At 45.5% G+C, this 144179-nt stretch overlaps 1 long non-coding RNA gene and 2 pseudogenes across 2 annotated transcripts; all 3 read right to left on the minus strand.

The window, feature by feature from the left end:
• Positions 1-41927: 41927 nt before the first annotated feature.
• On the minus strand, positions 41928-52685 carry LOC131273765 (C-type lectin domain family 4 member F-like; annotated as a pseudogene).
• Positions 52686-74477: 21792 nt separating this feature from the next.
• Positions 74478-88572, minus strand: LOC131274010 (uncharacterized). 2 transcript variants are annotated; one of them, XR_011646174.1, is made up of 4 exons: positions 88470-88572; positions 87130-87261; positions 77089-84731; positions 74478-75794 (listed from the first exon to the last, which is right to left on the minus strand). It is a non-coding gene; the product is annotated as an uncharacterized lncRNA (long non-coding RNA). The 2 variants fall into 2 exon arrangements; XR_011646175.1 differs by having other exon boundaries at positions 74478-75804.
• Positions 88573-109481: 20909 nt separating this feature from the next.
• LOC139436714 (factor in the germline alpha-like) lies at positions 109482-133256 on the minus strand (annotated as a pseudogene).
• Between the last annotated feature and the right edge of the window lie 10923 nt (positions 133257-144179).

The raw sequence follows: 144179 nt of genomic DNA on the forward strand, positions 1-144179 counted from the left end.
TTGACTACAGAGGGGTTCAACTGTGGCACAGGAGGAGCACTGAACTGGGTTGTCATTGGTGGGGGTGCATGGGTGGAAGGGAGTTCTTCAGGGCATGCATATAGGGTATAGATATGTTCAGATGTTCACTGGGTCTTGTCATAGTGGATAGAGTTATACATGACAACTAAAGGACTGCTGAGTTTCCATCCTGGAGAGCTCTGTTGCATTCCCCTGGGGAAGAACAACAATCCCCCAAGTGAAAGGACAAAGACAGTGAAGAAGAATGGTCCAGTGATGGGTCCTTGATACTGATGACTATGCTCATGAGCCTGTGTGCTTGAAATTTCAACTAGGCCTAGAGCTGCAGGGTGCCTAAGAATTACCTCCTGAGAGCCTCCATGTTGCTCAAATGTGGCCACTCTCTAAGCCAAAATCAGTATGTAAAGGCAGGACCTTCCCCCATGTGTGGGACAGGACTCCTGGGGATGAGCCTCCCTGGCACCGAGGGATTACTACCATCACCAGCCTGTGATCCAACTAGAGAAAGACCTTGACTAAAAGGGGGAAATGGTAAAGAGAAATGAGTTTATATGGCTAAGAGACTTCAAAATTAGTCAGGAGGTCATCAGAGGGGTCACGCTTATGCACATCTGAGCAGGATCCCAGAGACAGTCAATGAAGATACAACCCCAGGAAGTGGTGCTCCTGAGAGCTATGAGACACACAGGTTCTGTGGTCATAACAGATGACTCCATAGAGTTCACTGCCTTGCCAGTGGGTCCTTCTGCAATTTGTGCTCTGGATTGTGATGGAGTTGGTCTCAGATGTATCCTCTCTACACATGCCTCATTTGTCACTTTACTGAACCTCTGACTTGCGCTGGGGTTTATGTATATGCAGGAGACTTGAATCTCTGAACTGTCCATGTGCCAGCTGGGCCCTGAGCCTCAGCAGAGTTGCAACAGCTGCTCTCCAGTTCACTGGACGTACCTAGGTCCGCTGATGGGCAGGTGAGAATGGTCAACCACAACACCAGGGAACTTAGAGTGTCTACAACTGCAAGGAGGAGAATCACATCCATCAGCCATGTGGGGTCTAAGTCTCCTCTCAATTTAGAGGTGGAGTGGGTATCACCATCCCAGGCTCCACAAGATGGAAGAATATGGATTAGAGTGGACTTGCAGGTATTCTACTGTAGAACTGTTGTGACACTAGCAATGGAAGAAATTGTACCACTGATGTGGAGACGGTGGCCACGGGAGTTACTGAGGGCAGGGAGAGGCAGGAAGAGGTGTGATATGGGGCATTTGGGGACTTGAAGTTGTTCTGAATGATATTGCGGGGAAAGATGCAGTACACTGTTTATCCTGCCATGACCCACTGGATGAACTGGGGAAGAGTGTGAACTACAATGCAAACTATGGTCCATGAGCTGTGGCAGTGCTCCAGGGTATATTCACCAAATGCAACGAATGTGCCTTACTGATGAAAGGGGATGTTGATGTGGGGGGAGCAGGATTGGGGGGTCAGGAGTGGGATATATGGGAACCTCATTTTTTTAATGTAACATTTTGTGTGATCTATTTCTCCATTAAAAAAAAGACAATAAAAATATTTTTAAAAAATATATAAATAAATAAAACCATCCCTCAAAAGAAAAAAAAATTTACAGTGGGAACAGGTATGGCTCAGGCACTTGAGCCCCTGCCTCTCACATGGGAGGTCCTGGGGCTCCCAGTGCCTCCTGTAAAATACGAAAACAAACAACAAGCGTAACAAATTAAAAAAAAAAACAACTCAGGGGAGACAATGTGGCTCAGTGGTTGACCACCAGCTTTCCACATGTGAGGTCTGAGGTCCAATCCCTGGCCCAAAATTTACAGAAAAAAAAAAAACAAAAAACACAAAATTTACTAAACTAAAGGTATAAAGTTCACAAATCAGAATAAGAAAAGAAAAAAAAAAAGGAATCAATATTATAGCTCATTTCCCTTCCTCCCTTCCTTTCTCCCTCTTCCCACTCTCCCTGAGGAAATAGCCCCCTCATTATGCAAACCACAGAATCCTCCAGAGAAGAATTCCAGAAGCAGCCTGAGCAGGACTCAGATGACCCAGCTCCCGCCTTCATCCCCTGAACATCACCTTTCCTTTGGCCTCTCTCCTCCACTCCCCCATGATGGCCTCCAGGGCTGCACCTGCTCCCATTCTCAGACTAAGGACACAAACACCCTTCCCCTGTCTGCTGACATTTAAAACACCAACAGACAGCTAAGAAGAGATATTGTGGAATGAAGCCCATGAAAAGATGTTCAGCATCATTCAGCATAGGGAAATGCAAATTAAAAATTTGCCCCACACCAAAGTGATTTAATTTGTAAAAGACAAAAACAACTAGAATTCTCATACATTGCTGATGGGGATGGAAAATGGTACATTTTGGAAAGAGTTTGGCAGTGCCTTATAAAGTTATATATACACAAAAGACAGCCCACTGCAATCCCATTCCTAGGTATTGATCCAAGAGAACTGGAATCTTACGTCCACACAAGTCTTTATGCCAATTTACACTGCAGCTCTAGTGATAATTGTCAACCACTGGAAACAACTCCAAATGTCCTTCAATGATGAGTGGTTAAATAAACTGTAGTGTATCCATACGTAATCCATACATATGGATCCATCGTTTATATGTAGTACACCCAATAGGTAATGTAGTACATCCATAGTAATCTGGATGAATCTCAAGCATTCTCCTCAGTGAAAGCAGACAGACACAAAAGCAAACACTGTATGATTCCATTATATGCCTTTCTGGAGAAGATGAAACTCTAGGGACCGGTGGCTGCCAGGGGCTGGGGGTGGAGGGAGAGGATCCACGACAAAGGGGCACAGGGGAACTGTTCTATGTGTTAACATTGGTGGAGATCATATGACTGCGTTTGTCAAAATTAATAAGACTATACATCTAAAAAAACGTGGATTGTGCTGTATGTATATCTCAATAAGCTTGCCTTAAATAAGTAAGCAAATAGAAAAGCAGTCGATTTTTTTTCCTCAGGAAAGAACAAAATGATAACTTGATTTTTCTGGGCTTACATCCACCTGTGCTTAAATCTCTATGTGAAGCAGAAGTGGCTCACGCAATTGGGCTCCCATCTACCATATAGGAGGTCCAGGGTTCGATACCCAGGGCCTCCTAGTGAAGGCAAGCTGGCCCTTGTGGTGAGCTGGCCCATGTGGAGAGCTGGCCTGTGCAGGAGTGCCAGCCAAGGTGGAAAGCTGACGCAGCAACATCACGCAACAAAAAGAGACACAGAGGAGAGACACTAAGAGACTTAGTAGACCAGGGAGCTGAGGTGGTACAAGAGAATAATCGCCTCTCTCCCACTCCAGAAGGCTCCACGATTGGTTCCTGGAGCCACCTAATGAGAATACAAACAGACACAGAAGAACCACAGCAAATGGACAGGGAGAGCAGACAATGGAGGGAGGGGGGAGAAAGAAATAAATCTTCAAAATAAACAAACTATGAACCCAATTTGCAACACTAAAGGAAAAGCTCTTTTGCATAAACTGGAGCTAAGGATCTGTTTCATTACATTTTCAAGTTAATTACTACTTCTTGCATGTCGCACTTGCAGGATCCATAGATTTTTATCCCATTATAAATTGACTGAATAGATATGTCCTTTAACAATATTCTCTAGGTATTTTCATTTTGTGTTTGAAGTTAATTTTTAACATCATGGTTCAGGAGGAAAGTCTCCCATTTCAAGAAGACAGCAGACAATGCAAAACAGACTTTTTTGCAGCTCCATGGATTTTCTTTCTTAATGGAAAGTTTTTAATTATGGAAACTTTTGAACCTATGAAAAATTAGAGAGAATACTATAATGAATCCCCAAGTACCAATCATCCAGTTTCAGATTGGTTGGAGTGTGCCAGTTTAGATGATAATTCATCTCTAATTTATCACTCCCCCAAAAAATATTCTTTTGAAACAAATCCTAGACATTTCATTTTCATCTATAAATACTTTTTAAGAGGATTTTAATTCTTTGACATCCTTAATCTTGATGTCTTCAATTCAGAACCAAATATAAATTCAAGCTTCAAAACAAGAGTTTGACAGTCTATAACTTAAACAATTTTAAATATATATATATATATATTTATATATATATATATATATATATATAATATATATATATATATATAATATATAATATATATATATATATATATATTATATTTATATATATATATTATATATATATATATATATCAGGATCCCAAAGTCCATCTTTGGTCTTAGTGATCATTGCTAAAGTTGAAAAATTTGGCAACTTAGCTGGAAACAGAGACAACCGTAGTTCCTCATGCATAGAAACTCCAGACTTACTTTCTGAACACACATCCCTTCTAGTCCAGGTGAAAACAGGCAGCTGCCGTTCCCCGTCATATGTGAGTTCACTGAGACAATTCCTTAGTCTCCTGGTCTAAATCAAATGTTGGAAACCCTGACCAATATCTTCCATAGCACTCAGGCAACAGCTACCATCTAGGCTCCCAGGAGAAGTTTTTAGTTTCTCATTGCTCATTTTTACCCTATTCCCTCTTAGAGGACTAGCCAAACTTATTTTTACTTTGCCCCCTTCTACTCTGCTGGAGTCTCTGAAGAGAAATAATTGAACTTGTTAAGAGTTTCATGTAAACCAAATGTCATTAACCTTTAAGTGGAAGGTTGAAGAAGGTGGGTCAAAGTGTCTAGACTATTCCAGATCAGAGAACATGCTGGAGCTGACTTGACAGGTCCTGCTGCGATTTGAAGACATTCATAACAGAGAAAAGTTAACTTCTGCTAGGCCTTGAATTTAAATCATGGCCATGCCAAAGGTCTGTTTTATCACTATGCATGGCACGATTAAAAATTAATGCCCCAGGCTTCCAATTCAAGATGGCAGGCCTATTCCAACAATCCCTTACGTCTTTTGACCCTAGACCCCACAAAACTGGTCATAAGGAAAAAGAAATGTATAATCCTGCGATAACAATGAAGAATTGGATCATCACTAATGGAGATGTTTCTGGAGAGTGAAAAGTAGATGGTAGGCTGGTGACCAATGTTTGAGCAGCCTCAGTTTAGATTTCAGACAAAGGATGCTGAGCCAAGGAGGCAGTTCATCTGTCTGGCAGAGCCCTGAAGATGTCTGGAACTTCAGGTCTCCTAGGGAGCAGACCAGCCCCCTGTCACACCCCCTCCCACTCCAGGGGCCTACAGTTAGGCACTGGCTGAGCGGTCTTCTCTAGAGAAGCAGCACACCCTGCAGGGGGAGAACCAGAGCAGCTCAGTTGACGATGGTGCCCCAGCCTACAGCTCTTCTCAGTCAGTCACTCAGGGCACCCGATTCTAAAACCCATTTGAACTTCACCCCGTAAAGCTTTCCACTTAGTGACTGAAGGACTGAGAGACTGGAGCCCCTGAGAAGGACATGAAATCCTAGCAAGCACTTTATTTATCAGGCAGTGAACAGTATCAACCTAGTCAGATAATGAACTGTTTTTGGCTTTTAGAATCACCCACAGACAAAGCACAGAAACTCAGCTGTGCTTATGAAACAGAGTGAACACCTTCTCAACTCTGATGATGGAAAAGAAATAAATGTACAGCTAGCAGGAAGGAGCAAGCAGGCAAGGAGACGGATCAAAGTTAAGCTCAGAAATTGCAGTATTTGCATATTATTTTGAGACATTGAGTTAACTATAGCAGAATGAAAAACATAGCTAAAATAGGATGCCTGTAAATAAGGGATTGGGGGAAACGGACTTTCGCCCAGTGGTTAGGGCGTCCGTCTACCACATGGGAGGTCTGGTTCAAACCCCGGGCCTCCTTGACCCGTGTGGGCTGGCCATGCGCAGTGCTGATGCACGCAGGGAGTGCCGCTCCACACAGGGGTGTCCCCCATGTAGAAGAGCCCCACGCGCAAGGAGTGCGCCCCATAAGGAGAGCCGCCCAGCGTGAAAGAAAGTGCAGCCTGCCCAGGAATGGCACTGCCCACACTTCCTGTGCTGCTGATGACAACAGAAGTGGACAAAGAAACAAGACGCAGCAAAAAGACACAGAAAACAGACAAGCGGGGGAGGGGAGGGGAATTAAATAAATAAAAATAAATCTTTAAAAAAAAATAAGGGTTTGGGGTGGGGCAGTGATTGTTATTTGTCATTAGAATTGTTCATTCCTATTGATTAACTGTGCACATGCATCAACTTAAAAATAAAAATTGGGGGACAGGAGAAGAAAATGCCATCTTTTAAACAATAAGAGAAAGGAAATCTCACAGTACAGTAGAGACAGCATGAAACAGGTTAAGCTGGACACTGCATAACTATGGTACAGATGGAGCTAATTTAGGACACAAATGAGGGTGTTGGAAGGATCTAAGAGAAAGGTGGTGGTAAGCGGGAAAGAAAATAAATTCTAAATAAAGGAATACTGAGACAATCAGTACAGATGCTCTGCCATCTAACACAAGGAAAGGAAGAAAGAATTGAACCCGCCTTCACTTTTCCTGTGTCTTTTCACCATGGATTTTGAAGAGTAAAAGTCAACAGATTCTTATGTGAGCTCCTTGCCGTGTAGAGAAAGCAAACACGACAGAACTCATACTCGATAAAGTAACATGGGCAGAAAACCGTGCCTGCTGTTCAATGAAGTTCTATCTTCATAAAGTCGCCATGCATTTCAAAGTTTAATGGGCTATGCTGTTGACCATTCACCATGAGGTACAGCGGTGCTCAGAGATGTACTCACCAAGTGCAATGAATGTCTCATGATGATGGAGGAGGTTGTTGTTATGGGGGAAGGAGTGGGGTGAGGGCACTGGGGGTATATGGGGACCTCATATTTTTTTAATGTAATATTAAAAAAATAAATAAAGACAAAAAATACCCATTAAATAAATTAATGTTTTTTAAAAAGTTTAATAAGCTCACTTGTTCAAGAAAAATACTTCGGTGACAAATGTAATTCTGTTGACTTTTCCTTAAGATGATTCGCATTTGAGCACAAGCATTTAACTACCCCTTCCAAAATTCCACAGAAAATTGCCAAAGGAATATAAAGATAGGAATAAACTTGCCTCACTTCTTGTTATCAGGAGGGCAGCATCCACGTGAGAGAAACTGTGAGAATCGACAACTGCAACATCGGATTTTCCCACCCAGGAACGTATTCTATTTCTTGAGTAAATACTGGCACTTTATATTTTCAGTGAACACTGGCCATTTTTTCAAGCTTTTCACACATGCTAGGATACGATAATGCATGGTGTTACAGTTTCAGGTCTCTGCTCCCCTTCACTCTGCATGCCATTTCCAATATTGATTTTTTCTTTTTTGTCTTAAACACGTTTACCAGAAGTTTGTCTATTTTATTGGTTTTCCAAAAGAAGCAACTTGGAGGACAAAAAGTGGGGAGAAAGCACGTGAGACAGCAGAAGGAACCCGAGGAAGGCTGGAGGCTGGCTGCACACGGTCGGGAAGGACAATGAGCCTCAGTCTGTGCCCAGGGCAGAGCGTGAAGGAAGAGGTAACGCAGGAGGGGTGGGTGAGGAGCTGGAGTTTTATCCGTAGGGGAGTGGAGGGACAGATTAGATTTTTTTTCAGGAAGACCACTCTGGAGGGAGGGAGGTCAGGCTAGAAGCAGGGAGGAGAACTGGTCTGCTCTGGAGCTGCTCTCTACCAGCCATCCCTGCCTCAAGCTTGTCTAAAACTGGCCACTGTCCTGCACAACCTCTTTCCCTCAGCTGTGCTGTTGCATCAGCCACAGTCAGACCAGCTGAGCTGAGGGAACCAGCAAAGGGCTCCAAAGGCTTATGATGAATTTGATAAAAGTAGTCATCATGAAGCAGTTAAAGTCATAACCCTGAGCAAGACAAACTACAATTCCAATTTCATGAAGTTTAAAAGAATCAAGTCTGATCTACAGAGCACAAAACTACAAATGCAAGGAAATGATGACTATAAAAGGCAGGCAGGTGGAGGCTTGAAAACAGGAACTCAGTTACATGCACGCCCATGTTCACAGCGGCATTATTCACCACAGCCAACAGGGGGAGCCAGTGTCCAAAGATGAACAGAGACCCGAGCTCCAGCCCTACAAGCTATTATTCAACCATAAGAAGTAGTGGCGCTGCCACATGCCACAACGTGAATGAACCTTGAAACCATTACGCTCACTGAAATAGGCCAGGCACAAAAGGACAGATATTGCATGATTCCACTTAAATGAAATATCTAGAATAAGCGAATGCATAGAGACAAAGTTAATTTAAGCTGACCAGGAGCTGAGGGGAAGGGGCAATGGGAATTACTACTAATGGGTAAAGAATTTGTGTGAGCTGATGAAAAGGTTTTGGAAATGTTGGTAGATATGGAGGGTATGATACTGTAAATATAATTAATGCCACTGAATTATACACCTTAAAATATATGATGTACTTAATGCAGTAAAAATGACCTTAAAATGGCAAAATTTATATTACATGTTACCACAAAAAAAGACAAAAAGGTAGTCTAGTGTTTCACCTTGTAATACTCTGAGCTGTACATGTTTCGTGCATTTTTCTATGTATATTATACCATACATTTTAAAAATTTTTTAAAGAAAATAGGCATTAGAAGGGAAAAATCTTTTGTGGACTTTCGTGTACTGATTTTACAGATATTGCCAACAAACTTCTTTTCTGTAATACAAATTGCCAGAAGAGGAAAAAAAAAATTGCAGATGCAAAGGTTTAGATGAAGAATTATATGTCTCAAGATAATGGTATTACAGTGTGAGAATAATATAAAGTTTATACACATGCAAGAACTAAGAAAATGTCCTGCTTTTCCTGAAAAAGAAATGCAATTAATCAAGGAATTAGTAAAAAAAAAAAAAAAAAGATTAAGCATCGGATATGGATTGAGTGCTGTAGCCCATATAAAACTCAGTCTAAATAGCAGCTGATAATACGGTTATGAAACATAAATATGTCAAAAATAATTCTGGAAAGCAAAAGCATATACTGCTTAAAAAAAACAAAAACAAAAAACCTAGGTCTAGGAGTCGAGAAGGGGAAGTGGATTTGGCCCAATGGATAGGGTGTCCAACCACCACACAGGAGGTCCAAGGTTCAAACCCAGGCCTCCTGACCCATGTGGTGAGCTGGCACACACGCAGTGCTGATGCCCACAGGAGTGCCGTGCCACACAGGGGTGCCCTTCACATAGGGGAGCCCCACGTGCAAGGAGTGCACCCCGTAAGGAGAGCCACCCAGTGCAAAACAAAGCACAGCCTGCCCAAGAATGGCGCTGCACACATGGAGAGCTGACACAGCAAGATGACACAACCAAAAGGAACACAGACTCACGGTGGTGATGGTAACGATAGAAGTGGTCACAGAAGAACACACAGGGAATTGACACAGAGAGCAGACAACTGGGGGGAGGGGGGAGAAGGGGAGAAAAAGAAATAAAAAACAAAATCTTTACAAAAAAATAGTTGAGGATTGCTAGTTCCAGTACTATGGTAATTCTTACAGCAAATTTTTTTAAAGATATATTTATTTATTTATTCCCCCCTCCCCCCGTTGTGTGTTCTCTGTGTCTATTTGCTGCGTCTTCTTTGTTCGCTTCTGTGTTTCTTTTTGTTGTGTCAGCTCTCCATGTGTGGGGCGCCATTCCTGGGCAGGCTGTACTTTCTTTCGCACTGGGCGGCTCTCCTTCCAGGGTGCACTCCGTGCGTGTGGGGCTCTCCTACGTGTGGGACACCCCTACGTGGCAGGGCACTCTTTGCCCGCTTCAGCACTGCGCATGGGCCAGCTCCACACGGGTCAAGGAGGCCCTGGGGTTTGAACAGCGGACCTCCTATGTGGTAGACGGACACCCTAACCACTGGGCCAAGTCCGCCGCCCTCTTACAGCAAATTTGCTCCAAGCCTAGAAACTACATGTGGTATGTCATTTCAGTCATTTGTGTGTATTGTGTATGTGACAAGCCCTTTCTGAGAGAGCGACGCAACCTAGTATCTAAGAACCAATGTAGATTTATAGATTTTGGACCACAGATGGTCTCTCTTCAGAGGTTTTACAAATATGTAGACATCCTAGTAGACACTTTGCTTTTACTTGTGCCCTATTTGGAGGGGGAATGGAGACTGGGGGCAGTGAGGAGGGCTGGGCAAGATCCTAGTCAAGCATTGAGAAGAGTCTACTCACATTACAAAAACGAAGGCAAGGCATCATAAAGTAAAACTATTAACGAATAACTTACACCCCTTTAAAAAATCTCTAGTATTCATTATTTATATGCTAGTGGGAAGAGATACTTCCAAGTCTGAAATTCCACAATTAGTTTCTTTATCTATATCACTTCAAATGTCGACCAAATACTTTCCCTTAAAACAATTTCAAAATCCCATAATGGGAACACCTCACGCTGCACAAGTTAAACATTTCATATCCTCCAACCTGAGAAGAGCTGAGTGCACCCCCAGTGCATTTGCTTCTGTCGGGAGGCCAGACCAGCCCTCCTTAGGGGTTAGTCAGAAGACACAGGATGTCCATTTATAAAACTGATATTTGGTTTCTCTTATTTATTAGACTCATTTGAGTTAGTTAAATCTTAGATGACAAACTGCAAGAGGAGGGAGGAGTGGGTGTAAAGAAACAAATGGGCAATAGTCATGTCGTAGATAAACGAGAGTTTTTGGAAGAATTGGATAGGGTGTGGGCTGGAGCTTTTTTCATTTTTAGGGGATGGAGATTAGGGGCGAGAAGAAAAAAGGCAAGAGAGTAGGCCAGACCAGAGCGCCTGCTCAGCACCCTAAAGCTGCCTACCCTTCCCATCCCCCTCCTACCCACACCCCCAACACCAGGTACTCTGCGGTCTGGATATCAAAACCAGCAGACGTGGACCCGGACTCCCCGCTGCCTCCCTGGATGGAGGAGGGGAGGCAGGCAGGGAAACCGAGGAAAGGAGACGGAAGCTGAGAGGAACAGACTGTCAAGGCCTCCTCAGGGACCGTGGGGTTTTTTGTTTCCCCTCCAAAGTGGTTGAGTTGCACAAAAATTCAAACCCACCCGGGCCAGGTCACCTGCCAGCTCCCTTTATCAAAATGCTGGCGGCTGCAGACCTCACACCTGCTCACCTGCAGCTGCAACCACGCTGCGGATGCCCACCCGGCCCCAAGGGAGCGCGCCCAGGGCGGCGGCCAAGCGGGAAGGCAGGGAACCCAGAGGAAAGCCCCACCAGGCAGACGTCGTTCTCCTGACAAACCGGCGCACAGCCCCCCATGCGGAGACCAGCGCCTGGCAGCCCCGATTTCCGAAAAAGCCTCCAATGTTACACCAACAGAAATCGGTAGGTGTGAAATACATACCCTGCCACTAGGAAGGGCTGCAGCGCAGATGCCAACAAAATCAGACAGGGCACTCCTCCATCTGCACCCCGCAGCTCTGGGAAGGGGAGGGATGCTGGAAGGCTCGGGAATTCCATGAAAATTAAGAAAACCAAGGCAAGCCTAAGGGTCTTACCTCCTGCGCGGCATCGCATCCATCTCTGGTCTTCCCTGTAGGATTCTCCTCTAAGTCAGCTGAATAAATCCACCCAGCTAACCTGCAGGACAATATTTCCTACCCCTCCTGCAGTCCTGCGCTGGTCAGAGCGGCCGAAAGGGTTTCTCTACCCACATCTGCCTGAAATCCCCCAGCCATTCGCTGCTTCTTCGGGTCAGTGGGGATCACAGTCAACAGAGGCTGCTGCTCCTTGACAAAGTTTTCCTTCCAGCGCCTCCCTTACAGCGCTGCCATCAGAACTAAATCCATCTCCCACCCCGGGCTGCGAGGAAATGCGCTCCTCCCCGTGCGCGCTGACAGCAGCCCGCGCCCCGGCGCCCGCACAGCCCCCTCTAGCGGCCGCGGGGCGGGCGCCGGGAGGGCGGGGGCTGCAGTGCCCGCCCCGCGCTGCCGCAGTCCCGGGCCCCCGCGGGCAGCTCCCCTGCTCTCACGCCCACCTTCACCCACTAGGGAGCCCTCACAGCAGCCGAGAGCTAATAGCAGTAACTTACCAGCGGGAAATCTGAATCCTCCCTGGGGTGAGAAATGAAGCCTCACTTAGAATGTTTTTGTCCAGGAAGTAGGTACATCTTCCCCTGAGAAGTAACGCTGTTAGTGATTTTCATAGGAACTTTGGACCATTTAAGTTCAAAGCCAAGATTACCCCTATACTAATTCTGATTCCATTTTCAACTAGGACAAACTCTTTGTCTTGCTGAGCCCTCTGGGGTTATGGGACTTGTCCAGCTCCCTAAATTCTAGTTACTAACTCCCCTCACCCCTTCATCCTCGCTGACCTCCCACTCCTCAGGAAAAGGTGTGTAGTGAGGAGGAAACTGGATGCGGAGCCAGGACACCTGGTTGCAGTCTGAGTCCTGCCATTAATTCGCTGTGTGACCTTGATAAAGCCAGGACCTCTCTGGGTCTCATCTTCAACCGGAAAATTATAATGTACCTAAAAAGGCAGCTTCAGGGTCTAATACTTGCTGTCAGTGTTTCTCAAGAGTGCCCTCGAGGAGCAGGACATCAGTGGGTACCTTGGGTGTTAGACCCCCAGGCCCTCTACCAGCTCCTCATATTCCCCTCAGTCAGCATTCCCTCTAAGTGGCTGGAAGGCTGTGTCTGCAGGGCAAGCCCCCGTCATGGCCCCCAGATCGTCGCCCCCCAAGGGCCTGAACCACCACAGCCCTCAGACCCCACCATGGGGCCTGCCCGAGTTCAGTCTCTGCAGGTGAGCCCAGGAACTGAAGTTTGGAAACAAGCAGCCCACGTGACCCCTTTGCACACTGACCAAGAGAACCCACCACAAGGGCCCCAGAACCACCAGCAGGCAGTCCCTGGCCAGTGCCAGGGAAAGCTCCTTCCTGCTCTAGCATCCTCACGTCCACTCCTGCACCTTCTCCCCCCACCCAGGGCTTCCCACTCATTCCCATTCCTTCTCCAGAAGCACCGAGTCCACAAGCCCTTGCCCATTCTGCTGTCAAAACCTGCTAGAAGACTCAGGGCAAACGCAGCTCCCCCCTGAGGCTCCCATCTGTGCAAAGCTACGAGGTGATGTGTCTGAGACCCTTCAGGGGGCTGTGGCACTGTTAGTGCCAGCGAGCAACAGCAGGGGGAAGGCAGGGCCCAGGAGGCACAGGTAATCAAAGCCCAATCACAAAATGAGCCCCTAAATGAGGAGTTTTCATTTAGTCCAGAAATACCAGGTCTGAGACTGCATGGCCACACACCTTCAGATGCCCTCCCTGGTGCATGCAGGGTTCAAGTCACAAGCCGCTGGTGGCTCCTGGTGTTTTTCTGAGGCTTTCCCTGCATTTCTACTCATTTAACCCACACAAGAGCTCTGAGGGTGGTACTATATTCCCATTTTTCAGGTGAAGAATCTGTGGACAGAGGTTTGGTAACTCGCCCAAGGTCACACTAGTGGGTGGCCCAGCCAGGATTCCAATCAGGGGCCCTGGTTCCAGAGCATTCCATGGCATGGCCTCTCAGAGACAAGAGCAAAGCTGCTCTAGGTTATCTCATTTCTACATGCTGCTGTGTTTCAGATTTAAGGCTGCTACCCTAAGATTTTATTAAATGTGATTTTTTAACAAAAGCAGTGTAACACACTGGTAACGCCACACTTTTCTATAAAGGAAAATGAGGGGACAAAGGGGGGCGGGGGTGGAGGAGGGAATAACTGTCCTCTAACAGAACCAGGTATAAAAAAAACTGCATCCAGGGACACCTATGTGGCTCAAGTGATAATATCACTGCCTACCATACAGGAGGACTCAGGTTCACTCCCTGGGACCTCCTGGTGAAAAGAGAAAGCGTGCCTGCAGCCAGCCGAGTGCCTGCCCTACTGGGTCACACAGCAAGACGACACAACCAGAGAGAGACAAAGGGGAGAGTCAAAGTAAAGCGCAGCAGAGACCAGGAATTGAGGTGGCACAATTGACAGGGAACCACTCTCCACATCAGAGGTCCCTAAGACCGAATCCTTCTGAATCCTAGAGAAAGATGAGAAGAGAGCAAAGAGGAAATAGATGCACAAGATCACACAGCGAATGGAAACAGAAACAGCAGGGTGAGGGTGGGCATGGGGAAAAATCCTAAAAAAAAAAAAAAAAGTCCATCCAAATGCTAATACATACCACAAAATGGGTGAACACCAAAGACATGTTGAGTAAAACAAGCCAGACACTAGAGGACATACTGTACAGTCACTCCCAAAATAACTAGACTACACATTCACATGGAACAATGACAGGCTACCAGAGGCGGGAGTGGGGAATGGGTTGCTAATCCCTAGCACACAGCTGCTGGTTAGGGGGAGGGAAGTTTTGGTGATGGATGGTGGTGGCAGCAGCACACTGTGCAGTTACTACCTGCGAGTTATATACGCAGAAGTGGTTCAGATGGGAAGTGTTATATGAAATGGCACAAAGTTTTAAAGTGTCTAGCTCCTCCCAGACACCACCTGATTACAGGTGCTGAGAAAGTGGCACAAGTCCATGTCCTTTGGAATTTTTCATCTGTGAGACAAGAAACAAGACTTCTTTCTTCTTTGTATTAGTTTTCACACCAATAGCCTATCAAAAATTCTTCCTTGAAGGTCCCATGCCCTCCCCCCGACACACACACATCCACCCAATTCCAAACTCACCTTGAAATTCAATGAGAACCATCACTGTTTGGCCCCACAGTCTATCCCTGTAAGACCATGAAGATTCAGAGCTCCTACAGCAGAAAGTGTGAGAGGCCTGGCCTTCAACTAGGCACAGCAAAGCACAGGAAAGTAGTACCAGATCCCAAAAAGTCACATTTGACTAGCCACCAAGTGCCAGGTCAGGATTTTAGTGTTAGATTTGATTGATTTGCACGTTTTTCAACCTCCAGGTCTTTCTGACAAGTGTTTCTAGCCAGGAGTCACTTGTGGAGAGTAGGTGGAAGTACGGGGAAACTCCAGCAGCACGAATGCTAGGTGGTTTCCAAGGTGGCTCAGTGGCCCCCACCTCCTGGCTTCACATTCTGACAGAATCCCTCCCGAGATGCCAGCAGGACCTGTGACTTGCTTCTAACCCATAGAACATAGCAGAGGGAATGGGATGTCACTTCTGTGTAGGTTACATAAAATTCATCATCCTGTCACACTCTAGAGCCTCATTGGCTTACATGCCTTGGTTAGACCAGTGGTCATATTGGAAAGGCAAATGTGGCAAGGAACAGAGGGCCATTTCCAGCCATCAGCCAGCTGCAAACAGAGGCCGTGAGCCAAAGAGTCCCAGAGGAAGTGAGTTTACCCAGTTACAACTCCCGTTAAGCTTTTAGACGAGACCCCAGCTATGACTGACACCTTGAATTTTGCCTTGTGAGGGACCTCAAAACAGAAGATGCAGCTAGACTGCTCAAACGGACTCCTAACCCACAGACACTGAGTAAAACATGTTGTTTTATGTTGCTAAGATTGTGCTTTGTTTCACAGTAGTAGACAATCTTGCCTAGGATCTGAGGGTGACAAGGCACTACTCTGGCTGGCCTTCCCCTAGGGCAGGCCAGAAGTGCTGAAGGAAGCCACATGCCCTGGGATCTGGCCAAGTTCAATGATGGTCAGGCTTAGTATACACCTGGCTTCCTCATCCCTGAGTACTGAGGGGACAATGCTGGGACAAGTTCCACAGTGCCTCCCAGCATTGCCCACAGCAGTAGCCTGCTCAGTTATACATCTTTTATGGGTATTCCTCCTTCTGACCTGTTGGTGCTTCACGTAATAACTACTACTTAAAGCTCTGTCTCAGAATCTGCATTTCAGGGAACTCAATTTAAGGTTAAGAAGGCTAGAAGTGTTAATGGGGGGTAGTATATGGGAACTCTTCAGCAGGATGTAAGCCTACAACTTCTCTAATAAGAGGCAAGACAGTGCTTTCAAGCCAAGTCAGTGGCTAATTCTAAATCTAGATGTCCAAGAGATGCCACCCTTGAGATAAATGAACATTCAACCAATTCTGTGGTGAGGCCTGTGGAAAGAACAGGAAGTCCAGAGCCTAGAGCTCCAGACTCAATCCCAGTGACTTTATGGCATAAGGAGAAAGGGGTAACAGTGCATGCCCTCCTCCTATCCTATACCCCAGGGTTGTCATGCAAATAAAGTGGTACCCCAAGTACTTATGGTCCAATTACTGAATAAAGTGAGACAATGGGCAACTATAACTCCAGCCATACCAGAGAATAACCAACAGGCTCAGGGACAGGGGAGCAGGAGTGAGGACCCCCGGATTGCAATTCCCACCTTCATGGAAGCTCTACATGTCAAGGGCTATAGCTAGAACTGTGTTCAGCCTTGATGAAACAAAAGTCTCTCATGGCATGGGAGTGGGGTCCAGGCTATATCATTATTAGTTCCTCCCTCCCAGTCCCGTGGAAGTTACAGGAAGGTTTCAGAACTTTTCCAGTGATGACTTGCCCAGCAGGACTTACTATATTCAAGAGTTGTTATTCTTGGAGTCAGTGTTGAGCCTTAGGGCTAATGCCTCTGAACAAAAGACCAGAGCATTTTGTTCCCAGGACTCTGGTTCTCTTAGTTCCCCAGTGTCCCTCAGTAGCCTAGAACCAGCAGACTGGTCTCATTCCACAGATCCCACTTAGGGCGTGTGACGTCAGTAGGGGCCTCCTTGTCCTTGCCCTGAGACCCAGTGACACACAGTCCCATGTTCAAAACAACTCCCACTTCCAACACCTTGGGAAGTTTTGCAAGTCTTTAACCAACTTAGTCTTATACCATCAGGAGTCCCTAGCCTTCCTCCTCCCTTCCTTTCTTCCGTGGGCAGCACCATTTCTTCTCTAATGAAGAAAGTTGGCTCTCCCCGATCCTTCTTCCATTCTTTCTGTTTCTATTCACTGCCCCCAATGAACAAATGCCCCAAATCCAAAAGATAGAAAACCAAAAACCCCTCTTTAGAGGTAAGGCTGTAGGGCACATTAAATTTAAGGCAACTGTAGGTATTGCCATTGATGAGGCATTTGGAATTTTCACCAGCAGGTAGCTGTTACCAAAGTAATTGCCACTTTCTATGTGACCTTGAGCAAGACCTAATACTTTCAGCCTTTCTGTGCCAGTTTGTTCATGTGTAAGACAGGGATGGGATAGTGGTACCTACTTCATAGGATTGTTGTGAGAACAAATTAGCATATACAAAGCATGGTGAACAAAACCCAGCGGACATTAAGTCCTGCATCATTGTTAGTTATTGTGAAAAGTAAAGACTGTCTTCATGGTCAAGGCCCTTGGGTGTCTAACTTGCACAATTGTGTCATATAGCCCTGGCTGTGTATTTACTTAGAGAGTCCTAAATTCTCACTCCCTTTGATCAAAGTGTACAACTATAGCTAACATTTTTAATCCTATTAAAGGCTAGTTTCCCCAGAAGGGTTACAGTCCCTTATTCCTAAGTGATGAAAATAGAATAAGATATTAGGTGTAAGTCCTAGAGAAGATAGAGAGCCCCAAAGAGTGGGAGGGGAGCTGGGGGACACTGCAAGGGCTATAGGCCCTGAAGCTTTTTTATTCAAGTTAGAAAGTTAAGATAAAAATAGAGTTGTGTAAATTTGTGACAAGCAAGGTCATTTAAAGGGTAATTATTAAATTGTCAGAGACTCCGAAACTTTGAAGACTGAACATACTTTTCTCTAGAAGGCAGCTCTGGGCCTTTTCACTTTTCATACTTGGGGAAGGCTGAAACAGAAGAAAACCTATTGTAAATGGCTAAAGGGTAAAAGCAGACAGAAGAAATGTAACTAAACAAAATGTAGAACATTTACCTTCAGCAATAGATGCTCCAATTTAAAGTTACCATTTTGTACCCATTAAAGTCCCATCACTTTAATATATCCTGCTGCTGGCTAGGATGTGAGGAGGTCAGGAGCCTTTTGGTATTAGAAGGTGGTATCGTACATCAAGTCATAGGACGGACCTACACCCCGTGACTCAGGAGTTCCACTTCTCAGGATCTATCCTGAAAAACAAAAGTACAAACAGAGAAAGGGCTAACCATGTCAAGTTATTTGCCATGTTTGAGAAGAAAACAAGCCAATTTAAATGGCAGAGAACTGTCTATTTGGTGGACTACTAAAATTTGTTAGAGAGATTATATAAGTAGTCTCTGAACATGCCAATGATAAAAGAAAACAGGACACAGTGTTATGTACCCTCAGAAAACTTAATTCGGTTGTATAGGGAAAAAAGCAACATTTAGAGTTTTTCCATCAGTGGTTCCACCAGGGTGGTAAGATCACTGAGTCTTCTCAATTTTCTGAAATTTCAACTTCAAAAGTGAATCCACGATTAAAAAGATAGTCACTCAAATCATAATCAGGCAGTTCAGATATTAGAAACCATGAAGAAACTCACTGATTACAATCAAATGCTTTAACTCAAATTTCCTAGTCCTCTAGTTTACATTGAGTGTAGCTTGTCAGAATAAAGTATATCAGGAGGTAACATTATTATTACATCCTTTGCCCAACACATCACTGACTCTCATTCCAGCCTCTGTGTACATATATTCATCACTGGACTGAGGAAAGACAGAGGATGCTTAAGAGGCAAAGAACCCCCACAAGGATTCAGACATTGACTTTAAATCATGAACACAGTTCTTTATTTACTCAAAGATGATGGGCCTTAAAGGGGCAAGTTAAAGGTTCTTATCATCTGAATTACGAGGGTTTATCAGGGAACTCTTTGACAAGCTGAGGATGCTACAGAAAGTAAAGTTACATTTCTTCCCATCTAATCATGTTCATAACTGACAATCATGTTTTGGGTGCATGAAAGTCCAGCAGGAACCAGAGACCAGAACCAGGCATTGTGGCCACAGCCAGGCCTTTGCACATCCAGAGGGAAAGTCACACAAGTGATCCTTCCCCAAACCCCTCATAACAAGTAGGGGTTTGGCCACCAAGCCTGATAGAGCCTTAGTCTCTTCCTGGGCTCCTGGTGCAGATCACACAACGCTGGGGGACTCTGCCACTTGGTTCCTCTCCCCCCAAACCCCCTCAACACAGAGAACAGACAACAGGGTGGGGGGAGAGAAATTTAAAAAAATAAATCTTAAAAAAATAAATAGGGTAAATCTTTCCAAAGAGAAAGGAAGTAATACAAAGAAGACCAGAAGACTCCATAAAATAATCTAGTATTTATAACCCTCTACTCTTCCCATTAAGAGATCTACCATTAACATACTTCTTGGAGCCATTTTGTCCCTGATCTGTTCTGGACACCACAGCTATACCAAACGAGACATGCCTTTTATAAAGCCTCTCCTAGCGTCTCCTAGAAACATTTCCTCTAGAAGTCCACTAGGACGGATGAGGACTAACTTCAGTCAACTTAACCACCAGGCCCAGGATGTCAGAAATAGAATTTTTGGCTCTTTCGAATTATGCTCAGCTCACTGACAAGCTTGGGCAGCACACACCAGTGAGAGTTCTTGTCCAACATGCCAGACTTCATACCATAAACCTACTTCCACGATTAATTCAATTCCCCCCCATAGAAAAATGAGTTCCAACAAAGGGAATCTCCCTCTTAGGTTCAAGAGATAGAAGCCTGTGTTCCCTCTGACATTTTCTTATCTCAGTCAGATTCAGCCTTAAGAGTCTCCCTTGGGTGTCTGGTTTCATCGCTTGCTCAGTGGCCCCAGTCTGGAGAATCCACCACTGGAAGGGGCATCACTCCAAGGTTACTTCCATCCCATCTACATGCTCTGGATCCCCCACCTTTTCAAACTGCCAGACAACTTCCAGAGCACATACCACCCCAGCACCAGCCCTTACACCACCCCCAAGGATTGAGAAACAGTCAAGTCTCAGAGCCCAGTGAACCACTTCCCTCTGAGCCCTAACGTCTTTAGTCCAGGGCACAAAGTTAGATATCTGAACAAGTTAGAATGGGCTAGTGAGATATAATAAGGGGTGCGTGGGGCTCTGCCAAGCCAGAGAACATCTCCATCAAAAGCAAAATTCAGTTTGGAATACTCTTCTAGCCAACTTCCTCAGAATATGCCCTGTGAGCCTCCCGTGGTCAGAGATTCTTAACGTTTCCTGTTCCATGGACCCCTTTGCTAGTCAGGTGAAAACCACAGACCCCTTACTAAGCCCACACTATACTGTGTACTATTTAATAAATATATCACACCCACACTGACATATCCCCACAGGAATGTCTGAGTTTCAAGTTCTCCGCCCCTTGTTAAGCAGCCCTGCCCTGAGGGAACGCTGGAGCAGATGAGCCGCTCCCCAAGCAGAAGCCTAGGGCAGCTTCAGTGGGGAAATTTTCCTGTCACAAGTAGCTCCTACCTGGGGAAAATGAGAGACAAGGAGGCTTCAGGGTGTTTCCAGGGTGCTAATAAGTTTATCCCAACTGTCTAGGCCATCTCATTTCAGAGCTTAAACTGTTCAAGGAAGTTTCCCCAGTGATCAGTTTTATGCACCGATGATCACAACCTGAGGAGGGGGTTAGTGGGACTCCAGCACCCCCAGAGCAGCCTCCTCTCAGCAGCTTTCCAAGGAATCTCCTGTGACATGCCAACACTTGAATCTTTGACTCTGCCATATCCAGGCCCCACACAGGGTCTTCATCCATATGTGCCCCAGCTCTCATGGCATCTCACTCCAAAACTGAATGGCTTATTTATTTTTTTAAGATTTATTTCTTCCCACCCCCACGTTCTTTGCACTTTCTGTGTCCTGTGTCTTTAGGAGGCACACAGGAACTGAACCCGGGACCTCTGGTATGGGAAGGCAGTGCCTAATCGCGTGAGCCACCTCCTTTCCCTGCTATGTATGTCTCAATGTTTCTTCTTCTTGTGTCTCTTCTTGCATCATCTCTTTACATCACCTTGTTGTGCCCGCCGGTCACATCATCTTGCTGTCTTGTTCATTTTCTTTGGGAGGCACTGGGAACCTCTGCTCCAAGATTTTGTTGTTTCTCTTATTATGTTTTTTTTCTTCTTGTATCTCTTGTTGCATCATCCCGTTGTGTCAAAATCCCCACCTATCCATCACACCAGGTCGTGGTCTTCTACAGTCAACCACAGACCTCCCACGTGGTAGGCGGGAGCTCAGTGGCCTGGGCTACATCCACTTCCTGAGTGACCCTTTTCCAGAGACACAGCCTCAACAACATCAAAGACAATTCTGAACAAAAGTTACACTCTTGAATGATGAGACATACTCACCTCACAGCCATGCGTGACAAAGAATAAATAAAGTGAGGCAGCAAACACCTTTACCACCCAGCAATACCCAACCCCTACACAGTAAAAGCCTCCATCCTGAAACTCCACCAGTTCTACATGAGCCTCTCCTGGACTTTTTTAAATCCCCATCTCCAGCAAAACCACATGCTGTGGCTACACACAGCTCTAGTCCCTCTATCAGGACACATCCTTGCCAATTCAGTCCCCAAGTGAACCTGCTCTGACCACACAAGTCAATCTCCATCCCTGCGATTAGCAAATTCTCATATACTTTAAGGACTTTGCCTTCCAGCGACGTTGATTTTGTACTACCTGTTTTTACCCCCAGCCTCCCAAAATAAATGCCCATCCTTGCCAGCACCAGGATTCTACTTCCCAGGTCCTCTCCAAGGGCAGGAAGGGGAAACTACTCTGCAAACTGCCTCCCAAATCTTAGGCCTTTCTGCACACCAGCATTCAGTCCAATGTGGCGTATCAGCTGGCACCGGGTTTCCAGTTAGGATGTCTGACCAGGATCCTGAAAACCGTACATAGCTACCCCCTTTGGATAAGCTGGACAGGACTCTAACCAGAGCCAGGAACCTTTAGTCAAATAAAGGGCAGCCAAAAAATTGTGGGAAGACGGCAAAGCAGGAAGTTCTGAGAAGTATTAGACAGTAACTGTCTCAATCAACTATTTCCAAACTCTGGAGTCCAGTAGAATGCCGTACAGCATTCAGGGAACAATGGGGAGAAAATGCTCGTACATGGAAATAAATGCCAGTGAATCACACGTGCCACACAGCTGTTCTGTTACAACCATCCAACCCCCATTCTCGTGGCAGGCAGCAGAGGGGTTCAGCCCTTGGCATAATTTGCTTATGCCAGAAGGGGACAAAAGCTAGTTCCAAGATCCAGGGGGTGGGAGGAAGAGAATGGTCCAAATGCTCCTTTGGATTAGCTACTTCAAACCACTAGGCACCCAGCGCTGAGAGCTGCCAGTGTTCTAGCCCACGCTGGACAGAAGCAGTAGAAGAGACTTAAAAGACGACATACTTCTCAGAGCTGCAGGAGGACAGTGGAGGGGATGCATTTGGTAGGCAAATGCCAAGTCAAGAAAGCACAGCTTTGGGGAGCCATAGAAGCAGCTCTAGGTACCCACCCTGGCTGCCCCCTCAGGGCAGTTTGGAGTGAACCAGTGCTCCCTTTGTGGGGCCCTGGCCTTGCCCCAGCTGGCAAAGAGCAACTTAGGATATTCCTCTCTGGTGTACCCCCTGCCTCTTCCCAGAATCTGCCACCCAGGGGAAAGCAACTGGAGACTACAAAGGCAGTGAGAGAAACCATGGAGGCCAGTGGCTGGGGCAAAGGCTGCCAAGGCTGGCCTGCTTTACCCCCTGCAGGGGATCACCAGGGAGAGGTAGGATGTCTGTGGCCTGAGAAGGAGAGGACAGGGGGCTTTCAAACTCCATAAACAGGGAACTCCTAACACCACTAGCAAGCACAAGCCCAGCACAAGACACAGGCCAGAAGAGACAGGGAGGCCCCTGCACTTTGCATTCACCACGGGCCGACCTCCCTGATAAGAAGGCTCACCCCTGCAGAGAGTCCAGCCAATGCATATCCAATTTGCAAACTGCTGAAAGGGTTTCTGCTAAGGTTTATTTGGTTTTCTTAGCTCCTACATACAAGAAAACCTGTCATATCATGAGCTGGATACAAACTCAAGAAACAGGTCAAGGAATAAGTCTGAGCTAACGTTAATATATGAGTATGTATACTATGCCATGAGAAATCAAAGAAACTGGAAACAATGATCCATTCAAAGAAAAGAGATACAAATCCAGAAGACAATGAAGGTGACCTGACTGTGGATGTACTAGACAGACTTAAAGTGATCTTCAATTTGCTCAAGGAGATGAAGGTGGGGGGCAGGGGCGGGAGAAATGAAAGGCTTCTGGGGATTTAAAAAAAAAAAATGAACATGTGAATCTCAAAGAGTCAGAAGTTTTAAAAAGGAACCAAACAGAACTGCTGAAGACCACAATAACGAATATGAAAAATTCCCAGGAGGCTTTCAACAGCAGATCAGAGCTGGCTGAAGAATGAATCAATGAACCTAAACACAAGACAAGTGAGTCAGGTGAAGAAGAATTCAAAAAAGCAAAAATAGTCCAAGAGACCTCTGGGATACCATCAGGCATACCAATATTTGCATTCTGGGGGTCCCAGAAGAAGAGGGGACAAGGAAAGTTGAAAGAAACAACAACTTCCTAAACTCAGCAAGAGATGTTAATATGAACATGCAAAATTCCCAGAGAACACCAAACAGCATAAAGTGGAAGAAATACACCCTGTCACATCCTGGTCAAACTGGGGAAAGCAAAGGACAAGGAGAATGTTCTGAAGCTGCCTGAGGAAAGCAATGTTATGTGCAATGGAGTCCCAATTAGATTAAGTGTGCAGCTCACCAGAAATGGTGGAGGCCAGGAGGCAGTATGTTGAAATACTTTGCGTGCTGCAAAACGAAAAATGCCAACCAAGAATTTTATATCTGGTGAGACTTCCTTTAAACAATGAGGGAGAAAATAAGACATTTCCAGATAAAAAAAAAGCTGAGGGAATTCCCCCCACTAGACCTGTCCTACAGGTGATGCTAAAGGGAGCTATTTAGAGTAAAAGGGAAGGACAGTAGACAGTGGTTCAAACACAAAGAGAAATAGAGACTCCTGGTAGACGTAACCATAGGGGCAGTTACTCCAGTGCTGTCGTGTTTTATGGTATGCAACCCTAACTCTTACCGCAGCAGCTAAAATGCAAATTAATAAGAACAGAGAGATAGAGAATAGATACAGGAATGGTGTATGTGGATGCTAATGAAGTAGGTACCAAATTAAATGACTGTTAGAGTTAAGATGTTAAATTTCAGCTCCACAGCGTAATCACCAAGTAAACACATGAAAAATATCATCAAAGGAATGTATTTCAAAATGGCATAGTACCAAAAGCCAAATATGAGAGTAGGCATTAAAAGAATTGAGGGTCAAAATATATATATATATATATATATATATATATATATATATATATATATATATATATATATAACTTGCAAATTCAAAATAGGAAAATGGCAAAAGAAAGTTCCACATTATCAGCAGTTACTTGAATGTAAGCAGATTAAACTCCCCAGTCAAAAGGCAGAGATTGGCAAAAGTGGATAAAGTATTACCTAATTATATGGTGTCTACAAGAGACTCATCTTAAATTCAAAAGGCATAAGTAGGTTGAAAGTGCAGTGATAGAGGAAAAAAAAATATGCCATGCAAGAAGAAATATAAAAAAAGGGGAAGGGAGGGAAATGTATGTGATTCAAGTGGTTGACCATCTGCTTCCCTCACGGGAGGCCCCAGTACCTCCTAAAACAAACAAAAACACAAGCAAAATTAAAAAGTCAACTCAGGACAGCCAATGAAGCTCAGTGGTTGAGCACTGGCTTCCCACATACAAGGTCCTGGGTTCAATCTAATACCTCAAAAACAACAACAATAACAACAACAAAACAGAGCTGATATAGCTATACTAATAACATAAAATAGACCTTAAGTCAAAGCAGCTATGGGGGACAAAGATGGTCATTATATACTGGTAAAGGGGTCAAGGCAACTAGACAGTTATAAATACATACATATACTTAGCAGCAGACTCTTAAAATATATTCAGCAAATATTGACAGATTTGAAGGGAGAAATAAACAAAATAAACAGTTCTACATTAGGAAATTTCACTATACCACTTTCTTTTTTTTTTTTTAAAGATTTATTTATTTATTTATTTCTCTCCCCTTCCTCCCCATCCCCGCCCCGGTTGTCTGTTCCCTGTGTCTATTTGCTGCATCATCTTCTTTATCCACTCCGACTTTTTATCCACTTCTGTTGTTGTCAGCGGCACGGGAATTTGTGTTTCTTTTTTGTTGTGTCATCTTGTTGTGTCAGCTCTCTGTGTGTGCGGTGCCATTCCTGGGCAGGCTGCACTTTTATCACGCTGGATGTCTTTCCTTGTGGGGCACACTCCTTGCACGTGGGCATCCCCTATGCAGGAAACACCCCTGCGTGGCACGACACTCCTTGTGCACATTAGCACTGCGCATGGGCCAGCTCCACACGGGTCAAGGAGGCCCGGGGTTTGAACCGTGGACCTCCCATGTGGTAGACAGATGCCCTAACTACTGGGCCAAGTCCGACTCCTATACCACTTTCAATAATGTCTAGATCATCTAGTCAGAAGATCAATAAGGAAAGAGAAGAATTGAACTATACTCTCCACCAACTAGACCTAACACACATATACAGAACACTTCATCCAACATCAGAGTATACATTCTTCTCTAATACAAATGTATTATTCTCCAGGGTAGACCATATCTTAGGTCATAAAAGAAGTCTCATTCAAAAATATTGAAGTCGTACAAGGTATCTTCTCTGAACATAATGGAATGAAACTAGAAATATCTGAGGGAGAAATGGAAAATTCACAAATGTGGAAATTAAAGAACCAATGGGTTAAAGAAGAAGTCACAAGGCAAGTTAGGAAGTAATTTGATGTGAATGAAAGGGAACACACATCATACAAAAGCTTAAGGGATGAACAGGCAGGGCTGAGGGAAATGTTTAGCTATAAATGCTTAAATACGAAGAAAGATCTTAAATCAGAGACCTTACCTCAAAACTGGAGGACCTAGAAAAACAAGTAATCTCTAAACAAGCAGAAGAAAGGAAATAGACATTAGAGTGGAGTAAATGAGAATTAAATAGAAATCAACCAGAAGTTGGTTCTCTGAAGAAAAAAAATTTTTTTATCTAGAAGAGAGAGGGAAAGGGGCCAGAGAGGGGTAGAAAGAGGGAAAGAGGGGAAGAAAATCAGAAATGGAAAAAGAATACCACTAGCCACACGGGAATAAATAGGAAAACCTAGATGAAATGAACAAAGTTCTAGAAACACGAACTACCTACACTGACTCAAGAAGAGATAGCAGTGATCCAATAACTAGTAAAGAAATCAGATCAGTAAGCATCTCCCAAAGAAGACCCTACCAGCACATGGCTTCAGGGGAATTTTACCAGTGTTCCAGAACAATGAACATCAAACCTGCTCAAACACTTCCCCACACCCCAAAAACAGCTGAAGAGGAAGGAAAACTCCCTAACACGTAGGAAGCCAGTATCATCCTCATGCCAAAGCCAGATAAAGATACTGCAAGAGAAAACTATACACCAATATCCCTTATTAATAGTGATGAAGAAATCTTCAGAATACTAGCAAGCTGAATCCAACAGCATATTAAAATTATACACCATGATCAAGTGGGATTCCTAACAGGTATGCAAGGGTGGGTCAACATAAGAAAATTAATGTAATATACCACATTAACAGAATCAAGGGGGAAGAGCTAAATGATCATCTTAGTTGGTGCAGAATAGGCGTTTGGTAAAATCCAGCACTCCTTCTCCATAAGAACACTCAAAATTACAAACAGAAGCAAACTTCAACACAAAAGGGGGCATCTATGAAAAACTCACAGCTAATATAATTAATGGTGAAAGACTGAAAGCTTTTTCCCCTCTAAGATCAGGAACCTGACAAGGACGTCCACTTTCCCCCCTGTTAATTCAACATTGTACTGGAAATTTTAGCTAGTGCAATTAGGCCTTAGAAAGAAAAGCCATCTATGTTGAGAAGGAAAAATTAACTTCCTGATTTGTAGATTGCATTATCCTATATAACAAAAAAATTGAGGGGGGGAGCGGGGAGAGAAGAACCATAGAGCTGCTGGAACTAATAAACGAATTCAGCAAAGCAGTAGGGTGCAAGATCAATATGCAAAAGGCAGTAGTGATTATATGCACTAGTAATGAACAATCATTCAATAGCAGCCACAAGGATCAAATATCTATGGGAAAGGAAAAAAAAAATATCTAACGAAGGATGTAAAGGACTTCTACAGAAAACTATAAGACATTGCTAAAAATTCCAAGATGGCCAATGGAAGGGCATTCTGTGTTCAAGTATTTGAAGACTAAATGTCATTAATATGTCAATTTTACACAAAGAAATTTACAGATTCAAGGCAATCCCAGTCAATTTCAACAGACTTCTTTGTAGACATGGAAAAGCCAATCACCACATTTATATACAAGGGTAAAGGCCCTTGAATAGACAAAACCATCTTGAAGAACCACCAAGTTGGAGGACTCACAGTTCCCAATTTTAAAACTTATTACAAAGCTACAGTCATCAAAGCAGCATGGTACTTACAAGAACAAAGACTATGGAATCTAACCCAGTTCAGAAATTAACCCTCACATCTATGATCAACTAATTTAACAAGGATGCCAAGTCCTGTCAATGGGGAAAGAAGAGCCTCTTCAACAAATGATTCTGGGAAAACAGGATGTCCATGGTGCAAGAGAATGAAAGTTCACCCCGATACCTCATAGCATATACAAAAAAAACCCTCAAAATGGACCATAGACCTAATATAAGAGCCAGAACTACAGAACCCCTAGAAGGAAACATAAGGAAGCATCTTCAGGACTTTGTGTTAGACGAAGGTTTCTTAGACTTTAGACCCAAAGCACAATTAATAAAAGATAAATGAGACTTCATCAAAATTAGTTTTCATACAAAGGTTTTTATCATGGAAGCAAAAACATAAACTAATCAGGGGGACAAAATATTTGGAAGCCATATATCCAATAAGTGTTTAATATCTAGAATATATAAAGAAATCCTACAACTCTAAAAAGACAACCAATTTTTAAAATTGGCAAAATACTTGAATAGACATTTCTCCAAGAAAATATACAAGTGACCAAAAAGCACATGAGATATTCAACATCACCCATTACGAAAATGCAGATCAAAACCATAATGATACACCAATTCATACCCATTAGAATAGCTACTATTAGAAAAAAGCAAAACTCAAAGTACTGATGAGCGGAAATAGGAACAAATTAATTCATTGCTGGTGAGAATGTAAAATGGTGCAGCCACTGGGGAAGACAACTGGCAGCTCCTCAAAGTATAGAGCTACCATGTGACCCAGCAATCTCACTTCTAGGTATATATCCAAAAGAAATGAAAGCAGGGACTCAGATATTTTCATACCAGTGTTCATAGTGGCATTATCTACAGTTGCCCAAAGATGGAAACAACCCAAGTATCCATCCACAGATGAAGAAAAGGGGATATATAAACAATGGAATATTATTCAGCCTTAAAAAGGAAATTCTGAATCATGCCACAACATGCACAGCCCCTGAAGGCATCACGTTGAGTGAAAAAGTGAGACACAGAAGAATCTTGTATGGTCTCATGGATATGAAATAACTAGAATAAAACTCAGTCAATCTAGAATATCCTTTACCAGGGGATTGGGGGGGGGGGTAGGTAATACTAGGAGTTAATGCTCAAGATGTACTCATTTTCTCTGTGGGATGATGAAAAGTTTTGGTAAAGGATGGTGGTGATTGTAGTGATTAGAGCACAACATTATGGACATATCTACATACTTGAAAGTAATTAAAAGAAAACTTAAAATTTTAAGAATATTTTTAAAAAGAGACATTTTAGTTTGTATGCATGTTACTAGAATAAGAATTTTTTAAAATCCAAGGAACACAGTGAACCGCAAGTGAAATCATTGACTACAGCAAGGAGAACAATTACATAAGTGTGCTTTCATCTATTTTAAATGGATCACACCAATGCAAGGTGTGAACAGCATGGTAAATTTTCACAAAATTGTTGTAATGTTTGAGCATGGAAATAGCCACACTTCAAGTTATAGACTTTGACACCTAGATGACTTTAAGAAGGAATACTTTACCAGTCTCCTGATGGGGCAGATAACTCTAGTTGTAGACAGCATACTCTGGTGACAAGTGTATGCTGAGTCACCACTGCCGCCCTCTGCCCACAGCCTGTCCTCGTTTTTCAAGCCCACCATACAGCTGGCAGGCAGGGTGATGCTTCTGGATGATTCTCTAACCACAGATACATGTGATGCAGAAGTATTGTTCTATAGTTCAGGCCTGGGTCTTGTTTCTAGGAAGCATATTTGGTATCGAACAGTATAATATGACAAACTTTGGTTATTTAAATCAATATATTTCAGAGGTTTAACTGACCACAGTTCAATTAAACAGTAAGGGCAAAGTTGACGGTATAGAGAAAAAAGTATTACTCAGTTGACTATTCTGATATTCTATAATCTTAAGACCTTCTGTCCTGGGCATCTAAATATTACAGCATAGGAAAATCTTAACTGCTCTGCCCTTAAGCTGAAAAAAAATCATCTCTGTTGCACAAAACACAAGGAATACATAAGGCAGCACATGCACAAGTCTAAACACTATGACTACAGCACAACCCAACCATTCACTTTGGCCAATAGGACAATCCATCCCCACTGCAGGACGTGTCCTCCCAGCACCACCTGACCAGTACTGGGGGACAAGCAGAAGCAAAGAACCAATTCAGCAACACATTGTACACCTGGCTGTTTCTGCCTTAACTTGACGTAATATTTCTCTTCTCTATTTCCTCTCTCCCCATCTGTCTTTAAATACAAACCTATGACCTTCACTTGATCTGACGGCTTTTCTCTTGCTTCCATTCTTTTGATCCCTCTTCTAACAGACTTACAGGTTGACTGGAACTTGAACTCCACCACTTCTCTCTGTTTGATTCCAAATCTTTACCAATAATATTCCCTAAACCCTCTCTGTACAAGTTGACTTCCAGCCCACTCCTCCACTAACAAATGCTGAATCTGGTTGCTTCCTCAGCACCCCTGTAGCTTCTCACAGCTTCCCATGGTGGCCAAAAGTCTCTCCTCCTTGATCTTTTACCCCACCTTGGCTCCTCTACCTTCTTTCTCATGACTCCTCCTGCCTCTAGCCAACAGGTATTCCCTGGGGCTCACTTCTAAGGTCTCTCTTCTTCCCTTTATTAATCCATTTTCACACCTTCTGTGGAACAAGCCCATAAAACCAGCCCAGCCTTCCAATGCCTTTTGGACACTTCGGAGCTATGCCACCCCGATAACAGCGGTGATACCCAGGGTTTCATTTTGCAAAGCAGGCTCTCTACATGCCAAGGTTCACTTAAACATTTAGCAGTTAGGATCCAGGTGCCCTGGACAGTGACAAGAACTAAGTATACAGATGGTTCGGAATGTGACCAAAGCTCATGTAAACCTGGATTCAAATCCCAGCCTTGACATTTCTTAGCTCTGTGGTCTTAATTTTAGTTGCTCCTTCTATAAAACAGGGATTGGGACTAGCCAACAGCCTTGTCAGACACGAACTGGAAGTATACATCAAGTACCAGGCACACAGAAAAGGCTCATTAGATGATAGCTGGTGACATTCTGAATTCTTAAGCCTTTACCTCAGCATCTTTGGCTCCTTCCAACACATCACTGAGAATTTGAATGTATTCAGTTGCCCCTTTAAGGACATCAACTTTGCTAGGCTTCCTGCTTTGTGGAGGAATGGCACAAGTGCCTTCAGTTTGGCAAAACCACAATTGAGATTTTTTATCTGAAAAACAAAAAGGTACAGTCACACAGAGAAGCTAATTTGTACATATACCTCCCGAACCCATGGAACAGGGCTGTGAAGCTCATTTCTACAGCCCTTTGATCTGGCTGGCGAATCTAAGCAGGCATATTCTGAAGAGCAGTGGTTCCACTGGCAGATACTTTCAGGGAAAAAGGAGCAGCAAAACTCAGCACTGTGGGTGTACAGGGGGTACGTCTACATCGTCCCTTGACTGTCCCCCACCCACTGGAGAGGGCACCCACTGCCCTGTGGTAGAGAAGCACTAGGAAGTCTTTGTCAAAAACTCCAAGTCAACTACACGCAGATGGAAAAACCCCTCCCCCATTCACTACCTTATAAAGCCTGTAGGGTGTTTAATCACTCAGCCTCAGATTGTTTATATACAAAGTAAGGAACACCACCATTGCAGCTTTTTGTGGTGAATAATGTAATGGACACGTAAAAATACCTCACCAAGCATCGCAGACTTAGAAAGTCATCAGTAAATGGTACTGATGACTAAAATGGACACACCCTTGTCTACTCAGGCACTGTGCCACCAACCCTTCAAGCTTTTATAGCTGAGCTAATGTTTTAGTAGCCAAAGAATCTGTAGTTGATGGCACTTGAAATGTAGCTTGAGGTGACTCATTTTTTTTCTCAGACAGGCCAGAGGCCCTGGGCTACCAGCACCTCATTTCTCTGGAGTGTGACACCTCACCACCCTCTTTTCCAGCTCTAAAGTCCTCGAACTCTGACGACCTTGCCCCGGGAGGACACAGGCCCTGGAAAAACTGGCTCCCCCTGGACACCACCAGGGATTTGCTTAGAGACCGAAATGTAGAGGAAAAGGTGGAATGGGGCGTCCTTTGCGACCTGAGCACTGGACCAGCACACACGGTCGGGAAACTGAGGCTCAAAGTACATGCACTAATGAGCTCTTTAAAAGCACCTGTCCGCGAGAGACATTTTCGCAGCTTTCGCGAGCCTCCCCTGTCCTCTTCCCGGATCCCGTTCCCGCGCAAGCCCAGGCGGTGAGGAGGCCACCCGCGCGGCGCCCAAAAAGCAGCCTGGGGACGGTAAGGTCACCAAAGCCACCGTCTCTCCCCCGCCAACCAGGCGAATGAGGCGGACCTCAGGAGGTCTGAAGCCAAGGCGAGCGAGGCCGCCCGGGGAGGCTGAGAGGGCAGGGCCAGCCCGCCCGCGGGAAGGGGTCGGGGGCCGCGGAGCAGCGATGGCCCTGGACGCCCGCGCTCCTTGGCCTTGGCCCCGCGCCGCCGCTCCAGCGCCAACTGCACGTCCTGGGTCGCCGAGGAGTCGCCGAGGGCAGAAGCCTGAGCCGGCAGATGGCAGCCAGCTGGGCAGCGGCCCGAACTGCTCCCGCAGCACGTCCTGCAGCACCTCGGCCTCCGAGGCGTCCAGGAAGGCGGCGGAGCCAGGCTGGGCCCTGACGGCTCAGGCGCAGCGTCCATGGCTGAGCGCGAGGCCGGGCCCGCCCCCCGCAGCCCCTGCCCTGCTGGGCAGAGGAGAGGCCAGGCTCGGGGAAAATTGGGCCGCCAGGTTTAAAGGCAGGGATCGGCTTTTAACTAGCTCCAGCGGTGATTACCAGGAGCCTTGACTAAGGGCACTGGTTCCCGAACTTGACTGCACCTGCCATCCCCCGGCGGGGGGCGGGGGGAAGCAAGTCAATAGTAGACGATTCCAGCCCTATTTCTACATGAGTATTCAAAAAGACACCTGTACATATGCATAAATTCACATGCACGTACACGTATGCATAGACACAAATTGACTGCACATGCAACTTTCTAAAAATCCATTTTCACATAAATGTTGTAGAAAAGGTGAAAGAATAATAACAAAGAGCTCCTGCCTCCACTTCTCTCTACTATTTAATCACATTTGCTCCATCACCCTTTTCTATGAATTGTCCCATTTTCATTATTCTTTTTCTGAACTATTTAAGTGGCAGAAATGATGTTCCAACAGGGAGGGAGGAAGGAAGAGGAAGAAGAAATCCTCATTGTGTCTGGCCTATGCTGATTCCAGAAATTCATGGGCCCATACTGATACTAACTGGAGAAGGGAAAGTGCTCTCTCACAATAGATGCCACCAATTTGGCCACCATCAGGGAGTCAACAGTGCACACCAAGGAGTTGCTCCTCACGAAATAGTTCTCAATGACAAAAGAAAAACTAGTCAGTTTAGGGTGAAACCACCTGGCAGGCACCCCTTTGACCAGGTGATCAAGGTTAGCATCAGCAGTGGGGGCACAGGTAACATCATGCAACTCCTGATGAGATGCACGGAGAAAAGCCGAGCTCCGTTTCTATGGGATCCCTGCCAAGAAGGCCTGACCTAAGTCTCAACATGAGGAAACACTGGGCAGATTCAGCCTACAGAAGGCTTGTGTGCTTACACGTATACACATATATCTACATCTATCTGTGTGAATATCTCATGCATGTGATTATTTTTAAAGCCATGAGTGCACATTAATATTTCCAGTTCCAACCCAACACCTCAGATTTCTCTCTACTCTTCCCCCTTTCCTTATTTTTAATTCCCTTCTCCAACAGTGAAAATCCTGACCCCCATTATCCTCAATATATTGATTTATTTGCCCACTCGCTGTGCATAGCCAATTTCCTAAGCACACCAGCCACTCCCTTGGCTCCCTGCCATCTGCTTGGCCCCACCTCCTGCCCAGCTCCCAGCCATGCCACTCTCTAAGGGAAGGGCAAAGGAAAAAGAAAAGGACACACCAAATTGTAAACCATGGTTCCCGAGCAGTGAGCCTGGGATTGAGGTATGATCTGTGCATCACATCTTTTACATTGTTTGCATTTTTCACAGTAAACATCAGCCACTTTTGTAAAAAAAAAAAAAAGAAAAAGAACAAAGGATTTTTTTTAAAGAAAAACAAGTTTGTTTGGCCTAGGTACATTTGATGTTATCTTCTGGTAGGCAGACAGAAGGCAGCAGAAACCATCTGTGTAGGAATGAAGATTAAAATGGAGATAGTTCACCTATTCACTTAGTTTTCCTTGAGAACAGCAAAAATATCATTATTCTAATTTATTGCCAAACCCTTGAGTGGGCAAGCTGGTGTACATCAGGAGTCCAGTGTGAGAACCCCAGAATTTACCCCCTCTTCCTTTCTTTTTTTAAGATTTATGTATTTATTTCTCCCCTCCCCCATTGTTTTTGCATTCCCTATCTTCTTTCGTGTCCATTGGGTATGTGTTCTTCTGTGTCTGCTTGTCTTCTCTTTAGTTGGCACCAGGAACCAATCCTGGGACTGTCCAGAAAGGGAGATGGTTGCTCAATCTCTTGTACCACCTCAGCTCCCTGTTCTGCTGCATCTTTTACTGTCTCTCCTCTGTGTCTCTTTTTCTTGCATCATCTTGCTTGCATCAGGTCTCCATGTGGGCCTGCTATCCTACTTGGGCCGGGACTCCGCTCATGCCAGCTCACCACACGAACCAGCTTGCCTTCAGCAAGAGACCCCAGGAATGGATCCCTGGACTTCTTATATGGTAGATGGGAGTCCAGTTACTTGAGCCACATCCTTCCTGTTATTCCTTCTTCCTCCTGCACCAACCCCAGCTCTAACTTTTGGCCTCTTGTGTGTTAGCCATCTGTTCTGAAGGAAAGCAATCATAAACTCATTTGAGCTAACATGTTAAACATGAGAGTGACTGGTGTTGATACCTTGACACCACATAGCATTTAGTTGACACAAATATTCATCTGTGTAAATCTCATTGGTTCCTCATAATCCTGTGTTAAAGGCAGAAGAAGTATAGTTACTCCTAATATATTCATTCACTCAAATATATTCATTGATGACTCATATGACAGACATTGTCTTAGGATCTGGGACATAAAGGACTATTAACTTACTTTTGGCCTGGGACTTGCTATGGAGTAGGTTCTCTGGGGTTGCTTGGCTTTGAACTACAGCAAGAATTGCTAGCAGTAGAGATAGAGCCACTTGGATGTTGTGAGTGCAAAACAAAGACCTACAAAACGGATATGTGTGCTACTTTCCTTGACTGCTTGGAATTTGCTAAGTCCAAGGGTGGGTATCAGTGCTGTAAGAATTTTAGAGCACTGGAGAGCTGGGGCATTAGTTGGTAGAAGATACTCAAAGTGGCTCACTATAAGCATGTGCAGATTTTCCTCTAAGCTAGTGATTTCCCTCATCCTCAAAATGCTGTTATATATTTCTCTAGAGTGTGTTTACTTTCTTTCCTTAGAAAGTGCTTCCCAGCCCTAGAAAGCCAGGCCTGAGAGGCCATTTCTGGGCAACTATAAAGACTATGCCTTCCTTCCACCATGTGAGCATCGGTCTGTCCCCTAAATCACAATATGTGGGACCCCAACCTGCAGTCTGGGTTATTACTCTGAGAAAGACTGAAAAACAGGTCTGAGAGAAAAGTCTTGTGGACACCAGGGTGGTGGCCATTGTCCATCCAGCAATCCAGAGTCATGGAGGGGGACAGCTGTGCAGGCTTCCCACAGAGGAAGCAGGGCAGAGCAGGCATTCCACAGCACAAACTGATGACTTCCCTCCAGGTCAGCTGAGCAGTCACTGTCTCCTCAGAAGGCTCCAGTCAGGCTACAGAGAACTTAATTATGCCTTTCTGACATTCTTTTGGGGAATTTTCAGCATTATTCAGAAGGAGCAAAGGGGCCATTCCATGCCTGAGAAGTGGCTCTGGGCGTTAGCAGGTAGGGGGGTTACAGTGGGCGTCCCCTCAGGCCCACCTGCCTCCTACAGGCCACCTCTCCCTGTATCTTTGGAGAGCCCCTGGCTAAGGGGGCTGGATTAATGATGAACAGCTGCCTGCTCCTCCAGACTGTCACACCCCCACATTTCCAGCTCCACAGGACTCCTTCCTGAGGCTCTGAGGAGGGACTTGAGCTGCTCACTACCTCGCCTCCTTATGAAACACAGGCTTCATTGGGGGCGGGGCTTTTTATCTGTTTGGTTCACTGATGAATCCCTAAAACCTAGAAGAGTGTTTGCTACATAGTAGGGATATAATAAATATTCCTTGAATGAATGCATATTGCTTAAAAAGTACAATTCCTGGGAAACGGACTTGGCCCAGTGGTTAGGGCATCCGTCTACCACATGGGAGGTCTGTGGTTCAAACCCCGGGCCTCCTTGACCCATGTGGAGCTGGCCCATGCGCAGTGCTGATGCGCGCAAGGAGTGCCCTGCCACGCAGGGGTGTACCCCGCGTAGGGGAGCCCCACGTGCAAGGAGTGCGCCCGTAAGGAGAGCTGCCCAGTGCGAAAGAAAGTGCAGCCTGCCCAGGAATGGCGCCGCCCACACTTCCCGTGCTGCTGATGACAACAGAAGCGGACAAAGAAACAAGATGCAGCAAATAGACAAAGAGAACAGACAACGAGGGTGGGGTGGGGGGGATTAAATAAATAAATAAATGTTTAAAAAAAAAAAAAAGTACAATTCCTGAGTGCAGATTTAGCTTAGTAGTTGAGCTCGTGGTTCTCAGATACGATGTCCTGGGTTCAATCCCTAGTACCTCCTAAAAAAAAATAAAGAGGTTTTTAGATTTAGTGGTTATAAATCTTTACATATTAAATATTAACACTGAAATATATACAGGAAAAGCTATTAGAAATACAAGGAGAAAGTGGCAAAATCATCATCATATTAGGAGAGTTAAAAAAAATCAGAGAAATCGACAGGTTGAGTAGACAAAACATAAGTTTTATTGTAGTCTCTTTGAATACTAAAAATTACAATCCTAATCTAATAAATATTTAGCCCATGGAGCAATTTTAGAAAATCAACATGCATTAACCACAAAGAAAATCTCAGTAAATTCCAAAAACGTAGGACATGTTATTGAATACTGGCTTCTAATGACGCAAAGCAAGAAAACCCTAAAAAAAAACAAAAGAAATACAGGCCAAGAAATCAATAAACACATCTCATTTACAGTTATAAATGACACAAAATTAGAAAACAATGAATAAACTATCAGGAAGTCAAATTCCAGCAACATACTAAGAAAATCATACACTATAACCAGAAAGGTTACTATTCAAGACATGCAAAGGTCATTCATCATGAGGGAATTTTTCATGTGATTCACTATGTTAACAGAGTAAAGGATAAACATTATTATTATTATTTTGATAGACATTGAAAAACCATTCAGTAAAATTCAACATTCAATTGAAATTTTAAAAATACCTCTTTTTGATTTGGAACTGAAGGGAATTTCCTTTACTTTATAAAGGGTAATTATCCCAAATCAACAAGCAATAAGCAATAGCGCAAAACTAGAAATAGTCACATTAATGTAAGGAACAAGACAAGGATGTCTGCTATCACTGCTTCCAGGCAACATTGTTCTGGAAGCTTTACCAATACAACAACAACAAAAATGTAAAAGATGTAAATTCCAGAAAAGAACAATCATGGTGTTAGACATTTGCCATGATTACCAGGTCATCAGGCTGTGGCTCCATTCTGACTGACTGAGCAAGCTGCCCACGTGTGGAAGACACCGTCCCCCCCCCCAAGAATGAGCCATATCACTGTGAGTATGGAGCAGAGAAGGACCATCATCCGTTCCAGGCCACCAAGCTCTCCTGCATTCCAAGAAAACCCTACTTCCTAGCCCACCACCCCAAGCCATACACAAGAACTCACTCTTACAGCTCTTTATTGACCCAAGGCTGTACTCGGACCCTAAACCCCTCCCCCTGAACCAACATTTCCCTGCCTACTGATGTGCTGTATAAATTCACATCTGCACCTTCCACGAGGGGGCTGAGGTCTCTCTTCAGACCCCACCATGCTGGTGGGGGGGCTGAGGTTTCTCTTCAGACCCCCTCTGTTGGGAGAGCTTCTCAATAAATTCTTTGCTTATGCTCAGTCAGTCTCCGTGTCCCAGTGAACACCATTTTTCTCCAGCATATGGTGCCAAAAGCCGGGGACTGGGGTCCTGTTGAAACTGATTGACTGGTGAGGGGTCTCCCCTCCTCCACGGCTGAATGCCCATCTAACAGCGGACACTGAATCTCGGCTGGGTGAATTACGGATTTCTCCACCAGAGGATCCTGCTGTCTCTCTCTGTCTCCTTTCTCCCTGTCCAGGACAACCCACTGGGAAAACCTAGCGGTAGGTCAGGATCCTCACCATTCGCCAAGGGCCACGCCAGGCGGTATGCCTGCGTCCTTGTGGGAAGAAACCCCTTGGCTCCAGGGATGTCTGGCTGCAAGAGCGGTTTCCCATTTCCTTGTAGATATCTGACTGAATCTCGGGGACGCCTGTCTCTCTCAGAATCTCCCCCATTCTAGAGATCCCTGGTCTCACCCAGGCCACCTAAAATAGGGAATTCAAGTTCGCCTCCCGCCAAACCACACCTCTAGGCTGTTTCCTTCATAAACTTAAAACTCTGTACCCGAAAGGAGACATGAGACCTAAAAAACTCATTTTCTATTCGACCTCTGTGTGGCCGCAATACTGATGTAGGCTCTGGGTGGGGGCTGTTCATATTTTCGTAGATCACCTGAGTGGTATGTTTTCTGAGCGGTGCCTTTGGAACAGTAAGAACTGCAGCCCTGCCCTTGGTAACTATGACAACAACTCCAGTCCCAGAGAAACAGTCTATAAACTTTAAATATTCAGGGGAAATGCAAACCAATATGCTAAAAGCTTATATAGAATGTATAAAGTCCATGCTAAAAGCTTACCTAGGATGTGAAAGATATATGCTAATTCAAGCCTACTGAGCACTGAGACAAAGAACCATTGGCCCTTCCCCTGTATGAAAGGAACTCAAAAATCTTGTTCCAGCTCAGGATTTGGAATGAGAAGCTCCGAGCCTGGGTGGTTGTAAATAAGTCATTTTTCCTTCCCAAAAATTATTCCTGAGTCCTGGTCTTTCTAAATGCAAATACTTGACCCTCTTGACTTCTACAGCAATACCAATTGGACAATAAAAATCAATACATTTTAATTCCCAAGTTCTCCAAAACTTAAACAACTTTATCCAGACCAGTGGCAGACATGCAAGATTCCTTACGCTCAGGCCTTCTCTCATCTTATATCCTGTTCTTCTTTTACACCAAAAAACTCTTCAAAAGCTTTCTTCTTCCTTCTTTCTGCCCCCCAAATCCTCCAAAAGCCTTTACTTTGATCCAGCTGATCAGACTCCCCTGCACTTCCTCCATGTATTCCTGGGACATCACCCCCACCCCCACCCTCCTCATTCTCTGACCTCCCTTCTTCCCCTATTGTAGAAGTCAAGAGAGGTTCAATTATTTGGGTATAGAAAGGCCAGGACTCAGGAATGATTTTTGAGAAGGAAAAATGTTTTATTGATGGCCGGCCAGACTCAGGAAATTTCTGTTTCAAACCAGAGCCCTGAACAAGATTTTCAAGTTCCATTTATACAGGGTGGGAGTCAAATGGTGCTTTTATGAAAGAAAATGAACTTCTTTGTTAGTTAAGTGTTTGCCTGAGTACCAGGTAGGTTTGAATTAACATATCTCCCACATTTAAGGTGAGCTTAAATTAGCATCTCGACTACATTCCCTCTAGATGCAACTTGAAATAGCATTTACCCTTACATCCTTTCTGAACATTCACAGCCTATAGGGTTGATATCACTTAATTGGATTTCTAAAGACTAGGCACACTTGGATACAGAATTAGATAATTTTGAATTTATGCAGAGGCTATGTTATATTTCCCACTTGAGGCCAAGTCCCCTTAAGTTTCGGCATCACCACCATCAGAGTCTCCCTGGACTGACTGGTATGCATGTAGAGTTTGCATTGCTAAATTACCTTCACGATTGGCATTGTTGCCATGGTTACCAAGGGCAAGGCTGAAGCTTCTCACTGTCCCACACCCACAAGTCAGGACACACAGCTTAGGTGATCTACGAAGAGATGAACAGCCTCCCACCCATAGCCCACATCAAGCAGGGAAAGCAAAACTGTGACCAGGAAGCCCTACAATGCCCTGGGTTTCTTCCTGGAGGCTCTTTTTGGATGAGGTCCTGTGAGAAGGGGGTTTCCAAATGGGGCATGACAGTCTCGCTGAGCTGAGGCAAGGGCCAAGTGGGATGGGAGCTTCAGGAGACTGAGAGCAGTGGAATTTGGGCCAGAGGATACAGAGGAGGAACTTTGCAGAGCTCCAGAAATCTGCATAGGGTTCCCTGTGCATGCACAGAATGGTAGACCTCAGACCCAGCAAAGAATGTTCTAGAAATTCTCATTGTATTGTGGTAGCAGAGAGAAGTCAGGTGTAGGTGGTATCCATGGCCAGGACGCGAGAATTCTGAGAAGGAAGATGATTTGTTTTGACTGGCCAGACTCGGCGGACTCTTGTCCTGATAAAAACGGAGTCCCGAATAGAATTTTTGGGTCCCTTTTATGAAGACTCTAAGAGTGGGTAGTCAAACGGTGCTTGTATGTAACAGGACTTTTTCTTAGTTTCTTTAAGTGTCTTATCTGAGTATTAGATTATTTCCTCCAGGTCAGCTTAACAAATATCCCCTACATTCCAGGGGGGCTTGACACATTTGGCTTGCATCCTCCTTGAGTATCCAAAGCCTATGGAGTTTATACTTCTCAACTGGCTTTCTAGACACATTTGGATATAAAATAAGTATGAATTTATGCACAGACTATGTAGTATATCTTGCTGAGCTGGCAGACAGCAGAGTCCCTAGAAGGGGGAATGGGGATCATAGGAAGAGGCTGAAGCCAAATATAAATCTTGATAGAGATGAGGCAAGTCCAAAGAATAGGAAAAAAAGGTTTTTGGAGTTGGAATATTGCTAGTAAAATCCAGCCCCAGCCCCCTTTGCACACAAAGGAAATCCGGGGAACCAGAGCAATGGCTAGGACTTCCTGGGGATTTGGAACCCCTACAAAGTCCCTATTGAAAAACCTCTACTGTTTTTCAATGCACTAACTAGCTGCAAACCCTGAAATAAAAAATAAAATTGTGCCTATTACAGGACAGACAGACCCTGAGGGCAGGAGAGTGGGGGGGAGGTGGCTATAAGAGAGAAACACGCAAAGGGCTTTCATTCACTCATCAAGTGTTACTGAGGACCTGCTGTGTGACAGCCTGTGCTGGTTGTAGAGGTGGACACTGAGGATTACACCAGGGCAAACCATTGGTCCCCTGCTTACTTTGCGTCAACGTCTTGAAGTGTGATCAGAGCCAGTACTGAGGTTCTTAGCTTCTTCTTGAGAAAGAATTCAAGGACAAGCCACAAGTTAATTAGGCAAACAATTTATTGGGGTGAAGCAAGAGAAGGAAAGTGCACCTGCAAGGATGCACAGAAGGGGGGAAATGCAAAGTTCTGCCCTGGGGTCCCCTGATATACGGGGGTTCAGGACTCGAGGGGGTGCCCTGATTGGCATACTTGAGACACAGCAGGGGAACTCTACTGGGAGATCCGATTCCCTTAGCGGGATAGGGGCTGGGTTAGGGGATGCTGGTGGGGGGGTGATTGGCTTCTGGCTACTGTCCCCGAACTCTGCAGGGTGTGCTGACCACCGGTGATCACCCTCTGGTCACTGTCCATGAGGCGTGAGGTAACCTGAAAGTGGGTGGGGTGGGGGTGCTGCCCCCCTCGCCCTGTCCCTCTTTTCCGCCATGTAATGAGGTTGCCTCCAGATCACAGAGCCGCTGGGTGTGTGCTGTAAGCTGCAGGGTGTGTGCTTGTTAGCTGCCCCTTCCTAATTTGCCCCTGTGCTCAGCACATTCATGCTAGCCAGCAGGCCAATGCCTCAGTTTCTCTTGCCAGGCTTATTAGGCTTTTCTGCCCCTTCCTCCTTAGGTCCCTATTCTATCCTGCCTCCAAAGGGTTAAACAACAGTTCAAGGCAGGACACCCAGGAGGCCAAGTGGAAGCCCCAGAGAGCAAGCAGAGGCCAGAGGCTCGCAGGCAGCACGGAGGAGGCCCAGAGCTGGCCGCCTGGAGGGACCCCTCGGCTCTGCTCTGCACTCAGGCCATATCGTGGCCCACGGATTTCTTGCAGACCCACTGGTAGGTGGCATCACAGTATATGTCATTGCACATCTGCTGAGTATGGACAGTCGTCCGTGTGCCCATTCCCATTGTCCAGTTGTCCAGCTGGTCTCTGCTCAAAAACCTGGAAACAGAGGGATGTTATTCAGCTAGATACAGGCAGTGGCCCTTGTCCCTGCTGGGGCACATGGAGCTAAAGTGACACAGCTCCCCAGTCCCCTTGCAGCCCCAGAACAGGGACAGAGCTGTGATGCCCTGCAGGCCTGAGTCTGCTGAGGACATCCTGAGTCACTGATGATCCAAGGATGGGGAGGGTGTCTGTGAAGCAGCAAGTTGGGGAAAGGAGATGGGAGGGACCTTTCAACTTCCATCCCAGAACTCGCACTCAGATCCCTTTCAGATAGGGCCCCTTGCAACAAGGCCTGAGCAGGTGTAGGAAGGGGGTGTTAAAGGAGAGAACAGGAGGACCCTCTGCAGCCCCAGGCCCTGTCCTGTCCTGACGTCCTCTGGAGGGGCCCAGGCAAGGCTCCGTGCCTCTGTGACACACACAGCACTAACACTTACTGGGCAAGGACACACACGCAACTCCAGCCAGGCGTGAGGTGTGTGTCCAGCGGATGGACTCACCTTTGGCTCAAGGCAGCATTGAAAGGCGTCCCGTCCACCCAGCGCCAGGAGCCCTCCTGCCCCTGTCAGTGAGGCCAATCCCGTGGTGAGGGGCACTCGTGAACTTGGTCAGAAACATCTGTAAAGAGGAGGCAGTTGGTTGTGTGACTCTAGGTGTGAGGAGAAGCTTCTCCAAGACGTATGGAGAGGAGTCTGGGCCATCCCCAACTGGTCGCAGGGCCATGAGACCCACGTCCCTGCAGAGCTGGACACCCCCTGCTCCTTCCCTGGTGTGTCCAGGGTCTAAGGAGCAGCCAGGGACCTTCGGGGAGGCCCAGCTTCCCATCATGTGACTGTCCCTACCTAGTCCCAGCCCTGGATACGAGGTGTGCTGTCCTGGGACAACAGCTGGCCAGAGCTTCAGGATGCTTCACAAAGCAGCACAGCCTTTTTCACACCCACAGAACAGTATCAGGAGCGCCCTGTGTGCTGGGCAGTCACGTCAACTGAAATGACCAGAGCTAGTGAGGTCTTTTGTTAATAACCTTGACACGTCCTGAGGCCAACCCCCACCAGATGGCCACCCTGGGCCTTGATGGCCTTGGTGCTCCTCAAATCGAATGTGAGTGCTTGGCCTTCCCAGGAAGCCTGGGTCTCCTGCTCACATGCCCTCCATGGCCATGGGATTGATGGACAATAAAATTGAGATTGATCTGCACCCTGTGGACCAGGGGCATGTGGGGGGGGCACTGGTGCCACTTGGATGCTGTGCAGTGGCCTCCTCTGTTCTCAGTGCAGAAATTCCCAGGCAAGCATGAGCAGACAACAGCAGAAAACAGTGCTGGAACGCGGGACTCGGCAGTTTCGCACAGGAAGCTCAGGGACATGTTGTTTTCTCTAGTCTTCTCAAAGTTGGGACAAAAGTGAACAAACGACATGAGCTGGGTGCTTCAGAAAGCGCAAAAGCTACTAGCAAACTCTATTCTCCTCTATTAGGAGAATCAACAGAACTTTCTGAAGTTGTTGCAGAAAATCCAGGACTTGTCAACAAATCTTGGTACCCAGGTGGTTGGTGATCAAGAAGACACTGAGTAAACCTTCAGAACTTGTTCAACGATGGACTGAAGCAGCATTTGAGAAATATGTAAAATCTATTTAGGAATGAAAAGAAACTAATCTGAAGCAACTTAATCCAGAATAGTTATTTTCAATTGTGGTAGATAGGGATTTAAAATGGCAACTTTTTGCAAGATCAATGGAAAAGCTACATGTTGCAGCTATACTATTAAAATAAACTTTGAAATAATTGCACATAAACATAATACAGTATTTTTTTCACAGCACCCTGTGACTTAGTCTACAATCTAGTTATTATATTCAGAATTCACAAAATGACCTGAAAATAAAAACTACTTCTAAAAATTATGTAATTCAAGGGTAACATTGTTATCATAAGCTTTATATGATATTGTAACTATTGCTTATTATCCTACTAATAAAACATTCAACTTTTTCATTTAAAAAAGTCAAGATTGTAGAAGTGGCTGTGGCTCAATCAGTTGAGCTTCCATCTACCATATGGGAGGCCCTGGGTTCATGTCCGGGGGCCTCCTTGTGAAGGCAGGCTCGCCCGTACCTCACAGAGAGCTGCTGGCCTGCAAGCCCTAAGGAGAGCCGACTCAGCAAGGTGACACAGCAAAAAGGGAGGCAAGTAGAAACACAGAAAAGCACGCAGCAAATAGACACAGAGAGCAGACCACAAGCAAGCCTCAAGGGGGGTGGGCAGGATAAACTTTAAAATAAATGAATACACAGACCCAGAAGTATGCACAGCAAATGGACACAGAGAGCAGACAGCAAGCAAGCCTCATGGGGGGAGTGGGATAAATTTTAAAATGAATGATTACAGAGACACAGAAGAATGCACAGCAAATGGACACAGAGAACAGACGGCAAGCAAGCCTCAAGGGGGGGATAAAAAAAATTTCAACCCTGATGACTGGAGAGGAAGCCCAAAGGGACCTGAGAGGCTGAGGGAAAGCATGCTCCCTCATGCTCTCAGGGTGCCGCCCCACCACCCACCTCTGCCTGCCCTGCTGCTGGCATCTGTCCACCTCCGGGAATCTCCCCCACTCATTGAGGACAGTGGGGTTTGTTGTCCAGGTTTCCACCTCCAGTGCAAGATGCTCAGAGGAATTCAATATTGTTCCCTGCCTGACAGGAGACATGAAGGTTATGGGCTGTGCCCTCCCCTAGAGGAGGAAGGTCAAAGCACCAAAGTCCCTTGTCACACACCAACCCTGTCAGAACCACCCCAAGCCCCCAGCTCTGACCTGCCCTTCCTCAGAGGACACCGATGCCAGGTGAGCTCCTTGGGACACACAGAACTGCTCAGCCTCCTCCAAGACTTCTTGACATCAGAAAAGTAATGCAAGCTCCCCCTGAAGAACTTCCAGCCTTGCAGGAGCAGCCAGAGAAGCTGAGCTGGAGCAGAGGTGGGAGGAGAGGGAACCAGGGGCTGATGGCGGATGTCCCAGAGCTGTCCTTCCTGAGCCCGCCAGCGGCTGGCTACTGAGGCCCGTGTCCTTGAGGTTTGGTTCCCCAAGGGCAAGTGCTGCTGAGACCATTCCTCCATCCCACTACCCAATTAACCAGGGAGGGGCAGCTCAAGACGCCTGGCTCAGTACTCCTGGGACACTCAGCTGTGCTACCCAGAAAAACTCTCTGCCGAGACATGTGTTTTGTGATCATATCACTTTATTTCCCATCTCACTGCTGCTACCGTACAGTCTCTCCATCTCAATTCCCACCATCTGTCTAGGAAGTTGTCCATCCAGCCAGAGACTCCTTTACTTCCTTGACTTGATCTCCATCCACTCTGGCTGCCCACACCCAGGACTATCCCAGAAAATGAAGAGCTGTACAATACAAAGAGTGAACCCTACTCTAAACTATGGACTCTAGTTAATCATATGATTATAATAATATTGGTTCATCGATTGTAACAAATATACCCACTAAGGGAGAACGTTAATCATGGTCAAAGCTCTGAACTTTCTGCAGGATTTTCCTGTAAACCTACAACTGCTCTAAAATTTAAAATTTTTAATCAGAAAATCACTTTTAAAACTTCAAAAAAAAACCGAGGAAGATTTTCCAGGTGATCAGGTCCAAGTAAAGCCTTCCAGACAGGGGAAGTGGCAGGAACAAAGGCAGGCAGGCATGAAACCACATGGCTGGAGCTGACATGTGCAAAACTGGGCTATGGCCCCCATGCAAGGGGTGGCAGAGGAGCCTGGAGAGGCTTCCGGCACTAGATCTTATGCACATAACAAAGAATTTGGATTTTTCCCTGTGAGCAATGGGAGGCCCTGAAGGGTTTTACCCAATGGCTCAGGTTTACACTGTAAATATTTGAAAGTGATGCAATGTGAAGGCACAACAGGAAAAAAAGACCATCCTGTTTGGGCCAGAAACATCCATCAGAACCCAAATGCAAAGATCTCAGGAAGAGACAGACAGCGTGGACCAGGCGTTCTCAAAGTGTGTTCCCTGGACAAGCAGCATCGCGCCTCCTGGGAACGTGGCAGAAATGCCCCTTCTCAGGCCCAGTGCAGAACTGCTTTTTCTGAAATTGTTTCTGAACAGTCTGTTTTTAACAAGGCCGCATGTGATTCTTATGCTCTGAGGCCTCAGAACCAGTCATCCAAACCCAACCCAATTAGGGCCCACCAGCAGCCTCTTTTTATAAACAGTGTCACTGGAGCAGCCACACCCATTCATTTACACGTTCTCTTTGGCTCTTTGGTTCTCTTCAACAGTGCAAGAGGACAGCACTGAGGAGCCATTACAGAGACTGTGGCCCACAGGTCTCAATTTTACTATTTGGCCTTTTAAGGAAAAGTTAAAGTAATGATACTGCACCCTGAATGCCCATGTTTTAAAACTTCGTGGTGCTCAGGCTAAATCCCAGACCAAAATCCATAAGATCTCTGTACATGAGTCCCAGCCATGTGCTTGGGTGACTCCAATGCACAGCCAAGAAGGAGCACCTCTCAGTCTATACTAAAGCAGGAGGGCAGCAGTGGGGCTCGAGGAGAGGCAGGAAGGAGGAAAGACTTCCAGGCACTGGTCCGCATGGCCAGTGATTCCTTAGACTCGACTGGAAACAGGGGAAAGAGCAGGGGCTTGGCATTGCCTGCCAAGTCCTCATTTGTCAGCCCCCATCTCTCCAGCAGCTTCTCCCAACCATCCCTTCTCTCCCTCAGCTCCCTACAGGCATCCTCCTTAGCAAGTGACCTCCTATGCCACCCAGAAACAGATGTGGTTAACAGCAGCTCTTGCAGTCTCGTGTTCCCACATCTGCACATGGACACCAACTTCCACACCTGTTCCCCTCCCAGCCTCAGAGATTCAAGTACCATCCCAACCTCCTTCAAGGCCAGTCATGCAACGTGCATTTGACTCTCCTCCCTATCTTCAGCCTCCACCTCTTTCCTGTTCCCCTTCCTTGAACCTCAGGTGAAGCCTATCTGAATCTAGAAACTCACTCTCAAGTACACCAAAATATTAGCAAGTGGTTCTGCTGGAAAGCAGGCAAATTTTCATGGCAATACTGATGCTTGTTTTCTCATCTTGCAATTTTTTAATATTTGCCACACTGTCTATAATTAACAGATGGATGTTGTAATGGAGGAATAGCTGATTTGATTTTTACTCCTCCCCCCTTCTCACCTTCCCTCTCAGCTATGTTCCTTGACAGACTCATACACCTGATCAATTCACGCCCGACAACCATGATCTGCTTCCACCGAAATTTCATTCCAATGACTTATTAATTGCCTAGCCTCGGTGGATGCTTTTCGATTATTTTACATGGCCTCTCTGGCATGTGCCAGAACTGACCACTCCCATGTGGAAATTCTCTCCTCTTTTGGCTTTCCCACATGCACATCTCCCAATTCCCTTGTCCTCAGTTGGTTCACACACACGTCTTTCCGTTCTTGACCCCGGAAGCTTGATTCCTGACCCCACCCTCAGCCCTCTTCTGTGTTTTGTCTCATGGAAACCACCCACTCCGACTGCTGCAACCAGAATCAACATACCCGGGGCACCCAAGCCTATGCCTGCAGCCCTGGCCTCTCTCCTCAATTCCAGACAGCCTGCAGGCGACATCCACTTGGATGTCCCCCAAAGCACCACAGCCAGCATGTCCAAATCTTGCTGCTCCTCTTCCTCCTTTATTCCTCAGTTGGGGACCCCTCCGTTAAGTCACCCAAGTCAGAACCTCAGGGTTCTCCTTAAAAACCTTCAGTGGCTCCTCATTTTCTGGAGGATGAAAGCCAAACTCACTCAGAGGCCTTCCAATCTAGCCCATGTCTCTCCAGCCCTGGCCACCCCTCTAGCCCAGGGTTTTTCAAATTGCAATCACCAACCCATTAGTGGGTCATAAATTTGGTTTATCAGTTTTGACAAGCTTTGCTCTTTTTTTAAAGAATAGAATATAAAATGTCAGAGTGAGTTCATGCAGGAAGGGTTTTGCTTTTTGAAACTTGCATAGACAGATTACATAGATGAGTAGATAGAAAGATAATAGATTTCCTTCCCCCTTCCACAAAAGATCCCTTCTCCCCTTTCTTTTTGCCTCCCCCATCTCAGTTCCCAATACTTGCTTCTAACTTAACACCTCTTTCACCAATCTATATGACTTTGCTTACAGGTCTGTCTCAATCTTGCATCTTGTAACCTTCTCAAGAGCAGGCATCATGTCTTATTCATCTTTAACCCCTGACACGTGGTAGATGTTCATGAAAGTGTCAGACACACGCTTGAATGCTGGCTACAAGGTTAAGTGAGTTACCTGTGTAGATTCATTTGATCCTCCCTGTGAAGCAAATCCTATTGCCCCCATTTTGCAGGTGAAGCTCAGAGAAGGTAAGCAACTTGTTCAGGTTCACACCGTTTGTGATAGCTGGAAGTCACAAACAGGTTGTCTGGCCCTACGAGTACACTCTACCATTACCACATGCCTTCATCACAAAAATCTGGTTTGCAAAAGGAGATATTTTGTGGAGAGATTATAAGCCACCTGAGAGCAGGGACATAGTTTCTCATGTCTTCTGCGCTACCTCCTGGGCACAAAAGAGCCGTGTTTATTCGATTTGTCCTCTCTCTACCACCCTTGCTCTCTCCCAGAGGGGACACATGCTTGAGGCTAAATGGGCAGAAACATCCCAGCAACTCTGCCCTCCCCAGGGTGGACCCTCCCTACCACTTACTTTGGTTCCTTTGTAGCTGCTCCTGTGAAGCACAGGCTGCACGGAGGGTCTCCAGACTGCTCTGCTGCTCCTGGATTTTCACACTTAGTGAGTTGCTATTGCTCACATTAACTTGTAGCCTCTGGATCTCAGCCTGTGCCTTCTGAAGTCTGTTTTCACACATGTGGGTCTGGGAATTTAAGGCAGCACCTTTCATTCCTTGTGTTAGGGTCTCTAACTCCCCTGGCATTTTGCAATACTGCTCTTATTCCTGGGAGCTCAACTTTTGTCTGCTCCATCCCGCCCTTTGCCTTTTGGGTCTGGGCAATGGCAGTTTCCAAATCTTTTTTAACAACTGAATCACTTCACCAGCCCCGTCCAACCGACCTCTTAATAACTGGATCTCAAAAGTGCTGTTGTCTACACTGCCTTTTATAAAGTTCTGGGTCTGGGAATTGAAAGCACTTGCATTTCCCAGACCTCCCCAGAGCCTCTGGATCTCAGCATTGGGCCCTTCCAAACTGCTGCTTAAAACCTGGTGCTGGGTCCTTAAAACACTGACCTTCTCCAGGTTGCCTTTCAAAAGGTGGGTCTGAAAACTGGCATTCTGTAAACTCATATTTGCAAAGTGTAAACCTGCCTTTAACACCTGAATTTCAGCCTTGGCATTTTCTAGGCCTCGGCTTCACATGTGGGGTACAACCCTGGTGTTTTCTGAACTGCTTTGTAAGAAATATTGGGTCTGGGAATTCAATGGGTTTGCATTCTCCAGAGCTCTCTTTAGGCCCTGGATCTCAGCATCAGCCCCCTCCAAGGAATTACTTAACATCTGGGTCTGGATATGGCAGGTGCCAGCATCTTCTAGAACTCCTTTGACCATCCGGATGTCAGCACTGGTGTTTTCCATGTGGCTGCTGAGCGTCTGGATCTGAGAACAGACATTGTCCACCTTGTACTTCAGCATCTGCATCTCCACAGCCCAGATGCTAGAATGCTCTTTAAACAGCTGGAGAGCTTCTTTATCTTGGCCAGTGGGCCAAAATGGTGGGAATCTTCAGGGGAGGAAATGCAGAGGTCAGGCAAAGAGGCCCATTTCATGGGGAAGCACAGAGATCAACCAGTGTGTTCTAAAGTTTTCCGTGTGGAGATGCCTACACCATGGCCCTGAGAGCACCACCAATGGCCTGTGCCCTCCCTGACCCTGGACCAAGCAATAGCCAAAGATCTAATTAGCCATCACACCTGAACTAACAGATCCAAAGCATTGAAATTGTTGCTTACTGTAAACTAGTTACCCCCACACACACCAAAAGTCATGCTGGTGAGACTTGGATGCTTTTGCTGTTTTAACTGAACTTGAAAATAACTCATTATATAACTTAGAGCTGTTGAAGTTTAATTCCACAGAAATTTCGCCAATAGAAGAGTCGTAGAGAAAAAGAAGATGTGAATAAGGCCCATGTTTAGTCCTGAGCTATATTTGTACAACTACCATTGAGCCTCTTGACCTATCATTGTTACTCCTGAAAACCATGTAAACCACAAACAAATTTTCTGATTACAAATTCAGGGGGGGAAATACAATAGGAACAAAATGGGTGCTCCTAGCAGAAGGCCCCTGTTCAATCCGCAGTGCTATGATGGAGGTGTGCTAACCTTCAGGTCACACGGGGCCTCTGAGCTGAAATCGCCTCTGAAAGGGTTGGGCACCCCTACAGAAAACAGAGGACAAGAGTCCCTTCAGAGCAATTTGGGGATATGAGAGCCCTGAGTGAGAGATCTTGGCCGCCAGGGCCGTTCAAGGAAACTGCAGCCCTTTCCTCTGCAGGGTCTTTCCCAGCAAGGCCACCAGCCACTGCCCCTGGTCTTGCCATCAGCCTTGGCTCTCCTCACGAGCAAGGACTCAATTTCACACATCCATGGTCACCGCCTGGTTCCTTCCTCCCCTCAGGACCCCTGCCCTATTCCTCAAGCCCTGGCTAGGGGAAGTGGGAGACCACCTGGCCTTTGCAGGTGTGAGAAGAACAGAAAGGAAGTCCAGGTTGATATTCAACAAAGAAGCAAAGGCAATTCCGTAGAGAAAGGATAATCCTTTCAACAGATGGCCCTGGAACAATTGAATAGTAATATCCAAACAAATGAAAATGAACTTCAGGGAAGCAGACTTGGCCCAACAGATAGGGTGTCCACCTGCCACACGGGAGTTCCATGGTTCAAACCCGGGGCCCCCTTAACCCACGTGGAGCTGGCACATGCACAGTGCTCATGCGCACGAGGAGTGCCGTGTCATGTAGGGGAGCCCCATGCACAAGAAGTGTGTCCTGTAAGGAGAGCCACTGAGCAAGAGAGAAAGTGCAGCCTGCCCCGGAGTAGCACTGCAACTCAGAGAGTTGACACAAGAAGATGACACAAGAAAAAGAAAGACAGATTCTCGGTACCGCTGATAAGGATAGATGTGGTCTCAGAAGAACATGCAGTGAATGGACACAGAGAACAGACAACTGGGGGGGGGGGGGAGGAATAAATAAATGGAATAAATAAATCTTTTTCAAAAAAAGTAAACTTCACACCTCACACCTTTATACAAACAATAACTCAAAATGAATCATTGCCCTAACCTTTAAAATTTCTGGAAGAAAACGGGAGAATATCTTCATGAATTTGGGCAAGGCGAGCAGACTGAGAGAAGATATTTGCAAATCACACATTTGATAAAGGACTTGTATCTAGAATACATAAAGAATTCTCAATATTCAACAAGATGACAAACCCATTTTTTAACTAGACAGAGCAGATTTGAAATAAAAAACTGGAAACAACCCAAATCCCATCAACAGCTAAGTGGGTAAGTCGTGGCGTAGCCATAAAATGGAACCCAGCTCAGCAATAAAAAGGAATGAACTACTGTGCACGCCATGGCAAGGGTGGAACTCAGGATAATTATGCTGAGTGGAAGAAGCCAGAGGAGAAAAAAGGAGTATGTCCAGTCGATCCCTTCTATGTCTATAAGGAGAAAATGCAAACTAATCCACAGAGACAGAAAGTAGAGCCGCAGTTGCTTGGGGAGAATGAAAAATGGAGTAGAGGGATTACAAAGGGTTAAAAACTTTGGTGGGGGGAGGGCAGGTTGTGAATTTGTTCAGCATCTTGACTGTGGTGATGGTTTCATGGGTGTACACATATCAAAATAGGTTGTGCACTATATGTGCACTTTGTGATGCACATTACACTCAATATACCTACATTGAAAAAAAATGGATTATGCCCTCCTCTAAAGAGGCCAGACCCACTGAGGGGCCTGGGGATGGCAGGGGAGAGGCTTGTCCTGGGTTCTGAGCCTCCCAACACCGGCTCCCTTCCGGCCCTCCCTCCCTCCACTGTGGCTCCTCACTGTCTGGTTCCACAGGTGGTGGCCAGGTGGTATCTCCCAGATGGAACTGAAACACCTGGAATGAGGGATCTGCCTGAGGTTGTTGAACTGAAAGACCCCACTCCTGGGTCAACACCACCTCTCACCTGGGGCCTGGGGACAGGGTGCACACACCCCCTAGCGGTTGGATTCCAGAAGGAGGGAGTTGGCTCCAAGCCCCTCTCAGGGTCTTCCCTCATGAGCTTTGGTTCTGGAGAGGAGCCTCCCCCTTGGATGGCGGCCTCTGTCTGCTCCCAGGAAGCATCTGGCCCAGACCTGGGGTGGAGGTGGAGTGACCCTCTGGGTGCATTCGGGGTCCCTAGAGGGCTTTGTGCAGGACGAGGAGGAAGAGCCATTGGGGTTCAGATGCGTGAGGGGCTCGCCCACAACAAGGAGAGACACGAGGGGGGAGAGCACGGCCACCACCGCCAATACCAGCGTTGCCTCAACTCGCCTCCTCATCTTGGGGGCCACAGAAACCACTGCCGCGGGGCCCGTCCCTGCGGGAGAAGCCAGTGTCCAGGACGAGCGTGTGCTCTGTGCTCCTGCCCCCTCAGTCTCCCTGTCTGTCCTGTGGGTGAGAACAACGGCCGTGCTTATCACACAGGGATCCTGGAGAAGAAGGAGGAGCACCTGAGACGAGAGGGGCACCTGGGGCATTGTGGCATCACACAGCCAGGTAGTCCAGCTGGGAGCACAGCACCCAGAAATGGAGGAGGCTGGCGGGGGCGGGGAACCCACAGAAGAGGAGTTCTGCAAGCCTGTCGGAAAGAAGGATGGAACGAACGAACAAACAGGAGCAAAGCTGCTTCACGGGTCCTGCCCACAGCAAGCTCACACCCTGTGGGGCTGCCACCACCCCACACCCCCGCACGGGGTCCCTGGATCCTGAGAAAGAGCCTCTGCCTCAGAGTGTCAGCCCTAGAGCCTCCCTGCTGGAGGTCACAATGCCCCCTGGGTTGTGAGATGGGCCGGGCCTGCAGCTCTAGCTTCAGAATAAAGCGTGTTCAGGGAAACCCGCTAAGGGTGGAGAGTGAGCGAGTCCCAGGACCCTGAGGTGTGCAGCTGCGATTTAAAACCAGGTCCATCAAGTTTACAGTTCACCCCCTTCCTCTTACCAGGGTGTCATCCCCAAGGGAAAGGCTCTGGGGACTGGGATGTGTGCTCCAGGGTCCTCGGCCTGACCCTATTTATTCTTCAGGCCAGAAGAGCAACAAGCCGAGCTCTGGCCTGCCAGGGAGGGGCTCAGAGAAATGGCAGCAGGCTGGGGACACCCCAAACCATGGAACGGGCTATGAAGCTCATGTCTACAGCCCTTTTATCTGGCTGGTGAATCTAAGCAGGCATATTCTGAAGAGCAGTAGTTCCTTCCACTGGCAGAGACTTTCAGGGCAAAAAGAGCACAAATCTCAGCATTGTGGGTGAGCCAGGGGGTACGTCTACATCGTCCCTTGACCATCCCCCACCCACTGGAGAGGGCACCCACTGCACTGTGGTAGAGAAGCACTAGGAAGTGTTTGTTAAAAACTCCAAGTCAACTACACACAGATGGAAAACCCCCTCCCCCACTCACTACCTTATAAAGCCTGTAGTGTGTTTAATCACTCAGCCTCAGGTTGTTTATCTGCAAAGTGGAGGACACCAACCCTGTAGTTTTTTTGTGGTGAACAACGTAATGGACACGTAGAAATACCTCACCAAGCGTCGCACACTTAGAAAGTAATCAATAAATGGCACTGATGACTAAAATGGACACACACTTGTCTACTCAAGCACTGTGCCACCAACCCATCAAACTTTTCTAGCTGAGCTAATGTTTTACTGGCCAAAGAATCTGTAGTTGATGACACTTGAAATGTATCATGAGGTGCCTCATTTTTTTTGTCAGAGAGGCCAGAGGCCCTGGGCTACCAGCACCTCATTTCTCTGGAGTGTAACACCTCACCACCCTCTTTCCCAGCTCTAAAGTCCTGGAACTCTGATGACCTTGTCCCTGGAGGACACAGGCCCTAGAGGAACTGGCTCCCTGTGGACACCACCTAGGATTTGCTTTGAAACCAAATTGTGGAGGAAAAGGTGGAAGGGGGCGGCCTTTGCGACCAGAGCACTGGAGCAGCCCACAGGACCGGGAAACTGAGGCTCAACGCACGTGCACTAATGAGCTCTTTAAAAGCACCTGTAGGTGGAGACGTTTTTGCAGCTGTCGGGAGCCTCAGCTGTCCCCTTCTGGGACCCGGTTCCCGCCAAAGCGCAGGCGATGAGGAGCCCACACGTGGGGCGCACAAAAAGCAGCCGGCTATGGTAAGGGCACCAAAGCCACCGTCACTCCCCCGTCAACCAGGCGCACGAGGGGGACCTCAGGAGGTCCGAAGCCGCAGCGAGCGAGGCCGCCCGGGGAGGCTGAGAGGCAGGGCCAGCCCGCCCGCGGGAAGGGGTCGGGGGCGGCGGAGCAGTGACGGCCCTGGACGCCCGCGCTCCTTGGCCTTGGCCCCGCGCCCCGCTCCAGCGCCAACTGCACGTCCTGGGTCGCCGAGGAGTCGCCGAGGGCAGACGCCTGAGCCGGCAGGTGGCAGCCAGCTGGGCAGCGGCCCGAACTGCTCCCGCAGCACGTCCTGCAGCACCTCGGCCTCCGGGGCGTCCAGGATGGCGGCGGCGCCGGGCTGGGCCCTGACGGCTCAGGCACAGCGTCCATGGCTGAGCACGAGGCCGGGCCCGCCCCCCACAGCCCCTGCCCTGCTGGGCAGAGGAGAGGCCGCGCTCAGGGAGAATTGGGCCGCCAGGGTTAAAGGCAGGAGCCCCTTTTTAACTAGCTCTAAGGGTGATTACCAGGAGCCTTGACTAAGGGCACTGGTTCCCGAACTTGACTGTACCTGGAGGGGGGCGGGGGACGGGGGGAAGCAAGTCCATAATAGACGATTCCAGCCCTATTTCTACATGTGTATTCAAAAAGACACCGGTACATATGCATAAATTCACATGCACGTACACGTATGCATAGACACAAATTGACTGCACATGCCCCTTTTAAAAAATCCATTTTCACATAAATGTTGTAGAAAAGGTGAAAGAATAATAGCAAAGAGCTCCTGCCTCCACTTCTCTCTACTATTTAATCACATTTGCTATTACCCTTTTCTATGAATTGTCCCATTTTCATTATTCTTTTTCTGGACTATTTTAGTTGCAGAAAAGATGTTCCAACAGGGAGGGAGGAAAGAAGAGGAAGAAGAAATTCTCATTGTGTCTGGCCTATGCTGATTCCAGAAATTCCTGGGCCCATACTGATACGAATTGGAGAAGGGAAAGTGCTCTCTCACTATAGAAGCCACCAATTTGGCCACCATCAGGGAGTCAACACGGACACCAAGGAGTTGCTCCTCACGAAATAGTTCTCAATGACAAAAGAAAAACTAGTCAGTTTAGGGTGAAACCACCTGGCAGGCACCCCTTTGACCAGGTGATCAAGGTTAGCATCAGCAGTGGTGGCACAGGTAACATCCTGAAACTCCTGATGAGATGCACGGAGAAAAGCCGAGCTCCGTTTCTATGGGATCCCTGCCAAGAAGGCCTGACCTAAGTCTCAACATGAGGAAACACTGGGCAGATTCAGCCTACAGAAGGCTTGTGTGCTTACACATATACACCTTATCTACATCGATGTGTGTGCGTATGTTATACATGTGTTTATTTTGAAAGCCATGAATGCACATTAATATTTCCAGTTCCAATCCAAGACCTCAGATTTCTCTCTAGTCTTTCCCCTTTCCTCAATTTTAATTCCCTTCTCTAACAGAGGGAATCCTGACCCCCATTATCCTCAATATATTGATTTATTTGCCCAGCCTCTGTGCATAGCCAATTTCCTAAGCACACCAGCCAGTCCCTTGGCTCCCTGCCATCTGCTTGGCCCCACCTCCTCCCCAGCTCCCAGCCATGCCACTCTCTAAGGAAAGGGCAAAGGAAAAAGAAGAGGACACACCAAATTGTAAACCATGGTTCCCGAGCAGTGAGTCTGGGAGTGAGATATGATCTGTGCATCCCATCTTTTAGATTGTTTGCATTTTTCACAGTAAACATCAGCCACTTTTCTTGAAAAAAAGGATTTTTTTAAGAAAAACTAGTTTTTATTTTTTTAATTTATTTTTTATTTTTTATTTTTTATGTATTTACCCTTTATTTTATTTATTTATTTATTTATTTTTTAAATTGACTTTGTAATAATATTACATTAAAAATATATATGTGAGGTCCCATTCAACCCCACCTCCCCACCCCCCCCAACAACACTCGTTCCCATCATCATGACACATCCATTGGATTTGGTAAGTACATCTTTGGGCACCTCTGCACCTCATAGACAATGGTCCACATCATGGCCCATACTCTCCTCCATTCCATCCAGTGGGCCCTGTGAGGATTTACAATGTCCGGTGATTACCTCTGAAGCACCATCCAGGGCAGCTCCATAAAAACTAGTTTTTAAACCTCAGTAAATTTGATGTTATCTTCTGGTAGGCAGATAGAAGGCTGCAAGAACCATTTGTGTAGGAATGAAGCTTAAAATGGAGATAGTTCACCTATTAACTTAGTTTTCCTTAAGAACAGCATAAATATCATTTTTCTATTTTATTGCCAAACTCTTGAGTGGGCAAGAAGTGTACATCAGGAGTCCAGTGTGAGAACCCCAGACTTTACTCCTTCTTCTTTTCTGTTTTTAAGATTTATGTATTTATTTCTCCCGTCCTCCATTGTGTTTGCATTCACTGTCTGCTTTCTGTGTCCATTGGGTGGGTGTTCTTCTGTGTCTGCTTATCTTCTCTTTAGTAGGCACCAGAAACCAATCCTGGGACCGTCCAGAATGGGAGAGGGTTGCGCAATCTCTTGTACCACCTCAGCTCCTGTCCTGCTGCATCTTTTATTATCTCTCTTCTGTGTCTCTTTTTCTTGCATTATCTTGCTTGCATCAACTCTCCTTGTGGGCCTGCTCTCCTACATGGGCCGGCACTCTGCTCGTGCCAGCTCACCACATGAACCAGCTTGCCGTCAGCACAAGAACCAAGGAATGGATCCCTGGACCTCCTATATGGTAGACGGGCGCCCAATTGCGTGAGCCACATCCTTCCCTTTATTCCTTCTTCCCCCTGAAGCAACCTCAGCTCTAACTTTCTGGCCTCTTGTGTGTTAGCCATCTGTTCTGAAGGAAAACAATCATAAACCCATGTGAGCTAACATGTTAAACCTGAGAGTGACTGGTGTTGATACCTTGACACCACATAGCATTTAGCTGACATAAATTTTCATCTGTGTCAATCTCATTGGTTCCTCATAACCCTGTGTTAAAGGCAGAATAAGTATAGTTACTCCTAATATATTCATTCACTCAAATATATTCCTTGATGACTCATATGACAGACATTGTGTTAGCACCTGGAACATAAAGGACTATTAACTTAGTCCTGAAGATTTGACATCTGAGAGAGCCCACTCTCTAACTGATAATAATCCTCTGATATGATGCAAGCTTCTAGTGACATGAACAAGGAAAGAAGGGCCTGATATTCTTTGTGATTAAAAAGAGTTGTCATTCAAAATCCATGGTGGGTAAGAACTGAGACACAGGAGTCTGACACTAGCCATGTGACCTTGGGCAAGTCACATCCTCTAACTAAACCTCAACTTCCTCTTCTGAAAAATATAACCTACTCCACAGAAATTTGTGGGACAATGAACGAGAAAGCATGAATATATGGTGCTTGCAGTGAAACATGTGGAAACAAGAACCTGCTTATTCAGGCAAAATCTTTCACTTTTTTTGCCATAAATACCTGCCCCCATAATATGTATTTGTTGAGTAAATGAATGAAAGAGTGATTAGGTGGATGAGTGAATTAGACATACCTATAGAATACTGGTGGATAAGTATCCTCTTCTAGACTGACGATATCACTTGGTTGAGGTCCACAGCTCCTATTTCAGTTGCACTCATCTCGCACTGATCTACTGGCCTACCAAGGCTTTTCTCCTTTCCAGACTGCCTGACGTACCTGAGCACCTCTGCACCTCAGAATACATTGCTTTCACTAGGTTTGCTCCTGCCTCCAGCCCTTCCTTTTGGATCCACATTTATGCCATCCTCAAGTACTGCCATTTTATTCTCTGAGTCCTAACTTCCTTGCTGTCCAGTTAAATGCCAGCTTGCTAGAGTCAATCCTTGGGATAAGGATGGGACCACACAGCTATGTCAGTGTTGCAGAGAAGGAAGGGCTGCCTAGTTGGCTGATGGTATGGGTGCCAGGTCTCTGAGCAAAGGGGACAAGGGTGGGAAGCTGTGGCCTAAACTTTTACCTATTTCTTATTGGACAGAGTTGCTCTGTTTCAAAAAGCAGGGTGTCCACTTGTTCCACATCATGCTTCTCAGGCCTGCTCCTGGGGTATGGTAGGTAGGGGTAGAACTTCTCCAGCAATGGAGTCACTCCTGCGTGAGTTTCCACTGCTGCTGCAAGCTTTTTCTTTTCCTCTGTCTTCCTAGCTACCTGAGAGGTAAATGAGAAGACCTCGAAGCAGGTGCCATTTTAAACAGAGTGCCCCTAGTAGGCACTTTCCATGAGACATTTTTTTTTCCACTTAAAGCTAAAAAAGGGAGAGTTATGCAGGCAGCAAGAAGTAACACCCGGCCTCTCCGGGGGTGAGATGCACTGGGACTTGGCACATGGTAGGCACTAAAAAATGTTGTCATTGCCATTATTTCTCCTGCCAGATGGGCCTGTGGACATCTAAAGGAAGGTCAGGCCTGCTCCCCTTACTCAGGAACAAATAACTGGCACTCCTCACACCTCCCCACTCTCTACCCAGAAGGAGGACTCATGCTCTGGGTAGAGGTTTCCATCAGGTGAGAGAAGCAGAAGCTTTGAACAATTGGGGAACTGAACACCTGGATTTGGAGAAATTGGATTTTGGTGATTTAGTTTTGTATTTCTGTTTCGCTTAGGCTTTCAATAACTGTGGCCTCTAATCAGTCAGAGTGGACATCATCCCAAATCCCTCAAGACTGAGAAATGGAGAAACATATGTGCCTCAACCAATTGGGTTGCCATCTACCATATAGGAGGTCCTGGGTTCAATGCCCAGGGCCTCCTGGTGAAGGAAAGCTGGCCCTGTGGAGTGCCGGCCCACGTGGGATTGTGACCCCACGCAGGAGTGCCAACTAACATGCAGAGCTGATGCAGCAAGATGATGCAACAAGAGACAAAGAGGACAGAAAATAAGAAGATGAAGCAGAATAGTGACATGAGGTGGCACAAGAGAGTAAACAGCTCTCTCCCACTCTGGAAGGTCCCAAAGCCACCTAATGAGAACACAAGCAGATGCAGAAAACTCACAGCAAATTGACACACAGAGTAGACAATGGGGGGCGGGGAACAGGTGGGGGCTGAGGGGAGAAATAAAAATAAATCTTTTTAAAAAATCAAGTAAAAAAAATGACTGAGTAATGAACAAAAAGGGCTGATGGGGGAACCACTAACTAAACCGGATGTACTGTTATTGCAGCTATCTTGTGTAAACTGAGTAATTTTTCACAGTTACATAAAAATAAATTTTTAAAGTTATAGGCTATTTTATTTGTACATAAGGGACAATGGACTCTATCCCGAATCCCAGGAATGGGGTGACCATGTCGAGCAGAGGGAGATTATCCCAGGGTTTTGTTTTCTTTCAGGCAGAGCCTCCTTAACAGGCTCCACCTCCTTCATCAAACTGGAGCCCCTACCCCGGCTGTCCCCACCTCACCAGCACTTTGGGAAGGGGTTGAGACGACCATGAGGTGATTGGGGACCATTTCCAAAACTGGTGCTGTCCCGCTAGAGGGTCTCCTGCCACCCAACAGCAAAGTCTTCAGCCACTCATCCCAGCTGAGAGTCGATGCAGGATCAGAACCTAGTCTGGCTGTTCCAAGCAGAATCCAAGAGCTTTCCAAGGGCTTTCTGTGCTCAGTCATGGGGAGGGTGGAGGCACCGGCTCCTGCAAGACCCGGCTCTCTGATCAGCCCCACAACACCAGCCAAATGACCTGCCCTGGAGCACCTGTCTGGGAGGCTGTTACTGGAGCTCTGAACTCAAGGACATACCACCAACGCTGCGCTCCGTGTTCAGGAAGCTTCTGCCACTACAGCTGCCACCTGACACCCACAAAGCTAGTGAGTGGATACGGCGAACTTCACATCTCCACCACCTTGCTGGTCCACAGAAAATAGACAAAAAGGCAGAAAGATGAGTCCTGCCTGCATTCCACCGCCTCCTCAGTCTCACACAACTGCTTATACTTACATCATCTTGACTGGTGTCCGGAATCCTGGACACAGGGGATTCTGGGAAATGAAGCTGGGCCTTCCTGCCTCTGCAGTGGAGAAAGACACCCTGGATGGGGCTAAGGGGCCCGAGCCTCATCCTTCTCCTCTTGGAGACTCAGCAGAATTGCCCTCTCTCCTGCGCATGCTTCAGCAGATCCACCTCAGGTGTCTTTCCTCCATCTGTTGCCCTGGGACCCAGCTGAGATGACCAACCCCCTCAGGGACCACCCCCTCCCACTGATCAGATTTGGCTCAGACACAGATTTGGTTCTCTCTTCTTATCAGGGAAGGCATGAAAGAGTTTCCACAAAGCAGACTTAGTAAGAGAAGGCAAAGAGTGATGTAAAGAAAGGATCAAGGGGAGCAGCTGTGGCTCAAGCAGTAGAGCTCCCGTTTACCATAGGGAGGACTGGGCTTTGATCCCAGGACCTCCTGGTTAAAAAAAGAAAGGCTTCCCAGACCTGCCAAGAGGCACAGACCCCTGTGCAGCACAGTGACACACCAAAAGATGATGAGGGAACAAGATTTATATAAATTAAAAAAAAAAACTTTGTCCAGAATACCTATGTCTAGAACTCAGGTCTGCCACCTCCATTGCAGTTCTTTTACCATGAGGTATGAGGGGACTCCCCCCAAAGCTGCCCCCCAGTCACACATTCCTGGTCCACCCATCCCTGCAGGTGGTCCTGCTTACCAGGCTCCATATTTCACTTTGCTTGGGGCCCCTCCTGCCCTGCCCCCATGGGAGGAGCCAGGGTTATTCTCTTGGTGACACTAGTAGAGTCAACCAGAGGTCAAACATGCCTCTCAGCAAAGACCAGAGAAGAACAGCAGACAAGCAGGCGCTCCCATAGGCCATCATCCCAGGAAACCGAGAAAAGCTCTGTTCCCCACAGAGACCCTCAGGTCAAGACCTTCCTGTTGCTGGAGCAGCCAGTAGGCCTTGAGCCCTACCAGGATGCAGAAAGCTACCTGGCCAATTCCTGGCACCTGCATGGCCTAGCAGAAGAGCAGACGTTTAAGCAGGGTCTGGGGCCTACAGGCAGAGGGTGGACGCCTTCGTGGTCAGAGGGGAAAGAGTGTTTACAGCACCGGGGTTCATATGCACTTTGAGCAAGTCATCCAAATTCTTGGCCTCAGCTTCCCATCTGTAAAATGGGGTTCAAATGTTTAGAGAAGTTGGGTGTATGTGGTTGAGAAGTTGGGTTTATGCAATATCGAAGGCCAGGACACAAGGACTCTGAGAAGGAGGTTGATCTATTTCGATTGGCCAGACTCAGCAGACTCCTGTCCTAATAAAAACTGAGCCCCAAATCAAAGTTTTTGGTCCCTTTTATACAGAGGATATAAGAGTAGGGAGACAAATGGTGCTTGTATAAAAGACTTCTTGTTAGTTTCTTCAAGTGTTTTATCTGAGTATTAGATAGATTATTTCTTCCAGATAAGCTTGATTTAACACATATTCCCCACATTCCAAGCCAGTTTGGATTGAGCATATCCTCCACATTTCATATGGGTGCAACCTTGAATCCACTTTCAGTCTTACATCCTTTCTGAGCATTCAAAGACTGTAGGGCCTTTATTACTTATTTGGATTTCTAGAGACTAGGTACACTTGGAAACAATTTTTAATTGATGCACAGGCTATATTATATTCCCCCCTTTGAGGCCAAGCTTAAGTTATTAAGTTTCAGCATCACTATTGTCTGAGTCCCTCTGGACTGACTGGTATGTAGATACAGCCATGAGATGGGCAGCTGTTTGCCTTGTTACTATACCATTTATTAGGGTGCACATTCTGTTTACGATGAAAGGGAGGAGGCAAGGAAGGATGGTGCATGCTCCTATGAGGAAGGCAATTATTCCCAGTAGAAGCTTGAAATTTTTTACTATTGACTGCTAGCTTCCAAAGGGGTTATTTAAATTCCAACCATTCCAGGTTTGCACTGGGACATGAGCAATTTTTCCTATTTTGCTTGTAATTTCATCAATAACCTTTTCAGTGCTATCTAATTCAAGGCAGCAGTTAGAGAGATTGAATTTTTCACAAACTCCCCCTTCAGCTGCCAAGAGATAGTCTAGGGCAAGACGGTTTTGATAGAGAGCATTTCTGAATTTAGTTTGCTGTTGGGCTAGTAAGTTTAGTGCATGGGCAGTTTCATTAGTTATTATCTCTGCCACAGTTTGTAGGTGGATGATTCGGTTTAGCATATAGATAGGGTTTTGATAACCCCACATGCCATCCTCTGCCCAAATATAGGATTATACGCTCAGGGGGCCGTTCTTCACTTCCCGAGGTAATGACAGCCCTTTTTTCTCTTATCTTTTGATATACTGGCTGTTTTGGCTCTTTCCCTTCTGTTAAGGGAATGAGGGTGAAGGAGGGTTTTATTGTACTGAGCATACAAGTACCACACCAGTTTCACAGAAGTTCGACCCAGCAACCGTCCCACAAATCCAGTACGAACCATTTGGGGCAGTAAAGGGGCCCTTTGTGGTGGAGTTCCACACTGTGATAAATTTGGGGAAAGTACGATTTATGAGAACAAGGTCAGATTCGTTCCATATTCCCCAAGGCTCGGTTATATTTGAGGTATAATTTTGGAAGTTTCCCCATGTACATGTTAGGTTTCCAACAACTATAGAGGATCTTAGGCAGGCCCTTGAAGCACAATATTTCCCTATGACAGAAGTTTGCAAGGGCCACATACTATCTCGGGGGACAGCCGGGAGGTCAGTTGCATTATATGGTTGGCGGTAATTGTATTCCCTGGTTTCCCAGGGCCATTGGTCTCCCATATTAGTACCTCCACATACCTAGCATGAGGAGACATTTAAGGCTGCCCCCACCACTTCAGCCAGGCTTATACAGAGGTTTCTTGCTGCTTGTGGGATGGAATAGGGCCTTTTGATTTCTTCATAGAAGGAGTGGAACACAGAATGGGCTTGACTTGTGAGTGGGTATTCCCGATACCCAACCCAGATGTCGGCTCCTGGGTCTATTCCTTTACCAACAATGCTGAGGCCCATTTGGTCTCCCTGAGTCTGCCAGGATTCAGGTTTAAGGATGGTGAGGTTTAAGGGGTTACATGGACCACGTGGACAGTTAGCCGGGGCCATACCCCTTGGTGAGGATGGCTGTTTGTTTAGCTGTGTCTGCGTTGCAGGTGGCCCAGGTGACACAGGACCAGGAGAGCAGTAGTATGCACCTATGTATTTCCACCAAAAGTCCCCCTCCTTGGGCTTCCCTTTACATTTCCACATATACTTATTGTTATGAGTACAGGTCTGCTCCCAGCTGAGCTCTCCACAATCTGTGTTCCATGGTATCCCGGAGTCTATAACTTGACATGCATCAAATAGGAGGGACACTCGTTGCTTCTGGCTTGTGACTGAGGTAGAGGAAAGTAGCTCCCCATTTTGATCAAGCACTCTTATTTCCCATTTATGGGAGACTGTTGGGGGTCTAGAGTCATAGCAGGTTATTTGGCCAGATGCGTTACAGACACTACAGGAGATTCCCTGAAACTGACACGTGGTTACCTGGCCCTTGCAGGTGTAATGGCATGACATATTAATGTGGTATTGACATGGGTCCCTGTACGCACCTTTTGAATACAAGGCTCACACTCTGTGGTGTCGACCTGAAATCAGGGGAGGGTCAGGGCTAGAAGTAGGAAAAATAGCCAAAGGCGCATTGTAATGGATTAAACCGGATTCCTATTCTTCGTGTCTGTAGACCAGTCAGCTTCCAGGGTGTGATTGGAGCAGGGCTGGGTGTTCCATCCTCAATCTTCAGCAGTGCGTGAACCAGTCAGCTTCTGGGGTGTGACTGGAGCAGGGCTTGGTGTTCTGTTTTTTTTCACAAGATGAGTTTGGTTGAGCTGTGGGTATCTGGAATACAGGTCCAGGACTCTGGGGCAGCTCACTTGACTCGGCTATGCTGTATCCACGGGGTGATTTCAGCTACGTTAACTGCAGTGGGGGTGGATAAAATGACAAGATGGGGCCCTCGCCATCGAGGGGCTAGTGGAGCTGACTTGCAGTCCTTGACCCAAACTGCGTCTCCTGGCTCGTACGGGTGTACAGCACTGCTTAAGCTAATGGGGCCCTTTTTTGGACCCAGTGATGCAGGCTCTGTAGGGTTTTTCCTAAGTTGGTCATCTGCTGAGCTATTGATAAGTTTCCTCTTTCTCTAAGATCCCCTTCTATATTTCTGATTAAGGGAGGGGCCTCCCAAAGAGGATTTCATAAGGGGTTAGGCTTAGTTTTCAGCTTGGGCTGTCTCTAACTTGTAGGAGAGCACTTGGAAGTACTTGCACCCATGTTAGCCCAGTTTCTTGGCAAATCTTGGCAATATAAGTCCTTCTGGTATGGTTCATTCACTCTACTTTTCCTGAACTCTGAGGATGGTAAGCCGTGTGCAGTTTCCATTAGATGCTCACTGCCTTTGCAATCTTTTGTGTGATTTCCGAGATGAAGGCACGTCTCCTGTCAGAGCCAATTGAGAGGGGTAGCCCATAGCAAGGAACGATTTCACTGAGGAGAACCTTGGCTACTTCTTCAGCTTTCTCTGTTCACATGGGAAAGCCTTCCACCCAGCCAGAAAATGTGCAAGCAAGGACTAGGAGATATTTATAGCTTCCAGATCGTGGCATTTCAGTGAAAATCAACTACTAGATCTTCAAGAGGCATACTGCCAATTCTCTGGACTCCTGGGGCTCCTATGGGCCCCTGGCGAGGGTTATTTTTTGCACATGCCACACACCGCTGGCATACAGCATGGGTGATAGCGACTAGTCTTGGGATGTAGAAGAATCTTTCTAACACTTCCTTAAGATGGGTTTTTCCCAAGTGTGTGTTCTCAGGGTAGTCTTGAACTACAGTTGCTGCTAATACTTGTGGCACAACTATTCTGTGGTCAGGCAATGTTCACCATCCACTTTCTCTTTGTGTCCCACTGTCAGAGAGTCTCCACTCTCTCAACTTGAGTATATTGCGGCTCTCAGTGACTCACAGGCTGCGGGACGAGATCAGGCAGTGTATACTGGAGGTTCTGATAATTAAGAGGTTGAGAAATGAGAGCAGTGGCCAGGTTTTCAGATAGGGATCCTTCCCATGCCACTCTTTTTGCTTCAGCATCCGCCCTCCGATTTCCCTGGGCATTGGGGCTGTGGCTTGTCTGGTGTCCCTTACAGTGCATTACAGCCACTTTGACAGGTTTCCAAACTGCTTCTAGTAGCTCCAGAATCTGTGTGCCTTATTTAATGCCCTTCCCTCCCAAGTTAGTGAGTCCTTTTAGTTTGTAAAAGGCTCCATGCACATGCAGGGTAAGGAAGGTGTGTTTGGAGTCTGTGTGGATGTTAACTTTGGCTCCAGATGCAAGTTGCAGGGCTCGGGTGAGGGCAAGGAGTTCAGCTTTCTGTGCTGATGTGTTATCTGGGAGGCACTGATCCTCTACTGTGGTCTCAGATGTTACTACAGCTTATCCTGCTCAGCTATTGCTGCCCTGCATAAAGCCACTCCCATCTATGAAGAACTCCATGTCAGGATTTGCCAGTGGCTGGTCTTGGAGGTCTGGCTGGAATATGCTTCTTGCAATGTTTCCAGGCAGTTATGGGCTGGAACCCCTGGCTCCATGGGTAGCAGGGTGGCGGGATTTAGGGTTTATACAAGTTCCAGCTGGATGGATGGATTTTCACATCATAGGGTTTGATATTTCACCAGGCAGCTGTTAGTAAGCCAATGTGTTCCTTTGGCTTCTAAGATTGTGATTACTGCATGCGGAACCAAGACAATTATAGGCTGCCCGAGAGTTAATTTTATAGCTTCTACTGTAAGCATGGCTGCAGCTGCTATGGCTTGCAATCACGAGGGCCATCCCTGGGCTACAGTGTCCATTTGTTTGGATAGATATGCTACAGGTCTTTGCCAGGAACCGAGGTATTGAGTGAGTACTCCTACTGCGATGCTTTGGCAGCTGTGAACATAGAAGTAGAATGGCTTAGTGAATTCTGGAAGTCTGAGGCTCAGTACTTCCATTAGAGCTTCTTTGAGAGCAGTGAAAGCATTTTTCTGTGGGCTTCCCAGAGCAGGGGCTCATGATCTCCCCCCTTTGCAACTTCATATAAAGGGCTCATGAGGACCCCAAAATTGGGGATCTGATTGCAGCAGACTCCAGCCGCCCCAAAGAACTCTCACAGCTTCTGATGGGTATTGGGCTCAGGGAGACTACAGATCGCTTTCTTTCTTTCAAGTCCCAATTCATGGCACACCTGTGTTATTTTATAACCTAGATATTTGACCTGAGGTAGGCAGACTTGGGCTTTTCTCTTAAGACACCTGATAGTCTTTTTGCTGTAGATGCTTTAAAAGACCACGGGCTCCACCAGCGCAGTCTTGGTAGGTGGAACTTCCAAGAATGAGGTCATCTACATATTGGAGGAGAAAACAGTTATGGCTTTCTGCTTTAAAGGATTTGAGATCACTGACCAGGGCTTGTCCAAAAATAGTGGGTACATTTTTAAATCCCTGAGGCAATCGCATCCATGTAAGCTGCTGCTTTTCACCTGAGTTTGGATTTTCCCATGTAAAGGCAAAAATTGGCTGGCTCTGGGGTGCTACCCAAATGCAGAAGAAGGCATCCCTGAGATCTAGGCATGAAAAGTAGATTGCTGATGAGGGTATTAACCTGAGAAGAGTGTATGGATTAGAAACCGCAGAATGAAGGGTGATTACTGCCAAATTAACTGCTCTTAAGTCCTGGTCTGGGTGGTAATCCCATCAGCCTTTTTGATTGGGAAGAGTGGGGTGTTCCATGGAGACTGGCACGGCCTCAATATGCCTTCATTCAGTAATCTCTGAATATGTAGCTGGACCTTTTCTTGCACTTTGAACGGAACTGGATATTGCCTTATGCTTACTGGACTGGCGGTAGCCTTTATTTCAATAATGATTGGAGGAATGTCACTTGCCATCCCTGTTGGGTTACCCTTTCTCCCTACTTCAGGCACATCTTCAAAGGGGAGCTGTGTGGCCATGGATTGGCCAGTCTCACTGAGGCAAAACAGTCTCCATTCCTCCTGCAGAGGAAGGGTTAGTGCTATTTTCGGAGGGTCCTATGGCCCCAGTGTCAGTGTGGATTTCCCTGTGGCATCAAAGGTAATTTGAGGCTGCAGTTTTGACAGCAGGTCTCAACCCAGGAGGGGGACTGGGCATTCTGGAAGGTAAAGGAATTTGTGAGTGACCTCCTTACCCACAATGTGCAGGTCCTGGCTTGAAGGAAGGGCCGTTGGGGACTTTTGCCGGCTGCCCCTATGATAGTGGCTTGTCTCTTTGATAGAGGCCCAACAGGCTTGGTCATGACAGAATGTTGAGCCCAGTGGCAACCATAATATGTATGGTGTGGCCCCCAATTTGGACTCCGACCATAGGCCCTTCAGGGCTGAGAGAATAGGAACCCGGTCTGTCCTAATAATCTCTATCAGAGTCCTCCATTCCTGCCAGTCCAATAATCTGATTTGCAGGGTTTTTTCCTGAACCTTTAGGGAGCCAGCATTTGGACTGTGATGCCCCACTAGCCTTTCAGGCTAATGTTTTGACTGCAGAGGCCAGGTCAAGTGGCCGGCTGGGACACTCTTGCTCCCAATGCCCATCCTCTTTGCAGTATGCACACTGATTTTGCCCTAGACATGGGCCTTTCCCTCTCCTTGGGGCTAGGGCTTGCCAGGTTACTCTCCTTGACACAGGAATGGATTTTTCCACCATTGCCACTTCTAGAAGATCTGCCTATATTTTCATCTTCTGATTTTCTTCCCTTCTTGTTTCTACATCACAGTTGACATAGACCTTAGTAGCTACTTCCAAGAGCTGAGAGATATTCATTCCAGCAAACCCATCCAACTTCTGCCGCCTTCTTTGGATGTCAGTCTGTGACTGGGCAGTGAATGCTGCATTGACCATTGTTTGGCTCTCAGGAGCATCTGGGTTAAAGGTGTGTATACATGTAACGCTTCACACAGTCTATTATAGAACTGAGCCAAACTATCATCCAGAGCCTATAGAATTTGACTGGATTTTGCCATATTCACTGCCTTGTGGCTCCCTGCCCTGAATCCTTCAACTAAGGCCCTGTGCAATGTTTCTAGTTGGCTGAGCCTGGGCAGCACTCTTCGGATCCTGCAGGGGTCCTCCTCTGGGAACTGCAAGTGGGCATATTGATCACTGTACAAAGTTCCCTCAGGTGGGTGCTCTCTAAGCCAGGTTAGAGCTCCCTGTGTGACATGCATTCTTTCTTCAAAGTTTAATAAAGTCATTATAAGTTGTTTACAATCAGCCCAGGTGGTTGTGGGTCTGTGTGATGGACTGGAAAAGGTCTGTCATGGCCTGAGGCTTCTCCAAGAATGGTAGGGTATGGCTTTTCCAGTTAAAGAGGTCCCTTGTCCTAAAGGGCTGATAGATGACTGTGTGGTTCCCCCCTCCCGAACCTGGTCATCTGCATAAAAAATTGGGGTCGGGGTTCAAGGAGATGTAGCTGGAAGGCAGCCTTTCTCTCTGCTCCCTCTGCCCCTGGGGCTCCCTGTGGTTTGAGTTGCCGCCTCTCAGTGTCTCCCTCCTGACTGATGGGCAGCTCTGCAGTGGTGTTGCCTAGGGCAACCGGCCATAAAAGCAGCTGGTCTGCATTTTACATTGTGGAAAGTGCCAAAGACCAATGCGGAGACGGTAAAAGTTGCTGCAGGGATGGCGTAGGGCTCTCAGGTGCCGATGGTGGTAAAGGCAACTGCAGGGATGGTATAGGTGCCCTCTCTGATGGCGATAAAAGCAGCGGCAGGGATGGTGTGGGCGTCGCACTTCCCCAATCGGATGATGACAACGCGGCACTGCCTCGGGAGCCTAGCTCATTTTCATTCCTTAGTACTGCCAGGGCAGGAGTCATCGCATAAGGCCGTGGAAATTCATGTTCATATGTCCCTTCTAAGATGGGCGGATTGGCACTGGACTTGGGACGCACTTTCTCTGGGCCCTTTGCATGGTGATTGTTTGGTCTGGTGCCTGGGACGGCACTCCTCAGTTTTTGTATTAGGCAAATTCTAGCTTCCTTAGTCATGCACTTCCCTAACCAAGGTGGGTTTTAGCTCACAGCATTTTCCCAAGCATCGATGTTGGGGAATTGGTCTGGATGCCCTGGATTTCCAGTTACTGCATCGTGGACTTTATGGATGATCCAGGGATCTAAAGTGCCCTCCTGGGGCCAGCCCATGCTGAAAGTTGGCCATTCTAAAAAAAAAGATTTATTTATTTATTTCTCTCCCCTTCCACCCCCTACCCCAGTTATCTGTTCTCTGTGTCTATTCGCTGTTTGTTCTTCTTTGTCCACTTCTGTTGTCAGCGGCATGGAAATCTGTGTTTCTTCTTGTTGCATCATCTTGCTGCATCAGTTCTCCATGTGTGCAGTGCAATTCTGGGGCAGGCTGAACTTTCTTTAGCACTGGGCAGCTCTCCTTACGGGGTGCACTCCTTCTACATGGGGCTCCCCTATGTGGGGGACACCCCTGTGGTGCTTGACTCTCCTTGTGCACATCAGCACTGTGCATGGCCCAGCTCCACACGGGTCAGGGAGGCACGGGGTGTGAACTGCAGAACCCCCATGTGGTAGATGGACGCCCTATCCACAGGGCCAAGTACACTTCCCTAATAAGTTTATTTAAATGTAAGTTAGCTAGTCTTTGAGGTTGTGATTAATTGTAAAAAAGTTTGTGAAAATATCTTTCAAACTGAAACATCTAAACAGTTCTAGTTCTATAAGTCATTGGATCTAAAAACCTAGGTTGGTATTGATGGCAAAAGGTAACCTTGTGGTAATAAAATCTGTCTGAAAGTCACCGCTAGGTGCATTGTTAAGTAAATGGTAATCCAATGTCCTCTTTTAAAAAACAGGCAATCCAAAATTATAATTAAGTTTGTTTCTTTCAGAATGAACATCATATTAACCATATGAAAACTTTATCCAGATTCATGCAGAATGCCAGATCCATCTTCCTCAAGTCGAAATAAAGTAACAAACTTTTTACACCTTGTTCAGTGCTGGAAAGAAATCTTCTTCAGGAAGAAAATAAGGCTTGCCTGATTGTGGAGAAGAAAAGGATTTATTCTCAGTCTTGCAAGAAGGGGCGCACAACCAGAAAACGTGGCTGGCATGCCTAACAAAGAAAAGTGACACTATTTATACCCCTAAGCCTGGCATGCAATCCTTTCCTCTGTTTCTCCATAGATTGGATACTTCAGAAGTTACAGCTTATCTGAGAAGATCGAACTTTCCCATGCAAAAGTTTGTGATTCAGAGCTTCCCCCATCACATTCCAACCATTTTAGTTTTTACCTGCTTCCCTTTGCCAAATAAGGAATGGAACTTAGTGCTGAATTGGTATTGACTTGGCTCTTTCTTGGGCATCTTTTTGACTGCCTATACGGCTGGCTTAAACTGGTTTCTTTTGTTCCTGCTTACCCCAGGAGTGGGAGACTGAGGCAGTAGGCTGCCAGGTTACAGTAATCAATATTTTCTTCCTTTATGTGAAAACTAAACTCATCTTCATTTCTTACAATTGCCCCTCTTTCTTTTAAACTCTTTTTAGTTTTCACATGTCCATTCTTCAAATTTTCTAAGCGCTATCTCACACTCTTCATAGTAAGAATCTCCTTCTTTAAGGGCGTACAGATTGTTTTGCCTACACTGTATGGGCATTTGTTTGGTTAGGGCAGTTTCAATGAGTCTTTGAACTAGCCCTCATGCACAGGGAATGATACAGAATCCGACTGTTGTAAGCCCCCCGCTGAGATAATGAGGGAAGTTAAGATAGACAGTGCAACCCCTTTCCATTTTCCAAACCAATTTTCCAGCCATCCTGTGAGTGAATTACTAATGCCAGAATTCTCTGCTAATTCCTCAGATAGGGCTGTTAGGCCTTATAAAGCTTTAGATTTCAGGGGCAGTGTTATTAGGGATGAATGTACAGCAACTACCTCCAATCATAACACAGACTCCCCCTTTCTCAGCTAGCATCCTATCTAAGGCCATTCTATTTTCCCATGCCATTCTGCTAGGAGCACCTAACTGTTCTGCAATTCCCTGAACTGCATTCCTGGTATAATTAATAAATCCCTGTTGATTATAATACATATAATTAATCCAGTCTACATTTTTATTAATGGTGATCCACCAGAACGAGAATGACTCAAACCCCCCTGCTACCTGATTTATAGCCTTAAATTCATCTGGGACTCCTTGAGGAACTCCCATATTGTCTAAATAGATCCACTCATCAAAAGAACCAAGGAAACTTCCTTTCTCGCTCCCTCAGTGGGATGATATTCTTGCATCTTTTTCAAAAGGCAAGGTGAATGGGATAGTCAATCAGACCAGAGCACAGGTTCTGCCCCACCTCTCAGGCAGTATTGGTTGGAGAACACCCTTTCCACAGTACCACCACAGGTCTCCTCAAGGTCTGAACAAACTGGAGAAATTGTCAGTATGATCACTGCTTACATTCCACACTTGTGTATATGAGGCCATAGTTCCAAGGTCCTGGAATCCTTTCCCCTGTCTAGAGAGACACGCAGAATGATTTCCTGGGCCCAGATAAGAGGCAGATATGGCCTTGATGTATCCGATTTTGACTGATGCAGAGAGAGGACAACATACTACAATTTTCACCAGGCTTAGCATTTTCATGCTTTTCCATACCAAGCAGAAAGGGTCCAATTTAAGCTGTGGGCTGGCCTGCTGCACGAGCATAACAGTTGCTTTTGTTTATACTCTGGACTGTATATTTGATCCATTCAACCCAGGCACTTTTGTCCCTATATCCTGTCTCCATTTCTATGGTTTGCTTTAAATCTTCTGCCTTAAGTATCCTAACTGCTTTGGGATCATTTTGAATTGAGGAACTGGCCTTTGGTGAGTTTTCCTGTGGTCTTTCTGAAGGGTTAGGTGGAGAGGGCATTGTGGATGTCATATCTACAGGGGGAGGAAGGACACCCATATCTTTACCTGTAACATCTGGTCCCATTCCATATACTATATTGACCACTTGGTCCCTACCACTGCTCCCAGCTTCCAGTTTGTCTGCTTTCTTAATAGTTACTACTACTGAAGGCTTTTGCAGTCTGGTGGGGTGTTACCTTTATAAAAGGTTACCTAAGCCTTTAATGGCCTTGAACTTGGTGAGACCCATCCCTATTCATGGTCCATCCCTTAAACTGGGTAGTCCACCATATATCATCCCAGGAGGGGCAAGGAGGGGCTTGACTAGGCATTCCCCACAGCTCTGGGCATAGGTATTTATTTTTCCCACTCAGCCAGCACTGGTGCTCTAAATTCCCACAGTCTATTATTTGGCAGGCATCAAACTGCGCCATCTGGAACTCCAGACCTTCAGTCACATTTTTAACTAATTTGATGGGGATAATTGCTTCTTGGGTTTGAAACATCATGGCTAGTAAGATTATTTTCATCTGTAAATTAAGGTCTGAGTTTCTCCTTTGGTAGTCTGATAGGATGGGGGCAATTGTTGACTAGGACAATACACACCTCAATTCCCTTCCCACCGCCCCCCAGTCATTGTTTTTTCAGTGTGATCTTTAAGGGATCTGGGGCAGAAATTATTGTCCAAGACTCAGACGAAGTTGTTGGGAATGTATTGTCCAGTTGAGGTACTGGTCCCTTTACTCGAGTGTAATGAATCCAGCCTTTTTCTGCCATTAGGACTGCTGTTTCAGTTGTCAGCAAGACTTGATAAGGTCCTTCCCACATCGTTTGGAGTTTGGACTCTTTCCACGACTTGATTAGGACCCAGCTGCCAGGTTACTGTTGGTGGACTGCAAATTCAAGAGGCAGTTTGAGCCAGCAAACCCTGATGTCTGAGGGATGACAAAGTAGAAGTCAAGGACAGTATATAATTTTGAAGAAAGAGATCCTTCAACTCAAAGGAGGGGAGTTCTCCAGGCTTCCCAGGGAAGGGCAGACCAGAAAGCATTTCATAAGGAGAAATTCCCAGTTCCCTCCTAGGGGCAGTTTCGATTCTTAACAGACCTACTGGTAAACATTTAACCCATGGTAATTTGGTTTCTAAGACCAACTTAGAGAGATGTTTTCTTAAGGTTTGGTTCATTCTTTCCACTTTCCCTGAGGATTGTGGGTGCAGGGTGTATGGAAATTCCATGTGACACCTAGACCCTGCATAATATTTTGCAACACTCTGGATGTAAACTGACTACCATTGTTTGAATCTATGTTTTCTACTAACCCATATCCAGGAATGCTTTCTTCAAGGATAATTTTTGAAGTCCCTGATGCTGTAGCTGAAGCAAGAGGGTATGCTTCTACTCACCCTGTCAGGTGATCCACAATTACCAGAACATACTTTGGTCGACCTACATGGGCCAATTGAGTATAATCAACCTGAATGCTCTGGAATGGTCTGAGACCAGGCTCTCTGCCCCCTGGCACTTGCTTCCTTAAGACTTTCTGATTAACTTTCTGACACATTAGGCATGGTTCACTTATTTGTGTCACTATAGTAGAAAGGCCCATACACCCAAAATGCTTGAGGATGAGGTCATACATGCCCTCTACTCACCACTGACTACCTTGGTGTAAAACTGCTAGTAATTCCCTCATTATTTGCTTATTCAACAACTGCTGGTTGTCTGGGAGGAGCCACTTCCCTTGGTTATCTAAGGTTGCCCCAGTTGTTCTAGTTCTTTTACTTCCTTTTCAGAGAATACAGCGATTCCAATTTCTTTGGGGATTGTTGGAGATTTGGGCTTGAAGTGTATCAGGAATGAAAGAAAGAAAAAAGGAGAGTGAAAGAAAGAGAAAGAAAGAAAAAGAAAGAACAAGAGAGCTGCGATCAGGGGGTCTGCGAGTAGAGACTCATCAGACAACTTTATTGTTTACAAGGAGCTCTCTATATACCCCAATCTACGTGATAACAAGCAGGAACATGTAGCCTATGTGAGAACAAGGAGCAACACATAGCCTATGTGACAACAAACAGTAACATGCAGTTAACTGTCAGAATTACGCATAGTCTAAGGAATTTTTAAAAATCTCATCTGAAGGTACAAAGTCTATGTTTTCTATTCACTACAAAAGGTATGTGCTCATCTTTTCTTTCAGCCTTTAACTGCTTCATCCCATTTGATGGGAACTCTTAATTACTGCATTCCTGAGAGTGCAAGCATAGCCATGGAGACAGCACTAGCATGGAGACAGTACTAGCATGGAGACAGCACGTTTCTCCTTGTGAGGCCACTGTGCCTCAGTTTCCAACATCTCCCCTTTTTGTTTTAGTCGAGGTGACTGTGCCTGTCTTAGGTTGCCCTCCTCTGAGAGTCTTACCCGTCATTGACTACCAGCCAAGCTCTTCAACTAGGGGAAGTGCTTGAAGTGCTTTTCCTAGAACCAGATTATTCGCATGTCTCTTGGCTATTATGCTTTGCAATGTTCTTCAAAAGCAGTGTCCAGCACAGGCAAGAATCATGAGCAACAGAACAAATATGATTAACCCTATTCCTAAAGCTGACAGGAAATGCTGTGATTTCCACCAAGTAACTGGGTTAAATTTTGTAATATGTGAATCATCTGAGAAAATATCCTTGATATTGGCTACATGAATTTGATTTTGAGACATTTCTAATATTTTTCTTTCTAAGTCAATTATTTCCTGAGAGATATTACTTTTCTGGCCTAGCAAATGATTAATCTTTTTTTCTATATCAGATGAATTACAGGCAAGAGGAGTAATACAAAAGTGGCTTTCATTCCAATCACATTTCAATCCCCTTAACAAGTTTAAATTATACAATTTATCTCCAATATGCAAAACAGCTATTTCTAAATCATTAACCCGATTATTAAACTGTTCATCAATGTGTTCTTTGCTATGCCACAAATCACTAGCATTTTTATGCCAATTGTGCATGTATTATTGAGTCTGAACAGTCTCATGCAAAGCGTCAGCAGCAGTTGCAGCAGCTCTGATGATTCCAATTAGTCCCATTATACTAATTATTAGGAGTCCAATAAATCTTTTTGTCCATTTCATGATTTCTTGCGCCATGTGTAGCAATAGCTGACTTTCATGTGATGACTGCCATATTCGGTTCATTTGCATGGGAATCCATATACCTTGTCGTCTTCTGGCTATTGTGATGGTGTCTCAATCCTGCAAAACACTTTCTGACAGATAAGTATACAAGGCACCATTTTTATAAAACAAGGCATTATCTTTTATAGTTATTTTTCCAATAATGAATATGAAAGGATCCCTGACACATGCTTTCAATGGATAGATTTGATTTAATTGTAGATATTAACCTGTTTGACTGTAATTATCAATCCATTCATAAGCAGGGGCAGTTCCAAGAAATACTTTCCACAAGTTTTTATGTATATTAAGACTATAGGTGTCATTAATTCAAGGGGTTGGTAAACATTTTCCTTTACATATCCAAACAGTAAAATTGTTAGTATATACCACTTGTTCACCCAAGAATAGAGATTCTGAAAAAGGATATTGCATATGTCTAACTTGTTGGCCCTTGTTAAGTCCATACCATATAAATCTACCATTATATTCTTTGGGGGTCTCCATAGAAGCACTTTCCCTCACTATTCAATAGGAATCATTAAAAATGACAGATCCTCTTCCTATATGGCATTCCTGCCATCCCTGTTTTCAGGATTTTCGGGTGGACAATTATCATTTTGCTTTTCAGTTACTGAAGAATTATATGAAGGAAACAAAGTTATGAATAATTTTGTACCATTATTTGTCATGGTAACCATAGTCCAATTTTTTGTTTGCATGCAAGGAGGACTTTTTCCAATATATAATGGTGTATGATCAAAAGGAAGGATAAGATTATATATTTCCTCCCTTCTTCATCAGGTTTTAAGGGTAGTCTGTCATCTATAGGCCCAGGAAACACATGCATTTCATTCACAAATATAGGAAATGATGGGTCTCTCCATGTTTCTACCTGGTTGGGATGTACAACAAAGGGCTTACAGTTTGATTGTCTACCTAACAAATATTAGTGGTAGAAAGAATGGGGACCTCAAATCCTTCTCCTTTTATCCATGAGACTGTAAGGGAACTTCCAGAAAATTTAGTTCCTCTGGGGAGATAAGTCACAGAGGATCAGGCTGTGCCAGTGTCCACTAGAAATGTAATTTTTTTATGACATGGGCCTACCGTTAGATTTACTAAAGGCTCCCAGTGGGCTTTAGAAGTGAGGAGCCTCAGACCCCCCGAATGCTCAAAATTCATGAGGGGAATTACCGGACTCTCTTTCATTAAACTCCGGCAATCCCTTTTGAAATGACCCATCCTCCCAGTCAGAGCACCCTGCAGAGCCTTGCATTCTCCTTGTCCCCTTATCTAAATAAGACCAAGTTGCATCTTTATCTTGCCTCTGCCTATTCCCTCCCTGACCCATCTCCAGTCTTTTTCTTACCATTTGATCGACTTTGCTAATCACCACCTTTGCTTTCTGTTTCTGCTTTTCCTTCTCTCTTCTTACAAACACTTTCTGGGATTCTCTCAATAACTCTTCCAATGGCTTATCCATCCATCCTTCTTTTTTCAGAATCTTCTTCTGGATGTCAGGCCAAGAACCTTTTACATAGCTGACTTTTAACATTCCCTGAGCCACAGGATCTTCAGGGTCCATCCCAGAATATTTCCTCACTTGGTCCCTCAATCGTTGCAGGTAAGCAGAGGGCATTTCATCCTTCTCCTGGGCTACTTCAAAGGCCTTCTTCAAGTTTTGAGATTTGGGTATGGCCAATTTGATCCCCTGTATAATGAGGTCTCTAAAATCTTTCATTTGTGTTCTGTCACCCAGGTCATTATGATCCCAATTAGGGTCTGTGTTTGGGAACTTCTGTTCTATTGCCATCACCCCCTGTCCAGGTGGATGCTGCCTGTCCCACTCCTTCATAGCTGCCCTCCACACCATTCCTCTTTCTTCTCCTGTAAAGAGGATATTCAGTATGGACATAAGTTCAGGCCAGGTGTATAATCTAGGACCCAGGAATTGATCTACTTGTTCAGCCAGCCCCACTGGATCTTCCATTAGAGATTTCATCTCCTCCTTGAAGTTCCTTACTTCAGTACTTGTCACTGGGGCATTGACATAGCCAATCTCCCCTGGCCCCATTGGGACTTCTCTCAGCGGATACAACGGCTGAATGAAGTTTTGTTTTTTCACTCTCTTCTCCTCAGATGCTCTTGCGAATGGAAAACTGTGTATATCTTTCTTACACTCTTCCAGTTCTTTCCTCAGCTGTTGGTGGGTGGTAACCGGTGTGGCTGCTGACCCTGCTTGATTCTCCAGTTCCCAAGGGTTTAGAATGGGTTCTATTGGGCCCTCCATGTCTAATGACCCTTTTCCTGGGAGGAGAGGGGGAACATGTGGAGGAGGGAGATTAGACAGGGGGTCCCAGGCTTTAGTTTCTACAGCTTTTCTTTCTGCAGCCATAGTTTCCGCAGCCTTAGTTTCTGCAGCCTTAGTTTCTGCAAGCTTAGTCCTGGAGCCTGGATTTTCAGCTTTCACAGGATAGAAAGTGGCCCCCTTTCCCTTTAACCAGCACATGGCATAGTCAGACTCTTCTTTGGAGAAGGGTATTTTTCCATTAACATACAGTACAAGGTCAGCACAAAGCCAATCCTCATCTGACCCATATTTTGGCCAGAATACACCAGGCAGTAAAATACTTTCCTTGGTCCAGATACAACAGCAGTATTGAATCATTTTCTTCTTGTCTTTTCCCTTGGTCCAATCACTATCGGTCCAATGCCTTAACATCCTCCCTAGTGGAGTATCTGGAGGAATGTCTCTGGGGGATCCTGCACATACCCCCTTCTGCTTTTTCCCAGTTGACCGACTGCCTCTATTTCCCATTCTGAATCTTGTCTGGGTCTCTTTCTTATGAAACTTTTGCTTTGTCCGTCTCTGGACCTTTCCCTCAAGGGAGAAGGGAAATGCGAATCGGGACTCTGCACTCACTTCCCACCGTATGTCACAATTCTCAGGCACACACAGTGAACCTCAGACTCATTAGAATTCCCATCCACCAAGGTAATATTTAATAGCCTTTCTTGTTACCTTGGTCCATGCATGGAGTCACCTGGCCAACGAGAGGAAGATTTTCCCTTCCCTTTTTCTGGTCCACAATTGGCAGATCTAAGCATCTGTTCTTGGGCCTCTTGGCTGCAAGAAGTGGGGCCCCTGCCGGTGGAGTCCAAGACCACTTAAACAGTGGGGCGTGCCTTCTCGTCGTCCAATCCAGGGGTCTGCTCTCTGAAGGCTCAGAATCCCAGATGAGCCCCCAAACCTGTTGGAAAAAAATCTTCTTCTGGAAGAAAATAAGGCTCACTCGATTGTGGAGAAGAAAAGAATTTATTCTCAATCTTGCAAGAAGGGGCGCACAACCAGAAAATGTGGCTGGTGCACCAAGCAAACAAAAATGCCACAATTTATAGCCCTAAGCCTAGCACGCAAGCCCTTCCTCTCTTTCTCCAGATTGGATACTTCAGAAGTGACAGCCTATCGGAGAAGATCTAACTTACCCGCGTAAAAGTTTGTGATTTACCGCTTCCATCATCACATTCCAACCATTTTAGTTTTTACCTGCTCCTCTTTGCCAAATAAGGAATGGAATTTAGTGCTGAATTGGTATTGACTTAGGTCTTTCTTGGGCATTTTTTGGCTGCCTATAGCACTGGCTTCAGCTGATTTCCATTCTTCCTGCTTAACATGGGAGTGGGAGACTGAGGCAGTAGGCTGCCAGGTTACATTAAAAAATATTTTCTTCCTTTATGTGAAAACTAATCTAATCTTTGTTTCTTACATTACGGAATGACTACAAGCCAAGGCCAGCAGGAAGTAGTTACAGAAAAGAGAGCATCGCCCTTCATCACCTCTTTAAGACAAAAGTATAAACCCTGGAAGGGTAAAATAAAATTAGTAGATGGATCTGGAGCCACAGGAAATGCAGGTAAATGCCAGTGGCCCCCAGGCTATGGGTGGGAGGCTGTTTATCTCTTCGTAGATAAAACTAAGTTGTGCCTGAGGGACAGTGAGAAGGTGCAGCCCTGCCCTTGATAATCAGGGCAACCACTCCAGTCCTGGGAAACAATTTAGCAATGCAAACTCTATATACATACCAGTCAGTCCAGAGAGATTCTCAAAATAGGGATGCCGAATCTTAAATAAAATTAAACTTTGCTTCAAGGGGAAATAAAATATAGCCTGTGTTTGAATTCAAAATTATCTAATTCTGTATCCAACTGTGCCTAGAAATTCAATTAAGTAATATAGGCCCTTTAGACTTTGAATATTCAGAAAGGATGTGTATTCAAAGTTGCATCCAGAGGGAATTTGGGCTATATGTTAATTCAAAACCTTTATGCTAACTCAAAAGCTATCTGGTACTCAGGCAAACACAACAAAGAAAGTCATTTTTTTTTCATAAAATCACCATGTGACTCCCCACCCTGTGCAAAAGGAACTTGAAAATCTTGTTGCAGCTCGGGTTTTGAACAGACAAGTCCTGAGTCCTGCTGGCCTTACTGAAATCTTTTTCCTTCCCAAGATCATTCCAGAGTCCTGGCCTTTCTATATGCAAATAATTGAATCTCTCTCCTCTTCTACAACAGTAAATGAAAAAAAAAAAAAAAAAGAAAGCAATGACTAAACTATCAGGAATTCAAATCCAGCAACATACTAAGAGAATAATATACCATAACCAAAGAGGTTGCTACTCAAGAAACACAATGATAATTCATCATTAGGAAACTATTAATGTGATCAATATGTTCACAGAGTAAGGGATAATGATGAGTACTTTGATAGACATTGAAAAACCACTTGTACAATTCAACATTCAATCCTAATTTTAAAAATACACTCTTGTTGATTTGGAACTGAAGGGAATTTTCTTTACCTTATAAGGGGTAATTATCCAAAACCAACAACAAGCAATAAGCAATAGTGCAAAACCAGAAACAGTCACATTAGTGGAAGGAAGGAGACAGGAAGGTCTACTATCACTCCTTCCAGGCAACACTGTTCTGGAAGCTTTACCAATGCAACAACAAAAGGAAAAGGAAAAGGTCTAAATTCTGGAAAAGAACAAACATGGTTATCATTATTGGCATAGAATTTCATTTACACAGAAAACTCAATGCAATTAACTAGAAAAAAATATGAGAATGAATAAAAATTATGATGTCTATATTGGTTAAAGTGGCTACATATGAGATAGACAAAATTCAATGCCATTCCCTGGTATCCTAATACCTTATTAGAAAATATCATGAACTTCCAGTTAAAAGGGCTAGATTAAATATATACATTCGTAGCTGTTTCCTCCCAGAAACAATTATAATGACAGTAAAGGAATAAAGAAGAGAATAGCCCATAAGGATGAAGACAAAGGAAGAGGAATTAACAGAAGACAAGAAATGGCAACAAAAGTTTGGAGGCTAGCAATGGGTAAATGAATGGTAAGTGATTTAGCAGTAATGGGGGGAGTGAGTAAAAAGTGGGACAATCCATGCTATAAAACACTGGCAAGCTCACAATTCACAAGTATCCATTACCTCTAAAGGCAGGGTAGGCTGAAAACAGGAAAACTGTTTATAAGGGTTTTATGGAGACCATTGAGACATACCCATCCACTCCTCTACCTCCCGTAACCAGGCATTAGCCCCTTACAGAAGAGAAAGGAGGTTTATACCAGGAGAGGTTTGCACAGCCAGGCTGAAAGCAGAGGGATTCAGGAGACATCTCTATACCAAATGGTAAAATGCCGTGTCTCCTTACCCCACTAGGCCAGTAGAAGACTGGCAGCTGAGCTTCTATCTTTCTAGCAAAAGACTGGAGGACTCCTTTGTGATAAAACTAGCAGACTTCAGAAAAAGGAGCAATAAAGAAAACATGTAGGAATGTTCCAGCCAGCCACCTGTGGCCCTTCAGTGAAATTCAGCAGTCACCAAGACCTGGCCAAAAACAGAGCTAGAAATTTTTGAAAAAGCCAGAGGGGCTTGCCCCAGGGGATAAGAAAACATAAAGATATAACAATGAAAACAGTGTGGTTCCAATAAAGGAAAAGTGAGCTCAGTGAAATGCAGTCAAGAATCCAGAAACAAGCTCATACATTTCATATTAGATAGAGTTGGTGTTGGAGAAAAACAGTGCTCACTGGGACACGGAGACTGATATGACCACCGGCAGAGAATTGACTGAGGAGCTCTCCCATAGGAAGGGGTCTGAAGAACAGACTTGAGCCCCAAAACCACCACGGTGGGGGTCTGAAAAGAGACTTCAGCCCACTCCTGGAAGGGGGGGAATTGAATTTTTCAATTGATACGGAACTTTCCTAGGTGGGGAAATGATGGTCAGTGGGAGAGGGTTGAGGGACCCAGTGAGGTGCAGGGGCCAATGGGGAGCCCTAGAAGTGAAAAATTTCCCTTGTATGGCTAGAGGGTAGTGGGATAGGGAGTTAGGCTTTCTTGGAAAGCTGGAGGACTGGCTGTTTCTTAGATCTGTAGGGAGTAAAGGGTTTCTTTATCTCCCTTTGACATGCAGGCACTGAAGGTTTTCCTCTCCTTCTGATATGCACACAGCCAAGATCTCTGTCTCCCTTACTCCTGCCTCTACCTGGTTTCTTTGTTTAAACTGCAGGGAAGTGCAATATCCTTAGACATATAGGCTTATGAGGGAGGGGGTAGCCTTTCCCCAGCGCATATGATGGTAACTGAGCTACAGCTTGTTAATTACTGCAAACCATTAACACTTGGCTTTCCAAATGACTGAAGAACAGGTTATGATTTAATATTTGAGCAAAAGTAGATGACTATCTCACAATAGTCTCAAAAACAAATTCCAGGTGATTAACCATATAAAGGTAAAAATAAACAAATATAGGAACTAGAATATAGCAAAGCGTTATTTCAATCCTGGCACAGAAGAGGAGTTTCTAAGATTGATTAAAAAAAAATCGAAGAAGCCATAAAGTAAAAGATTGATAAACATGAGTACCATAGAATTAAGTTTCTGTTCAAGAAAAGGTATCATCAAAGACAAAATTAGCACTTCTGGTTATGGTGGAATAATTCAACTAGCCCTTTTGCTGCAAGCAATGAGGGAACTGGACAAAATACATGAAATAATTGTTTTTAGATATTGAACAGGCAGAGCAAAACTGAGACAAGGAAGCCTTCCAACCCCTGCGTTTCTTCCTGGACGCTCTTTCTGGATCAGGTCGTGCAAGAAGGGGGCTTTCAAATGGGGCATGACAGTCTCACTGAGCTCAGGCAAGGTCCAAGTGGGATGGGAGCTTCAGGAGACTGAAAGCAGAGGAAGTTTACGGAGGAGGAACACTGCAGAGGCTTGTCTCCAGAATTCTGCATAGTGTTCCCTGTGCATGCACACAATGGCTATAAGAGATAAACGAGCAAAAGCCAAGGGGAGGAGCTAGAATCTGGAAGTCTATGGAAGCTGCAAGACAAAGGAGAGGGCATCTTCAAAAGATCAGAAAGTCAAGCAACCTGAGAATTGTCAGCCAGCCAGAGTGCTGCTGACCCCGGGAGGAAGCAAGTCTTCTAACCTCTGATACTAGAACTATTTAGAAGTTCAAAATGCTGATGCATCTGCTTCCTCACGAGCCTTTTACCTAGACAAGGTGAGAATGTCACCTTAGTTCAACCCCAGGTTTTATCCCACTCAGAATTCTGCCTTAAGCAATGGAAACAAGGAACTGATTTAGGGAGAGCATAGCCAATTTTCCTGAGAGTGTATTCAAGACTGTTGTGTTTGGAACAAAGAATGATCCTTCTTTAATCAGAATAAAGTATCATGTCCTAACAGAGATGTACAATGTCTGCATCAACAATAATGAAATGGAAACAAGAAAAATTCCATTTTCAGTAAGGACCCAAATGTTTTTCCATGTCTTTTTAATAAAGAAAAATAAAACCAAAAAAGTTAACAAGCCAAGGGCTTTCATTCATTCAAGTGTTTACTGAGGACCTGCTGTGTGACAGCCTGTGCTGGTTGTGGAGGTGGACACTGAGGAGCACACCAGGGCACACCATTGGTCCCCCTGCTTATGTGGGGTCAATGTCTTGAAGTGTGATCAGAACCAGTATCTAGGTTCTCAGCTTCTTCTCAAAAAAGAATTCAAGGACAAGCCACAGATTAATCAGGCAAGCAAAGAATTTAATGGGGTTGAGGAAAGAGAAGGAAAGTATACCTGCAGGGATGCAGGCAAGGGGGGGAAATGCAAAGTTCTACCATGGGGTCCATGATTTATGGGGGTACAGGACTCCAGGTGTGCCCTGATTGGCATGCTTGAGACACAGCAGGGGAACTCTACTAGGTGATCTGATTCCCTTAATGGGTTAGGGGCTGGGTTAGGGGATGCTGGTGGGGGGTGATTGGCTTCTGGCTGCTGTCCACGAGCTCTGCAGGCTGTGCTGACCGCTGGTGATCGGCCTCTGGTCACTGTCAATGAGGCGTGAGGTAACCTGTAAGTGGGGGGGGGGGCGGTGCTGCCCCCCTCGCCCTGTCCCTCTTTCCGCCATGTGATGAGGTTGCCTCCTGATCACAGAGCCGCTGGGTGTGCGCTGTGTGCTGTAAGCTGCAGGGTGTGTGCTTGTTAGCTGCCCCTTCCTAATTTGCCCCTGTGCTCAGCACATTCATGCTAGCCAGCAGGCCAGTGCCTCAGTTTCTCTTGCCAGGCTTATTAGGTTTTTCTACCCTTCCTCCTTAGGTCCCTATCTATCCTGCCTCCAAAGGGTTAAACAACAGTTCAGGCAGGACACCCAGGAGGCCAAGTGGAAGCCCCAGAGAGCAAGTGGAGGCCAGAGGCTCGCAGGCAGCACAGAGGAGGCCCAGAGCTGGCCGCCGGGAGGGACCCCACCCCCGCTCTGCTCTGCACTCAGGCCACATCGTGACCCACGGATTTCTTGCAGACCCACTGGTAGGTGGCATCACAGTATATGTCATTCCACATCTGCTGAGTATGGACACAGTCCTCTGTGGGCCCGTTCCTGTGCTGCCAGTTGTCCAGCTGCTCCTTGCTCAAAAACCTGGAAATAGAGGGACGTTATTCAGCTAGACACAGGCAGTGGTCCTTGTCCCTGCTATGGCATATGGAGCTAAACTGATGCGGCTCCCCAGTCCCCTTGCAGCCCCAGAACAGGGACAGAGCTGCGATGCCTGCGGACTTGGGTCTGGGGAGGACATCCTGAGTCACTGATGATCCAAGGATGGGGAGGGTGTCTGTGAGGCAGCAAGTTGGGGAGAAGAGAGGGGAGGGGTCTTTCCTTTCAACTTCCACCCCAGAACTCGCACTTCCCTGAAGAGCTGGACCCCTCCCTGCACCTTCCCTGGTGTGTCCAGGGTCTAAGCAGCAGCCAGGGCCCCTCGGGAAGGCCCAGCATCCCGTCATGTGACTTTCCCTACCTAGTCCCAGCCCTGGATACGAGGTGTCCTGTCCTGGGACAACATCTGGCCAGAGCTTCTCAGGATGCTTTACAAAGAAGCATGGCCTTTTTCACACCCACACAACAGTCTCAGGAGCACCCTGTGGCCTGGGTGGTCATGTCAAGTGAAATGACCAGAGCTAGTGAGGTCTTTTGTTAATAACCTTGACACATCCTGATGCTGACCCCCACCAGATGGCCACCCTGGGCATCGATGGCCTTGGTGCTCCTCAAATCGAATGTGAGTGCCTGGCCTTCCCAGGAAGCCTGGGTCTCCTGCTCACGTGCCCTCCACAGCCATGGGATTGACTGACATTAAAATCGAGATTGATCTGCACCTGTGGAGCAGGGGGTGTGTGGGGGGGTGCCGGTGCCACCCGGATGCTGCACACCGGGCCTGTCTGCTCTCAGTGCAGAAATTCCCAGGCAAGCATGAACAGATAACAGCAGAAAACAGTGCTGGAATGCGGGACTCGGCAGTTTTGTACAGGAAGCTTTCGGACATGTTGTTTCCTCTAATCTTCTCAAAGTTGGGACAAAACTGAACAAACGAGATGAGCTGGGTGCTTCAGAAAGTGCAAAAGCTACTATTGAATCCTATTCTCCTCTATCAGGAGAAACAATAGAAATTTATGAAGTTGCTGCAGAAAATCCAGGACTTGTCAACAAATCTTGTTACCCAGGTGGTAACAAGAAGACACTGGGGAAGTGGACTTGGCTCAGTGGATAGCGCATCTGCCTACCCCATGGGAGGTCTGTGGTTCAAAAACTAGGCCTCCTTGACCCGTGTGGAGCTGGTCTACGCACAGTGCTGATGTGCGCAAGGAGTGCCGTGGCTCACAGGGGTGCCCCCACGAGAGGAGCCCCACGCGCAAGGAGTGCGCCCTATAAGGAGAGCCGCCCAGCACGAAAGTGCAGCCTGCCCAGGAATGGCACGGCACACACAGAGAGTTGATGCAGCAAGATGACACAACAAAAAGAAACAAAAAAACAAAAACAACAACAAGAACTCACAGCAAATAGACAGAGAGAACAGACAACTGGGGCGGGGGGAGAGAGAAATAAATAAAATAAAAAATAAATCTTCAAAAAAAAAAAGAAGATACTGAGTAAACCTTCAGAAATTGTTCAATGAAGGAATGGAGCAGATTTGAGAAATATGTAACATCTATTTAGGAATGAAAATAAACTAATCTGAAGCAACTTAATCCAGAATAGTTATTTTAAATTGTGGTGGATAGAAGTTTAAAATGGCAACTTGTAGTAATATCAATGGAAAAGCTACATGTTGCAGCTATACTACTGAAATAAACTTTCAAATGATTGTAGATAAACATAATACAGGGTTTTCTTTTTTTTCACAGCACTCTGCGACATAGGCTACAGTCTAGTTATTATATTCAGAATTCACAAAATGACCTGAAAATAAAAACTACTTCTAAAAATTATGTAATTCAAGGGTAACATTGTTATCATAAACCTTCTATAATAGTGTAACTATTGCTTAATATCCTACTAATGAAACATTCAACTTCATTTTAAAAAGTCAAGATTCTGGAAGTGGCTGTGGCTCAATCAGTTGAGCTTCCATCTACCATATGGGAGGCCCTGGGTTCATGCCTCAGGGCCTCCTTGTGAAGGCAGCCTCGCCTGCACATCACCTAGAGCCACTGGCATGCAAGTGCTATGTAGAGCCGACTCAGCAAGGTGACACAGCAAAAAGGGAGACAAGTAGAAACACAGAAAAGCACGCAGCAAATGGACACAGAGAGCACACAACAAGCAAGCCTCAAGGATGCAGTGGGATAAATTCAAAAATGAGTAGAGAGATACAGAAGAATGCACAGTAAATAGACACAGAGAGCAGACGGCAAGCAAGCCTCAAGGGGGGGGGATAAAAAAAAATCAAGATTGATGACAGGAGAGGAAGCCCAAAGGGACCTGAGGGGCTGAGGGGAAAGCATGCTCCCTCATGCTCTCAGAGTGCCGCCCTGCCACCCGCCTCTGACATGCCCTGCTGCTGACATCTGTCGAGCTCCGGGAATCCCCCTCAGTCATGAGGACAGTGGGGTTTGTTGTCCAGGTTTCTGCCTCCAGTGCAAGATGCTCAGAGGAATTCAGTATTTGTTATCACCTGACAGGAGACATGAAGGTTATGGGCTGTGCCCTCCCCTAGAGGAGGAAGGTCAAAGCACCAAAGTCCCTTGTCACACACCAACCCTGTCAGAACCACCCCAAGCCTCCAGCTCTGACCAGCCCTTCCTCAGAGGCCACCGATGCCAGGTGAGTTCCTTGGGACACACAGAACTGCTCAGCCTCCTCCAAGACTTCTTGACATCAGAAAAGTAATGGAAGCTCCCCCTGAAGAACTTCCAGCCTTGCAGGAGTAGCCAGAGAAGCTGAGCTGCAGCAGAGGTGGGAGGAGAGGGAACCAGGGGCTGATGGCAGATGTCCCAGAGCTGGCCTTCCTGAACCCGCCAGCGGCTGGCTACTGAGACCCATGTCCTTGAGGTTTGGTTCCCCAAGGGCAGGTGCTGCTGAGAGCATGCCTCCATCCCACTACCCAATTAACCAGGGAGGGGCAGCTCAAGACGCCTGGCTCAGTACTCCTGGGAAACTCGGCTCTGCTACCCAGAAAAACTCTCTCCTGAGACATGTGTTTTGTGATCATGTCACTTTATTTCCCATCTCACTGCTGCCACCGTACAGTCCTCTCCATCTCAATTCCCACCATCTGTTTAGGAAGTTGTCCATCCATCCAGAGACTCCCTTACTTCCTTGACTTGATCTCCATCCACTCTGGCTGCCCACACCCAGGACTATCCCAGGACTTCCTCATCACCTGCTCTACCTGCCCTCACAGGTGTCACACACTAAGAGCTCATCCTGTCACCAGGAGCCCCAAGTCTCAGCTCTTTCCTCCCTCCCTGTCACCACATCCTGCTCTGTAACATCATCTCTACTGCAGCTATTTAAAATGGTACCACAACACTCATTTCTTCATTCATATGTTCAACATTCATGCATTCGTTGCTCGACATTCTTAAGCTTCTATGACCCAGGGACTGTTATAAAAAGACCAATAAAACACGATTCATGCCCTCAAGGAATTTACAGTCTTGTGAAGTGAGAAAGATATAAGAAGGGTATAGAAGATGCACTAATTAAACACCACGTACAGGTTAGAATAGAGGCACGAAAGAGGGTGTCATATCTGTCACCTGGGTTGGGTGGGGGGTGGGGTTTAGGAAGGGAGTCCAGGATGAGATGTTCCTAGAGATGAGTCATAAAAAAAAAAAAAAAAAAAACTGAAGGGTTGGGGAATGGGGAATTAATACTTACTTGGTAGAGAGTTTCTATTTGGGGCCAAGGAAAGCTTCCAGCCAGAAAAGATGACGATGGTTGCACAATATTGGTGAATGTATATACAGAAATAGATAAAATGGGAGATTTTATGTTATATACATGTTACCATAATAAAAAAATTTTAAGAAAACAAAGAGCTGTACAATACAAAGAGTGAACCCTACTCTAAACTATGGACTCTAGTTAATCATATGATTATAATAATATTGGTTCATCGATTGTAACAAATATACCCACTAAGGGAGAATGTTAATCATGGGCAAAGCTCTGAACTTTCCACAGGATTTTCCTGTAAACCTACAACTGCTCTAAAATTTAAAATATTTAATCAGAAAATCACTTTTAAAAATCCAAAAAAAAACTGAGGAAGATTTTCCAGGTGATCAGGTCCAAGAAAAGCCTTCCAGACAGGGGAAGTGGCAGGTGCAAAGGCAGGCAGGCATGAAACTACATGGCTGGAGCTGACACGTGCAAACCTGGGCTATGGCCCCCATGCAACGGGTGGGAAAGGAGCCTGGAGAGGCTTCCAGCACTACATCTTATGCACATAACAAGGAATTTGGATTTTTCCCTGTGAGCAATGGGAGGCCCTGAAGGGTTTTACCCAATGGCTCAGGTTTGCACTGTAAATATTTCAAAGTGGTGTAATGTGAAGGCACAACAGGAAAAAAAGACCATCCCATCTGGGCCAGAAACATCCATCAGAACCCAAATGCAAAGATCTCAGGAAGAGACAGACAGCGTGGACCAGGCGTTCTCAAAGTGTGTTCCCTGGACGAGCAGCATCGCGCCTCCTGGGAATGTGGCAGAAATGCCCCTTCTCAGGCCAAGCGCAGAACTGCTTTTTCTGAAATTGTTTCTGAACTGTCTGTTTTTAACAAGGCCACATGTGATTCTTATGCTCTGAGGCCTCAGAACCAGTCATCCAAACCCAACCCAATTAGGGCCCACCAGTAGCCTCTTTTTATAAACAGTGTCACTGCAGCAGCCACACCCATTCATTTACACGTTCTCTTTGGCTGCTTCAGCAGTGCAAGAGGACAGCACTGAGGAGCCCTGACAGAGACTGTGGCCCACATGTCTCAATTTTACTATTTGGCCCTTTAAGGAAAAGTTAAAGTATTGATACTGCACCCTGACTGCCCATGTTTTAAAACTTGGTGGTGCTCAGGCTAAATCCCAGACCAAAATCCGTAAGATTTCTGTACATGAGTCCCAGGCATGTGCTTGGGTGACTCCAATGCACAGCCAGGAAGGAGCACCTCTCAGTCCATACTAAAGCAGGAGGGCAGCAGTGGGGCTCGAGGAGAGGCAGGAAGGAGGAAAGACTTCCAGGCACTGGTCCGCAAGGCCAGTGATTCCTTAGACTTAACTGGAAACAGGGGAAAGAGCAGGGGCTCGGCACTGCCTGCCAAGTCCTCATTTGTCAGCCCCCATCTCTCCAGCAGCTTCTCCCAACCATCCCTTCTCTCCCCCAGCTCTCTATAGGCATCCTCCTCCTTAGCAAGTGACCTCCTATGCCACCCCAAAAGAGATGTGGTTAACACTAGCTCTCGCAGTCTTGTGTTCCACAGCTGCACATGGACACCAACTTCCACACCTGCTCCCCTCCCAGCCTCAGAGATTCAAGTACCATCCCAACCTCCTTCAAGGCCAGTCATGCAACGTGCATTTGACTCTCCTCCCTATCTTCAGCCTCCACCTCTTTCCTGTTCCCTTTCTTGAACCTCAGGTGAAGCCTATCTGAATCTAGAAACTCACTCTCAAGTTCACCAAAATATTAGCAAGTGGTTCTGATGGAAAGCAGGCAAATTTTCATGGCAATACTGATGCTTCTTTTCTCATCTTGCAATTTTTTAATATTTGTCACACTGTCTATAATTAACAGATAGATGTTGTAATGGAGGAATAGATGATTTGAATTTTACTCCTCCCCCCTTCTCACCTTCCCTCTCAGCTATGTTCCTTGACAGACTTATACACCTGATCAATTCACGCCCAACAACCATGATCTGCTTCCACCGAAATTTCATTCCAATGACTTATTAATTGCCTAGCCTCGGTGGATGCTTTTTGGTTCTTATTTTACATGGCCTCTCTGGCATGTGCCAGAACTGACCACTCCCATCTGGAAATTCTCTCCTCTTTTGGCTTTCCCACATGCACATCTCCCAAATCCACTGTCCTCAGTTGGTTCACACACACGTCTTTCCCTTCTTGACCCCTGAACCTTGATTCCTGACCCCACCCTAAGCCCTCTTCTGTGTTTTGTCTCATGCAAACCACCCACTCCGACTGCTGCCACCAGAACCAACATACCCAGGCACCCAAGCCTATGCCTGCAGTCCTGGCCTCTCTCCTCAACTCCAGACAGCCTGCAGGCGACGTCCACTTGGATGTCCCCCAAAGCACCGCAGCCAGCATGTACAAACCTTGCTGCTCCTCTTCCTCCTTTATTCCTCAGTTGGGGAACCCTCTGTTCAGTCACCCAAGTCAGAACCTCAGGGTTCTCCTTAAAACCCTTCAGTGGCTCCTCATTTTCTGGAGGATGAAAGCCAAGCTTACTCAGAGGCCTTCCAATCTAGCCCGTGTCTCTCCAGCCCTGGCCACCCCTCTAGCCCAGGGTTTTTCAAATTGCAATCACCAACTCATTAGTGGGTCATAAATTTGGTTTATCAGTTTTCACAAGCTTTGCTCTTTTTTTAAAGAATAGAATATAAAATGTCAGAGCTCATGCAGGAAAGGTATTGCTTTTTGAAACTTGCATAGATAGATTACATAGATGATTCGATAGAAAGATAATAGATTTCCTTCCGCCCTTCCACAAAAGGTCCCTTCTCCCCTTCTTTTTGCCTCCCCCCCCTCTCAGTTCCCAGTACTTGCTTCTAACTTAACACCTCTTCCACCAATCTATATGACTTTGCTTACAGGTCTGTCTCCATTTTGCATCTTGTAACCTTCTCAAGAGCAGGCATCATGTCTTATTCATCTTTAACCCCCTGACACATGGTAGATGTTCATGAAAGTTTTGTCAGACACATGCGCGAATGCTGGCTACAAGGTTAAGTGCGTTATGTATGTTGATTCATTTGATCCTCCCTGTGAAGCAAATCCTATTGCCCCCATTGTGCAGGTGAAGCTCAGCAAAGGTAAGGAACTTGTTCAGGATCACACCGTTTGTGATAGCTGGAGGTCACAAACAGGTTGTCTGGCCCTACAAGTACACTCTGCCATTACCACACACCTTCATCACAAAGATCTGGTTTGCAAAAGGTGAAATTTTGTGGAGAGATTATAAGCCACCTGAGAGCAGGGACATAGTTTCTCATGTCTTTTGCGCTACTGCCTGGGCACAGAGGAGCCGCGGCATTTATTGGATTTGTCCTCTCTCCACCACCCTTGCTCTTTCCCAGAGGGGACACATGCTTGAGGCTAAATGGGCAGAAACATCCCAGCAACTCTGCCCTCTGCATGGTGGACTCTCCCTACCACTTACTTTGGGTCCTTTGTAGCTGCTCCTGTGAAGCAAAGGCTGCATGGAGGGTCTCCAGGCTGCTCTCCTGCTCCTGGATTTTCACGCTTAGTGAGTTGGTATTACTCACATTAACTTTTAGCCTCTGGATCTCAGCCTGTGCCTCCTGCAGTCTGTTTTCTCACATGTGGGTCTGGGAATTTAAGGCAGCACCCTTCATTCCTTGTGTTAGGGTCTCTAACTCCCCTGGCATTTTCCAATACTGCTCTTATTCCTGGGACATCAACTTTTGTCTGCTCCATCCTGCCCTTTGTCATTTGGGTCTGGGCAATGGCAGTTTCCAAATCTTTTTTAACAACTGAATCACTTCACCAGCCCCGTCCAACCGACCTCTTAATAACTGGATCTCAAAAGTGCTGTTGTCTACTCTGCCTTTTATAAAGTTCTGGGTCTGGGAATTGAAAGCACTTGCATTTCCCAGACCTCCCCAGGGCCTCTAGATCTCAGCATTGGGCCCTTCCAAACTGCTGCTTAAAACCTGGTGCTGGGTCCTTAAAACACTGACCTTGTGCAGGTTGTCTTTCAAAAGGTGGGTCTGAACACTGGCATTCTGTAAACTCATGTTTGCAAAGTGTAAACCTGCCTTTAACACCTGAATTTCAGCGTTGGCATTTTCTAGGCCTCAGCTCCACATGTGGGGTACAACCCTTGTGTTTTCTGAACTGCTTTGTAAGAAATCTTGGGTCTGGGAATTCAATGAGTTTGCATTCTCCAGAGCTCTCTTTAGGCTCTGTATCTCAGCATCAGACCCCTCCAAGGAATTCCTTAACATCTGGGTCTGGATATGAAAGGTGCCAGGATTCTCTAGAACTCCTTTGACCATCCGGATGTCAGCACTGGTGTTTTCCATGTGGCTGCTAAGCGTCTGGATCTGAGCACAGACATTGTCCACCTTGTACTTCGGCATCTGCATCGCCACAGCCCAGGTGCTAGAATGCTCTTTAAACAGCTGGAGAGCTTCTTTATCTCAGCCACTGGGCCAAAATGGTGGGAATCTTCAGGGGAGGAAATGCAGAGGTCGTGCAAAGAGGCCCATTTCATGGGGAAGCAAAGAAATCAACCAGAGTGTTCTAAAGTTTTCCGTGTGGAGAAGCCTACACCATGGCCCTGAGAGCACCACCAATGGCCTGTGCCCTCCCTGACCCTGGACCAAGCAATAGCCAAAGACCTAATTAGCCATCACACATGAACTAACGGATCCAAAGCATTGAAATTGTTGCTTACTCTAAACTAGTTACCCCCACACACACCAAAAGTCATGCTGGTGAGATTTGGATTCTTTTGCTGTTGTAACTGAACTTGAAAATAACTCATTATATAACTTAGAGCTGTTGAAGTTTAATTCCACAGAAATTTCACCATTAGAAGAGTCATAGAGAAAAAGAAGATGTGAATAAGGCCCATGTTTAGTCCTGAGCTATATTTGTACAACAACCATTGAGCCTCTTGATTCATCATCGTTACTCCTTGAAACCATGTAGACACAAACATAAATTTTCTGATTACGAATTCCAGGGGGGAAAAAAACCACAGGAACAAAATAGGTGCTCCTGGCAGAAGGCCCCTGTTCAATTCACAGTGCTATGATGGAGGGGTGCCACACCTTCAGGTCACCCGGGGCCTCTGAGCTGAAATTGCCTCTGAAAGGGCTGGGCACCCCTACAGAAAACAGAGGACAAGAGTCCCTTCAGAGCAATTTGGGGATATGAGAGCCCTGAGTGAGAGATCTTGGCCACCAGGGCCGTTCAAGGAAACTGCAGCCCTTTCCTCTGCAGGGTCTTTCCCAGCAAGCCCACCTGCCACTGCCCCTGGTCTTGCCATCACCCTTGGCTCTCCTCATGAGCGAGGACTCAATTTCACACATCCATGGTCACCGCCTGGTTCCATCCTCCCCTCAGGATCCATGCCTTATTCCTCAAGCCCTGGCTAGGGGACGTGTGAGACCACCTGGCCTTTGGAGGTGAGAGAACAGAACAGGAAGTCAGGGTTGATCTTCAACAAAGAAGCAAAGGCAATTCAGTGGAGAAAACATAATCCTTTCAAGAGATGGCCCTGGAACAATTGAATAGTAATATCCAAACAAATAAAAATGAACTTTAGGGAAGCAGACTTCGCCCAACAGATAGGGTGACCACCTACCACATGGGAGGTCCTCGTCAAACCCCGGGCCTCCTTGACCTGTGTCGAGCTGGCACATGCGCAGTGCTCATGGGCACAAGGAGTGCCGTGCCATGTAGAGGAGCACCAAGCTCAAGGAGTGTGCCCTGTAAGGAGAGCCACCCAGCATGAAAGAAAGTGCAGCCTGCCCTGGAGTGGCACTGCAACAAGGAGAGCTGACACAAGAAGATGACACAAGAAAAAGAAACTCAGATTCCCGGTGCAGCTGATAAGGATGGAATTGGTCACAGAAGAACACGCAGCAACTGGACACAGAAATAAGAAAACTGTGGCGGGGGGTGGGGGTGGAATAAATAAATTAATTAAATTAATCTTTTAAAAAATTAACTTCAATCCACACCTCACGCCTTTACACAAACACTAACTCAAAATGAAACATTGACCTAAACTTTAAAATTTCTGGAAGAAAATGGGAGAATACCTTCATGACCTCGGGCAAGGCAAGCAGACTGAGAGAAGATATTTGCAAATCACACATTTGAGAAAGGACTTGTGTCTAGAATGCATAAAGAACTCTCAATATTCAACAAGATGACACACTCATTTTTTATTTAGACAAGAGTTTGAATGGATAAATTTTTTTTCAGTGACATATTTAACTATACGAAGTAAAATGATCAAAATCATTAGTAATTAGAGAAATGCAAACTAAAACCACTATGAGATATCACTCCTACCTACTTATTAGCCTGGCTGAAATGAAAAAGACCCATCATCCCAAGTGCTGAAAACGATGTGAAGGAGAAGGAACTCTCATCTCCGTGGGTGGGACTACAAATCCTACAAACATTTTGCAACTTGGCAGTTTCTTAAAAAGTTAAACATGCACATACCCTATGACCCAGCCATTCTACTCCTAGGTGTTTACCCATGATAAAATAAAGATTATTCAATAAAAGGACTTATAGATGAATGTTCACAGCACCTTTATTTGAAATAAAAAACTGGAAACAATCCAAATTCTGTCAACAGCTAAGTGGGTAAGTCGTGGCGTAGCCATTAAATGGATCACTGATCAGCAATAAAAAGGAATGAACTACTGTGCATGCCATGGCATGGGTGAAACTCAGGATAGTTATGCTGAGTGGAAGAAGCCAGAGAAGAAAATAAAGAGTATGTCCAGTCAATCCCTTATATGTCTATAAGGAGAAAATGTGAACTAATCCACAGAGACAGAAAGTAGAGCCGCAGTTGCCTGGGGAGGAGGGAAAACTGAGCAGAGGGATTACAAAGGGTTACAAACTATGGTGCAGGTAGGGCAGGTGGTGAATGTGTTCAGCATCTTGATTGTGGTGATGGTTTCATGGGTGTACACATATCAAAACATATTAGACTGTGCACTTTATGTGCACTTTGAGATGCACATTATACTTATAGCTACATTAAAAAGAAAAAGATTATGCCCTCCTCTAAAGAGGTCAGACCCACTGAGGGGCCTGGGGATGGCAGGGGAGAGGCTTGTCCTGGGTTCTGGGCCTCCTGACACCGGCTCCCTTCCCGCCCTCCCTCCCTTCCACCGTGGCTAATCGCTGTCTGATTCCACAGGTGGTGGCCAGGTGGTGTCTCCCAGGTGGGACTGAAACTTCTGGAATGAGGGATCTGCCTGCGTCTGTAGAACTGAAAGACCCCACTCCTGGGTCAACACCACCTCTCAGCCTGGGGCTTGGGGGCCACGGTGCACACACCCCCTAGCGGTTGGATTCCAGAAGGAGGGAGTTGGCTCCAAGCCCCTCTCAGGGTCTTCCCTCACGCGCTTTGGCTCTCCTTATGGGGCGCACTCCTTCCTCATGGGGCTCCCCTATGCAGGGACACCCTGAATGGCAGGGCACTCCTTGTGTGCATCTGGACTGCACGTGGGCCAGCTCCAAACGGGTCAAGGAGGCCCAAGGTTTGAACTACGGACCTCCCATATGGTAGACGGACGCCCTATCCAGTGGGTCAAGTCCGCTTCCCTTTTCTAAGTTTTGACTTTGGTAATACTGACACACACCACACAAAATATGTTGTACAGGGAAATATTAACTTCACATATGTATTTACTCCATGAAGGTAATCTCATGCCATAATGAAAACCTCTATGAAACCATTCTGGAATGACCACACAAATGGTATCAGTACATACTAATGAAAATAGTGATAGCTAAGATATATTGAACCTTACATATGTTCTACACTTCTCACACATAACTTATTAATCTGCTCATTAATCATGAAATACTGATTTACCAGAAACTAATCTCCACATTAGAAGAGAGATTGAAGAACAGAAAAGTTGAATCACTTGCCCAAAGTCTCACAGCTAGTGAGGGGAAAGCAGGATCTGAAGCCAGGCAGTCTGGCTCCCCTAAACCATTACACCAAAACATCTGCCTCAAGCTACTGGACACAAGGTCGGTTTTGCAGCATTACTAGATCTGCATTACATGGAGATCTAACCCATTACTACGGAAACCAGCAACAGGAACTTTTTCATTATGCTTTTACTACCAAACCTGCTGCTGGTAAATTACAGCAACTTTCATCCACGTGAAGATAGAATTGGCATAAGACAGCTCCTTTCTTTGCTGATAGGGCAGTGGTCACCAGGTGCAGCCTGTGCAAGCCTGGGCACCTCCTCTCCCCCACACGCGTCTATTCATACTCCTCTCCCCTTCACCCTTGCCAGTGAGCCAAGGTCACCAGGTCTGCCCCTGGCTCAACTGGGAAAATAAGCAGCAAATAGAGGCCCCAGCGTCTGTTTTAGGCTTGCCATCAGGGTGATTGAAATGAAGCCACTAATTTGAGAGAATTCACAGACCCCTCGGTAGACATATTCTCAGAACCAGAAAGGGGCTGAGAGCTGCTACCCAATCTGATGGTGCTGCAGGAGGGTAGCGGGAGCTCGTGGAGAGGGACACTATTAAAAAATGACCCTGTGAAACTAATCCTTACATCTGACAAGGAAATGACATGTACCATGCTTGGAAAAAGCATGGTCTTGGAATCAGGAATGGTTGTGCTTCCCTTAGGAAGTGTGTCTTTTTGTGTTTTCATCTTCTGGACATGGTATATTTTGTGTCTCCCTTCATAGCTATTATCACAGTGTGTAATTAGAGGATCATTAGAGAGATTTCCTGATGAATGTCTGAAGTGCTATCTGAAGAGACAGTCTGTTTTCTGCCCTATTAAGTGCCATTAGGATGTCTGTCTGCTTCACTGTACCTCTCACAGAACTTGGCACAGTAGGCCCTCACCAAATGTCTGTTGAATAAGTGAGTGCATGAGACAATGAATAAATAAAACATGAGCAACGGACTGGTCAATTTCCTTTTTTGTGTGCGCTGCTAGAAAATTTACAGTTGAATGATTCTTGCATATCATAACAAGTGAAGAGGATCTTATCCTTGTGTTTTTGTATTAGCCTCCTTCTTAATACTATTTTGTGTCTCTACACTTAATTTCCTTCTTTCTTTCCCATCTTCTTAGTCTGCCTTGCTATATTTTATGAATCTCTATAGACTGCCTTAAAGCCCTTTAGAACAAAGTGATAAATAGATGTTTGCCAAGGTCTTACATATATATTTAAAGTCTTCACACTAAACCCTCTGCCAAACATCTGATCATCTGTGAGCTCTTAAGAACAGTTGAGGGGAAGTGGACTTGGTCCAGGGGTTAGGGCTTCTGCCTAACACACAGGATGTCCCGGTTGAAACCCTGGGTCTCTTTGATCCGTGTGGAGCTGGCCATGTGCAGTACTGATGCGTGCAAGGAGTGCCCTGCCATACAAGGGTGTCCTCCGTGTAGGGGAGCCCCACGTGCAAGGAGTGGGCCTTGTAAGGAGAGCCTCCCAGTGCAAAACAAAGTGCAGCCTGTGCAAGAATGGTGCCGCACACAAGGAGAGCTGACATAACAAGATGATGCAAGAAAAAGAAACACAGGGAAATGGTCCTGGCCCAGTGGTTAGGGCATCCGTCTACCACATGGGAGGTCCGCAGTTCAAACCCCGGACCTCCTTGACCCATGCGCATGCTAATGCCCACAAGGAGTGCCCTGCCACACAGGGGTGTCCCCCGCGTAGGGGAGCCCCACGCTCAAGGAGTGCACCCGTAAGGAGAGCCGCCCAGCGCGAGAGAAAGTGCAGCCTGCCCAGGAATGGCACCGCCCACACTTCCCGTGCCGCTGGCGACAACAGAAGCGGACAAAGAAACAAGATGCAGCAAAAAGACTCAGAGAACAGACAACCGGGGGAGGGGAGGGGAATTAAATAAATAAATAAATCTTTAAAAAAAAGAAAAAGAAACACAGATTCCCAGTGCTGCTGCTAAGGATAGAAGCGGTCACAGAAGAACACACAGGGAATGGACAGAAAGAGTAGAAAACTGGGGGCAGGGGAGGGGAGAAGGGGGAAAAAAGAAATGAAAAAATCTTAAAAAAAAAAAAAGAATAGTTGAGGTTTGGTAGGTCCAGCACTATGCTAACTCTTAGAGCAAATTTGCTCCAAGCCTAGAAACTACAATGTGGTCATTTCAGTCACTTGTGTGTATTGTGTATGTGACAAGCCCTTTTCTAGGAGATCTAGGCAACCTAGTATCTAAGAACCAACATAGAGTTATGGATTTTGGACCAAAAAGAATCTCGCTTTAGAGGATTCCCGAATATATGGACATCCTAATAGACAGTTTGCTTTCACTTGTGCCCTATTTGGAGGGGGAATGGAGACTGGGGGCAGTGAGGCAGGCTGGGCAAGATCCTGGTCTGGCCTTGAGAAGAGTCTGCTCACATTACAAAAAAGAAGGCAGGGCATCATGAAGTAAAACTATTAACAAATAACTTAAACCCCTTTTAAAAATCTCTACTATAAATTATTTACGTGCTAGTGGGAGGATTTACTTTCAAGTCTGAAATTCTACAATTACTTTCTTTAGCCATATCACTTCATATCTTGACCAAGTACTTTCCCTTAAAACAATTTCAAAATCCCATAATGAGAACACCTCACCCTGCAGAAGTTAAACATTTCATATCCTCCAACCTGAGAAGAGCTGAGTGCACCCCCAGTGCATTTGCTTCTGTCGGGAGGCCAGACCAGCCCTCCTTAGGGGTTAGTCAGAAGACACAGAATGTCCATTTATGAAACTGAAATTTGGTTTCTATTATTAGGCTCATTTGAGTCAGTTAAATCTTAGACCGACAAACTGGAAGAGGAGGAAGGAGTGGGTGTAAAGAAACACATGACCAATAGTCATATGTTGTAGATAAATGAGAGTTTCTGGAAGAATTGGATAGGGTGTGGGCTGGAGTTTTTTCATTTTTAGGGAATGGAGATTAGGATCGAGAAGAAAAAAGGCAAGACAATAGGCCAGACCAGAGCGCCTGCTCAGCACCCTAAAGCTGCCTGCCCTTCCCATCCCCCTCCTGCCCCCACCCCCAACACCAGGTACTCTGCGGTCTGGCTATCAAAACCAGCAGACTTGGTCCCGGACTCCCCGCTGCCTCCCTGGATGGAGGAGGGGAGGGAGGCAGGGAAACCAAGGAAAGGAGACGGAAGGTAAGATCAACAGACTGTCAAGACCTCCTCAGGGACCTTGGGGGTTTTTTGTTTCCCTCCAAAGTGGTTGAGTTGCACAAAAATCCAAATCCACTGGGGACTGGTCACCTTCCAGCTCCCTTTATCAAAGTGCTAGTGGCTGCAGACCTGGCACCTGCTCACCTGCAGCTGCAACCGCGCTGCGGGCGCCGCAGGCGGAGGCCAAGCAGGAAGGCAGGGAACCCAGAGGAAAGCCCCAGGCAGAAGTCGTTCTCCAGACAAACCGGCCCACAGCCCCCCATGCGCAGACCAGCGCCTGGCAGCCCTGATTTCTGAAAAGCCTCCAATGTTACATGAGCAGAAATCAGTAGGTGTGAAATACATACCCTTTCGCTGGGAAGAAATGCAGCGCGGATGCGAACAAAATCAGAGAGGGCACTCCTCTGTCTGGACCCAGCAGCTCTGGGAAGGGGAGGGATGCCGGAAGGCTCGAGAATTCCATGAAAATTAACAAAACCAAGGCAAGCCTAAGGGTCTTACCTCCTGCGCGGCATCGCATCCATCTCTGGTCTTCGCTGTAGGATTCTCCTCTAAGTCAGCTGAATAAATCCACCCAGCTAACCTGCAGGACAATATTTCCTACCCCTCCTGCAGTCCCGCGCTGGTCAGAGCGGCCGAAAGGGTTTCTCTACCCACATCTGCCTGAAATCCCCCAGCCATTCGCTGCTTCTTCGGGTCAGTGGGGATGACAGACAACAGAGGCTGCTGCTCCTTGACGAAGTTTTCCTTCCAGCGCCTCCCTTACAGTGCTGCCATCAGAACTAATCCATCTCCCACCCTGGGCTGCGAGGAAACGCGCTCCTCCCCGTGCGCGCTGACGACAGCCCGCGCCCCGGCGCCCGCACAGCCCCCTCTAGCGGGCCGCGGGGCGGGCGCCGGGAGGGCGGGGGCTGCAGTGCCCGCCCCGCGCTGCCGCAGTCCCGGGCCCCCGCGGGCAGCTCCCCTGCTCTCACGCCCACCTTCACCCACTAGGGAGCCCCTCACAGCAGCCCAGAGCTAATAGCAGTAACTTACCAGGGGGAAATCTGAATCCTCCCTGGGTGAAAAATGAAGCCTCACTTAGAAGGTTTTTGTCCAGGAAGTAGGTACATCCTGGGCTTAGAAATAACGCTGTTAGTGATTTTTATAGGAACTATTGGACAATTTAAGTTCAAAGCCAAGATTACCCCTATACTAATTCTGATTCCATTTCCAACTAGGACAAAAATCTTTGTCTTGCTGAGCCCGCTGGGGTTATGGGACTTGTCCAGCTCCCTAAATTCTAGTTACTAACTCGCCTCACCCCTTCATCCTCGGTGACCTCCCACTCCTCAAGAAAAGGTGTGAGGAGGAAACTGGATGCGGAGCCAGGACACCTGGTTGCAGTCTGAGTCCTGCCATTAATTCGCTGTGTGACCTTGATAAAGTCAGGACCTCTCTGGGTCTCATCTTCAACCGGAAAATGACAGTGTACCTAAAAAGGCAGCTTCGGGGTCTAACACTTGCTGGCAGTGTTTCTCAAGAGTGCCCTCGAGGAGCAGCATATCAAAGGGTACCTTGGATGTTAGACCCCCAGGCCCGCTACCAGCACCCAAAATTCCCCTCAGTCAACACTCCCTCTAAGGGGTTGGAAGGCTGTGTCTGCAGGGCAAGCCCCCGTCACGGCCCCCCAGATCATTGCTCCCCCAAGGACCTGAACCACCACAGCCCTCAGACCCCACCATGGGGCCTGCCCGAGCTCAGTCTCTGGAGGTGAGACCAAGAACTGAAGTTTGGAAACAAGCAGCCCATGTGACCCCTTTGCACACTGACCAAGAGAACCCACCACAAGGGCCCTAGAACCACCAGCAGGCGGTCCCTGGCCAGTGCCAGGGAAAGCTCCTTCCTGCTCTAGCGTCCTCACGTCCACTCCTGCACCTTCTCCCCCCACCCAGGGCTTCCCACTCATTCCCATTCCTTCTCCAGAAGTACCGAGTCCACAAGCCCTTGCCCATTCTCCTGTCAAAACCTGCTAGAAGAGTCAGGACAAACTCGGCTCCCCCTTGAGGAGCCCGTCTGTGCAAAGCTACGAGGTGACGTGTCTGAGACACTTTGGGGAGCTGTGACACTGTTAGGTCCAGCGAGCAAAAACAGGGGGAAGGCAGGGCCCTGGCATCACAGGTAAGTGAAGACCAATCACAAAACGAGATCCTAGAATGAGGAGCTTTCATTTAGTCCAGAAATACCAGGTCTGAGACTGCATGGCCACACGCCTTCAGATGCCCTCCCTGGTGCATGCAGGTCTCAAGTCACAAGCCGCTGGTGGCTCCTGGCATTATTCTGAGGCTTTCCCTGCACTTCTACTCATTTAACCCACACAAGAGCTCTGAGGGTGGTACTATATTCCCATTTTTCAGGTGAAGAATCTGTGGACAGAGGTTTGGTAACTCGCCCAAGGTCACACTAGTGGGTGGCCCAGCCAGGATTCCACTCAGGGGCCCTGGTTCCAGAGCATTCCATGGCATGGCCTCCCAGAGACAAGAGCAAAGCTGCTCTAGGTTATCCCATTGCTACATGCTGTTGTGTTTCAGATTTAAGGTTGCTACCCTAAAATTTTATTAAATGTGATTTTTTTAAAAAAGCAACTAATATAACACACTGTCCACACTGTACTTTTCTGAAAAGGAAAATAAGGAAAAAAAAAAAAAAAAGAGAGGTGGGGGAGGGAGTGACTGTCCTCTAAGAGAACTGGGTCTAAAAAACGTGCATCCAGTGAGGCCAATGTGGCTCAAGTGATAAGACCCCTGCCTACCATAGGGGAGGACCCAGGTTCACCCTCTGGGACCTCCTGGTGAAAAGAGAAAGTGTGCCTGTGGTCAGCTGAGTGCACATGCTACTGGGTCTCGCAGCAAGATGATGCAACAAGAAAAAGATCAAAGGGAGTATCAAAGTAAAGCACAGCAGAGACCAGGTACTGAGGTGGCACAATTGACAGGGAACCTCTCTCCACAGCACAGGTCCCCAAGATCAAATCCTTCTGAATCCTAGAGAAAGATGAGAAGAGAACAAAGAGAAATGGATATAGAAAATCACACAGCAAGTAAAAACAGACAGCAGAAACACCAGGGAGGGGTGGGGAAAAGTCTTAAAAAAAAAAAAAAAAGTACATCCAAATGAAGCTCTGATACCTACCATAAAATGGGTGAACACCAAAGACATGTTGAGTAAAACAAGCCAGACACTAGAGGACATACTGTACAGTCACTCCCAAAATAACTAGACTACACATTCACATGGAACAATGACAGGCTACCAGAGGCAGGAGTGGGGAATGGGTTGCTAATCCCTAGCACACAGCTGCTGGTTAGGGGGAGGGAAGTTTTGGCAATGGATGGTGGTGGCAGCAGCACACTGTGTAGTTACTACCTGCGAGTTATACACGTAGACGTGGTTCAGATGGGAAGTGTTATATGAAATGGCACAAAGTTTTAAAGTGTCCAGCTCCTCCCAGACACCACCTGATTACAGGTGCTGAGAAAGTGGCACAAGTCTGTGTCCTTAGGAGTTTTTCAAGTGTCAGTCAAGAAACAAGACTTCTTTCTTCTTTATGTTAGTTTCCACATGAATAACCTGTCAGAAATTCTTCCTGAAGGTCTCATACCCTTCCACCCACACACCCAAATCCAAACTCACCTTGAAATTCAATGAGAACCATTAACTATTTGGCCCCACAGTCTATCCCTGTGAGACCATGAAGATTCACAGCTCCTACAGCAGAAAGTGTGAGATGCCTGGCCTTCAACAAGGGACAGCAAAGCACAGGAGACTCAATGTCAGACCCCAAAACTCACATTTGGCTAGCCACCAAGGGCCAGGTCAGGATTTTAGTGTTACATTTGACTGATTTGCAAGATTTTAAACCTCCAAGTCTTTGTGACAAGTGCTTCTAGCCAGCAGTCACTTCTGGAGAGCAGGTGGAAGTATGGGAAACTCAAGCAGCATGAATGCTAGGTGGTTTCTAAGGTGGCTCAGTCGCCCCCACCTCCTGGCCTTCACATCCTTACAGAATCCCTCCCGAGATGCCAGCAGGACCTGTGACTTGCTTCTAACCCATAGAACATAGCAGAGGGAATGGAATGTCACTTCTGTGTAGGTTACATAAAATTCATCATCCTGTCACACTCTAGAGCCCGTTGGCTTGTATGCTTTGGTTAGTCCAGTGGTCATATTGGAAAGGCCGATGTGGCAAGGAACAGAGGGTGATTTCCATCCATCAGACAGCTGGAATCAGAGGCCCTCAGCCAAAGAGTCCCAGAGGAATTGAGTTTTCCCAGTAACAACTCCAGTCAAGCCTTTAGATGAGACCCCAGCTATGACTGACACCTTGAATTTTGCCTTGTTAAAGACCTCAGAACAGAGGATGTAGATAGACTGCTCAAATGGACTCCTAACCCACAGCAGTTGAGATAAAGCACATTGTTTTAAGTTGCTAAGATCGAGATTGGTTTCACAGTAGTAGCTAATCTTGCCTAGATCTGAGGGTGACAAGGCACTACTCTGGCTGGCCTTCCCCTAGGGCAGGCCGGAAGTGCTGGAGGAAGCCACATGCCCTGGGATCTGGCCAAGTTCAATGATGGTCAGGCTTAGTATACACCTGGCTTCCTCATCCCTGAGTGCTGGGGGGACAACACTGGGGCACGTTCCACAGTGCCTCCCAGAGTTGCCAACAGCAGTAGCCTGCTCAGGTATACATCTTTGACGGGCTTTTCCTCCCTCTGCCCTGTTGGAGCTTCACATAATAACTACTACTTAAAGCTCTGTCTGAGAGTCTGCATTTGAGGGAACTCAATTGAAGTTTAAGAAGGATAGAAGTGTTAATGGGGGGTAGTATATGGGAACTCTTCAGCAGGATGTAAGCCTACAATTTCTCTAATAAGAGGCAAGACAGTGCTTTCAAACCAGTCAGGGGCTAATTCTAAGTCTAGATGTCCTAGAGACACCACCCTCCAGATAAATGAACATTCAACCAACTCTGTGGTGAGGCCTGTGGAAAGAACAGAAAGTCCAGAGCCTGGAGCCCCAGACTCAGTCCCAGTGACTTTATGGCATAAGGAGAAAGGGGTAACAGTGCCTGCCCTCCTCCTATCCTACTCCCCAGCATTGTCATGCCAATAAACTGGTACACCAAGTTCTTATGGTTTAATTACTAATTAAATTGAGACATCTATAACTCCAGCAACTATAACTCCAGCCATATCGGAGAAAAACCAATAGGCTCAGGGACAGGGGAGCGGGAGTAAGGACCCCCAGATTCCAATTGTCACCCTCATGGAAGCTCTAAATGTCAAGGGCTATAGTTAGAACTGTATTCAGCCTTCATGATACAAAAGTCTCTCATGGCATTGGGAGTGGGATCTAGGCTAAGTCATTATTAGTTCCTCCTTCCCAGTCCTTTGGAAGCTACAGGAAGGTTTCAGAAAGGAGACTTTTCAAGTGATGACTTGCCCAGCAGGACTTACTATATACCAGAGTTGTTACTCTTGGAGTCAGTGTTGAGCCTTAGGGCTAATGCCTCTGAACAAAAGACCAGAGCATTTTGTTCCCAGGACTCTGGTTGTCTTAGTTCCCCAGTGCCCCTCAGGAGCCTAGAACCAGCAGACTGGTCTCATTCCACAGATCCCACTTAGGGCGTATGACGTCAGTAGGGGCCTCCTTGTCCTTGCCCTGAGACCCAGTGACACACAGTCCCATGATCAAAAGAACTCCCACTTTCAACACCTTGGGAAGTTTTGCAAGTCTTTATCCAACTTAGTCTTACACCATCAGGAACCCTTAGCCTTCCTCCTCCCTTCCTTTCTTCCGTGGACAGCACCATTTCTTCTCTAATGAAGAAAATTGGCCTCTCACCAATCCTTCTTCCATTCTTTTCTGTTTCTATTCACTGACCCCAATGAAGACAAAGTCCCCAAATCCAATAGATAGAAAACCAAAAATCCCGCTTTAGAGGTAAGGCTGGAGGGAATGTTAAATTTAAGGCAACTGTAGGTATTGCCACAGATGAGGCATTTGGAATTTTAAACAGGGGGTAGCTGTTATCAAAGGAATTGCCACTTTATATGTGACCTTGTGCAAGTCTTTCAGCCTTTCTGTTCCAGTTTCTTGATGTGTAAGACAGGGATAGTGGTACCTCCTTCATAGGATTGTTGTGAGAACAAATTAGCATGTACAAAGCATGGTGAACAAAACCCAGTGTACATTAAGTCCTGCATCTTTGTTAGTTATTGTAAAAAGTGAAGACTGTCTTCATGGTCAAGGCCCTTGGGTGTCTAACTTGCACAATTGTGCCATATAGCCCTGGCTGTGTATTTATTTAGAGAGCCCTAAATTCTCACTCCCATTGGTCAAAGTGTACAACTCCACACACTATAGCTTAAGTTTTTATTCTTGTTAAAGGCTAGTTTCCCCAGACAGGTAACAGTCCCTTATTCCTAAATGATGAAAATAGAGTAAGATATTAGGTGTAAGTCCTAGAGAAGATAGAGAACCCCAAAGAGTGGGAGGGGAGCGGGGGGACACTGCAAGTGCTATAGGCCCTGAAGCTTATTTCTTCAAGTTATAAAGTTAAGATAAAAATAGAGTTCAGTAAGTTTGTCACAGGCAAGGTCATTTAAAGGGTAGATGTTAAATGAGTTACCACGAAAAATTTCAGAATCTCCAAAACTTTCAAGACTGCACTTATTTTTCTCTAGAAAGTAGCTCTGGGCCTTTTCAATTTTCATACTTGTGGAAGGCTGAAACAGAAGAAAACCTATTGTAAACAGCTGAAGGATAACAGCAGACAGAAGAAATGTAACTAACCAAAATGTAGAACATTTAGTTTCACTGATAGATTCTTCAATTTAATGTTACCATTTTGTACCCATTAAAGTCCCATCACTTTAATATATCCCGCTGCTGGCTAAGATGTGAGGAGGTCAGGAGCCTTTTGGTATTAGAAGGTGGTATCGTACATCAAGTCATAGGGCGTACCTACACCCCACGACTCAGGAGTTCCACTTCTCAGGATCTATCCTAAAACACAAAAGTACACACGGAGAAAGGGCTAAACATGTCAAGTTATTTGCCATGTTTGAGAATAAATCAAGCCAGTTTGAATGGCAGAGAACTGTCTATTTGGTGGACTTCTAAAATTTGTTAATGAGATTACATAAGTAGCCTCTGAACATGCCAATGATAAAAGAAAACAAGACACAATGTTATGTACCCTAAGAAAACTTAATTCTGTTGTATAGGGAAAAAAACCAACATTTAGTATATTTCTATCAGTGGTTCTACCAGGGTGGTAAGATCACTGAGTCTTCTCAATTTTCTGAAATTTCAACTTGAAAAGTGAATCCATGACTAAAAGGACAGTCACTCAAATCATAATCAGGCAGTTCAGATATTGAAACCATGAAGAAACTCACTGATAACAGTCAAATGCTTTAACTCAAATTTTCTAGTCCACTAGTTTACACTGAGGGTAGTTTGGCAGAATAAAGTGGCTCAAGGGTGTAACATTATCACCACATCCTCTACCCAACACATCACTGACTCTCATTTCAGCCTCCATGTACAAATACTCATCTGGAGTGAGGAAAGACAGAGGATGCTTAAGAGGCAAAGAACCCCCACAAGGATTCAGACATTGACTTTAAATCCTGAACATGGTTCTTTATTTACTCAAAGATGATGGGCCTTAAAGGGGCAAGATAGAGGTTCCTATCATCTGAATTATGAGGGTTTATTAGGGAACTCATTGACAAGCTGAGGATGGTAAGAAAGTAAAGTCACATTTCTTCCCATCTAAGTCATGTTCATAACTGACAATCCTGCTTTGGGTGCATGAAAGTCCAGCAGGAACCAGAGACCAGAACCAGGCATTGTGGCCACAGCCAGGCCTTCGCACATCCAGAGGGAAAGTCCCACAAACGATCCTTCCCCAAACCCCTCATAACAAGTAGAGGTTTAGCCACCAAGCCTGATAGCGCCTCAGTCTCTTCCTGAGGTCCCGGTCCAGATCTCACAATGCTGGGGGACTCTGCCACTTGGTTCCTCTTCCCCCAAGTCTCCCCAACAAAGCAGGTGCCCCAGGCCTGTCTTCCACACCTGATTTGCCTGAAGGACACATTCCAAAAGGGAAAAATCGAAGAATATTTGGCTCAAAGGATAGAGTGTCCACCTACCACATAGGCAGTGCAAGGTTCAAACGCCAGGCCTCCTGACCTTGTGGTGAACTGGCCCATGTGCAGTGCTGATGCCCACAAGGAGTGCGCCCCATAAAGAGAGCTGCCCTACGCAAAGAAAGCGCAGCCCGCCCAGGTGTGGCCCTGCACACATGGAGAGCTGACGCAGCAAGATGACACAACAAAGAGACAGAGGTTCCTGATGCTGCAGACAAGAACACAAGTGGACACAGAAGAACACATAGCAAATGGATACAGAGAGCAGACAACAGGATAGGGGGAGAGAAATAAAATAAAATAAATAAACCTTTTATTTAAAAAAAAAGGAAAATCTTTCCAAAGAGAAAGGAAGTGATACAAAGAAGACCAGAAGAGTCCCTAAAATAACCTACTTTTTATAAACCCCTTCTCCTCCCATTAAAAGATCTGCCATTAACATGGTCCTTGAAGCCATTTTGTCCCTGATCTGTTCTGGACACCACAGCTATACCAAATGAGACATGCCTTTTATAAAGCCTCTCATAGCGTCTCCTAGAAACATTTCTTCTAGAAGTCCACTAGGATGGATGAGGACTAACTTCAGTCAACTTAAGCACCAGGCCCAGGACGTCAGAAATAGAATTTTTGGCTCTTTTGAATTATGCTCAGCTCACTGACAAGCTTGGGCAGCACACACCAGTGAGATTTTTTGTCCAACATGCTAAACTTCATACCATAAACCTACTTCCACGATTATTTCAATTCTACCCCATAGAAAAATGAGTTCCCACAAAGGGAATCTCCCTCTCATGTTCAAGAGATAGAAGCCTGTGTTCCCTCTGACATTTTCTTATCTCAGTCAGATTCAGCCTTAAGAGTCTTCCTTGGGTGTCTGGTTTCATCGCTTGTTCAGTGGCCCCAGCCTGGAGATCCACCACTGGAAGGGGCATCACTCCAAGGTTACTTCCATCCCATCTACCTGCTCTGGATCCCTCACCTTTTCAAACTGCCAGACAACTTCCAGAGCACATACCACCCCAGCACCAGCCCTTAAACCACCCCCAAGGATTGAGAAACAGTCAAGTCTCAGAGCCCAGTGAACCACTGGAACAGCCTTCCCTCTGAGCGCTAACGTCCTTAGTCCAGGGCTACCAAGTTAGACATCTGAACAAGTCGAATGGGCTAGTGAGATACAATAAGGGGTGGGTGGGGACTCTGACAAGCCAGAGAACATCTCCTTCAAAGCAAAGTTCAGTTTGGAATACTCTTCTAGCCAAACTCCTCAGAATATGCCGTGTGAGCCTCCCATGGTCAGAGATTCTTACCTTTTCATATTCCATGGACCCCTTTGCTAGTCAGGTGAAAACCAGAGACCACTTACTAAGTCCACACTATACTGTGTACTATTTAATAAATATATCACACCCACACTGACATATCCCCACAGGAATGTCTGAGTTTCAAGTAGTCAGGCCCCTTGTTAGGAAGCCCTGCCCTGAGGGAACGCTGGAGCAGATGAGCCCCTCCCCAAGCAGAAGCCTAGGGCAGCTTCAGGGGGAAATTTTCCTGTCACAAGTAGCTCCTACCTGGGGAAAAGGAGAGACAAGAAGGCTTCGGGGTGTTTCCAGGGTGCTAATAAGTTTATCCCAACTATCTAGGCCATCTCATTTCAGAGCTTAAAATGTTAAAGGAAGTTTCCCAAGTGATCAGTTTTATGCACCGATGATCACAACCTGAGGAGGGGGTTAGTGGGACTCCAGCACCCACAGAGCAGCCTTCTCTCAGCAGCTTTCCAAGGAATCTCCTGTGACATGGCAACACTTGAATCTTTGACTCTGCCTTATCCAGGCCCCACACATGGTCTTCATCCATATGTGTCCCCCAGCTCTCATGGCATCTCACTCCAAAACTGATAGGTTTTATTTATTTATTTTTTTTTTAGATTTATTTCTCCCCACCCCCACACTGTTTGCATTTGCTGTGTGCTGTGCCTTTAGGAGGCACAGAGGAACTGGACCTGGGACCTCTGGTATGGGAAGGCAGTGCCTACTCACTTGAGCCACCTCCATTCCCTGCTTTGTCTCTCTTAATGTTTTTTCTTCTTGTGTATCTTGTTGCATCATCTCGTTGCATCAGCTTGCTGTGCCCGCCAGTCACATCATCTTGTTATCTTGCTCATTTTCTTTAGGAGGCAAAGGGAACCTCTGCTCCAAGATTTTGTTGTGTCTTTTGTTATGTTTTTTCTTCTTATATCTCTTGTTGCATCATCTTGTTATGTCAGCTTGCCCCGCCTATCCATCACACCAATTCCTGATATTCCACAGTGAACTACAGACCTCTCATGTGGTAGGCGGGAGCTCAGTCACCTGGGCCACATCCACTTCCCATGTGTCCCTTTTCCAGAGTCACAGCCTCAACAATATCACAGACAATTCTGAACAAAAGATTCACACTCTTGAATGATGAGAAATACCCATGTCATAGCCGTGCACGACAAAGAAAAACAAAGTGAGGCAGCAAACACCTTTACCACCCAGCAATACCCAACCCCTACACAGTAAAAGCCTCCATCCTGAAACTCCACCAGTTCTACATGAGCCTCTCCTGGACTTTTTTTTAATCCCCATCTCTACCAAAACCACATGCTGTGGCTACACACAGCTCTAGTCCCTCTGTCAGCACACATCCTTGCCAATTCAATTGCCAAGTGAACCTGTTCTGGCCACACAAGTCAATCTCCATCCCTGCCATCAGTAAATTCTTATATACTTTAAGGACTTTGCGTTCCAGGGATGTTGATTTTGTACTACCTGTTTTTACCCCCAGCCTCCCAAAATAAATGCCCATCCTTGCCAGCACCAGGATTCTACTTCCCAGTTCCTCTCCAACGGCAGGAAGAGGAAACTACTCTGCAAACTGCTTCCCAAATCTTAGGCCCTTCTGCACACCAGCATTCAGTCCAATGTGTCATATCAGCTGGCACTGGGTCTCCAGTTAGGGTATGTGACCAGGATCCTGAAAACCTTACATAGCCATCCCCTTTGGATAAGCTGGACAGGACTCTAACCAGAGCCAGGAACCTTTAGTCATATAAAGGGCAGCCAGAGAATTGTGGGAAGATGGCAAAGCAGGAAGCTCCGGGAACTATTAGACAGTAACTGTCTCAATCAACTATTTCAAAACTCTGGAGTCCAGTAGAATACCATACAGCATCTAGGGAACAATGGGGAGAAAATTCTGGTACATGGAAATAAATGCCAGAGAATCACACTTACAGCACAGCTGTTACAATTACCCAACCCCCAATCTCGTGGCAGGCAACAGCGGGGTCCAGCCCTTGGCATAATTTGTTGGTGCCAGAAGAGAACAAAAACTAGTTCCAAGATCCAGGGGATGGGAGGAAGAGAATGGACCAAATGCTCCTTTGGAGGGCGGGGACTTGGCCCAGTGTTTAGGGCGTCCATCTACCACATGGGAGGTCCGCGGTTCAAACCCAGGCCTCCTTGACCCGTGTGGAGCTGGCCCATGCACAGTGCTGATGCGCCTAAGGAGTGCCCTGCCACACCGTGTCTCCCCTGCATAGGGGAGCCTCATGTGCAAGGAGTGCGCCATGTAAGGAGAGCCGCCCAGTGCGAAAGAAAGTGCAGCCTGCCCAGGAATGCTGCCACACACACGGAGAACACAAAAGATGATGCAAGAAAAAGAAACACAGATTTCCTTGCTGCTGACAACAGAAGCAGACAAAGAAGATGCAGCAAACAGATAAGGAGAACAGACAACTGGGGTCGGGGAAGGGGAAGGGGAGAGAAATAAATAAATAAATCTTTAAAAACAAAAAAGAAATGCTCCTTTGGATTAGCTACTTCAAACTGCTGGGCATCCAGCGCTGAGAGCTGCCAATGTTCTAACCCACATTGGACAGAAGCAGTAGAAGAGACTTAAAAGACGACATACTTCTTCAGAGCTGCGGGAGGACAGTGGAGGGGACGCATTTGGTAGGCAAATGCCAAGTCAAGAAAGCACAGCTTTGGGGAGCCATAGAAGCAGCTCTAGGCACCCAACCTGGCTGTCCCCTCAGGGCAGATTGGAGCCAGCCAGTGCTCCCTTTGAGGGGCCCTGGCCTTGCTCCAGCTGGGAAAGACCAAATTAGGAAATTCCTCTCTGGTGTTCCCCAACCTCTTCCCAGAATGTGCCCCCCAGGGAAAAGCAACTGGAGACTACAAAGGCAGTGAGAGAAACCATGGAGGCCAGTGGCCTAGGCAAAGGCTGCCAAGGCTGGCCTGCTTTACCCCCTGCAGGGGATCACCAGGGAGAGGGAGAAGGTCTGTGGCCTGAGAAGTAGAGGACAGGGGGCTTTCACACTCCATAAACAGGGAACCCCTAACACCACTAGCAAGCACAAGCCCAGCACAAGACACAGGCCAGAAGAGACAGGGAGGCCCCTGCACTTTGCATTCACCACGGGCTGACTTCCCTGATAAGAAGGCTCACCCCTGCAGAGAGTCCAGCCAATGCATATCCAGTTTGCAAACTTCTGAAGGGGTTTCTGCTAAGGTTTATTTGGTTTTCTTAGCTCCTGACACACAAGAAAACCTGTCATATCACGAGCTGGATACAAACTCAAGAAACAGGTCAAGGAATAAGTCTGAGCTAACATTGATATATGATTATGTATAGTATGCTATGAGAAATCAAAGAAACTGGAAACAATGGTCCATTCAAAGTAAAGAGACACAAATCCAGAGGACAGTGAAGATGACCTGACTGTGGATGTACTAGACAGACTTAAAGTGATCTTCAAATTACTCAAGGAGATGAAGTTGGGGGGGGGGAGGGGAGGAATGAAACACTTTTGGGGATTAAAAAAAAAAACGAATGTGGGAGTCTCAAAGAGCTAGAAGTTTTATAAAGGAACCAAACAGAACTGCTGAAGACCACAATAATGAATATGAAAAATTCCCAGGAGGCTTTCAATAGCAGATCAGAGCTGGTTGAAGAATGAATCACTGAACCTAAACACAAGACAAATGAGTCAGGTGGAGAAGAATTCAAAAAAGCAAAAATAGTCCAAGAGACCTCTGGGATACCACCAGGCATACTAATATTTGCATTCTGGGGCTCCGAGAAGAAGAGGGGACAAGGAATGTTCAAAGCAACAACAATTTCCTAAACTCAGCATGAGATGTTAATATGAACATCCAAGAAGCCCAGAGAACACCAAACAGGATAAAGTTGAAGAAATACACCCTGTCACATCCTGATCAAACTGGGGAAAGCAAAGGACAAGGAGAATGTTCTGAAGTTGCCTGAGGAAAGCAATGTTATGTGCAATGGAGTCCCAATTAGATTAAGTGCGCAGCTCACCAGAAATGGTGGAGGCAAGGAGGCAGTATGTTGAAATACTTTGCGTGCTGCAAAACGACAAATGCCAACCAAGAATTTTATATCCAGTGAGACTTCCTTTTAACAATGAGGGAGAAAATAAGACATTTCCAGATAAACAAAAGCTGAGGGAATTCACCCCCACTAGACCTGCCCTACAGGCGATGCTAAAGGGAGCTATTTAGAGTAAAAGGGAAGGACAGTATTCAGTGGTTCAAACACACAGAGAAACAGAGACTCCTGGTAGAGGTAACCATAGGGGTAGTTACTCCAGTACTGTCGTATTTTATGGTACGCAATTCTAATTCTTACCGCGGCAGCTAAAATGCAAATTAATAAGGACAGAGTGGGAATCAGATTTGATCCAGTAGTTAGGGCATCCGCCTACCACATGCGAGGACCACGGTTCAAACCCCGGGCCTACTTGACCCATGTGGAGCTACCTCATGAGCAGTGCTAACGTGCACAGGGAGTGCTGTGCCACGCAGTGTTGTCACCCACATAGGGGAGCCTGACATGCAATTCGTGTGCCCCATAAGAAGAGATGCCCATTAGGAAAGAAAATGCAGCCTGCCTCAGAATGGCGCCGCCCACATGGAGAGCTGATACAACAAGATGAGTCAACAAAAACACAGATTCCCATGCCACTGACAACAGAAGTGGACAAAGAAGATGATGCAGCAAATAGACACAGAGAACAGACAGCCAGGGTGGGGGGGTGAGGGGGAAGGGGACAGAAATAAATAAATAAATACATCGTTAAAAAGAAAAAAAAGGACAGAGATCTAGAAGATAGATACAGGAATGGTATATGTGGATGCTATTTAAGTAGGTACCAAATTAAATGACTGTTAGGGTTAAGATGTTAAGTTTCAGCTCCACAGGTAATCACCAAGTAAACACATGAAAAATATCTTCAAAGAAATGTTTTTCAAAATGGCGTAGTACCAAAAGCCAAATATGAGAGTAGGAATTAAAAGAATTGAGGGTCAAATATATAGAGAGAAAACTTGCAAACTCAAAATAGGAAAATGGCAAAAGAAAGTACTGCATTATCAGCAGTTACTTTAAATGTAATAGATTAAACTCCCCAGTCAAAAGGCAGAGATTGGCAAAAGTGGATAAAGTATTACCTAATTATATGCTGTCTACAAAAGACTCATCTTAAATTCAAAAGTCATAAGTAGGTTGAAAGTAAAGTGACAGAGGAAAAAAATATGCCATGCAAGTAGTAATATAAAAAAAGGGGGAGGAAGGGAAATGTATGTGGTTCAAGTGGTTGACCGCCTGCTTCCCACATGGGAGGCCCCAGGTTCAGTCCCCAGTACCTCTTAAAACAAACAACAACACAAGCAAAACAGAAAGTCAACTCAGGACAGCCAATGAAGCTCAGTGGTTGAACATCGGCTTCCCACATACAAGGTCCTAGGTTCAAGCTCTGATACCTAAAAAAAAAACAACAACAACAAAAAAACAGAGCAGGTATAGCTATACTAATAACAAAAAGTAGACCTAAGTCAAAAGCAGCTACGAGGGACAAATACGGTCATTGATACTGGTAAAGGGATCAATGCAACTAGACAGTTATAAATATACACATACACTTAGCAGCAGAGTCCTAAAATATATTCAGCAAATATTGACAGATTTGAAGGGAGAAATAAACAAAATAAACAGTTCTACATTAGGAAATTTCAATATACCACTTTCAATAATGTCTAGAACATCTAGACGGAAGACCAATAAGGAAAGAGAAGAATTGAACTATACTCTCAACCAACTAGACCGAACACACATATACAGAACACTTCATCCAACATCAGAATATACATTCTTCTCAAATACAAATGGATTATTCTCCAGGGCAGGCCATATCTTAGGTCATAAAAGAAGTCTCATTCAAAAATATTGAAGTCATACAAGGTATATTCTCTAAACAAAATGGAATGAAACTAGAAATATCTGAGGGAGAAATGGAAAATTCACAAATGTGGAAATTAAACAACCAATGGGTTAAAGAAGAAGTCACAAGGCAAGTTAGGAAGTATTTTGATGTGAATGGAAGAGAACACACAACATACAAAAACTTAAGGGATGCAAAGGTAGGGCTGAGGGAAATCTTTAGCTCTAAATGCTTAAATATGAAGAAAGGTCTTAAAAAAGAGACCTTACCTCAAAACTCGAGATCTAGAATAACAACCAATCGCAAAACAAGAAGGAAGGAAATAGACATTAGAGTGGAGTATATGAGAATTAAATAGAAATCATCCAGAAGTTGGTTATCTGAAAAAAAACAACAACAACAACAAAACCATTTATCTATAAGGGGGAGGGTAAGGGGGCAGAAAGGGGTGGAAAGAGGGAAAGAGGGGAAGAAAATCTGAAATGAAAAAATACCACTAGCCCACAGAAATGAATAGGAAAACCTAGATGAAATGAACAAAGTCCTAGAAACACAAACTACCAACACTGACTCAGGAAGAAATAGATAGCAGTGAACCAATAACTAGTAAAGAAATCAGATCAGTAAGCATCTCACAAAGAAGAGCCTAGGAGGAGGTGGCTTCAGGGGAATTTTACCAGTGTTCCAGAACAATGAACAGCAATCCTGCTCAAACTCATCCCCACTCCCCCAAAAAACCTGAAGAGGAAGGAACACTCCCTAACACATTGGAAGCCAGTATCATCCTCATACCAAAGCCAGATAAAGATACTGTAAGAGAAAACTATAGACCAATATCCCTTATTATCCTCAAAAAACTAGCAAGCTGAATCCAACAGCATGTTAAAACAATCATACACAATGACCAAGTGGGATTCCTATCAGGGATACAAGGGTGGGTCAATGTAAGAAAATTAATTGAATATACCACATTAACAGAATGAAGGGGGAAAAGCTAAGTCATCATCTTAATTGATGCAGAAAAGGCATTTGGTATAATCCAGCACTCCTCCTTCATAAGCACACTCAAAATTAGGAACAGAAGGAAACTTCGACATGAAAGGAGGCATCTATGAAAAACACACAGCTAATATAATTAATGGTGAAAGACTGAAAGCTTTCTCCTCTCTAAGATCAGGAACAAGACAAGGATGTCCACTTTCCCCCCCTGTTAATTCAACATTGTACTGGAAATTTTAGATCAAGCAATTAGGCCTTAGAAAGAAAAAGCCATCTAAGTTGAGAAGGAAACATTAACTTTCCTGATTTGTAGATTGCATTATCTATATAAAAAAAAAATGGGGGAACAGGGGAGGGAAGAATCATAGAGCTACTGGAACTAATAAATGAATTCAGCAAAGTAGTAGGGTGCAAGATCAATATGCAAAAGGCAGTAGTGATTATATGCACTAGTAATGAACAATCATTCAATAGCAGCCACAAAAATCAAATGTCTATGGGAAAGGAAAAAAACATCTAACCAAGGATGTAAAGGACTTCTACAGAAAACTATAAGACATTGCTAAAAAATCCAAGATGGCCAATGAAAGGGCATTCTGTGTTCATGCATTAGAAGACTAAATGTCATTAATATGTCAATTTTACACAAAGAAATTTACAGATTCAAGGCAACCCCAGGCAATTTCAACAGACTTCTTTGTAGATATGGAAAAGCCAATTGCCAAATTTATATACAAGGGTAAAGGCCCCTGAATAGCCAAAACATCTTGAAGAAGAACCACCAAGTTGGAGGACTCACAGTTCCCAATTTTAAAACTTATTACAAAGCTACACTCATCAAAGCAGCATGGTATTTACCAGAACAAAGACTATGGAATGTAACCCAGTTCAGAAATTAACCCTCACATCTATGATCAACTAATTTGACAAGGTTGCCAAGTCCTGTCAATGAGGAAAGAAGAGCCTCTTCAACAAATGATTCTGGGAAACCAGGATGTCCATGTGCAAGAGAATGAAAGTTCACCCCTATACCTCATATCATATACAAAAAAACTCAAAATGGACCACAGACCTAATATAAGAGCCAGAACTACAGAACCCCTAGAAGGAAACATAAGGAAGCATCTTCAGGACTTTGTGTTAGACGAAAGTTTGTTAGACTTTACACCCAAAGCACAAGTAATAAAAGATAAATGGGACTTCATCAAAATCAGTTTTTGTACAAAGGACTTTATCATAAAAGTAAAAATATAAACTAATCAAGCGGATAAAATATTTAGAATCCACATATTCAACAAGTATTTAATATCTAGAATATATAAAGAAATCCTACAAATCAGAAAAGACAGTTTTTAAAATTGGCAAATACTTGAATGGACATTTCTCCAAGAAAATATACAAGTGATCGAAAAGCACATGAGGGGCGGCGGAATTGGCCCAGTGCTTAGGACATCCGCCTACCACATGGGAGGTCTGCGGTTCAAACCCTGGGCCTCCTTGACCCGTGTGCAGCTGGCCCATGCACAGTGCTGATGCTCACAAGGAGTGCCTTGCCATGCAGAGGTGTCCCCCGAGTAGGGGAGACCCACGTGCAAGGAGCACACCCCATAAGGAGAGCCGCCCAGTGCGAAAGAAAGTGCAGCCTGCCCAGGAATGGTGCCGCACACACGGAGAGCTGACACAACAAGATGACACAACAAAAAGAAACAGATGTCCCCGTGTCGCTGACAACAACAAAAGCAGACAAAGAAGACACAGCAAACAGACACAGAGAACAGACACAGAGAACAGACAACCAGGGTAGGGGTGAGGAGAGGGAGAGAAATAAATAAATCTTAAAAAAAAACAAAGAAAAACTTAAAAAAAAAAGCACATGATATTTAACATCAGCCATTAGGAAAACGCAAATCAAAAGCATAATGATACACCATTTCATACCTATTAGAATAGCTACTATTAGAAAAAAGGAAAACTAAAAGTATTTATGAGTGGAAACAGGAACAAATTAATTCATTGCTGGTGGGAATGTAAAATGGTGCAGCCACTGTGGAAGGCACTGGCAGTTCCTCAAATTACAGAGCTACCATATGACCCAGCAAGCTCACTTCTAGTTCCATAACCAAAAGAAATGAAAGCAGGGACTCATACCTGTGTTCATAGTGGCATTATTTACACTTGCCCAAAGATAGAAGCAACCCATGTATCCATCCACAATTGAAGAAAAGAGTGGTATATAAACAATGGATTATTCAGCCATAAAAAGGAAATTCTGAATCATGCCACACACGGATGGCCCCTGAAGACATCATTTTGAGTGACTAAGCCAGACACAAAAGAATATTGTATGATCTCATGGATATGAAATAATTAGAATAAAACTCAGTCAATCTAGAATATCATTTACCAGGGGATTGGGTGGGGGTAGGTAATACTAGGAGTTAATGCTCAAGATGTACTCATTTTCTTGTTGGGATCATGAAAAGTTTTGGTAATGAATGGTGGTGACTGTAGTGATTAGAGAACAACGTTGTGGACCTAACTACCTACTTGAATGTAATTAAAAGGAAATTTAAAAATTAAAAAATAAAAATTTTTTAAAAGGAGACATTTTAGGTTGTATGCATGTTACTAGAATAAGAATTGTTTTAAATCCAAGGAACACAGTGAACCCCAAGTTAAATCATGGACTACAGCAAGTAGAACAATTATGTAAGTGTGATTTCATCTATTTTAAATGGATCACACCAATATGAAGTGTGAATAGCATGGTAAGTTTTCACAAAATTGTTGTAATGTTTTAGCATGGAAATAGCCATACTTCAAGTTATAGACGTTGACACCTAGATGACTTTAAGAAGGAACAATTTACCAGTCTCCTGATGGGGGAGATAACTCCAGGTGTAGACAGCATGCTCTGGTAACAAATGTATGCTGAGTCGCCACTGCCACCCTCTGCCCAGAGCCTGTCCTCGTTTTTCAAGCCCACCGTACAGCTGGCAGGCAGGGTGATACTTCTGGATGATTCTCTAACCACGGATATATGGGGTGCAGAAGTATTTTTGCTACAGTTCAGATCATCTGGGTCTTGTTTCTAGAAACCATATTTGGTATCAAACAGTATAATATGGCAGAGTTCGGCAATTTTTTTTTATTGACTTTGTAATAATATTACATTAAAAAAAAGTATATATATATGAGGTTCCATTCAACCCCACCACCCCCACCCCACCTCTCCCCCCCCCCCCCCCAGCAACACTCATTCCCATCATCATGGCATTTGGTAAGTACATCTTTGGGCACCTCTGCACCTCATGGTCAATGGTCCACATCATGGCCCATACTCTCCCCCATTCCATTTAGTGGGCCCTGTGAGGATTTACAATGTCCAGTGATTGCCCTGAAGCACCATCCAGGGCAGCTCCATGTCCCAAAGACGCCTCCACCTCTCATCTCTTCCTGCCTTTCCCCATACCCATCAGCCACCATGTCCACTTTTCCCAATCCAATGCCACCTTTTCTATGTGGACATTGGATTGGTTGTGTCCATTGCACCTCTATGTCAAGAGGAGGCTCAGATTCCACATGGATGCTGGATGCGATCCTCCCACATTCAGTTGTAATCACTCTAGGCTCCATGGTGTGGTGGTTGTCCTTCTTCAACTCCATCTTAGCTGAGTGTGGTGAGTCCAACGAATCAGATTGTAGGTGCTGGAGTCTGTTGAGGCTCAGGACCTGGCTATCACATTGTCAGTCCAGAGATTCAAATCCCCTAAATATATCTTAAACCCCAACACTAACTGCACCTCCAGCACATTAGCATGAAAGTCTTATGAAGGGAGATCCCATCTGAGTCCAGATTCATCACACATAAACACCATTTCCAATGAGGGGCCATCTGACCTGGTAGTTAACCCCATCGGCCATGACCATAACTCCCATGGGTCTCTTTAGCCCTCAAAGGAACCAATACCTGGGGGTTGTATCTGCTTTATCTGTCTCTCAGACTCTGCTCAGTTGTGCATAAGGGCAATCCCTCTGACAGCCACCAGGCTCTTTTTTAGAGACTCATAGCCATATAAACTCATTTCTCCTTTCCATTTCCCCCTTACATTAGGTCAAACAGCATTTTAAAGTCATGTTATTTTATGTAGACAGGGATATTCTGCTGATCTGCATTGAACCTTCCGTATAAGGACATTTTCCAGTTGCATCATCAGTTGGTAGTTGATAGTGGTCCCTCGGTGCCAGGGAGGCTCATCCCCGGGTGTCATGTCCCATGCTAGGGGGAAGGCATTGCATTTACATGCTGAGTTTGGCTTTGAGACTGGCCACATTTGAGTAACATGAAGGCTGACAGGAGGAAATTCCCAGGCACAATGCTGCTCTAGGCCTTGTTCTTATTTTAGGCTTATCAGCTCACAAGCATAGTCATTAGCATCAGGGGCTCACTGTTGAACCCTCACTCCATCCCGGTCCCCGCCGCTGCACCTGGGAGACTGTCGCTGCTCCCCTAGGGACCACGACAGAGCACCACTGGCCAGGAACCCAGTACCCCCCCTGCTGTGGTTTTTAATTGTTGCCACTATGAGTATATCCAAACATTACCATGCACCCTGGACATATGTTCTGTATAACTCCCTGTCAGCCATATATCACCTGTCAATGGTATCCCATACCAGTATCCCTCCATTGCCATTGTTGAACCACTCTGTGATCCAGAACTCCCTGAAATTTGAAGCCCAATATAATGTCAGGGTCCCTTACTAGGAAATGTCATATAGCGATGGGTTTAAAGGTTAGATAAAGAATACGTGTTGACTTGGAAAAAATTCTACATCCTATCTTTTTCTTTTCTTTTTTTTTTTTTTTTCCCTAATTATTGAGCTTCTCTTCACAGGAGTCCTAGACCACAGCAATGCATATATATAATATACAGCACTCCCATACATCCACCACAAAACCTTTTCCCTTCCACATTGATACTCTTACACCCTATTCACATCATATTTACTTAACGTGATGTACACAGTCTGAGACAATAGCTTTCTAACAAGGTGACATCTGTGCTTACATTGTGGTGCATACTTTAAGATACACAGTTTTTTACATTCTTAGTTATCCTATGTTTTACATTATGGTTTACATTATCAGTCTGTCATCTCCTATATGTTATGGTGTAATATTACATGTTTTATATCCATCCTTGTGTACTCTCACGAAACTCCTCTTTTACCCCCCATTTACCTTGGTTCCACACATTTAACGTCCATTTTCCCTTCCACCTTGGTGCCCACAGTGACAGCCAACCTCCGTTTCCCGAGGAGCCACTTCCAGAGATAGATGGAATAGTGTTCAGGGCCTAACTTGCTCAACTGCCCCAATGCCCTGGGAGCCACCCTTTCTCTCGAGGGATACAGTTCCCTCTATTTGATGGCATTAGTCCTCCCCAGGATGTGGGTCCACCCCCACTCTCACTACTTGGGTTTCTACCCCATGGTGTCACCCACTCTGGCAGAATGAGCATTTAGACATTCCCCAGGAGCCCGTCCTGCAACAGACCCTCCCCTCCGAGCATTCTAAACAGGTAACCCTCTTTATTATATTTTGATATGATTTTCTCAGCATTTTACTCTCCACCAACACCTGACCCTCTCCTGTGTTCATATGCTACCCCTCCCTCCCCCCACTTTTGGGCAATGTTACCCATCCACCCCTCCCCAGCCACCCTCAAACCCACAAAGCCCCAACCAAAGGCAACCCCTTGCCCCCCTTTTATCTCTTCTTTGTGTTCATACTTACACCATCTCATCTTAAATTCCACCCCTGCAGACATCAGCTCACATCCTTCCTCCACCCTCCAATTTCCTGTAAGCCTATCGATCAGTCTCTTGCTGTCTAGGGCAGCTTGGTTATTTCATATCATTGAGGTCATGTAGTATTTGTCCTTTAATGTCTGGGTTGCTTCACTCAACATAAGGTTCTCAAGATTCATCTATGTTATCACATGTGTTTGTAGTGTGTTTGTTCTTACAGCCGAGTAGTATTCCATTGTGTGTATATACCACATTTTATTGATCCACTCATCGGTTGATGGGCATTTGGTTTGATTCCAACTTTTGGCAATAGTGAACAATGCTGCTATGAACATAGGTGTACATATATTGGTTTGTGTCCTTGTTTTCAGTTCTGCTGGGTATATACCCAGCAGTGGTATTGCTGGGTCATATGGCAAATCTATGGCTAGTTTTTTGAGAAACCGCCATACTGTCCTCCAGAATGGTTGGATGCTTCTGCATTCCCACCAGCAGTGGATGAGTGTTCCCCTTTCTTCACATCCTCTCCAGCACTTGTATTCTTCTCTTTTTTTCATAGCTGCCAATCTTATGGGTGTAAGATGGTATCTCATTGTGGTTTTGATTTGCATTTCCCTGATAGCTAGAGATTTGGAACATTTTTTCATGTGCTTTTTTGCCATTTGTATTTCTTCTTTGGAGAAGTGTCTGTTTAAGTCTTTTTCCCATTTTTTAAATGGGTTGTTTATCTTTTTATTGTCAAGATATAGGAGTTCTTTATATATGCAAGTTATAAGTTTCTTATCAGATATATGGTTGCCAAATATTTTCTCCCACTGTGTGGGCTCCCTTTTTACTTTCTTGACAAACTCCTTTGAGGTGCAGAAGGCTTTAATTTTGAGGAAGTCCCATTTATCTATTAGTTCTTTTGCTGCTCGTGCTTTTGGTGAGATATTCATAAATCCATTTCCTATTACAAGGTCCTGTAGATGTTTCCCTACACTGCTTTCTAAGGTTTTTATGGTCTTGGCTCTTATATTTAGGTCTTTGATCCATCTTGAGTTGATCTTTGTATAAGGTGTGAGATGGTAATCCTCTTTCATTCTTCTACATATGGCTATCCAATTCTCCAGACACCATTTGTTGAATAGGCCACTCTCTCCCAGTTGAGAGGGTTTGGTGGCTTTATTGAATATTATGTGGCTGTATATGTGAGGTTCTATATCAGAGCTTTCAATTCGATTCCATTGGTCTATGTGTCTCTCCTTATGCCAATACCATGCTGTTTTCACCACCGTAGCTTTGTAGTATGTTTTGAAGTCAGGTAGTGTGATTCCTCCAATTTCGTTTTTCTTTTTCAGTATGTCTTTGGCTATTCAGGGTCTCTTTCTTTTCCAAATATATTTCATAGTTTTTCTAGTTCCTTAAAGAAGGCTGTGTTGATTTTTATTGGGATTGCATTGAATGTGTAGATCAGTTTTGGTAGGATAGACATCTTAATAATGTTCAGTCTTCCTATCCATGAACAAGGAATAGTCTTCCATTTATTTAGGTCTTCTTTGATTTCCTTGAACAATCTTGTATAGTTCTCAGTGTATAAGTTCTTTACCTCTTTAGTTAAATTTATTCCTAAGTATTTGATTTTTTTATTTACTATTTTGAATGGTATTTGTTTCTTGATTTCCTCCTGATCTTGCTCATTATTGGTGTACAGAAATGCTACTGATTTTTGCGCATTGATCTTATAACCTGTGACTTTACTAAACTCATTTATGAGTTCTAGAATCTTTGTTGTAGATCTCTCAGGGTTTTCTATGTATAGGATCATGTCATCTGTAAATAATGGAATTTTTACTTCTTCCTTTCCAATTTGAATGCCTTTTATTTCTGGTTCTTGCCTCAGTGCTCGAGCAAGTACTTCCAAGACAATGTTAAATAGGAGTGGAGACAGTGGGCATCCTTGTCTTGTTCCTGAGTTTAGAGGGAAGGTGTCTAGGATTTCTCCATTGTAAACAATATTGGCTTTAGGTTTTTCATATATACTTTTTATCATGTTCAAAAAATTTCCTTGTATTCCAATCTTTTGGAGTGTTTTTATCAAGAAAGGGTGCTGTATTTTGTCAAATGCTTTTTCTGCATCAATAGATATAATCATGTGATTTTTTTCCTTCAATCTGTTTATATGGTGTATTACGTTGATTGATTTTCTTATGTTGAAACATCCTTGCATACCTGGGATAAATCCCACTTGGTCGTGGTGTATAATTCGTTTAATGTGTTGTTGAATACGATTAGCAAGTATTTTGTTAAGTATTTTTGCGTCTAGGTTCATTAGAGAAATTGGTCTGTAATTTTCTTTTCTTGTGATGTCTTTGTTTGGCTTTGGTACTAGGGTAATGTTGGCATCATAGAAGGAGTTGGGTAATGTTCTTTCTGTTTAGATTTTTTGGAATAGTTTCAGCAGGATTGGTGTCAGTTCTTTCCGGAATGTTTTTTAGAATTCACCTGTGAAGCCACCTGGCCCTGGGCTCTTCTTAGTTGGGAGATTTTTAATAATTGATTCTATCTCTCTGCTTGTGATTGGTTTGTTAAGATCATCAATTTTTTCTTTTGTCAATATGGGCTGCTTATGTGTTTCTAGGAATTTGTCCATTTCCTCTAGATTGTCATTTTTGTTGGAATATAGTTTTTCAAAGTATCCTCTTATGATAGTCTTTATTTCTGTGGGGTCAGTGGTGATATTGCCTTTCTCATTTCTTATTTTGTGTATTTGCATCTTCTCTCTTTTTTTCTTTGTTAGTCTCGCTAAAGGTTTGTCAATTTTGTTGATCTTCTCAAAAAACCAGCTCTTGGTCTTGTTTATCTTTTCAAGTGCTTTGTTATTTTCTATTTCATTTAGTTCTGCTCTTATCTTTGTTATTTCCTTCCTTCTTCTTCCTGTTAGGTTACTTTGTTGTTGTTTTTCTAATTCTTCAAATGTGCAGTTAGTTCTTCAATTTTTGCTCTTTCTTCTTTTTTGATATATGAATTTATGGCTATAAATTTTTCTCTCAGTACTGCTTTTGCTGCATCCCATAAATTTTGGTATGTTGTGTTATCATTATCATTTGATTCAAGGTAGTCATTGATTTCTTTTGAGATTTCCTCTTTGACCCACTGTTTTTCTAAGAGTGTGCTGTTTAATTTCCAAATCGTGGTGTGAAATCTGGGCTTCTGTCCCTTGCAAATTTCCAGCTTGACACCACTGTGGTCAGAGATATTGTTTTGTATGATTTCAATCTTTCTGAATTCATTCAGCCTTTCTTTGTGGCCTAGCATATGATCTATCTTGGAGAATGATCCATGTGCGCTTGAGAAAAATGTATATCCTGCTGTGTTTGGGTATAGCGATCTATATATGTCTATTATATCCAGCTCCTCTAATATACTGTTCAGATGTTTTGTTTCTTTGGTGATTCTCTTTTGAGATGTTCTTTCCAGAGTCGATAGTGGTGTATTAAAATCCCCCACTATAATTGTAGATGTATCTATTGTTTCACTTAGCTTTTCCAGCGTTTGCCTCACGTATTTAGAGGCACCCTTGTTAGGGGCATAAATATTTATGATTGTTCGATCTTCTTGACAGATTTTCCCTTTCACTAAAATGTAGTATCCTTCTTTGTCTCTCACAATTGTTTCACATTTAAAGTCTATTTTGTCTGATATTAATATAGCTACTCCTGCCTTTTTTAGGTTATTGTTAGCTTGTATGATTGTTTTCCAGCCATTCACCTTCAATCTCCATGCGTCTCTGGGTTTAAGATGTGTCTCTTATAGACAGCATACGGATGGGTCATATTTCCTTATCCAATGTCCCACTCTGAATCTTTTGATAGGTGAGTTTAATCCGTTGACATTCAGTGTTATTACTTTCAAGGAATTATTTGTGTTAGCCATATTTTGATTGGATTTGTGTTTGTCATATTTTGTTTGTATTTTTTTTGTCTTTTTTGTTGTTGTTGTTGTTCTTATACTCTCCTCCAACTCTGCCTTTCCTGTTTTTTCCTTTCTTCCTGCAGGACTCCCTTTAGCGTTTCTTGAAGGGAAGGTTTCTTGCTGGTATACTCTTTCAGTTTCTGTTTGTCTGCGAATATTTTGAACTCTCCATCATGCTTGAATGCTAGTTTAGCTGGATAGAGTATTCTTGGTTGGAATTTTTTTTCCTTTAGTACCTTGACTATATCATACCACTGCCTTCTTGCCTCCATGGTTTCAGATGAGAAATCAGCACTTAATCTAATTGAGCTTCCCTTGTATGTGATGGTTTTCTTTTCTCTTGCTGCTTTTAGGATTTTCTCTTTGTCTTGAGCATTGGATAATTTGACAAGTATATGTCTTGCGGTGGGCCTGTTGGGGTTTATGACTAGTGGAGTGCGCTGTGCTTCTTGGATATGCACATCTGTCTCTTTCAGTAGATTTGGGAAGTTTTCAGCCATTATTTCCTGCAACACTCCTTCTGACCCCTTTCCCTTCTCTTCACCTTCTGGAATGCCTATAATACATATGTTTGAGCATTTTGCATTGTCATTCAGGTCCCTAAGTCCTACCTGGATTTTTTCTATCTTCTTATTGACCCCTTCTACTATCTGTTTGATTTCTGATGTACTGTCTTCCACATCACTAATTCTCTGCTCTGTCTCTTCTAGTCTGCTGATATTTGCTGCAAGTGTATTTTTGATTTCTTGAACTGTGGTGTTCATTCCCATCATATCTGTTATGTTTTTGCGTATGTCTGCAATTTCCCCTCCAAGTGATGTCTTCATGTTGTTAACCTCTTTCATTACTTTGTCAAATTTGTCGGTGATAAATGTTCTGAGATCTTTCATTGCTTGTGCAAAGTTTTGCTCCCCTTCATGATTTTTGGTTTGTTGAATGGATTCAGCCATGTTTTCCTGATTACTGGTTTGGTTTGTAGATTTTTGTTGCTTTCTGGTCATCTCTTTATCTTGATGGATTTAATCAGTTCCTTAGCTTCTTTGTCTACTCTTGGAGGTTAATTAGCTGTTATTTTTGCATAGGTGTTATATCTTCTCTTTGTCACTTTTTTCTTCTTATTCTAATTTCTTGTTGTTGGTTAAGTTCACTTTAAAGGTAAGTATTAGTGTTGGGGAAAGGCAATTGTGTAAGCAAGGGAAAAGTGTAAAGTAGTATTGGTGATATATGTTAACAAAGCAAGAATATGAGTTCTGGGAGGATGGAGGTTAGATTCATGTAAATTGTGTAGAGTTATAGCAGTAGGTAGAGTACTTATTATGAGGTAGATGATTGAATATGGGAGGGATATGGTATGAGCTAAAAAGCTATTGTTTTCATGAGAGAGGGAAAGAGCAAAGAAAGGTAATAGTTTCAAGAGTGGATAACAGACAGAAAACAAAACAAAGGTATTAGGAATTAAGACTTAGACCCTTCGTGGATCGAAGAAAGGGAGGTGGGAGGTGGAATATAGGAGAGACAGTAGATGGTGGCGGATATCAAGATGTAGGGGAAAGAGGATAGTGTAGGTAGCCTAAATCAGTTCACACAGAAATGAGGCAGTGGAGGATGAGAAAACCCAGTGAATGAGAGGTGTTTCCTGCCGCACCTATTGTATAACTGAGTTAAAATAAACTAAGTAGAATATGAGGGACAAGAGGGAGAGAGACAACAGAAAAAAAGAAAAAAGAAAAAAAGGGGGGGGGAAGGGACGAGAGGAAGAAAGGAAAAGAGGGTGGGCACAGGGTGGGGAACAGGTAGGGGAAAGAAAAAAAAAAAACAGATATACACGAACCAGAATTAAAACACCCACTACACAGCACCTACCACACACACAAAAAAAAACCTTAAATAACTGAGTAAAAAAAGACTTTGGGGGATACACTGTGAGAGAAGACTAGGGGATAATTCGGTGTTAGCAATCAGGGAATTGAAAAAAGTAAAGAATAAGTCAAAATGAAAATAAAAACAAAACAAAATGAAACGATAAAGAAAAAAACGCCAACATTGAAGGCTAGGGCATTTAAGGACCTCAGATGGACCTCAGTGCGTGATGGATTCAGGGATGGAAAGTCTGAGATACTGAGGACTCAAGAGGTGTGAGTCTCTGTGGTGTGGGTCACCAGAGTTTAGGGAATTCAGGCCTGGCAACCTCCAATCTGGTCAACAGGAAGCCTGGAAGCCCCACAGTGTAACACAGCCCTCAGGGATCCCCACAGCTGGGTGCCAGCCCTATGGGGGAAGTCAGATCCGCAAACTCTATATTATGACTGAACCCTGCAATTCACTTACTTATCTGGGCTCATTAGTATTGGTATATCTCACTTCAGCTTTTGGACAGCTCCCGTCCTGTGATTCCAAACCACTGCCACTAGAGGGCGCCTCTACACCGCAGCCACTTTACTAGTACAGATCCTAAGCCTGGCCTGTGACACCGAAAACAGATTCCAAAACCGGAATTCCCAAGCTTCGCAGAATATTCCCTAATCGGCTTCCAGACGTGTCCCCCTCCCTTACCGCAGCCTAAAACAATTTTCCATTTACGTCTCTTTATTGCCTACAGCCTATTTGGGTTGGAGATCGGCTGCCGGGCTTTTGGGGGCGGGGCTTCAGGCGAAAGCGCTATTGTTTGTGTTCCAATCAAAAGTTTCTCCCGCTTCACAACAAAACACCGTCTATCTTCCCAAATCGATCCACAAAGGCGACCCGTCGCATCAACCCGCCAACAGCTCGCCCAGAACTCGCGAACTCCTTAGCACCTCAGACCCATCTAAAAGCTGAGCCGCCGGGCAGGACCGCGGTTCCCCTCACCCCCAATAGGGAGGAGCCTGTGCGCGGGTCTCACCTGCAGGCAATAGAACCCCAATTATATCTACTAGACCAATCCTCTCGGTTACCTTTCCACCCAATTGATGTCCAGGCACTTCTGCCCTGCAAAAATCCTGAAAAAGCCCCGCCTTGGAGAACCTGCAGCCGCGCCCAGCCGTCTCTTCCCGGGACAGACTGCTAAGGCAAGTTCACTCAGCGACCATCTTGCCTCCTCCTCTGAGTTTGGCAATTTAAATCAATATATTCCAGAGGTTTAACTGACCAAGTTTCATTTAAGCAGTAAGGGCAATATTGAAGGTATGGAGAGAAAAGTTTTACCCAGTCGACTAATTCTATTATTCTATAACCTTAAGATCTTCTGTACTGGGCAACTAAATATTACAGCATAGGAAAATCTTAACTGCTCTGCCTTTAAGCAGAAAAAAAAATCATTTTTGTTGCACAAAACACAAGGAAAACCTAAGGCAGCCACCTGCACAAGTCTAAACACTGTGACCACACCACAACCCAACCATTCGCTTTGGCCAATAGACAATCCATCCCCATCGCAGGATGTGTCCTCCCAGCACCACCTGACCAGTACTGGGGGACAAGCAGAAGGAAAGAACCAATTCAGCAACACATTATACACCTGGCTGTTTCTGACCAAACTTGGCAAAATATTTCTCTTCTCTTTTCTCTCTCCTCATCTGTCTTTAAATACAAACCTATGACCTTCACTTGATCTGACGGCTTTTCTCTTGCTTCCATTCTTTTCATCCCTCTTCTATCAGACTTGCAGGTTGACTGGAACTTGAACTTTGTGACTTTTCTCTGCTTGGACACCAAATCTTTACCAATAATATTCCCTCAACCCTCTCTGTACAAGTTGACTTCCAGCCCACTCCTCTACTAACAAATGCTGAATCTGGTTGCTACCTCAGCACCCCTGTAGCTTCTCACAGCTTCCCATGGTGGCCAAAACTCTCTCCTCCTCGATCTTTTGACCCCACCTTGGCTCCCCTACCTTCTTTCTCATGGCTCCTCCTTCCTCTAGCCAACAGGTGTTCCCTGGGGCTCACTTCTAAGGTCTCTCTTCTTCCCTTTATTGATTCATTTTCACACCTTCTGTAGAACAAGCCCATAAAACCAGCCCAGCCTTCCAATGCCTTTTGGACACTTCTGAGCTATGCCACCCTGATAACGGCGGTGATACCCGGGGTTTCATTTTGCAAAACAGGCTCTCTACATGCCAAGGTTCAGTTAAGTACTTAGCATTTCTCACCCAGGTGCCCTGGACAGTGGCAAGAGCTAAGTGTATAGATGGTTAGGAATGTGACCAAAGCTCATGTAAACCTGGATTCAAATCTCAGCCTTGACATTTCTTAGCTCTGTGGTCTTAATTTTAGTTGCTCCTTCTATAAAACAGGGATTGGAACTAGCTGACAGAATTGTCAGACACGAACTGGAAGTATACATCAAGTACCAGGCACACAGAAAAGGCTCATTAGATGATAGCTAGTGACATTCTGAATTCTTAAGCCTTTACCTCAGCATCTTTGGCTCCTTCCAACACATCACTGAGAATTTGTATGTATTCAGTTGCCCCTTTAATGACATCAACTTTGCTAGGCTTCCTGCTTTGTGGAAGGAATGTCACAAGTGCCTTCAGCTTGGCAAAACCACAATTGAGGTTTTTATCTAGAAAACAAAAAGGTACAGTGACACAGAGAAGCTAATTTGTACATATCCCTCCCCAACCCATGGAAAGGGCTTGTGAAGCTCATGTCTACAGCCCTTTTATCTGGCTGGCGAATCTAAGCAGGCATATTCTGAAGAGCAGTAGTTCCACTGGCAGAGACTTTCAGGGCAAAAGGAGCAGCAAAACTCAGCACTGTGGCTGAGCCAGGGGGTACGTCTACATCGTCCCTTGACTGTCCCACATCCACTGGAGAGGGCACCCAATGCACTGTAGTAGAGAAGCACTAGGAAGTCTTTGTTAAAAACTCCAAGTCAACTACACCAGGATGGAAAACCCCCTCCCCCATTCACTACCTTTATAAAGCCTGTAGGGTATTTAAATCACTCAGCCTCGGGTTGTTTAGCTGCAAAGTGGAGAACACCAACCTTTCAGCTTTTTGTGGTGAATAATGTAATGACAGGTAAAAATACCTCACCAAGCATCGCAGGCTTAGAAAGTCATCAGTAAATGGTACTGATGACTAAAATGGACACACACTTGTCTACTCAGGCACTGTGCCACAAACCTTTCAAACTTTTCTAGCTGAGCTAATGTTTTACTGGCCAAAGAATCTGTAGTTGAGGACACTTGAAACGTAGCTTGAGGTGACTCTTTTTTTTGTCAAAGAGGCCAGAGGCCCTGGGCTACCAGCACCTCATTTTACTGGAGTGTGACACCTCACCACCCTCTTTCCCAGCTCTAAAGTCCTGGAACTCTGATGACCTTGCCCCTGGAGGACACAGGCCCTAGAGCAACTGGCTCCCTGTGGACACCACCAAGGATTTACTTTGAGACCGAATTGTGGAGGAAAATGTGGAAGGGGGCATCCTTTGCGACCTGAGCACTGGACCAGCTCACACGATCGGGAAACTGAGGCTCAACGTACCAGTACTAATGAGCTCTTTAAAAGCACCTGTCGGTGGAGACACTTTTGCAGCTGTCAGGAGCCTCCGCTGTGCCCCTCCGGGACCCGGTTCCCGCCCAAGGCCAGGCGGTGAGGAGGCCACACGAGAGGCGCACAAAAAGCAGCCGGCTATGGTAGGGGCACCAAAGCCACCTTCTCTCCCCCGCCAACCAGGCGCACGAGGGGGACCTCAGGAGGTCTGAAGCCGCGGGGAGTGAGGCCGCCCGTGTAGGCTGAGAGGGCAGGGCCAGCCCGCCCGCGGGAAGGGGTCGGAGGCGGCGGAGCAGCGACGGCCCTGGACGCCCGCGCTCCTTGGCCTTGGCCCCGCGCCGCCGCTCCAGCGCCAACTGCACGTCCTGGGTCGCCGAGTAGTCGCCTAGGGCAGACGCCTGAGCCGGCAGATGGCAGCCAGCTGTGCAGCGGCCCGAACTGACTGCTCCCGCAGCACGTCCTGCAGCACCTCGGCCTCCGGGGCGTCCAGGAAGGCGGCGGCGCCGGGCTGGGCCCTGACGGCTCAGGCGCAGCGTCCATGGCTGAGCGCGAGGCCGGGCCCGCCCCCCACAGCCCCTGCCCTGCTGGGCAGAGGAGAGGCCGCGCTCAGGGAGAATTGGGCCGCCAGGGTTAAAGGCAGGAGCCGCTTTTTAACTAGCTCCACCGGTGATTACCATGAGCCTTGACTAACAGCACTGGTTCCCGAACTTGACTGCACCTGCCATCCCCTGGCGGGGGGCGGGGACCGGAGGGAAGCAAGTCCATAATAGACGATTCCAGCTCTATTCCTACATGTGTATTCAAAAAGACAGCTGTACATATGCATAAATTCACATACGTGTACACGTATTCATAGACACAAATTGACTGCAATGCAAGGTTTTAGAAATCCATTTTCACATAAATGTTGTAGAAAAAGGTGAAAGAATAATAACAAAGAGCTCCTGCCTCCACTTCTACTATTTAATCACATTTGCTCCATCACCCTTTCCTATGAATTGTCCCATTTTCATTATTCTTTTTCTGAACTATTTAAGCTGCAGAAATGATGTTCCAACAGGGAGGGAGGAAGGAAGAGGAAGAAGAAATTCTCATTGTGTCTGGGCTATGCTGATTCCAGAAATTCATGGGCCCATACTCATACGAATTGGAGAAGGGAAAGTGCTCTCTCACTATAGAATGCCACCAATTTGGCTACCATCAGGGAGTCAACAGTGGACACCAAGGAGTTGCTCCTCACGAAATAGTTCTCAATGACAAAAGAAAAACTAGTCAGTTTAGGGTGAAACCACCTGGCAGGCACCCCTTTGACCAGGTGATCAAGGTTAGCATCAGCAGTGGGGGCACAGGTAACATCATGCAACTCCTGATGAGATGCACGGAGAACAGCCCAGCACCGTTTCTATGGGATCCCTGCCAAGAAGGTCTGACCTAAGTCTCAACATGAGGAAACATTGGGCAGATTCAGCCTACGAAATGCTTGTGTGCTTACACATATACACCTAAATCTACATCTATGTGTGTGTGTATCTTATGCATGTGTTTATTTTTAAAGCCATGAGTGCACATTAATATTTCCAATTCCAACCCAACACCTCAGATTTCTCTCTAGTCTTTCCCCTTTCCTTATTTTTAATTTCCTTCTCCAAGAGTGAGAATCCTGACCCCCATTATCCTCAATATAGTGATTTATTTGCCCAGTTGCTGTGCATAGCCAATTTCCTAAGCACACCAGCCACTCACTTGGCTCCCTGCCATCTGCTTGGCCCCACCTCCTCCCCAGCTCCCAGCCATGCCCCTCTCTAAGGGAAGGGCAAAGGAAAAAGAAGAGGACACACCAAATTGTAAACCATGGTTCCTAAGCAGCGAGTCTGGGACTGAGATATGATCTGTTCATCACCTCTTTTACATTGCTCGCATTTTTCACAGTGAACATCGGCCACTTTTGTAAAAAAAAAAAAAAAAAAGGATTTTTTTTTTTTTAAGAAAAACAAGTTTGTTTGGCCTAGGTACATTTGATATTATCTTCTGGTATGCAGACAGAAGGCAGCCAGAACCATTTGTGTAGGAATGAAGCTTAGAATGGAGATAGTTCACCTAGCCATTTAGTTTTCCTTGAGAACAGCAAAAATATCATTATTCTATTTTATTGCCAAACCTTTGAGTAGGCAAGCTGGTGTACATCAGGAGTCCAGTTTGAGAACCCCAGACTTTACTCCTTATTTTCTTTTTTTAAGATTTATGTATTTATTTCTCCCCTCCCCCATTGTGTTTGCATTCACTATCTGCTTTCTGTGTCCATTGGGTCTGTGTTCTTCTGTGTCTGCTTGTCTTCTCTTTAGTTGGCACTGGGAACCAATCCTGGGACCGTCCAGAATGGGAGAGGGTTGCTCAATCTCTTGTACCACCTCAGTTCCCTGTTCGGCTGCATCTTTTACTGTCTCTCCTCTGTGTCTCTTTTTCTTGCATCAGTTCTCCAGGTGGGCCTGCTCTCCTACTTGGGCCAGCACTCCGCTCACGCCAGCTCACCTCACGAACCAGCTTGCCTTCAGCAAGAGACCCCAGGAATGGATCCCTGGACCTCCTATATGGTAGACGGGCACCCAGTCACATGAGCCACATCCTTCCCTTTATTCCTTCTTCCTCCTGAAGCAACCTCAGCTCTAACTTTCTGGCCTCTTGTGTGTTAGCCATCTGCTCTGAAGGAAAGCAATCATAAACTCATGTGAGCTAACATGTTAAACATGAGAGTGACTGGTGTTGATACCTTGACACCACATAGCATTTAGTTGACACAAATATTCATCTGTGTAAATCTCATTGGTTCCTCATAACCCTGTGTTAAAGGCAGAAGAAGTATAGTTACTCCTAATGTATTCATTCACTCAAACTGATGGCTCATATGACAGACATTGTGTTAGCACCTGGGACAGAAAGGACTATTAACTTACTCCTGAAGAGTTTGACATCTGAGAGAGCCCACTCTCTGACTGATAATAACCCTCTGATATGATGCAAGCTTCTAGTGACATGAACAAGGAAAGAAGGGCCTGATATCCTTTCTGAATAAAAAAAGGCATCATTCAAAATCTGTGGTGGGTAAGAACTCAGACACAGGAGTCTGACACTAGCCATGTGACCTTGGGCAAGTCACATACTCTCACTGAGCCTCAACTTCCTCTTCTGAAAAATAAAACCTACTCCACAGGCATTTGTGGGACAATGAATGAGAAAGCAAATGCACATATGATGCTTGCAGTGAAACATGTGGAAACAAGAACCTGCTTGTTCAGGCAAAGTCTTTCACTTTTTTGCCACAACTATCCTGCCCACATAATACGTATTTGATGAGTGAATGAATGAATGAATGAATGATTAGGTAGATGAGTGAATTAGACATTCCTATGGAATACTGGGGGATAAGTATCATCTTCCAGGCTGATGATATCATTGGTTGAGGTACACAGCTCCTATGACAGTTGCACTCATCTCGCACTGATCTAATGGCCTAGCAAGGATTTTCTGCTTTCCAGACTGCCTGACGTATCTGAGCACCTCTGCACCTCAGAATACATTGCTTTCACTGGGTTTGCTCCTGCCTCCAGCCCTTTCTTTTGGGTCCAAACTAATGCCATCCTCAAGTACTGCCATTTTGGTCCCTGAGTCCTAAATTCCTTGCTGTCATTTTAAATGCCAGCTTGCTGGAGTCAGTCCTTGGGATAAGGATGGGAGCACACAGTGTACAGTGCCGCTGCAGAAAAGGAAGGGCTGCCTAGTTGCCTGATGGTGCAGATGCTGGGTCTCTGAGCAAAGGGGAGAGGGGTGGGAAGCTGAGGCCAAAATTTTGCCCGTTTCTGATTGGACAGAGTTGCTCTGTTTTAAAAAGCAGGGTGTCCACTTTTTCCACATCATGCTTCTCAGGCCTGCTCCTGGGGTATGGTAGGTAGGGGTACAACTTCTCCAGCAATGGAGTCACTCCTGTGTGAGTTTCCACTGCTGCTACCACCTTTGTCTTTTCCTCTGTCTTCCTAGCTACTTGAGAGGGAAATGAGAAGACCTCAAAACAGGTGCCATTTTAAACAGAGTGCCCCTAGTAGGCGCTTTCCATAATACATTTTTTTTTTCCATTTAAAGCTAAGAAAGGGAGAGTTAGACAGGCAGCGAGAAGTAACACCCTGCCTCTCCGGTGGTGAGATGTGGTGGCCTGCGACGGCTTGCTCGGTTGGTAGAGGTGGGGTCTGGCTGCGGACGAGGGGTTGGTTTTGCTTGGGACGAGGGGTTGGTCTGGCAGCAGACGAGGGATTGGTCTCACAAGGGGTTGCGCGGTTTGGCTGACGGGGTCGCCCAGCGAAGCTGGCGACGAAGGGGTCACCCGGCGAAGTTGGCGACGAAGGGGTCGCCTGGAGAAGCAGGCGACGAACTGGGGACAAGGGAGGCTAGGCCCTTGTCGGGGGCTCTTAGGACTGGAGGGCGCACGGCAGAAGAACTACCGCGGAGACAAGGTAAACACGCAAGTTTACTTTACTGAGGGAGAGGCAACAGTTTTATAGGGGCTGGGGAAGGCTGATTGGTTGAAGCCATGCCTTGTTCTGATTGGTTGCCGGCGAAAGGTCAGTGGGCGGTACTGGACGGGGGAGGGGTGGTGGTTAGGGATTGGCTGTTACTGTTGCTGGGGGAAGGGGCAGGGTTTAGGGATTGGTGGCTGCTGTTGCTGGGGTGGAGGGCAGACTTGAGTTTCCCGCTCACGCTTGGCTGTTGCTGCTGTCGGGGGAAGGGAAAAGGGCAGGCTGGATTTTTCCGCCCACACTTGGCTGTTGCTGCTGTCGGGGGAGGGGAAAAGGGCAGACTGGATTTTTCCGCCTACGCCTGGCTGTTGCTGCTGTCGGGGGAGGGGAAAAGGGCAGACTGGAATTTTCTGCCCTGGGCCTGCGCAGGGAGAAAGAAGAAGAAGGGTGTTGCCCCACAAGGCATTGTGTGGCGCTATCCAGGAGGAGGGGCGGCCGCGGAAGCATGGCTGCCGAGTATGGGGGCAGCGGCTTGGCCTGCCGCGGCTGCTCCGCCAGGCCAGCAATCCACACTTTAGCCTGAGGGGTGACTGCATTTTTTTTTTTTTTAAATAAGCACTAGGATGGCAGCAGCAACAAGTAGCTGAGGCCCAAGAGGCAGTAAGCAATGAGGGAAGCGGGGCTGAAGAGGGAGGTGAGTATGACGGGGATACAAATGTACAATTTGGGGGGCGGTATCTTGCCGTTGCAAGCAAGGGTGGCTAATGTTTAATTCTCGTTGACCTCGGTGGCGATAAGGTCTATTTGTTGTTAAAAGTCTAGGATGATAGCGCATTACAGGTGGTTGATTTCTTTTTGGTGGCGAAGAGCGGCAGAGGCAGACTGTGTGATGGTCTGGAGGATCGCAGTGGTGAGGACAAGTTGTGTTAGGGCACCAGCGACGGTGGTGGCAGCAGCGTCGGGAGTGGTGGAGACGTAGGCGAGGACAAGAAGGCTAAGGTCTCTACAGGCTGAGAGAGGCCACTGTTAATGGGGCGGGCCGACATGGGGTGGCCTAATTTGCAATGCAGTAGGGGTTTAAGCGAAAAAAGGAGGGGGGCGGGGGACGAGAAAGGACGCTTTGGATGGCTGAGAAGAGGAGTGAGGTCGAGACAGGAGGAGGAAGCTCTGCAGAAGTATGGGGAGCTGTTAAAAGCAGAAACGTTATTAGATGCTAGAAAGCAGGCTGCAGGCCGGGGAAAGCAGGTTGCGGGCTGTTTCGCGGGGCTGGAGCTGCTTGAGAGCGATGGCGGCATGGGGGGCTGTGGTTACAATTTTTTGGGGTGGTAGTGGCTAGACAGATGGCGGGAAATATTATCAAGAAAGCAAAGGTTATGAGGAAGAAATAGAGTATTAAAGGCTGTGGGGGAAGTGAGAAGATTATTTAGAGGATAGGGTTGAGAATGGTATGTTTAAGACAGAAGCTTTGTGGTTTGTAGGAGACTGCTTTATAAACGAAGGAGAATGAGGGCAGTAAATATAGTAACGATAGATAGGAAGATGACAGTGAGGAGGAGTTTTTGTTTAAGGTTCCAATTGTCCGGCGCAACAGTGGCTAGGCCTATAGCGAGGGGTGTTGCTAAATAGACAATGGCTGCAAAGACAAAATTATCTTTTGTTTTTTTAAGAATAACTTTTCTTTAAATACTTAGTAGCATGCAATATTAGAAACCGTTTCTTAAAAGCAAGTTGGTAGGGGAGCTTGGTTGCTGTTAATTTTTTTTGTTATAAAATTACCTTTTATTATTATTATCATCAATTTAGTTTTATATATATATTTAAGAATGACCTTTTGAAATTAGCTATTTAATACCTTAATGTAAACTAGTGAAGATAAATTTTATTTTTACAGAACACATTCCCCCACGTAAAGTTATTACAATACTTTTTACACTTGCCGCATGCAAATTAAGTTTTAAGTGTTTATGAAAAATTAGCCATTTTACTTTAGGACAAAATACGTCTTTTTGCAAAACTTATTACATTTTTGTTAGCATTTTTACAAACTTTTAACTTTTTTAATATTTATATAAGTTTTACATTCTTCATATTATCCTGTGAAGAAAAATAAGTTATTTATTTTAATCTAGGCAAGAACAACTTTTTATGAAGACGTACAGTTAATTTTGTTAATTAAGACTTACAATTTTTTTTAATTGTAGATATCTTATTAACATTTAAACTTATGTATTAATATAATAAACTTAAGTATTAATATAAGCGCTTATTTAATCTTTGGCCATTTGAATAGCGCTCTTTTAAAGATTTTTAGTAATTTATATTTACTATCTGGAGGTATCACAATATACGTTGACATTGAACGAACAGACAGACAAACACAGAACAATTACAACACATTAACAGAAATATATAATTTATTTACAGTTGACTCATAATTTTTACTTTTTTGGTATAGCTGCTTTTAAATCTTTGTTTATATAGCATATCATAGATTATACCTTTTAAGATTTTTTCTGGACTTCATGTTGCTTATAATATGCCAGGAGGGAATCTTTTACTTTCTTGCTCCACAGCAAAAGTGACCCTATTTATAAGGCGAGTATAGGTGTCCGGGTCCCAAAGCTGACACGTGGTAAGCTACGGATTAAAGGGGAGAAGATGGTCCCAATATACTTGGAGCTGTTTTAAAGAGATCTTACACCGGTGAGTGTCTAGGAGACCGGCAAGAGCCCGAACTTGCGGGGCTTGCTTAGCAGATAGGATGTTACCCATTGCTAATGGCCTTTTGGAGCTGATAAGAAAAGGGGCTTTTACCTTGAGAGCGTGGCGATGGGAGCCGAGGTGCGCGGTGAGACGAGGGGTCGGAGCCAATGGGACTCCGACGGTGGTCGCGGGCTAAGAGAAGGCCCCGACGAGGGGAGGGCGGGACGACGAGCAGTGAAGCAAGGCAAAGGGGAGCAAGCGCGGAGGGGAGAAGGCAGAGGTGAAGGCAGGGGTGGAGGTGCCTAGGCACGCGCTCTTGAGAGTTTTATTGGCGCCTCTTAATCATAGCGGGTCGGTATAAGCCCCCGACATGGAAGGAGAAAGCTATCTAGCGATTCTCTTAGACCGCCGTGGATCATATGAGGTCACTAAGGTTCAGGAGCAGCAATGCAGAGCGAAAAGATAGGGGTGAGAAGAGAGGAGGGCGTAGGGCTGTGGTAGGATTACTTTAGATGTGCAAGCGCGCGCTCCCGAGAAATTTAAGGCTTTTTTTAATCATAGCGGGTCGGTATAAGCCCCCGACATGGAAGGAGAAAGCCATCTAGCGATTCTCCCAGACCGCCGTGGATCATATGAGGTAGCCAAGGCTCAGGTAGCAGCAATGTTGCACGAGAGAAGTCCTAAGGTGAGAAGAGAGGAGGGCGTAGGGCTGTGGTAGGATTACTTTAGACGTGCAAGCGCGCGCTCCCGAGAAATTTACTCGGTCGGTAGAGCATGAGACTCTTAATCTCAGGGTCGTGGGTTCGAGCCCCACGTTGGGCGCCAGCTGCGATGGCTTGCTCGGTTGGTAGAGGTGGGGTCTGGCTGCGGACGAGGGGTCGGTTTAGCTCTGGACGAGGGGTTGGTTTTGCCTGGGACGAGGGGTCGGTCTGGCAGCAGACGAGGGATTGGTCTCACAAGGGGTTGCGCGGTTTGGCTGACGGGGTCGCCCGGCGAAGCTGGCGACGAAGGGGTCACCCGGCGAAGTTGGCGACGAAGGGGTCGCCCAAAGAAGCAGGCGACGAACTGGGGACAAGGGAGGCCAGGCCCTTGTCGGGGGCTCTCAGGACTGGAGGGCGCACGGCAGAAGAACTACCGCGGAGACAAGGTAAACACGCAAGTCCACTTTACTGAGGGAGAGGCAACAGTTTTATAGGGGCTGGGGAAGGCTGATTGGTCGAAGCCATGCCCTGTTCTGATTGGTTGCCGGTGAAAGGTCAGTGGGCGGTACTGGACGGGGGAGGGGTGGTGGTTAGGGATTGGCTGTCACTGTTGCTGGGGGAAGGGGCAGGGTTTAGGGATTGGTGGCTGCTGTTGCTGGGGTGGAGGGCAGACTTGAGTTTCCCGCCCACGCCTGGCTGTTGCTGCTGTCGGGGGAAGGGAAAAGGGCGGGCTGGATTTTTCCGCCCACACCTGGCTGTTGCTGCTGTCGGGGGAGGGGAAAAGGGCAGACTGGATTTTTCCGCCTACGCCTGGCTGTTGCTGCTGTCGGGGGAGGGGAAAAGGGCAGACTGGAATCTTCCGCCCTGGGCCTGCACAGGGAGAAAGAAGAAGAAGGGTGCTGCCCCACAAGGCATTGTGTGGCGCTATCCGGGAGGAGGGGCGGCCGCGGAAGCATGGCTGCCGAGTATGGGGGCAGCGGCTTGGCCTGCCGCGGCTGCTCCGCCAGGCGAGCAAACCACACTTCAGCCTGAGGGGTGACCGCAGTGGCCATTGTCCATCCCTGGAATCCAGAGTCACGGAGGGGACAGCTGTGCAGGTTTCACACAGAGCAGGCAGGGCGGAGCAGGCATTCCACAGGACAAACTGACAACTTCCCTCCAGTCAGCTGAGTAGTCACTTTCCCCTCAGATAGCTCCAGTCAGGCTACAGAGAACTTAATTATGCCTTTCTGACATTCTTTTGGGGGATTTTCAGCATCCTTCAGAAGGAGAGAAGGGGCCAGTCCAGGCCTGAGAAGTGGCCCTGGGTTTTAGCAGTTTGGGGGTGGGGTTGGCATCCCCTCTCACTGGCCTGCCTCTGTCCACCACCTCTCCATGTATCTTTGGAGAGCCCCAGGCTAAGGCGGGCTGGATTAATGATGCACAGCTGCCTGCTCCTCCAGACTGTCACCCCCCCCCAGATTTCCAGCTCCACAGGACTCCTTCCTGTGGCTCTGAGGAGGGACTTGAGCTGCTCACTACCTCGCCTCCTTATGAAACACAGGCTTCATTGGGATGGGGCTTTTTATCTGTTTGCTTCGCTGATGAATCCCTGAAACCTAGAAGAGTGTTTGCTACATAGTAGGGGTACAATAAATATTCCTTGAATGAATGCATATTGCTTAAAAAGTAAAATTCCTGAGTGCAGATTTAGCTTAGTGGTTGAGGTCATGGTTCTCAGATACGAGGTCCTGGGTTCAATCCCTGGTACCTCCTAAAAAATATAATGAAATCTTTAGATTTAGTGGTTATCAATCTTCACATATTAAATAATAACACTGAAATATATACAGCAAAAGCTATTAGAAATAGAAGGAGAAAGTGACAAAATGATCATCATATTAGAAGAGTTAAAAAAATCATCAGAGATTGGCAGGTTGAGTAGACAAAACATATGTTTTGTTGTAGTCTCTTTGAATACTAAAAGTTACAATCCTAATCTAATAAATGTTTAGCCTATGGATCAATTTTAGAAAATGAACATGTACTAACCAATAAGAAAATCTCAGTAAATTCCAAAACGTAGGACATATTATTGAATACTGGCTTCTAATGACACAAAGCAAGAAAACCCTCAAACAAAGAAAAGAAATACAGGCCAAGAAATCAATAAACGCATCTCACTTACAGTTATAAATGACACAAAATAAGAAAACAATGAATAAACTATCAGGAAGTCAAATTCCAGCAACATACTAAGAAAATCATACACTATAACCAAATAGGTTGCTATTCAAGACATGCAAAGGTCATTCGTCATGAGGAAATTTTTCATGTGATTCACTATGTTAACAGAGTAAAGGATAAAGATTATTATTATTATTTTGATAGACATTGAAAAACCATTTGGTAAAATTCAACATTCAATTGTAATTTTAAAAATACCTCTTTTTGATTTGGAACTGAAGGGAATTTCCTTTACTTTATAAAGAGTAATTATCCCAAATCAACAAGCAATAAGCAATAGTGCAAAACTAGAAATAGTCACATTAATGTAAGGAACAAGACAAGGATGTCTGCTATCACTGCTTCCAGGCAACATTGTTCTGGAAGCTTTACCAATACAACAACAACAAAAATGTAAGAGGAGTAAATTCCAGAAAAGAACAATCATGGTGTTAGACATTTGCCATGATTACCAGGTCATAAGGCTGTGGCTCCATTCCGACTGACTAAGCAAGCTGCCTACGTGTGGAAGACAGCGTCTCTCCCCCCAAGCATGAGCCATATCACTGTGAGAATGGAGCAGAGAAGGACCTTCATCCCTTCCAGGCCATCAAACTCTCCTGCATTCCAAGAAAACCCTACTGCCTAGCCCACCACCCCAAGCCATACACAAGAACTCACTCTTACAGCCCTTTATTGACCCAAGGCTGTACTCGGACCCTAACCCCCTTCCTCTGAACTAACATTTCCCTGCCTACTGATGTGCTGTATAAATTCACATCTGCACCTTCCACGAGGGGGCTGAGGTCTCTCTTCAGACCCCACCATGCTGGTGGGGGGACTGAAGTCTGTTCTTCAGACCCCCTCTGTTGGGAGAGCGTCTCAATAAATTCTTTGCTTATGCTCAGTCAGTCTCCGTGTCCCAGTGAACACCATTTTTCTCCAGCATATGGTGCCAAAAGCCCAGGACTGGGGTCCTGTTGAAACTGATTGACTGGTGAGGGGTCTCCCCTCCTCCAGGGCTGAATGCCTATCCAACAATGGACATCGGATCTCGGCTGGTTGAGTTACGGATTTCTCCACCAGATGATCCTGCTGTCTCTCTCTCTCTCCTTTCTTGTTGTCCAGGACAACCCACTGGGAAAACCTAGCGTGAGGTCAGGATCCCCATCATTCCCCAAGGGCCACGCCAGGTGGTATGCCTGCGTCCTTGTGGGAAGAAACCACTTGGCTCCAGGGATGTCTGGCTGCAAGAGCCGTTTCCCATTTCCTTGTAGATATTTGACTGATTCTTGGGGACACCTGTCTCTCTCAGAATCTTGCCCGTTCTAGAGTTCCCTAGTCTCGCCCAGGCCACCTAAAATGGGGAATTCAAGTTTGCCTCACCCCAAACCACACCTCTTGGCTGTTTCCTTCATAAACTTAAAATTCTGTACCTGAAAGGAGACATCAGACCTAAAAAACTCATTTTCTGTTCGACCTCTGTGTGGCCGCAACACTGATGTAGGCTCTGGGTGGGGGCTGTTCATATTTTCGTAGATCACCTGAGCGGTATGTTTTCTGAACGGTGCATTTGGAACAGTAAGAACTGCAGCCCTGCCCTTGGTAACTATGACAACAACTCCAGTCCCAGAGAAACTGTTTAGCAATGCTAACTCTATAAACTTTAAATATTCAGGGGAAATGCAACCTAAATGTGCTAAAAGCTTGTCTAGAATGTAAAATATCCATGCTAAAAGCTTACCTAGGATGTGAAAGATATATGCTAATTCAAGCCTATTGAGCACTGAGACAAAGAACCATTGGCCCTTCCTCTGTATGAAAGGAACTCAAAAATCTTGTTCCTGTTGGGATTTTGGAATGAGAAGCTCAGAGCCTGGGTGGTTGTAAATAAGTCATTTTTCCTTCCCAAAAATTATTCCTGAGTCCTGATCTTTCTGTATGCAAATACTTGACCCTCTTGACTTCTACAGCAATACCAATTGGACAATAAAAATCAATGCATTTTAATTCCCAAGTTCTCCAAAACTTAAAGAACTTTATCCAGACCAGTGGCAGACATGCAAGATTCCTTACGCTCAGGCCTTCTCTCATCTTGTATCCTGTTCTTCTTTTACACCAAAAAACTCTTCAAAAGCTTTCTTCTTCCTCCTTTCTGCCCCCCAAATCCCCTCAAAACCTTGATTTTGATCCAGCTGATCAGACTCCCCTGCACTGCCTCCATGTATTCCTGGGACAGCACCCCACCTCCACCCTCCTCATTCTCTGACTTCCCTTCTTCCCCTGTTGTAGAAGTCAAGAGAGGTTCAATTATTTGGGTACAGAAAGGCCAGGACTCAGGAATGATTTTGAGAAGGAAAAATGGTTTATTGAAGGCCGGCCAGACTCAGGAAATTTCTGTTTCAAACCAGAGCCCTGAACAAGATTTTCAAGTTCCATTTATACAGGGTGGGAGTCAAATGGTGCTTTTATGAAAGAAAATGACCTTCTTTGTTAGTTAAGTGTTTGCCTGAGTACCAGGTAGGTTTGAATTAACATATCTCCCACATTTCAGGTGAGCTTAAATTAGCATCTCTCATACATTCCCTCTAGATGCAACTTTG

The sequence above is a fragment of the Dasypus novemcinctus genome, chromosome 17 (genome assembly GCF_030445035.2).
Source record: "Dasypus novemcinctus isolate mDasNov1 chromosome 17, mDasNov1.1.hap2, whole genome shotgun sequence".
Classification (NCBI taxonomy): Eukaryota; Metazoa; Chordata; class Mammalia; order Cingulata; family Dasypodidae; genus Dasypus; species Dasypus novemcinctus.